The sequence below is a fragment of the Oncorhynchus kisutch genome, linkage group LG26, assembly GCF_002021735.2.
Source record: "Oncorhynchus kisutch isolate 150728-3 linkage group LG26, Okis_V2, whole genome shotgun sequence".
Taxonomy (NCBI): Eukaryota; Metazoa; Chordata; class Actinopteri; order Salmoniformes; family Salmonidae; genus Oncorhynchus; species Oncorhynchus kisutch.
This window is the reverse complement of record NC_034199.2, coordinates 51158202-51302380: the sequence shown is the minus strand read 5'-3', so window position 1 is coordinate 51302380 and position 144179 is coordinate 51158202. Positions and strand designations below refer to the sequence as shown.

At 44.0% G+C, this 144179-nt stretch overlaps 3 protein-coding genes across 10 annotated transcripts in view; 1 reads left to right on the top strand and 2 right to left on the bottom strand.

Moving 5' to 3' along the window:
- hce2l2 (high choriolytic enzyme 2-like 2) overlaps positions 1-13814 on the bottom strand; it is an 18836-nt gene extending 5022 nt beyond the window's left edge. The window contains exons 1-5 of one of the 3 annotated variants that reach the window (XM_031806127.1): positions 13468-13814; positions 11902-12050; positions 3013-3152; positions 2877-2919; positions 2740-2805 (exon numbers count right to left, since the gene is read on the bottom strand). In XM_031806127.1, coding sequence (XP_031661987.1) covers positions 2740-2805; positions 2877-2919; positions 3013-3087 — 184 coding nt within the window. In that variant the 5' untranslated portion in view covers positions 3088-3152; positions 11902-12050; positions 13468-13814. Of the gene's footprint in view, positions 1-2739; positions 2806-2876; positions 2920-3012; positions 4240-11901; positions 12051-13467 lie in introns of those variants that run through there. The other 2 variants (XM_031806128.1, XM_031806126.1) reach the window with 2 other exon arrangements.
- Positions 13815-25674: 11860 nt separating this feature from the next.
- Positions 25675-63558, top strand: ankzf1 (ankyrin repeat and zinc finger peptidyl tRNA hydrolase 1). Of its 5 annotated transcripts, none has more exons than XR_004205681.1 (15): positions 25675-25802; positions 30037-30183; positions 31247-31374; positions 32946-33048; positions 34355-34560; positions 40949-41058; positions 42230-42383; positions 46711-46933; positions 50637-50876; positions 51826-51951; positions 52442-53284; positions 58001-58112; positions 58585-58752; positions 58842-58911; positions 62731-63428. XR_004205681.1 is itself a non-coding variant. In XM_031806120.1 (15 exons), the coding sequence occupies exons 2-15, from the start codon at positions 30054-30056 to the stop codon at positions 62784-62786; spliced, it is 2673 nt and encodes an 890-aa protein (XP_031661980.1). In that variant the 5' UTR covers positions 25675-25802; positions 30037-30053; the 3' UTR covers positions 62787-63558. The 5 variants fall into 5 exon arrangements, 4 of the variants coding, with proteins under 4 accessions (XP_031661980.1, XP_031661983.1, XP_031661981.1 ...); XM_031806120.1 differs by having other exon boundaries at positions 52442-53288; positions 62731-63558; XM_031806121.1 differs by lacking the exon at positions 25675-25802 and adding an exon at positions 29540-29669 and having other exon boundaries at positions 52442-53288; positions 62731-63558.
- Positions 63427-120236, bottom strand: glb1l (galactosidase, beta 1-like). Of its 2 annotated transcripts, XM_031806124.1 has the most exons (16): positions 120048-120235; positions 111291-111460; positions 109533-109683; positions 107311-107371; positions 107112-107206; positions 105302-105482; positions 104209-104267; positions 82703-82824; positions 81178-81218; positions 76659-76777; positions 73426-73500; positions 68975-69064; positions 68234-68347; positions 65317-65448; positions 64637-64864; positions 63427-64427 (listed from the first exon to the last, which is right to left on the bottom strand). In XM_031806124.1, the coding sequence occupies exons 1-16, from the start codon at positions 120108-120110 to the stop codon at positions 64194-64196; spliced, it is 1935 nt and encodes a 644-aa protein (XP_031661984.1). In that variant the 5' UTR covers positions 120111-120235; the 3' UTR covers positions 63427-64193. The 2 variants fall into 2 exon arrangements, with proteins under 2 accessions (XP_031661984.1, XP_031661985.1); XM_031806125.1 differs by lacking the exons at positions 68975-69064; positions 73426-73500 and having other exon boundaries at positions 120048-120236.
- Positions 120237-144179: the final 23943 nt, after the last annotated feature.

Below are 144179 nucleotides of genomic sequence, written 5' to 3'. Positions count from 1 at the left end.
CAGGATAAACTAGAGCCCATGCTGGATAAGTTGGTCCTCAGAAAGATTAGAACTATAGAGGCCAACACTAGCCACAGTACCTGGAGCATCACAGTGATTTCACCACCACTAGTCAGCCCCTCCACAGTACCTGGAGCATCACAGTGATTTAACCACCACTAGCCACAGTACCTGGAGCATCACAGTGATATAACCAACACTAGCCACAGTACCTGGAGCATCACAGTGATTTCACCACCACTAGCCACAGTACCTGGAGCATCACAGTGATATAACCACCACTAGTCAGCCCCTCCACAGTACCTGGAGCATCACAGTGATTTAACCACCACTAGCCACAGTACCTGGAGCATCACAGTGATATAACCAACACTAGCCACAGTACCTGGAGCATCACAGTGATTTCACCACCACTAGCCACAGTACCTGGAGCATCACAGTGATATAACCACCACTAGTCAGCCCCTCCACAGTACCTGGAGCATCACAGTGATTTAACCACCACTAGCCACAGTACCTGGAGCATCACAGTGATATAACCAACACTAGCCACAGTACCTGGAGCATCACAGTGATATAACCAACACTAGCCACAGTACCTGGAGCATCACAGTGATATAACCAACACTAGCCAGCCCCTCCACAGTACCTGGAGCATCACAGTGCGATGGCAGACTGATTCATTTTACCCAGGGCCAAAACAGAACGTTTGTGCAGATCTGCAGATCCTTCTTACCATTTTTTTAAAACTCCATTGATGATGTGCTGCTTGTAATGTCTGTGTGTCCTTGTTGTGTTTTAATGGTGTATGGTGTATGGTAATGTACTTGGCCAAAAGTATGTGGAACCCTGTTCGTTTAACATCTCATTCCAAAATTATGGGTATTAATATGGAGTTGGTCCCTCCTTTGCTGCTATAACAGCCTCCACTCTTCTGGGAAGGCTTTCCACTAGATGTTGGAACATTGCTGCTATAACAGCCTCCACTCTTCTGGGAAGGCTTTCCACTAGATGTTGGAACATTGCTGCTATAACAGCCTCCACTCTTCTGGGAAGGCTTTCCACTAGATGTTGGGACATTGCTGCTATAACAGGCTCCACTCTTCTGGGAAGGCTTTCCACTAGATGTTGGAACATTGCAGCTATAACAGCCTCCACTCTTCTGGGAAGGCTTTCCACTAGATGTTGGAACATTGCAGCTATAACAGCCTCCACTCTTCTGGGAAGGCTTTCCACTAGATGTTGGAACATTGCTGAGGGGACTTGCTTCCATTCATCCACCAGAGCATTAGTGAAGTCAGACACTACAATGTTACTATTTTTTTTCTTTCTGCCGGAGGAGGTCCTACAGATTTTTGTCCAAATAAAATGTCCGGGTTGAAACGAAGATGTTGCTAAACATGTTGTTCCTCTTCTTCTTTGAGTTTTTATTGGCCGACTGCAACCAACTAACAGGTACATACACCGCCCCCTACTGTATTGGAGTGTGGGGCCGGTCACAACCTATCTATATTCTCTTAATAACTGACCCAAAAATGTAAAAAACAATTATAATAAAAAATGTACTCTTCACTAAAGAACCTGGGAGGCGGAGCCTCTTCATGCTCCCTGTAACATTTCTGCTATAAAGTCCTGGAGATCTAGAAATCTATTTGCCACCTTCACAATGATTGACTAGTGCAATTTATTTAAGTCCACCTTCTTCACTGTTAGTGTGTCGGGATCCTTCTCGTGTATGGCCTTCACTGTGGCACATCCACTGGCATCTCATCTCTACTATTTTCACTGCCTCCACATAGGAGACCTGCTGGATGGCCCTGATCCACTGTAACCTCCATCCGTCTACGGCACTCCGGGAACGTGATTCCCATCACAATTACAACAACATTCATCTGACTCTTCAACTAATACATATTTATTCCTTCAACAAACACGTGCCAGGTGTCCAAACACTGCAGCGGCTTCTGGACATATCGTCTCACTCTCATATAATACGAGCTTTATATACATTGTGATAACCATTCCACCAAACAGTAAAACCGGTTTTTCTCCTTCTTTCCGTGGATCATTTAATTCAATCGGCGTGCGTCTACCACTGCCCGAATGTTATCCCTAAAACCACACAGCCTCTATGTCCAACGAGACGCCAGAGATGACACCTTTAACCGGTGCCCCAATCTGAAAACCACAGCGTTCCACATCATACGTCGCCGTCGAGCCACAGAGCGTTCTCTTTTTATGCTTTTGACACAAAATCAGCATCATTCCGCTCCGGGTCACTCTAACCGATTCCACTTTTCCCAGTTCGTCCTTCACCATATTCGAGACTGCAAACAGGTCACCCCCCCCCCCCCCAAAAAAACATCCTTGTTTGTGAATCACACTCCAACTACAAACTGCTGTTCATTTCCAACTTTCCAGTCCCCATCGTCCCCTCATTCTCACCAAATGTATATCGCACAATGCTTCCCCCATTGCTTCTCCAAAATAGGAGCTCTAGAAAGATTCTAGATTTCCCAACTTCCTCCTCACTTCTGGTAAACTTGTTAAATACAGAGTTTGATTGAAATAGTTATTAAGAGTGAAACATTTGGCAGGAAGCCAAGTAGCAACAAACAATACAGTAGTACGGAGACAACGTGGAAGTGCGTTGTGTCACCAGTCATGTGATTCGTCCACTGAGACAGGCTTGTTTTTGCCTAGTGTAGACCTATAGCAAAAGATGAAGGGTTTTCTTACCTTGGAACTCATTGGCCTCTATGATTTGATCCATCGCTGTCATCTCACTGCGTATAATGTGATCATCTGAAACATAAAATATGTTAATCCTGGTATTCTTGTACTATGAAATGTTGAGTAATATGTTTGTTGTTTACCTGAATAACTTTTGGGGAACCTTTTGGAGCTCACTGAGGTACTCTACAAAATAGAGAGAAATATAATTGTCCTTTTTATAAAAACTCTACATTAAACAGTTTGGGTACAACAGGTTTAACTTGCACTAGTGTTTACCTGAGCAGGTATGGCCCAGGTACAACAGGTGTAAACCACCATGGACAGCAGGGAAGACACAGTCAAGTCCATCATGGGAATCAGGAAATGTTGAGTACTGCTGGCATCAGCCTTATATACAGCAGCTTCTTGGGATGACTCTAGAAAGTATCCATTATAGTGTTTAACAACCTAATTGTAGAGCCTTCAACCTGTTGTTTAACATAACTACAGGTATTCCTGTTTGGGGCATGGTGGGATACACCTCGCAAACATCAACATCATTCAGCACTGTAGCGTCATGTCTGTCGACATAATGATAATGACTCCAGCTTTGGAGTGTTATATTTAACCAACAAGGCCAGAGGGGGTGTGGTATATGACCAATATACCACGGTTGAGGGCTGGAGTGGCTGGACACAGCCCTTAGCCGTAGTATATTGACCATATACCACAAATCCCAGAGAAATATTATTGCTATTATAAACTGGTTACTATAGTAATTAGAGCTGTAAACAAGTCGTTTTGTGTCATACCCGTGGCATATTGTCTCATATACTGTACTACAGCTTTCACCCAATAAACATCCAGGGCTCGAACGACCCGGTTTATAATATGCATTAGGTGATAATTAGCTGAAATTAGATGTTTGATTTAGTGCTGCAGTGGAAACATTCTTTGGTTTGTTCTTTACAACACAGAGATTTACAACACAGAGGGAGGGAGGGACATACATGGGAGCACTTGCGACAACATAGCCATAGGTTATTGAGCAGACCAGTAACATAATACAATTTAAAATATGATATTCTGTTCTTTTGAAATACAATTAATTCGTTTTTTTGTTTGTTTGATGCTAACAAAATAATACACATTTCTTGGTGATGGTGTAGAACACTTGAATTATGGTTGAATTTGTGAAATATTTGTACATATTTACTGTTTATGGTTTTATTTACAAAATATTTTAATATATTCACAGATTGTACTTTTATTTGTGAGTTAACGTCCAATATACGCACGGATCGTGGTAGGATAAATATACAGATCTACCTCAGTAAAGGTATGAACTAGGAAATGTGATCTGTCAACAAGTAGATAAAGTGAGGGGTACAAATACACAGTAATAAATAATAGCAGCAGTGATAGTAGTGAGTGTGTGTGTGTGTGTGTAAACTGCAGGCTAAAGTTAAATCCTGTATCGTAATCGTTCCTCTTTCACCCCAGCTGACAAACTAACCCTGATTCAGATGACCACCTTCCCATGCTAGATTACAAAGACATAATTTATAGATCGTCAGGTAAGGGTGCTCTCGAGCGGCTAGATGTTCTTTACCATTCGGCCATCAGACTTGCCACCAATGCTCCTTATAGGACACATCACTGCACTCTATACTCCTCTGTAAACTGGTCATCAAATCAAATAAAAATAAAAAATATTAGCTGATATCTCAAAGTGCTGTACAGAAACCCAGCCTAAAACCCCAAACAGCAAGCAATGCAGGTGTAGAAACACGGTGGCTAGGAAAAACTCCCTAGAAAGGCCAATACCTAGGAAGAAACCTAGAGAGGAACCAGGCTATGTGGGGTGGCCAGTCCTCTTCTGGCTGTGCCGGGTGGAGATTATAACAGAACATGGCCAAGATGTTCAAATGTTCATAAATGACCAGCATGGTCGAATAATAATAAGGCAGAACAGTTGAAACTGGAGCAGCAGCACAGTCAGGTGGAAGTTGAAACTGGAGCAGCAGCATGGCCAGGTAGACTGGGGACAGCAAGGAGTCATCATGTCAGGTAGTCCTGGGGCATGGTCCTAGGGTTCAGGTCAGTTGAAACTGGAACAGCAGCATGGCCAGGTGGACTGGGGACAGCAAGGAGTCATCATGTCAGGTAGTCCTGGGGCATGGTCCTAGGGCTCAGGTCCTCCGAGAGAGAGAAAGAAAGAGAGAAGGAGAGAATTAGAGAACGCACACTTAGATTCACACAGGACACCGAATAGGACAGGAGAAGTACTCCAGATATAACAAACTGACCCCAGCCCCCCGACACATAAACTACTGCAGCATAAATACTGGAGGCTGAGACGTCATCTCTGTATACCTGTCGCCTATTTATAAAACCTTCTTAGGCCTCACTCCCCCCTATCTGAGATACCTTCTGCAGCCCTCATCCTCCACATACAACACCCGTTCTGCCAGTCACATTCTGTTAAAGGTCCCCAAAGCGCACACATCCCTGGGTCGCTCCTCTTTTCAGTTCGCTGCAGCTAGCGACTGGAACGACCTGCAACAAACACTCAAACTGGACAGTTTTATCTCAATCTCTTCATTCAAAGACTCATGGACACTTACTGACAGTTGTGGCTGCTTTGCGTGATGTATTGTTGTCTCTACCTTCTTGCCCTTTGTGCTGTTGTCTGGGCCCAATAATGTTTGTACCATGTTTTGTACTGCTACCATGTTGTGCTGCTGCTAGGTTGTGTTGTCATGTTGTGTTGCTACCATGCTGTGTTGTCATGTTGTGTTGCTACCATGCTGTGTTGTCATGCTGTGTTGTCATGTTGTGTTGCTACCATGCTGTGTTGTCATGTTGTGTTGCTACCATGCTGTGTTGTCATGTTGTGTTGCTACCATGTTGTCATGTTGTATTGCTGCCATGTTATGGTCATGTTGTGTTGCTACCGTGTTGTTGTCATGGTGTGTTGCTACCATGCTGTGTTGTCATGTTGTGTTGCTGCCATGTTGTTGTCATGTTGTGTTGCTGCCATGTTGTTGTCATGTTGTGTTGTTATCATGTTGTGATGCTGCCATGTTGTGTTGCTGCCATGTTGTTGTCATGTTGTGTTGCTGCCATGTTGTTGTCATGTTGTGTTACTGCCATGTTGTTGTCATGATGTGTTGCTACCATGTTGTTGTCATGTAGTGTTGCTACCATGTTGTTGTCATGTTGTGTTGCTACCATGCTGTGTTGTCATGTTGTGTTGCTGCCATGTTGTTGTCATGTTGTGTTGCTACCATGTTGTTGTCATGTTGTGTTGCTACTGCCATGTTGTTGTCATGTTGTGTTGCTGCCATGTTGTTGTCATGTTGTGTTGCTACCATGTTGTTGTCATGTTGTGTTGCTGCCATGTTGTTGTCATGTTGTGTTGCTGCCATGTTGTTGTCATGTTGTGTTGCTACTGTCATGTTGTGTTGCTGCCATGTTGTTGTCATGTTGTGTTGCTACCATGCTGTGTTGTCATGTTGTGTTGCTACCATGTTGTTGTCATGTGTTGCTACTGCCATGTTGTTGTCATGTTGTGCTGCTACCATGTTGTTGTCATGTTGTGTTGCTACTGCCATGTTGTTGTCATGTCGTGTTGCTGCCATGTTGTTGTCATGTTGTGTTGCTACCATGTTGTTGTCATGTTGTGTTTCTACTGCCATGTTGTTGTCATGTTGTGTTGCTACTGCCATGTTGTGTTGCTACTGCCATGTTGTTGTCATGTTGTGATGCTACTGCCATGTTGTGTTGCTACTGCCATGTTGTTGTCATGTTGTGTTGCTACTGCCATGTTGTTGTCATGTTGTGTTGCTACTGCCATGTTGTTGTCATGTTGTTTTGCTACCATGCTGTGTTGTCATGTTGTGTTGCTACCATGTTGTTGTCATGTTGTGTTGCTACTGCCATGTTGTTGTCATGTTGTGTTGCTACCATGTTGTTGTCATGTTGTGTTGCTACCATGTTGTTGTCATGTTGTGTTGCTACTGCCATGTTGTGTTGCTACTGCCATGTTGTTGTCATGTTGTGTTGCTACTGCCATGTTGTGTTGCTACTGCCATGTTGTTGTCATGTTGTGTTGCTGCCATGTTGTTGTCATGTTGTGTTGCTACCATGCTGTGTTGTCATGTTGTGTTGCTACCATGTTGTTGTCATGTTGTGTTGCTACTGCCATGTTGTTGTCATGTTGTGTTGCTGCCATGTTCTGTTGCTGCCATGTTGTTGTCATGTTGTGTTGCTGCCATGTTGTTGTCATGTTGTGTTGCTACCATGCTGTGTTGTCATGTTGTGTTGCTACCATGTTGTTGTCATGTTGTGTTGCTACTGCCATGTTGTTGTCATGTTGTTGTCATGTTGTGTTGCTACCATGTTGTTGTCATGTTGTGTTGCTACTCCCATGTTGTTGTCATGTTGTGTTGCTGCCATGTTGTTGTCATGTTGTGTTGCTGCCATGTTGTTGTCATGTTGTGTTGCTGCAATGTTGTTGTCATGTTGTTCTGCTACCATGTTGTTGTCATGTTGTGTTGCTACTGCCATGTTGTGTTGCTACTGCCATGTTGTTGTCATGTTGTGTTGCTACTGCCATGTTGTTGTCATGTTGTGTTGCTACTGCCATATTGTGTTGCTACCATGCCATGTTGCTACTGCCATATTGTGTTGCTACCATGCCATGTTGCTACTGCCATGTTGTGTTGCTACTGCCATGTTGTTGTCATGTTGTGTTGCTACTGCCATGTTCTTGTCATGTTGTGTTGCTGCCATGTTGTTGTCATGTTGTGTTGCTGCCATGTTGTTGTCATGTTGTGTTGCTACCATGTTGTTGTCATGTTGTGTTGCTGCCATGTTGTTGTCATGTTGTGTTTCTGCCATGTTGTTGTCATGTTGTGTTGCTACTGTCATGTTGTGTTGCTACTAACCATGTTGTTGTCATGTTGTGTTGCTGCCATGTTGTTGTGATGTTGTGTTGCTACCATGCTGTGTTGTCATGTTGTGTTGCTACCATGTTGTTGTCATGTTGTGTTGCTACTGCCATGTTGTTGTCATGTTGTTGTCATGTTGTGTTGCTACCATGTTGTTGTCATGTTGTGTTGCTACTGCCATGTTGTTGTCATGTTGTGTTGCTGCCATGTTGTTGTCATGTTGTGTTGCTGCCATGTTGTTGTCATGTTGTGCTGCTACCATGTTGTTGTCAGGTTGTGTTGCTACTGCCATGTTGTGTTTCTACTGCCATGTTGTTGTCATGTTGTGTTGCTACTGCCATGTTGTTGTCATGTTGTGTTGCTACTGCCATGTTGTTGTCATGTTGTGTTGCTACTGCCATGTTCTTGTCATGTTGTGTCGCTGCCATGTTGTTGTCATGTTGTGTTGCTGCCATGTTGTTGTCATGTTGTGTTGCTGCCATGTTGTTGTCATGTTGTGTTGCTACCATGTTGTTGTCATGTTGTGTTGCTGCCATGTTGTTGTCATGTTGTGTTGCTGCCATGTTGTTGTCATGTTGTGTTGCTACTGTCATGTTGTGTTGCTGCCATGTTGTTGTCATGTTGTGTTGCTACCATGCTGTGTTGTCATGTTGTGTTGCTACCATGTTGTTGTCATGTTGTGCTACTGCCATGTTGTTGTCATGTTGTGTTGCTGCCATGTTGTTGTCATGTTGTGTTGCTACCATGTTGTTGTCATGTTGTGTTTCTACTGCCATGTTGTTGTCATGTTGTGTTGCTACTGCCATGTTGTGTTGCTACTGCCATGTTGTTGTCATGTTGTGTTGCTACTTCCATGTTGTGTTGCTACTGCCATGTTGTTGTCATGTTGTGTTGCTACTGCCATGTTGTGGTCATGTTGTGTTGCTACCATGCTGTGTTGTCATGTTGTGTTGCTACCATGTTGTTGTCATGTTGTGTTGCTACTGCCATGTTGTTGTCATGTTGTGTTGCTACTGCCATGTTGTTGTCATGTTGTGTTGCTACTTCCATGTTGTGTTGCTACTGCCATGTTGTTGTCATGTTGTGTTGCTACTGTCATGTTGTTGTCATGTTGTGTTGCTACTGCCATGTTGTTGTCATGTTGTGTTGCTACTGCCATGTTGTGTTGCTACTGCCATGTTGTTGTCATGTTGTGTTGCTACTGCCATGTTGTGGTCATGTTGTGTTGCTACCATGCTGTGTTGTCATGTTGTGTTGCTGCCATGTTGTTGTCATGTTGTGTTGCTACCATGTTGTTGTCATGTTCAGGCTATTTTATACTACTATAACTATAACCAGTCACCAGCTGGAGACACAAAACCTACGTTCTCATGTTCAGGCTATTATATACTAGTATAACTATAACCAGTCACCAGCTGGAGACACAAAACCTACGTTCTCATGTTCAGGCTATTATATACTAGTATAACTATAACCAGTCACCAGCTGGAGACACAAAACCTACGTTCTATAACCAGTCACTACCACTACCACTACTATAACCAGTCACTACCACTACTATAACTATAACCAGTCACTACCACTACTATAACTATAACCAGTCACTACCACTACTATAACCAGTCACTACCACTACTATAACCAATCACTACCATTACTACTGTAGACACTACCACTACCACTACTATAACCAGTCACTACCACTACTATAACCAGTCACTACCACTACTATAACCAGTCACTACCACTACTATAACCAGTCACTACCACTACTATAACCAGTCACTACCACTACTATAACTATAACCAGTCACTACCACTACTATAACTATAACCAGTCACTACCACTACTATAACCAGTCACTACCACTACTATAACTAGTCACTACCACTACTATAACCAAACACTACCACTACTATAACCAGTCACTACCACTACTATAACTATAACCAGTCACTACCACTACTATAACCAGTTAACGTAAACTCACCCCATTCCATACAAATGTGCGTAACCGCGACATTCAAACGAGGCTACAAAGAAAACGAATGGGACAGTAGCGACTGTGTTGACGTCAAAATTGGGGGTGTGAACTAGGTTTCTATTCAAGCGTCGACATGGTAATGGCTCTATAGTATTGGGGAAAAGTTGAAAAAAACGGACCCTCCGTTACATCGTGTCATGTCGTAACGTACAGCACACATAAAGCAACTATTTCTGTCTTACAATCTCTCTCCACCAGGTGTAGCACTTCTCTCATCCTTTAAAAACAAGACATGGACAGTGACGGGGTAAGGGGGGGATACCTAGTCATTTTTTGCTTCATCATTGCATGCGATCATCATTCTCAAAGCCGCTGTTTACTTCTAAGATCTCTTTAGCACCGCCCTAAAAATCATCCCCTTTCAATCCTCCGGGACAGAGCCATAGGAACCACCTTTACCAGCTTCATCAATATTCCTCACTGTGACATGAGGGGGTCACAGTCACCACACAGGTGATTTGACTGACATGAGGGGGTCACAGCCACCCCACAGGTGATTTGACTGACATGAGGGGGTCACAGTCACCCCACAGGTGATTTGACTGACATGAGGGGGTCACAGTCACCCCACAGGTGATTTGACTGACATGAGGGGGTCACAGTCACCCCACAGGTGATTTGACTGACATGAGGGGGTCACAGTCACCCCACAGGTGATTTGACTGACATGAGGGGGTCACAGTCACCCCACGGGTGATTTGACTGACATGAGGGGGTCACAGTCACCCCACAGGTGATTTGACTGACATGAGGGGGTCACAGTCACCCCACAGGTGATTTGACTGACATGAGGGGGTCACAGTCACCCCACGGGTGATTTGACTGACATGAGGGGGTCACAGTCACCCCACAGGTGATTTGACTGACATGAGGGGGTCACAGTCACCCCACAGGTGATTTGACTGACATGAGGGGGTCACAGTCACCCCACGGGTGATTTGACTGACATGAGGGGGTCACAGTCACCCCACAGGTGATTTGACTGACATGAGGGGGTCACAGTCACCCCACAGGTGATTTGACTGACATGAGGGGGTCACAGTCACCCCACGGGTGATTTGACTGACATGAGGGGGTCACAGTCACCCCACAGGTGATTTGACTGACATGAGGGGGTCACAGTCACCCCAGGGGTGATTTGACTGACATGAGGGAGTCACAGTCACCCCACGGGTGATTTGACTGACATGAGGGGGTCACAGTCACCCCACGGGTGATTTGACTGACATGAGGGGGTCACAGTCACCCCACAGGTGATTTGACTGACATGAGGGGGTCACAGTCACCCCACGGGTGATTTGACTGACATGTGGGTACGCTCCTTTGAATTTCATCAAGTTGACATTCAGTGATCCGTGGGAACCTAGACTTCTCAGTTTTCTGGTTCCACAGCAAATCAATGGGTGTGGATGGTACTACCAACATCAGATGTCGCCCTCCCTTCCCAGACAAGCTGAAGATACCTCTCCCCACTTTTTTATTTTTATTTTACCTTTATTTAACTAGGCAAGTCAGTGAAGAACATTCTTATTTTCAATGACGGCCTAGGAACAGTGGGTTCAGCCTGTTCAGGGGCAGAACGACAGATTTGTACCTTGTCAGCTCGGGGGTTTGAACTTGCAACCTTAAAGTTACTAGTCCACTAGGCTACCCTGCCGCCCCAGTAGGGCATGAGCCAGATCCATGCAATGCCCTATCACTGCAGGGCCAATGGGTTTAGTTTTCCGCCTTAGGAGTAATGGTTAAAGAGCTATTAAAATTTGAATTGTCACTACAGTATGTTGACGGTCCCTAACTGCTGTTGGTGGACGTGAGGAAAACAACAGGTGAATATCCGTTGACTATCCAACCTGAATCTGTCTTTACCTCGGTTAATTGTTTTCTGGAAATGTGAAGTGTTCCCAGGATCCCACATGTTAATCCCTAATCAGTTGGATACGTTTTTATCTGAATTTATTTCTGTAGGCAAACGGGAGGTTGTGTCACTTAGCACTTGTGTTTGTAGGGAGTAGTCCGAATGCAACTGAGTAAATAGTACAAATGGGAAAACTAGAGTCAAAGCAAATTAACATTTCAAGACAACAATAAAAAATTATAATAATCTGGACAAAATGTATCTTCTCCTTTCAGGCAAAACACAAAGCACATTACGTCATCTGTTAGAGTATTCAATTACAATTACTCACGCCCATGGCCATCCCTATTATGGTTCCCAATGTGTAGCACTGAAGACCTGAACCGGAGGATGGTGATGGCGACGTAGACAGGAGGAGTGGGTGGGGCCCTGTTGGAGCTGGAGCCACGGAGGCTGAGGAGGGCTGAGCTGGTCCAGCAACTGGAGGGGATTAATAGGTAATCTTATTGACATTATAAAGGATATAAGCCTAATAGATGTATTTATTATTTTACCAGGAAAGACGCTTGAGGTAAGACACCTCCTTTTTTGTACTCTGTGATTGAGGTTGTTTTTAGAGAGTTTTCACTGTCTGATGAAGGTGTGTGATTGTCAGGGAAAATGGAGGGTTAGTAGGGTTCTTTAACAAGTAAACAAGTTAAAAACAGATTTTGTCCTCAGGTCACAGGGTAAAGGATCAAAGAAGAAACTAAAGGATTTAGATAAAATCCTAAATCTCCTAAGACATGACAGCTCTGCTTGTAGCTTCTAAGACATGACAGCTCTGCTTGTAGCTCCTAAGACATGACAGCTCTGCTTGCAGCTTCTAAGACATGACAGCTCTGCTTGTAGCTCCTAAGACATGACAGACATGACAGCTCTGCTTGTAGCTTCTAAGACATGACAGCTCTGCTTGTAGCTCCTAAGACATGACAGACATGACAGCTCTGCTTGTAGCTCCTAATGACAGACATGACAGCTCTGCTTGTAGCTCCTAAGACATGACAGCTCTGCTTGTAGCTCCTAAGACATGACAGACATGACAGCTCTGCTTGTAGCTCCTACGACATGACAGACATGACAGCTCTGCTTGTAGCTCCTACGACATGACAGACATGACAGCTCTGCTTTTAGCTCCTACGACATGACAGCTCTGCTTTTAGCTCCTACGACATGACAGCTGTGCTTGTAGCTCCTAAGACATGACAGACATGACAGCTCTGCTTGTAGCTCCTAAGACATGACAGACATGACAGCTCTGCTTGTAGCTCCTAAGACATGACAGACATGACAGCTCTGCTTGTAGCTCCTATGACATGACAGCTCTGCTTGTAGCTCCTAAGACATGACAGCTCTGCTTGTAGCTCCTACGACATGACAGACATGACCGCTCTGCTTGTAGCTCCTACGACATGACAGCTCTGCTTGTAGCTCCTAAGACATGACAGCTCTGCTTGTAGCTCCTAAGACATGACAGCTCTGCTTGTAGCTCCTAAGACATGACAGCTCTGCTTGTAGCTCCTAAGACATGACAGCTCTGCTTGTAGCTCCTAAGACATGACAGCTCTGCTTGTAGTTCCTAAGACATGACAGCTCTGCTTGTAGCTCCTAAGACATGACAGCTCTACTTGTAGCTCCTAAGACATGACAGCTCTACTTGTAGCTCCTAAGACATGACAGCTCTGCTTGTAGCTCCTAAGACATGACAGCTCTGCTTGTAGCTCCTAAGACATGACAGCTCTGCTTGTAGCTCCTAAGACATGACAGCTCTGCTTGTAGCTCCTAAGACATGACAGCTCTGCTTGTAGCTCCTAAGAAACTTTTCAGTATTGCGGTTTTTGTGTGTGTTATTTCTAACATTATTAGTCCAGAGAGACGTCAGGGCGAGGATCTCCTTCCAGAGAGACGTCAGGGCGAGGATCTCCTTCCAGAGAGACGTCAGGGCGAGGATCTCCTTCCAGAGAGACGTCAGGGCGAGGATCTCCTTCCAGAGAGACGTCAGGGCGAGGATCTCCTTCCAGAGAGACGTCAGGGCGAGGATCTCCTTCCAGAGAGACGTCAGGGACTGTAACATACTCTGTTTCACGGATTCAAGGCTCTCTCTGGATATACTGTCCCGGTCCATACAACCAGCTGGATTCTCAGTTCATTGCGTAGACAGGGATAAAGAACTCTCTGGGGGAAAAAGAAAAGTGGAGGTGTATGTTGCGTGATTAACTACTCATGGTGTGATTGTGGTAATATACAGAAACTCAAGTCCTTTTTTTCACCCGACCTAGAATACCAATCAAATGCTTGACCGTATTACCTCACAAGAGAATTCTCTTCGGTTATATTCACAGCCGTGTATATTCCCACTCAAGCTGATACCACGACGGCCTCAAGGAACTACACTGGGCTTTGTGCAAACTGGAAACCGTATATCCATCCTGAGGATGCATTTATTGTAGCTGGGGATTTTAACAAAGGAAATTTGTGGAGTTCTATCAACACATTGACTTTAGTACTCGCTTAGGAAAAACTCTAGACCACTGCTTCCTACAAGGCCCTCCCCCGCCCTCCCTTCGGCAAATCAAATCACAACTCCATTTTGCGCCTCCCTTCCTAAAGGCAGAAACTCAGTACGGGCACTTCCTGTTTTAAGGTCTATTAAACGCTGGTCTGACCAATTGGAATCCATTCTTCAAGATTGTTTTGCTATGCTCCGGGTTGCCTCTGAGAATAACATTGACATATTCCCGGACACGGTGACTGATTTTCATCAGGAAGTGTGTATGGGGTGTTGTTCCCACGGTGACTATTAAAACCTATCCAAACCGTGGCTAGATGGCAACATTCGTGTAAAACTAAAAGCGGGAACCACCGCATTTAACCATGGTGACTGGGAATATGGCCGAATACAAACAGTGTAGTTATTCCCTCTGTAAGGTAATCAAACAGGCAAAACGTTACAGAGACAAAGTGGAGTCACAATTCAACGGCTCAGACACGAGACGTATGTAGCAGGGTCTACAGACAATCATGGTCTACAAAGGGAAAACCAGCCACACCGACGTCTTGCTCCCGGACAAGCTAAACACCTTCTTCACCCGCTTTGAGGATAACACAGTGCCTCCGACGCTGCCCAAGGACTGTGGGCTCTCATTCTACATGGCCGTCGTGAGTAAGACGTTTAAGCGTGTTAACCCTTGCAAGGCTGCCGGCCCAGACATCATCCTTAACCGCGTCCTCAGAGCATGCGCAGACCAGCTGGCTGAAGTGTTTACGGACATATTCAATCTCTCCCTATCCCAGTCTGCTGTCCCCACTTTCTTCAAGATGTCCACCAAGAAAGCAAAGGTAACTGAACTAAATGGCTACAGCCTCGTAGCACTCACTTGTGTCATCATGAAGTGCTTTGACAAGCTAGTTAAGGATCATATCACCTCTACCTTACCTGACACCCTAGACCAACTTCAATTTGCTTTCCCGCCCCAATAGATACACAGATGGCACCATCGCACTGCACTACCCTATCCCATTTGGGCAAGAGGAATACAGTGCATTTGGAAAGTATTCAGACCCCTTGACTTTTTCCACATTATGTTACATTACAGCCTTGTTATAGAATTGATTGAATTACTATTTTTCCTCAGCAATCTACAGACAATACCCCCATAATGACAAAGCAAAAACTGTTTTTTTAAATATGTAAATCTTGCATATGTATTAAATTTAAAAAACAGAAATACCTTATTTACATAAGTATTCAGACCCTTTGCTTTGAGACTCGAAATTGAGCTCAGGTGCATCCTGTTTCCATTAAGCACCCTTGAGATGTTTCTACATCTTGATTGGAGTCCACCTGTGGTAAATTCATTTGATTGGACATGATTTGGAAAGGAACAACCCTGTCTATATAAGGTCCCACAGTTGTCAGTGCATCAGAGCAAAAACCAAGCCATGAGGTCAAGGAAATTGTCCAGAGATACAAGACCGGATTGTGTCGAGGCACAGATCTGGAGAAGGGTACCAACAAACATTCTGCAGCATTGAAGGTCCCCAAGAACACTTAAATGGAAGAAGATTGGAACCACCAAGACCAAGATTGGAACCACCAAGACTCTGGCCAAACTGAGCAATCGGGGAGGTGACCAAGAACCTGAGTCACTCTGACAGAGCTCCATAGTTCCTCTGTGGAGATGGGAGAACCTTCCAGGACAACCATCTCTGCAGCACTCCACCAATCAGGCCTTTATGGTAGAGTGGCTAGACGGAAGCCACTCCTCAGTAATGAAGACTTTCAGACCATGAGAAACAAGATTCTCTGGTCTGATGAAACCGATTTGAACTCTTTTGGCCTGAATGCCAAGTGTCACATCTGGAGGGAACCTGGCACCATCCCTACGATGAAACATGGTGGTGACAGAATAGTGTTGTGGGAATGTTTTTAGGAGACTAGTCAGGATCGAGGGAAAGATGAACGGAGCAAAGTACAAAGAGACACATCACTGAAATTGGCCACTCACACCGGCAGTGTGGTGAAGAAGGTGCAAGAGTGCCTCTTCAACCTCAGGAGGTTAAAGAAATGTGTCTTTGCCTCTAAGACAATCACAATCTTCTACAGCTGCACAATTGAGAGCATCAAATCAAATCAAATTTATTTATATAGCCCTTCGTACATCAGCTGATATCTCAAAGTGCTGTACAGAAACCCAGCCTAAAACCCCAAATAGCAAGCAATGCAGGTGTAGAAGCACGGTGGCTAGGAAAAACTCCCTAGAAAGGCCAATACCTAGGAAGAAACCTAGAGAGGAACCAGGCTATGTGGGGTGGCCAGTCCTCTTCTGGCTGTGCCGGGTGGAGATTATAACAGAACATGGTCAAGATGTTCAATGTTCATAAATGACCAGCATGGTCGAATAATAATAAGGCAGAACAGTTGAAACTAGAGCAGCAGCACAGTCAGGTGGAAGTTGAAACTGGAGCAGCAGCATGGCCAGGTAGACTGGGGACAGCAAGGAGTCATCCGAGCATCCTGTCGGGCTGTATCACCGCCTGGTACGGCAACTGCTCTGCCCACAACTGTAAGGCTCTCCAGAGGGTAGTAAGGTCTGCACAACGCATCACCGGGGGCAAACCTACACCACCCCCGGTGATGCGTTGTGCAGACCTCACTACCCTTTGGAGTCACAGGAAGGTTGTAAAAGCTTTCAAGGACATCAACCACCCGAGCCACTGCCTGTTCACCCCGCTATCATCCAGAAGGCGAGGTCAGTACAGGTGCATCAAAGCAGGGACCGAGAGACTGAAAAACAGCTTCTATGTCAAGGCTATCAGACTGGTAAATAGTCATCACTAGCCGGCTTCCACCCGGTTCCTCAACCCTGCTTCTTAGAGGCTGCTGCCCCATATACAATAGACATGGAATCACTGGCCACTTTAATAATGGAACACTGGTCACTCTCAACCCTGCACATTAGAGGCTGCTGCCCCATATACAATAGACATGGAATCACTGGTCACTCTCAACCCTGCACCTTAGAGGCTGCTGCCCCATATACAATAGACATGGAATCACTGGTCACTCTCAACCCTGCACCTTAGAGGCTGCTGCCCCATATACAATAGACATGGAATCACTGGTCACTCTCAACCCTGCACCTTAGAGGCTGCTGCCCCATATACAATAGACATGGAATCACTGGTCACTCTCAACCCTGCACCTTAGAGGCTGCTGCCCCATATACAATAGACATGGAATCACTGGTCACTCTCAACCCTGCACCTTAGAGGCTGCTGCCCCATATACAATAGACATGGAATCACTGGTCACTCTCAACCCTGCACCTTAGAGGCTGCTGCCCCATATACAATAGACATGGAATCACTGGTCACTCTCAACCCTGCACCTTAGAGGCTGCTGCCCCATATACAATAGACATGGAATCACTGGTCACTCTCAACCCTGCACCTTAGAGGCTGCTGCCCCATATACAATAGACATGGAATCACTGGTCACTCTCAACCCTGCACCTTAGAGGCTGCTGCCCCATATAAAATAGACATGGAATCACTGGTCACTCTCAACCCTGCACCTTAGAGGCTGCTGCCCCATATACAATAGACATGGAATCACTGGCCACTTTAATAATGTTTACATACTGCTTTACTGTAGTCTATGCCACTCCGACATTGCTCGTCCTAAAATTTAAATATTTCTTAATTCTATTTTTACTTTTCGATTTGTGTATTGTTGAGAATTGTTAGATACTACTGCACTGTTGGAGCTGGGAACACAAGCATTTAGTTAGATACTACTGCACTGTTGGAGCTGGGAACACAAGCATTTAGTTAGATACTACTGCACTGTTGGAGCTGGGAACACAAGCATTTAGTTAGATACTACTGCACTGTTGGAGCTGGGAACACAAGCATTTAGTTAGATATTACTGCACTGTTGGAGCTGGGAACACAAGCATTTAGTTAGATACTACTGCACTGTTGGAGCTAGGAACACACGCATTTAGTTAGATATTACTGCACTGTTGGAGCTAGGAACACAAGCATTTAGTTAGATACTACTGTAGGAGCTGGGAACACAAGCATTTAGTTAGATACTACTGCACTGTTGGAGCTGGGAACACAATCATTTAGTTAGATATAAATGCACTGTTGGATCTAGGAACACAATAATTTAGTTAGATATTACTGCACTGTTAGAGCTAGGAACACACGCATTTCGCTTCACTTGCAATAACATCTGCTAAGTATGTGACCAATCTATAATTACATTTGATGATTTGATGTCCTCTTGGAGAGCAACTGAGGAGGCTCTGTGAAGGTCTCAATTGCATGCGCCTTGTGTCCTTCTCAAAACCCATTGGAGGAGGTCAGAGGGGAGTGACCTCTGGCTTTCTCATCAATGGGTCTTGCGAAGGAGATGAGGAGCGAGGACACAAGTATGCAATTGAGATCTTCCCTCTGTCCTGAGCAGGCAAAAAGACTATCAGGTGTCCGCCCCCCTAGCAACCACCTGACCCTAGCAACTAGTGGCCAGGTCAGAGATCACTGGGGGTGTGGGTCGCCAGTATGACAACCTAGTCTGGCACTGTCAGTGGATGGGTGGCGTGAGCTGAAAGTAATGTCAGTCTGTGTCAGTCGCAGGCGGGGGAATCCGTGTCAGTCGCAGGCGGGGGAATCCGTGGCTGTGAGCGAGAGACTGACAATGTCTGTTTCTTTCAGCAGAAAATCAATCGCTACAAGTGAGTCAAGCCTCTGGTTGGGTGAAGTTGGAAAAGCTGGAGGAATCTACCAAGCCAGGCCCAAGGAGGGGTCTACAACCACAAGGCCAAACAGCAGACAACAAGCCAGGCCCAAGGAGGGGTCTACAACCACAAGGCCAAACAGCAGACAACAAGCCAACAAAACACAGAAGACAGAAGTGACAAGCTGTTTAGATACTGTTAGTAGGTAGAACTGTTTACATTATTATTGGTGAAATCTAGACATTTTTAAACCAGATTTTTGTGGTAGACATTTAGAAAATGTGTATTAGTAATTTTTATGGGTTGGGAATATAAATTGAGAAGCCGTGTTAATATTATCTCTGAGGAACTGAATATTTTTCAGTGAAATATTTACTGTTCAATAAATTAAAGTAATGAATCAATGTATGTTGACTTTTAATGTATGGACTTTAAAACTGTCATGAAATGGTTTTCCCATTTATCTAGGGGAACATTTATCTAGGGGAACATTTATCTAGGGGAAAAGAAAATGCAAAGGTTTTCTGTTGTGACTCATCTTCTCGGCTTCCGTCGTGCCATTTGTTGGGACAGTGTTGCCAGAGATACGTATTAACATTATATTCATATTAACACCCACTGTTTACGTTGCCAATGGGCCACGCGGTGCATTCTGGGTAAACTCAAAGAGAAATCTCCTTCAAGGAGTCAATGGTAGTCAATGCATGGAGGGACTGGAGCTGAGACACAAGGTAAGATGGCAGAGAAGAAGATGGAGTCGGGGAATGCACAGGGAGAAGATGGAGTCGGGGAATGCACAGGGAGAAGATGGAGTCGGGGAATGCACAGGGAGAAGATGGAGTCGGGGAATGCACAGGGAGAAGATGGAGTCGGGGAATGCACAGGGAGAAGATGGAGTCGGGGAATGCACAGGGAGAAGATGGAGTCGGGGAATGCACAGGGAGAAGATGGAGTCGGGGAATGCACAGGGAGAAGATGGAGTCGGGGAATGCACAGGGAGAAGATGGAGTCGGGGAATGCACAGGGAGAAGATGGAGTCGGGGAAAGCACAGGGAGAAGATGGAGTCGGGGAAAGCACAGGGAGAAGATGGAGTCGGGGAAAGCACAAGGAGAAGATGGAGTCGGGGAATGCACAGGGAGAAGATGGAGTCGGGGAATGCACAGGGAGAAGATGGAGTCGGGGAATGCACAGGGAGAAGATGGAGTCGGGGACTGCACAGGGAGAAGATGGAGTCGGGGAATGCACAGGGAGAAGATGGAGTCGGGGAATGCACAAGGAAAAGATGGAGTCGGGAATGCACAGGGAGAAGATGGAGTCGGCGAATGTACAGGGAGAAGATGGAGTCGGGGAATGCACAGGGAGAAGATGGAGTCGGGGAATGCACAGGGAGAAGATGGAGTCGGGGAATGCACAGGGAGAAGATGGAGTCGAGGAATGCACAGGGAGAAGATGGAGTCGGGGAATGCACAGGGGGAAGATGGAGTCGGGGAATGCACAGGGGGAAGATGGTGAGGAAGGTTGGCGGCCAAAGTGTGAAAAAAAGATGGATACGTTCTCTAGTAGTTCAGAGACCGAACCTGCTGAGAGGGAGGATGAAGTACCTGCGGTGAGGGTCGCTGAGTTCGGGCCTCGCCCCGAGGAAGACAGGGATGATTCTAGCCCAGTGGGAGTGAGATTTCTAGAGGGAATGGATCCTTGAATCATTATGTCGTGTCAGGTTGGGGACTGTTGAGTTGAAGGTTTCTTAGTGGACTCCTGATATGTTTCCTCCGCCCAGAGGGGAGCGGGCGCGCCGGATTACGCTGTAGGAAGGAGCAGTAACGTGTGTTGATGTAACAGTATAGACTTTACATCCGTCCCCTCGCCCCGACCTGGGCTCGAACCAGGGACCCTCTGAACACATCAACAACAGTCATCCACGAAGCATCGTTACCCATCGCTCCACAAAAGCCGCAGCCCTTGCAGAGCAAGGGGAACCACTACTTCAAGGTCTCAGAGCAAGTGACGTCACCGATTGAAACGCTATTTAGCGCGCACCACCGCTAACTAGCTAGCTATTTCACATCCGTTACTTTGAGGAGGAGCAGTTGAAATGATGCAACATTTGTTCATGATGCGAACATTGGATAACTTGGTGAAGAGAGAAACTGTCTGTTTTCCTCCAACTGTGTTGCTCCTTCAACATAGCATTTGGAGAGGCCTGTGAACATCAACAGTCAGAAACAACTTCCTAATCGATAACTAAGAGGAGTAGGTGGCCAGTACGTTACAATAAACTTTAATATTTCACTAACAGAATATATTTACAACAGAATACATACAAAGTTTATTGCAATGTACTGGCTGCCTGCTCCTCTGGCTGCCTGCTCCTCTGGCTGCCTGCTCCTCTGGCTGCCTGCTCCTCTGGCTGCCTGCTCCTCTGGCTGCCTGCTCCTCTGGCTGCCTGCTCCTCTTAAAGGCAGGACTACCTGCCTACCTGCCTTTAAGGCGCCTGCATTCTCACTGCCCTCATCTCACCTCTAATTGAGAACTGACATATTGGCATAATATATCTGATGAGTAACAGCATCACCCCCCATAAAGACTATAGACATGCTTAAAGGTTTTCAGTCAAGCATGTTGCCATGTGTAGAAGTTGTTACTGACAAAAGGGAATATTAATCATAAACTTTGTTGATTGGCACATAATGCTGCGTGAAGAGTGTTCGTTAGGTAAGTGGTGGATGTGGATGGCAGTCATCAAATCATTCTCATTCAGATGTGGTACTGATCAACTAAATATTCACGTAAAGAAAAACAACATTACTCTCACTGTTCTTGTTACAGACGCATGACTGTTTTTCTGGTTTCACGATGACACTTGAATAAACACATGGTGATAGGCACTGAGACTTTAAGCAGGTCCATGATGCACAGGGAAAAGCTCCTGGGTTTCCCACCAAGCTGTAACAACAGAAGTGTAACTCTCGTTAATGAAGACTGGAACTCATGGTACATAGGTCTACAAACACTGTGTGCATGTTTTCTTTTGGGGGGGGGGGGGGTTCATTATCAATCAAATGTGTTTTAATAAAGTCATTTTCTTACATCAGCAGTTGTCACAAAGTGCTTTACAGATAGCCAGCCTGTAACCATAATAGATAAGAAAGAAGAGGAGAGGCGCCCAGTACGTTACAATAAACTTTAGTGAACTATTAACAGAATATATTTACAGCAGAATACATACAGGGGCAGTCAGCATTCTACATCAGGACTCGTTGCAGGTGACATGCTGACTGCTCCTGTATGTACATCAGGACTCGTTGCAGGTGACATGCTGACTGCTCCTGTATGTGGGCTGTACAACATGATACAGAAATCAATACAACATGAGACAGATATCAACACAACATGACATGAGACAGATATCAACACAACACGAGACAGATATCAACACAACATGATACAGAAATCAATACAACATGAGACAGATAAACACAACATGAGACAGATATCAATACAATACAACACGAGACAGATATCAACACAACACGAGACAGATATCAATACAATACAACATGAGACATATCAATACAACATGACACAGATAACACAACATGAGACAGATATCAATACAACATGAGACAGATATCAATACAGATATCAACACAACATGAGACAGATATCAATACAACATGAGACAGATATCAATACAATACAACATGAGACATATCAATACAACATGACACAGATAACACAACATGAGACAGATATCAATACAACATGAGACAGATATCAATACAACATGAGACAGATATCAATACAACATGAGACAGATATCAATACAACAAGAGACAGATATCAATACAACATGAGACAGATATCAATACAACAAGAGACAGATATCAATACAACACGACATGAGACAGATATCAACACAACATGAGACAGATATCAACACAACATGAGACAGATAAACACAACACGAGACAGATATCAATACAACATGAGACAGATATCAATACAATACAACACGAGACAGATATCAATACAACACAGATATCAATACAACATGAGACAGATATCAACACAACATGAGACAGATAAACACAACACGAGACAGATATCAACACAACATGAGACAGATATCAATACAATACAACACGAGACAGATATCAACACAACACGAGACAGATATCAATACAGATATCAACACAACATGAGACAGATATCAATACAACATGAGACAGATATCAATACAATACAACATGAGACATATCAATACAACATGACACAGATAACACAACATGAGACAGATATCAATACAACATGAGACAGATATCAACACAACATGAGACAGATCAACACAACATGACAGATATCAACACAACATGAGACAGATATCAATACAACATGAGACAGATATCAATACAACATGAGACAGATATCAATACAACATGAGACAGATATCAATACAACAAGAGACAGATATCAATACAACACGACATGAGACAGATATCAACACAACATGAGACAGATATCAATACAACATGAGACAGATAAACACAACAAGAGACAGATATCAATACAACACGACATGAGACAGATATCAACACAACATGAGACAGATATCAATACAACACGACATGAGACAGATATCAACACAACATGAGACAGATATCAATACAACATGAGACAGATAAATACAACATGAGACAGATATCAATACAACATGAGACAGATATCAATACAATATAACATGAGACAGATATCAATACAACACGACATGAGACAGATAACACAACATGACATGAGACAGATATCAATACAACATGAGACAGATATCAATACAAGATGAGACAGATATCAATACAATTCAACATGAGACAAATATCAACACAACATGCGACAGATGTCAATACAACATGAGACAGATATCAATACAAGATGAGACAGATATCAATACAACATGAGACAGATATCAACACAACATGAGACAGATATCAATACAACATGCGACAGATATCAACACAACATGAGACAGATATCAATACAACACGACATGAGACAGATATCAACACAACATGAGACAGATATCAACACAACATGAGACAGATATCAACACAACATGAGACAGATATCAACACAACATGATACAGATATCAACACAACATGAGACAGATATCAATACAACATGAGACAGATATCAATACAACACAACATGAGACAGATATCAACACAACATGAGACAGATATCAATACAACATGAGACAGATATCAAAACAACACAACATGAGACAGATATCAATACAACACAACATGAGACAGATATCAATACAAGATGAGACAGATATCAATACAACACAACATGACAGATATCAATACAACATGAGACAGATATCAATACAACATGAGACAGATATCAACACAACATGAGACAGATATCAATACAACATGAGACAGATATCAATACAAGATGAGACAGATATCAATACAACACAACATGACAGATATCAATACAACATGAGACAGATATCAACACAACATGAGACAGATATCAACACAACATGAGACAGATATCAATACAAGATGAGACAGATATCAATACAACATGAGACAGATATCAATACAACACGACATGAGACAGATATCAATACAATACGACATGAGACAGATATCAATACAATACATGAGACAGATATCAATACAACATGAGACAGATATCAATACAACACAACATGAGACAGATATCAATACAACATGAGACAGATATCAATACAACATGAGACAGATATCAATACAACATGAGTAAATTATAATAGGCCCTACCCCATCCCCAAAATCCCTTCCAACATCAATGGGGTTGCAGGGTAGCCAAGTGGTTAGAGTGTAGAGGCGGCAGGGTAACCTAGTGGTTAGAGTGTAGAGGTGGCAGGGTAGCCTAGTGGTTAGAGTGTAGAGGCGGCAGGGTAGCCAAGTGGTTAGAGTGTAGAGGCGGCAGGGTAGCCTAGTGGTTAGAGTGTAGAGGCGGCAGGGTAACCTAGTGGTTAGAGTGTAGAGGCGGCAGGGTAGCCAAGTGGTAAGAGTGTAGAGGCGGCAGGGTAACCTAGTGGTTAGAGTGTCGAGGTGGCAGGTAGCCTAGTGGTTAGTGTAGAGGCGGCAGGGTAACCTAGTGGTTAGAGTGTAGAGGCGGCAGGGTAACCTAGTGGTTAGAGTGTTGGACTAGTAACTGGAAGATTGCAAGTTCAAATCCCTGAGCTGAGAAAGTACAAATGTGTTGTTCTGCCCCTGAACAGACAGTTACTGACATTAGGTGTGATGTATTGTTAACTCTACCTTCTTGCCCTTTATGCTGTTGTTTGTACCCTGTGTTGTGCTGCTACCATGCTGTTATTGTCTTAGGTCTCTTTTTATTTATTTAACCGTTTTTATTTTTACAGGTTAAACCACAACTGAGAGAGTCAAACTACTGTTCCTAGGTCGTCATTAAAAATAAGAATTGGTTCTTAACTGACTTGCATAGTTAAATAAAGGTTTAAAAAAATGACCCTACACTTCAATCTTTCCCTCTCTTCAATGTACCTACAACACATTCTCCACCGTTTCATTGACCAGACACAAACCAATCACATGCTTGCCAACCAGTGCCACCCGGTTGATGTTGGACAGGGTTAGAAGGGATTTTGGGGATGGGGGAGGGCCTATTATAATTTACTAGGGCTCTTTATTTTCTCAGAAGTACTGAGTTTGGTAGGAGGATTATGACATGTTGTTAACCGTGATTAACCACACACTCCAGCACGGTAGGTGGCGCCATGCACTTTTAACGTTTGTTTGCGGACCGCCATTATATCATAGAAGAAGAAGTTGCTCAATCTGCAAGACAGATAGTGTAGGTAGAGCACTATCAAACTGGTAACTAGAATTTGTCTTTATTCAACATCGACAAGACGTGGAATCATTTTGGTACGTTTTTAAAACAACAACACATCTGGAAATTAGCTAGCTACTATGTTCACACGTTGCCATTGATTGATATGGCTAATGTTAGCTAGCTAACTAACTAGTAGCAACCACCATAGCTAGCACAGGGGTAGATAGTCAACTGTTTTACACGTGGTACGTTTATTCACGTAACGTTAGATAAGATTAAATAAAGTGGGTGTTTCAACATCAAATGTAAATATGACATGGTTTGCTAGATTATAGCCAATCTCTGAATTAGAAAACAGAATAAACTCCACGGTGGAGGAAGTCCCCCAACAGAGTGTAGCAGAAACAGGGGCATCATTTGAGAAAGGTGCAATTCTGTGTGTTCCTTAATGTGGGCACCCCTGCTTCTGCAGGAACCCCTCAATGTGGGCACCCCTGCTTCTGCAGGAACCCCTCCTTAATGTGGGCACCCCTGCTTCTGCAGGAACCCCTCCTTAATGTGGGCACCCCTGCTTCTGCAGGAACCCCTCCTTAATGTGGGCACCCCTGCTTCTGCAGGAACCCCTCCTTAATGTGGGCACCCCTGCTTCTGCAGGAACCCCTCCTTAATGTGGACACCCCTGCTTCTGCAGGAACCCCTCCTTAATGTGGACCCTCCTGCATCTGCAGGAACCCCTCCTTAATGTGGACCCTCCTGCATCTGCAGGAACCCCTCTTTAGACTTCTATTGGTCAATTTTTTTAAAGTTGTACTGCAGAAATCGCTCCTCCATTTCCTGGTTGCTGAAACCCTAATAGTAAGCCTGTTTTACTTTCACCTTTATTTAACGAGTCAGTTTAGAACAAATTCATATTTACAATGACGGCTGGGAGTAAAAATATAGGACAAAACACACATCACGACGAGAGAGACAACACTACGGGTGTAGGCCGTCATTCTAAATACGAATTTGTTCTTAACTTACTTGGTTGAGTACAACCAAGATGTGTTGTTTGGCTCTCTCAGTTGTGGTTTAACCTGTAAAAATAAAAATAGTTAAATAAATAAAAAATTGAGACCTAAGACAATAACAGCATGGTAGCAGCACAACACAGGGTACAAACATTATTGGGCACAAACAACAGCAATACATCACACCGAATGTCAGTTTGTGTCAAAATATGATTCTAGTGGAGAATCATTATACCATCTAAACCGCTGTGAAATATATTTCCATCACCAAAAATATTGTTGATGCAGGAACCAATGGGGAGCTTGAGGGGGGTGAAGGTGTTCATGAAGGAACCAATGGGGAGCTTGAGGGGGGTGAAGGTGTTCATGAAGGAACCAATGGGAATGCCCACATGCGGAAACGCCCTGAATTGCGGGCTGCAGTTGCACACTAATTTATTCATGTTGCATAGAAACTAAAATACTAAAATACTACTTAACGAACAGAATGTAGAATGTTCATACATAGAAAGTTTATCAAACAATCCTACGAGCGTCGTACACACACTGGTAGGAGATAACCGTTGATAAATGCCAATCCTACGAGCGTCGTACACACACTGGTAGGAGATAACCGTTGATAAATGCCAATCCTACGAGCGTCGTACACACACTGGTAGGAGATAACCGTTGATAAATGCCAATCCTACGAGCGTCGTACACACACTGGTAGGAGATAACCGTTGATAAATGCCAATCCTACGAGCGTCGTACACACACTGGTAGGAGATAACCGTTGATAAATGCCAATCCTACGAGCGTCGTACACACACTGGTAGGAGATAACCGTTGATAAATGCCAATCCTACGAGCGTCGTACACACACTGGTAGGAGATAACCGTTGATAAATGCCAATCCTACGAGCGTCGTACACACACTGGTAGGAGATAACCGTTGATAAATGCCAATCCTACGTTGATAAATGCCAATCCTACGAGCGTCGTACACACACTGGTAGGAGATAACCGTTGATAAATGCCAATCCTACGAGCGTCGTACACACACTGGTAGGAGATAACCGTTGATAAATGCCAATCCTACGAGCATCGTACACACACTGGTAGGAGATAACCGTTGATAAATGCCAATCCTACGAGCGTCGTACACACACTGGTAGGAGATAACCGTTGATAAATGCCAATCCTACGAGCGTCGTACACACACTGGTAGGAGATAACCGTTGATAAATGCCAATCCTACGAGCGTCGTAAACACACTGGTGGGAGATAACCATTGATATATGCCAGTTGTTCTCAAACTCTGTGCTCGTGTACAATCTTGGCTAGTTGCATTTAAGTAACCGGAAGGTTGCAAGTTCAAACCCCCGAGCTGACAAGGTACAAATCTGTCGTTCTGCCCCTGAACAGGCAGTTAACCCACTGTTCCTAGGCTGTCATTGTAAATAAGAATTTGTTCTTAACTGACTTGCTTAACTAAATCAAGGTCAAATAAACAGCCTTATTCTGAAATGGATTAAATAGTTTTTTCCCTACACACAATACCCTATAATGAAAACAAAAACAGGTTTTAAGAAAAGTTTGCAAATGAAATATCACATTTACACAAGTATTCAGACCCTTTACTCAGTACCTTGTTGAATCACCTTTGGCAGAGATTACAGCCTCCAGTCTTCTTGGGTATGACACTACAAGCTTGGCACACCTGTATTTGGGGAGTTTCTCCCATTCTTCTCTGCAGATCCTCTCAACTCTGTCAGGTTGGATGGGGAGCGTCGCTGCACAGCTATTTTCAGGTCTCTACCGAGATGTTTGATCTGGTTTAAGTCCGGGCTCTGGCTGGGCCACTCAAGCACAGTCAGAGACTTGTCCCGAAGCCACCTCTGTGTGGTCTTGGCTGTGTGCTTAGAGTCGTTGTCCTGTTGGACGGTGAACCTTCACCCCAGTCTGAGGACCTGAGCGCTCTGGAGCAGGTTTTCATCAAGGATCTCTCTGTACTTTGCTCCGTTCATCTTTACCTCGATCCAGACTAGTCTCCCTGTCCCTGCCACTGAAAAACATCCCCACAGCATGATGCTTCACCGTAGGGATGGATGGTGTCAGGTTTCCTCCAGACGTGACGCACATTAATTAAGAGTGGAAGCCTTTTTTGCGCCAATAGTTTAACTTGTTTTAGGAGGGTGCTTTTATGGCGAAGTGGGGTCCGTCTATTGCGCCATTCGTATTTGGGAACCCATTGATGGCAATGGGGAACGATTTCTTATGAGCCAATCTTTACTTTCTCCCAAAACAAAGTCCCACCTGCCTCTTAAAAACATGTTCACTGCGAAATGCAGCGTATGCCAAATCTTACAACAGATTAGAGACTCTGATTTAGCAAGATGACTACGTCATGTGGATAATTATCACAAGATGCACACAAATTATATATAGCCTGTAGAGATATGTTGCATGAATTCACAATGGAAATACAATTCAATCGAAAAAAATATTTTTAAAAAATATTTTAAAAAGCTCTCATATTTTCGCCGTCCTATGCTTGACACGCAGTTCCCTTATCACTTGACACTGTGCGTACGCATGGGCATGGCTGTGCGTAACTACGTACACGCTCAAGCAAACGTTCAGAATTATAAATCTCACTTTCTGTGGGAATGATCCCACGCATGGCCAACTACATCGGTCAATATTTCAGTACCCATGTTTGTCTTTTGTAGTTAAGTGCCTTTCTTTTTCTGCTGAAATCCATACTTTTTTTTTCAAATTAAAGTTAATCAGAAACAACTACTGTTTCCTTGTTGAGATTCAATTGGCGCATGCGCATTTGTTCCGAGTTGCCGTCTTAGAGCTACAGCTATGAACAAACTGTTGGGAGAATGTATTAACGTTTACTGACAAAGTATGGATTTCAGCAAACAAAGAAAGGCACGCAACTACAGACAACAAACATAGGTACACGGTATGCGTTTCATCATTTAAAACATGTACGTGTTGACCCTGTATTCGGAGCTAGATTCCACTACGCCTGGTCTCTGCTCCACTCTGGTGGAGTCACCAGACACTTCATTCACTATGGAGTTTAGTCCGCTATGATCTAGCTACTGTAGTAGTTACAAACGTTGATCTAGCTACTGTAGTAGTTACAAACGTTGATCTAGCTACTGTAGTAGTTACAAACGTTGATCTAGCTACTGTAGTAGTTACACGTTGGTCTAGCTACTGTAGTAGTTACACGTTGGTCTAGCTACTGTAGTAGTTACACGTTGATCTAGCTACTGTAGTAGTTACAGATTCTCACTCTCATGTTGAACTTCTTCAGATGTTTCAGAGTCCACAATGACCGCAGGTCCAGAACACCGCTCCGTGTTTGAGTACTGTCTTCAAGACTCTGCTCTACAGGAGGTCAGAGAAGTTACCAGTGTTCATGAGCCTCCTGTACACACCAAGAATCCACCACACAGTCATGGTGGGTAGCTAGCTGTAAGCTATGTCTATGGCTGTTGTACATCCTGAAAGCAGTTATTTGTGCCCCGGTTGTTTGTTTGTCATGTAAATAGTCATTAATATAAACTCAACATGTAAAGTGTTGGTCCCATGTTTCATGAGCTGAAATAAAATATCTCAGAAATGTTCCATACTCACAAAAAGCTTATTTCTCTCAAATTTTGTGCACAAATTTGTTTACATCCCTGTTAGTGAGCATTTCTTTTTTGCCAAGATAATCCGTCCACCTGGTTTATCATATTGTGAAGCTGATTCAACAGCATGATCGTTACACAGATGCACCTTGTGCTGGGGACAATGAAAAGCCACTCTAAAATGTGCAGTTTTTCTCACAACACCACACCACAGATGTCTCAAGTTTTGAGGGAGTGTGCAATTGGCATGCTGACTGCAGGAATGTCCACCAGAGCTGTTGCCAGAGAATTTAATGTTAATTTCTCTACCATAAGCCGTCTCCAATGTTGTTTTTGAGAATTTGACAGTACATCCAACCGGCCTCACAACCGCAGACCAGGTGTAAACACGCCAGCCCAGGACCTCCACATCCGGCTTCTTCACCTGCGGGATGGTCTGAGACCAGCCACCTGGACAGTGGATGAAACAGATTATTTCTGTCTGTAATAAATCCCTTTTGTTGAAAGAAACTCATTCTGATTGTCTGGGCCTGGCTTCCTAGTGGATGGGCCTGGCTCCCCAGTGGATGGGCCTGGCTCCCCAGTGGATGGGCCTGGCTTCCTAGTGGATGGGCCTGGCTCCCCAGTGGATGGGCCTGGCTCCCCAATGGATGGGCCTGGCTCCCCAGTGGCTGGGTCTGGCTCCCCAGTGGCTGGGCCTGGCTCCCCAGTGGATGGGCCTGCCCAGTCATAGGAAATCCATAGATTAGGGTCTAATGAATTTATTTCAATTGACTGATTTCCTTATATGAACATTAACTCGGTAAATTCGTTGAAATTGTTGCATATTTTTAGTTCGGTATAGTTTATCTCCCATGTTACTCAAGTCCTGTATGTATGTCATCCTAACAGGAGTGACTGTGTGCCCCAAGGAGGATCTCCAGGATGATAAACAGCCAGAGAGCAGCCTGGGTAGAGATGTGTCTGACAGGATGGTGTGCTCGGCCTGCCAGTGCCCCTTCGACACCCGGGAGGAGCAGGTGAATAACTGACTGAGGGTTGGCATGGACTGACCAGAGACCATAAAGGAGAGATTCACCCATTTAGAATGTTATATATTTTTCGGCATCTTTGAGCCATGTTCTATAGATTCATTTTACTAACGATACGATACCAGGCCAAGTATCACCATACCAACGATACGATACCAGGCCAAGTATCACCATACCAACGATACGATACCAGGCCAAGTATCACCATACCAACGATACGATACCAGGCCAAGTATCACCATACCAACGATACGATACCAGGCCAAGTATCACCATACCAACGATACGATACCAGGCCAAGTATCACCATACCAACGATACGATACCAGGCCAAGTATCACCATACCAACGATACGATACCAGGCCAAGTATCACCATACCAACGATACGATACCAGGCCAAGTATCACCATACCAACGATACGATACCAGGCCAAGTATCACCATACCAACGATACGATACCAGGCCAAGTATCACCATACCAACGATACGATACCAGGCCAAGTATCACCATACCAACGATACGATACCAGGCCAAGTATCACCATACCAACGGGCTCCTTTATCTACTGACCCAGAGTCAGACGGTCTCCTTTATCTACTGACCCAGAGTCAGATGGACTCCTTTATCTACTGACCCAGAGTCAGATGGTCTCCTTTATCTACTGACCCAGAGTCAGATGGTCTCCTTTATCTACTGACCCAGAGTCAGATGGTCTCCTTTATCTACTGACCCAGAGTCAGATGGTCTCCTTTATCTACTGACCCAGAGTCAGATGGTCTCCTTTATCTACTGACCCAGAGTCAGACGGTCTCCTGGATACCATTTTTATGTCTCTGCGTCCAGTTAACAGGAAGTTGCTAAGTAGCGCAATGACTTGAGGTATATTATATCGTGAATACCGTAGACTTCGAGTCATTGCGCTAACACTAGTAAGCATCGGCTACCTGAAACTACCTCCAACTTCCTCCATACTGGACCCAGAGACCTAAAAATGGTACCCATGAATTCATCTGACTCTGGGGAAGAAAATAAAAAGCCTCATGACACAATCCTGAAGTATCATTTAATGTCCAGTGGCAGAAACTAGCCTCAGAAGCCTGGATCCAAACGGAATATGCAATCCTTTGGTTTATGAAACAAATAATTTTTGACCCAGTCTAGGAAATAACATCAATATCTCAGAATTGAGAATGTGGTACTAGTCAGTGTGGTACTAGTCAGTCAGTGTGGGACTAGTCAGTCAGTGTGGGACTAGTCAGTCAGTGTGGGACTAGTCAGTCAGTGTGGGACTAGTCAGTCAGTGTGGGACTAGTCAGTCAGTGTGGGACTAGTCAGTCAGTGTGGGACTAGTCAGTCAGTGTGGGACTAGTCAGTGTGGGACTAGTCAGTCAGTGTGGGACTAGTCAGTCAGTGTGGGACTAGTCAGTCAGTGTGGGACTAGTCAGTCAGTGTGGTACTAGTCAGTCAGTGTGGTACTAGTCAGTCAGTGTGGGACTAGTCAGTCAGTGTGGGACTAGTCAGTGGTTTAGATGTGGAGTGTAATTTTTACTTTCAGATGGAGCACTACAAGCTTGACTGGCACCGTTTCAACCTGAGGCAGAGACCATCTGGTAAAGCACCAGCCACAGTGGAGGAGTTTGAGAGGAAGACTGGTGGAGGTGAGTCACCACGCATCTAATCTGGGCACTCAGAACCAAATCAGCAACTCTATGTTAAGGTTCAGGTTGTCATGGGAGACGGCCAGACGTAACTACCTCATCAAGGCTACTTGATGGCTACTTTGAAGAATATAAAATATATGTTGATTTGTTTAACACTTTTTTGGTTACTACATGATTCCATATGTGTTATTTCATAGTTTTGATGTCTTCACTATTATTGTTTTTATAATTATTATTACTATTAATAGGTTGGCCACCGTAGGGCCCCCGATAGGTTGGCCACCGTAGGGCCCCCGATAGGTTGGCCACCGTAGGGCCCCCGATAGGTTGGCCACCGTAGGGCCCCCGATAGGTTGGCCACCGTAGGGCCCCCGATAGGTTGGCCACCGTAGGCCCCCGATAGGTTGGCCACCGTAGGGCCCCCGATAGGTTGGCCACCGTAGGCCCCCGATAGGTTGGCCACCGTAGGGCCCCCGATAGGTTGGCCACCGTAGGCCCCCGATAGGTTGGCCACCGTAGGGCCCCCGATAGGTTGGCCACCGTAGGGCCCCCGATAGGTTGGCCACCGTAGGGCCCCCGATAGGTTGGCCACCGTAGGGCCCCCGATAGGTTGGCCACCGTAGGGCCCCCGATAGGTTGGCCACCGTAGGGCCCCCGATAGGTTGGCCACCGTAGGGCCCCCGATAGGTTGGCCACCTACCGTAGGCCGAACAGATATAAAGGCTGCTGGTACTAATGCTTCATGAAAGGAGTGTATATATTTGGCGATGTGAGTTTATACACTTACTGAAGGGAGGTTTTACTCCGCTGGTCTGGGGAAGAAATGACGAGTCCTCACTGTCCGAGACAGAGTCAAGAACAAGTAGAAATGTATCTGACGCATGACACCAAGGCAACACAGAGACAGTCAATATGTGGTCTGGAGACCGGACTCCCTACAACACTGGTGCTAGCTACGGGAATTGACCCACTACGACTTGGTGCGTCTATGTAATCTCGCTGAGTCTACCTTTAAACCTAACGTGACCTGACCCATCACCTTATGCATTATTACTGAAACTACATTGAATTTCAAATAAAAAGTCATAACTTAGTTTTTGCTAGACATGTATCAAATCAGTATCAACAATGGAATAGAATGAAGAAAGACGAGGTCTGTGTCTAATGGTACCCTATTCCCTCTATAGTGCACTACTTTCAACCATAAGTGCTGGTCAAAAGCAGTGCACTATATAGGGTGCAACCCTTGTCTCTTCTTCTTCATTCTACTCTATCTGTAAAAATGGATTTGTTCTGTCCACAGGAGACATGTCTAGCATCTCAGGTTCTGACTCGGAGGACGAGGAACCAGACAGTGACTGGGTTGTAGAGAACACCGAGGCTGCTCCTCTACAGAAGGACCACAGTGTTCTAGAAGCGGAATCCTTCGGTCGCCTCTCCAACCGGGTCGTGTTCCAGAACTCTCAGGGGCAGTACCTGGCTGTCTACCGCTGTGTTCTGCAGAGCAAGGTGAGACTCGGACGGACTTGTGGACTCTTTTTAACACAAAATAATCAGCCTCCCTTGAGAAATGAATGAAGAATGGGTTGTATGTTATATGATTGAGTTACAGTGCTGCGAAAAAGGATTTGTAATTTGATCTACTTTACATATTTTTGATACTGAATTATCAAACCTTCATCCAAAACCTAATAATAGATCAAGTGAACCTTAGTGGACAAATAACACAACAATGATGTACTTATTTCATAAACAAAGTTATGCAACACCCAATGCCCTTGTGTGAAAAGTAATTGCCCCCTTTCACTCATTAACTGGTTGTGCCACCTTTAGCTGCAACGACTCCAACCCACCACTTCCTGTGGAGCTGTTGATCAGCCCACCTTTAGCTGCAACGACTCCAACCCACCACTTCCTGTGGAGCTGTTGATCAGCCCACCTTTAGCTGCAACGACTCCAACCTACCACTTCCTGTGGAGCTGTTGATCAGTCCACCTTTAGCTGCAACGACTCCAACCCACCACTTCCTGTGGAGCTGTTGATCAGTCCACCTTTAGCTGCAACGACTCCAACCACTTCCTGTAGTTGCTGATCAGTCTCTCACGTCGCTGTGGAGGAAGTCTGGCCCAATTCCATTCCATGCAGAACTGCTTTAACTCAATTTGTGGGTTTTCAAGGATGAACTGCTCGTTTCAGGTCCTGCCACAACATCTCAGTTGGGATTAGATCTGGACTTTAACTAGGCCATTCCAAAACTTCACATTTGTTGCTTTTTAACCATTTTTATGTAGACTTGATTTTGGGTTTGGGGTCATTGTCTTGCTGCATGACCCAGCTGCTCTTCAGCTCACTGTGGATTGCAGTTCTTGCTTTTCTCCAGACATAATGGGACCCATGTCTTCCAAAAAGTTTACTCCAGTTTGCCAAAAAGCACCTGGAGGATCATCAAGACTCTTGGCGTTATGAGTCAAAAGGAACTTTTTGGACGACACATTATTTAATCCACTCTGTATTTCAGTCTGCCATAGAGGAAGACCTTAAAATGGCACCGACAGACATGACAGCTCTACTTGTAGCTCCTAAGACATGACAGCTCTGCTTGTCGCTCCTAAGACATGACAGCTCTGCTTGTCGCTCCCAAGACATGACAGCTCTGCTTGTAGCTCCTAAGACATGACAGCTCTGCTTGTAGCTCCTAAGACATGACAGCTCTGCTTGTAGCTCCTAAGACATGACAGCTCTGCTTGTAGCTCCTAAGACATGACAGCTCTGCTTGTAGCTCCTAAGACATGACAGCTCTGCTTGTAGCTCCTAAGACATGACAGCTCTGCTTGTAGCTCCTAAGACATGACAGCTCTACTTGTAGCTCCTAAGACATGACAGACATGACAGCTCTGCTTGTAGCTCCTAAGACATGACAGCTCTGCTTGTAGCTCCTAAGACATGACAGCTCTACTTGTAGCTCCTAAGACATGACAGCTCTACTTGTAGCTCCTAAGACATGACAGCTCTGCTTGTAGCTCCTAAGACATGACAGACATGACAGCTCTACTTGTAGCTCCTAAGACATGACAGCTCTGCTTGTAGCTCCTAAGACATGACAGACATGACAGCTCTGCTTGTAGCTCCTAAGACATGACAGCTCTGCTTGTAGCTCCTAAGACATGACAGCTCTACTTGTAGCTCCTAAGACATGACAGCTCTACTTGTAGCTCCTAAGACATGACAGCTCTGCTTGTAGCTCCTAAGACATGACAGACATGACAGCTCTACTTGTAGCTCCTAAGACATGACAGCTCTACTTGTAGCTCCTAAGACATGACAGCTCTGCTTGTAGCTCCTAAGACATGACAGCTCTGCTTGTAGCTCCTAAGACATGACAGCTCTGCTTGTAGCTCCTAAGACATGACAGCTCTGCATGTAGCTCCTAAGACATGACAGCTCTGCTTGTAGCTCCTAAGACATGACAGCTCTGCTTGTAGCTCCTAAGACATGACAGCTCTGCTTGTAGCTCCTAAGACATGACAGCTCTGCTTGTAGCTCCTAAGACATGACAGCTCTGCTTGTAGCTCCTAAGACATGACAGCTCTGCTTGTAGCTCCTAAGACATGACAGCTCTGCTTGTAGCTCCTAAGACATGACAGCTCTGCTTGTAGCTCCTAAGACATGACAGCTCTGCTTGTAGCTCCTAAGACATGACAGCTCTGCTTGTAGCTCCTAAGACATGACAGCTCTGCTTGTAGCTCCTAAGACATGACAGCTCTGCTTGTAGCTCCTAAGACATGACAGCTCTGCTTGTAGCTCCTAAGACATGACAGCTCTGCTTGTAGCTCCTAAGACATGACAGCTCTGCTTGTAGCTCCTAAGACATGACAGCTCTGCTTGTAGCTCCTAAGACATGACAGCTCTGCTTGTAGCTCGTAAGACATGACAGCTCTGCTTGTAGCTCGTAAGACATGACAGCTCTGCTTGTAGCTCCTAAGACATGACAGCTCTGCTTGTAGCTCCTAAGACATGACAGCTCTGCTTGTAGCTCCTAAGACATGACAGCTCTGCTTGTAGCTCCTAAGACATGACAGCTCTACTTGTAGCTCCTAAGACATGACAGCTCTACTTGTAGCTCCTAAGACATGACAGCTCTACTTGTAGCTCCTAAGACATGACAGCTCTGCTTGTAGCTCCTAAGACATGACAGCTCTGCTTGTAGCTCCTAAGACATGACAGCTCTGCTTGTAGCTCCTAAGACATGACAGCTCTGCTTGTAGCTCCTAAGACATGACAGCTCTGCTTGTAGCTCCTAAGACATGACAGCTCTGCTTGTAGCTCCTAAGACATGACAGCTCTGCTTGTAGCTCCTAAGACATGACAGCTCTGCTTGTAGCTCCTAAGACATGACAGCTCTGCTTGTCGCTCCTAAGACATGACAGCTCTGCTTGTCGCTCCTAAGACATGACAGCTCTGCTTGTAGCTCCTAAGACATGACAGCTCTACTTGTAGCTCCTAAGACATGACAGCTCTGCTTGTCGCTCCTAAGACATGACAGACATGACAGCTCTACTTGTAGCTCCTAAGACATGACAGCTCTGCTTGTAGCTCCTCAGACATGACAGCTCTGCTTGTAGCTCCTCAGACATGACAGCTCTGCTTGTAGCTCCTAAGACATGACAGCTCTGCTTGTAGCTCCTAAGACATGACAGCTCTACTTGTAGCTCCTAAGACCTGACAGCTCTGCTTGTAGCTCCTAAGACCTGACAGCTCTGCTTGTAGCTCCTAAGACCTGACAGCTCTGCTTGTAGCTCCTAAGACATGACAGCTCTGCTTGTAGCTCCTAAGACATGACAGCTCTGCTTGTAGCTCCTAAGACATGACAGCTCTGCTTGTAGCTCCTAAGACATGACAGCTCTGCTTGTAGCTCCTAAGACATGACAGCTCTGCTTGTAGCTCCTAAGACATGACAGCTCTGCTTGTAGCTCCTAAGACATGACAGCTCTGCTTGTAGCTCCTAAGACATGACAGCTCTGCTTGTAGCTCCTAAGACATGACAGCTCTGCTTGTAGCTCCTAAGACATGACAGCTCTGCTTGTAGCTCCTAAGACATGACAGCTCTGCTTGTAGCTCCTAAGACATGACAGCTCTGCTTGTAGCTCCTAAGACATGACAGCTCTGCTTGTAGCTCCTAAGACATGACAGCTCTGCTTGTAGCTCGTAAGACATGACAGCTCTGCTTGTAGCTCCTAAGACATGACAGCTCTACTTGTAGCTCCTAAGACATGACAGCTCTGCTTGTAGCTCCTAAGACATGACAGCTCTGCTTGTAGCTCCTAAGACATGACAGACATGACATCTCTGCTTGTAGCTCCTAATACCCTGACTACATCGCTCGCGTTGCAAAAGAAATTTAGGAATCTGTTATTAAATTATTGCACCCACACTGCTCGTGCGTGTCAACGAGCGTCTGCGTTGCCAAGGGCTAAAATAGAAGTCTGACGCAGATTTCTGACGCAGATCACGCTGCAAGTCCTGCCTCTCCCATCTCCTCATTGGTTTATAGAAGCAGGTACCCACGTGTCATCTCCTCATGGGTTTATAGAAGCAGGTACCCACGTGTCATCTCCTCATTGGTTTATAGAAGCAGGTACCCACATTGGTTATACCCAGGTGGGTGATTGAAAGACGAACTGTGTTGCCGGTCGTCGTAGTAATACTATGAAAGTTTAGATGCCGATCACCATGTAAGTACAAAGATGAAAAGGCCTGGAAGGAGGAGAGATGACTAGAAACGATTCGGTTGACCGTTTTATGTGTGGATTAATTGGTGGAGTAGAGGACCTTGTGCATTTCGGGTAAAATAACTCAATGTTTATATCCCAGGACAAATAAGATAGCAACAGCAAGCTAGCTACATAGGACAAATTAGCTAGCAACAGCAAGCTAGCTACATAGGACAAATTAGCTAGCAACAGCAAGCTAGCTACATAGGACAAATTAGCTAGCAACAGCAAGCTAGCTACATAGGACAAATTAGCTAGCAACAGCAAGCTAGCTACATAGGACAAATTAGCTAGCAACAGCAAGCTAGCTACATAGGACAAATTAGCTAGCAACAGCAAGCTAGCTACATAGGACAAATTAGCTAGCAACAGCAAGCTAGCTACATAGGACAAATTAGCTAGCAACAGCAAGCTAGCTACATAGGACAAATTAGCTAGCAACAGCAAGCTAGCTACATAGGACAAATTAGCTAGCAACAGCAAGCTAGCTACATAGGACAAATTAGCTAGCAACAGCAAGCTAGCTACATAGGACAAATTAGCTAGCAACAGCAAGCTAGCTACATAGGACAAATTAGCTAGCAACAGCAAGCTAGCTACATAGGACAAATTAGCTAGCAACAGCAAGCTAGCTACATAGGACAAATTAGCTAGCAACAGCAAGCTAGCTACATAGGACAAATTAGCTAGCAACAGCAAGCTAGCTACATAGGACAAATTAGCTAGCAACAGCAAGCTAGCTACATAGGACAAATTAGCTAGCAACAGCAAGCTAGCTACATAGGACAAATTAGCTAGCAACAGCAAGCTAGCTACATAGGACAAATTAGCTAGCAACAGCAAGCTAGCTACATAGGACAAATTAGCTAGCAACAGCAAGCTAGCTACATAGGACAAATTAGCTAGCAACAGCAAGCTAGCTAGCTAAATTGCCATAAATGTTTAATGCTTTTTGACGTCTCCCTAAATGAATGTAATTTGTTCAGTTTGTTTTGATATTTTAACCTGCATGTCGTGTAAATAAATGTATGATGGCGGTTTGGGTTCCGTGTTAGACATGACAGACATGACAGCTCTGCTTGTAGCTCCTAAGACATGACAGACATGACAGCTCTGCTTTTAGCTCCTAAGACATGACAGACATGACAGCTCTGCTTGTAGCTCCTAAACAACTTTGCAGTATTACGTATTTTTGTGTTATTTCATTGTTAGATACTACTACACTGATGGAGCTTGGAACACAAGCATTTCACTATAACATCTGCTAAATATGTGTATGTAACCAATATGATTTGATTTGATGTGGCCTCTCTACAGTCTCAGTAACAAGACTATGTGCATTTCAGTCTGCCATAGAGGAAGACCTGGTGGCCTCTCTACAGTCTCAGTAACAAGACTATGTGCATTTCAGTCTGCCATAGAGGAAGACCTGGTGGCCTCTCTACAGTCTCAGTAACAAGACTATGTGCATTTCAGTCTGCCATAGAGGAAGACCTGGTGGCCTCTCTACAGTCTCAGTAACAAGACTATGTGCATTTCAGTCTGCCATAGAGGAAGACCTGGTGGCCTCTCTACAGTCTCAGTAACAAGACTATGTGCATTTCAGTCTGCCATAGAGGAAGACCTGGTGGCCTCTCTACAGTCTCAGTAACAAGACTATGTGCATTTCAGTCTGCCATAGAGGAAGACCTGGTGGCCTCTCTACAGTCTCAGTAACAAGACTATGTGCATTTCAGTCTGCCATAGAGGAAGACCTGGTGGCCTCTCTACAGTCTCAGTAACAAGACTATGTGCATTTCAGTCTGCCATAGAGGAAGACCTGGTGGCCTCTCTACAGTCTCAGTAACAAGACTATGTGCATTTCAGTCTGCCATAGAGGAAGACCTGGTGGCCTCTCTACAGTCTCAGTAACAAGACTATGTGCATTTCAGTCTGCCATAGAGGAAGACCTGGTGGCCTCTCTACAGTCTCAGTAACAAGACTATGTGCATTTCAGTCTGCCATAGAGGAAGACCTGGTGGCCTCTCTACAGTCTCAGTAACAAGACTATGTGCATTTCAGTCTGCCATAGAGGAAGACCTGGTGGCCTCTCTACAGTCTCAGTAACAAGACTATGTGCATTTCAGTCTGCCATAGAGGAAGACCTGGTGGCCTCTCTACAAAGTCTCAGTAACAAGACTATGTGGGTCATTCTGATGGCAGGTGGTGGACACTTCGCTGGAGCCGTGTTTCAAGGGTCAGTGATGAGAAGCCTGGCTTCATATTCTCTATTGCTATAGTGGTCTCAAATGGTACTATATTCTCTAAATGGTGCGCTGTAGGGCTCGGGCAAAAATTGTGCAGTGGGTCCCTGGGCTCAGTTCTAAAGTAGTGTCCTGTGTAGGGAATAGTGTCCTGGGTTCAGGTATAAAGTAGTGTCCTGTGTAGGGAATAGTGTCCTGGGTTCAGGTTTTATACCTGTAGTGTCCTTTTGTAGGGGGTAGTGCCCTGGGTAGGTAGGGGGGGTAGTGCCCTGGGTAGGTAGGGGGGGGTAGTGCCCTGGGTAGGTAGGGGGGGGTAGTGCCCTGGGTAGGTAGTGGGGGGTAGTGCCCTGGGTAGGTCGGGGGGGGTAGTGCCCTGGGTAGGAAGGGGGGGTAGTGCCCTGGGTAGGTAGGGGGGGGGGGGGGTAGTGTCCTGGGTAGGTAGTGGGGGGTAGTGCCCTGGGTAGGTAGGGGGGGGTGGTGCCCTGGGTAGGAAGGGGGGGTAGTGCCCTGGGTAGGTAGGGGGGGGGGGGGGTAGTGCCCTGGGTAGGGGGGGGGGGGGGGTAGTGCCCTGGGTAGGTAGGGGGGGGTAGTGCCCTGGGTAGGTAGGGCACTACATTGCAAATGTATTTAAAAAAAACATTTATCACATTTACGTGATAAATGTTTACGCAAATCACATTTACATAAGTATTCAGACCCCCAAATGAATTTACCACAGGTGGACTCCAGTCAAGTTGGAGAAACATCTCAAGGATGATCAATGGGACTCGAAATTGAGCTCAGGTGCATCCTGTTCCCATTGATCATCCTTGAGTTGTTTCTCCAACTTGACTGGAGTCCAACTGTGGTAAATTCATTTGATTGGACATGATTTGGAAAGACACCTGTCTATATAAGGTCCCACAGTTGACAGTGCATGTCAGAGCAAAAACCAAACCAAGAGGTCAAAGGAATTGTCCGCAGAGCTCTGAGACAGATCTGAGGAAGGGGACCAAAACATTTCTGCAGCATATTGTGTGTAGATTGGCAGGGGGGGGGGGGAAATTTCATCAAATTTAGAATAAGGTTGTAACAAAATGTGGAAAAAGGTCAAGGGGTTTTCTGAATGCACTGTAGGTCTTCCTCTCAGTACTAAAAGATGATTCATCCCCCCTGCTGTTCCAGGAGAGAGGTGTTGCAGCACAAGACGTTCCATCGGTACACTGTGAGAGCCAAGCGGGGGACAGCCCAGGGTCTGAGAGATGCTAAGAACAGCAGTCATGCTCCTAAATCAGCCGGAGCTGCCCTGAGGCGATACAACGAATCTGCGCTCGTCAAGGCAACACAACTACTCTTATTTTGATGTGTCTGGACTAACCGGGAAAACACATTTTGGCTTTCCTCTGATTAGCCAGAACTACTATAAGTTAAAGTATGATCTTCTCTTGCACACACATTAATGGACGTAATGTTCTGTTTGACCACACAGTGGCGCTATTTCACAGAACCTTCATGTAATGATAATCTGACCTGATGGTGGCACGTTGCTCCCCTTTAAAGGACCAGAGGACGTTGCAGCCACTATTTCCACGTATTGTCCAACAGAGGACGTTTAGGTTCTACCTCCGAACAATGACGAAGGTTTCCATGGTAATATCTGGGGCGGCAGGGTAGCCTAGTGGTTGGAGCGTTGGACTAGTAACCGAAAGGATGCTAGATCGAATCCCCAAGCTGACAAGATGAAAATCTGTCGTTCTGCTCCTGAACAGACAGTTAACCCACTGTTCCTAGACCAGTTAACCCACTGTTCCTAGACCAGTTAACCCACTGTTCCTAGACCAGTTAACCCACTGTTCCTAGACCAGTTAACCCACTGTTCCTAGACCAGTTAACCCACTGTTCCTAGACCAGTTAACCCACTGTTCCTAGACCAGTTAACCCACTGTTCCTAGACCAGTTAACCCACTGTTCCTAGGCCAGTTAACCCACTGTTCCTAGACCAGTTAACCCACTGTTCCTAGGCCAGTTAACCCACTGTTCCTAGACCAGTTAACCCACTGTTCCTAGACCAGTTAACCCACTGTTCCTAGACCAGTTAACCCACTGTTCCTAGACCAGTTAACCCACTGTTCCTAGACCAGTTAACCCACTGTTCCTAGACCAGTTAACCCACTGTTCCTAGACCAGTTAACCCACTGTTCCTAGACCAGTTAACCCACTGTTCCTAGGCCAGTTAACCCACTGTTCCTAGACCAGTTAATCCACTGTTCCTAGACCAGTTAACCCACTGTTCCTAGACCAGTTAACCCACTGTTCCTAGGCCAGTTAACCCACTGTTCCTAGACCAGTTAACCCACTGTTCCTAGACCAGTTAACCCACTGTTCCTAGACCAGTTAACCCACTGTTCCTAGACCAGTTAACCCACTGTTCCTAGACCAGTTAACCCACTGTTCCTAGACCAGTTAACCCACTGTTCCTAGACCAGTTAACCCACTGTTCCTAGACCAGTTAACCCACTGTTCCTAGACCAGTTAACCCACTGTTCCTAGACCAGTTAACCCACTGTTCCTAGACCAGTTAACCCACTGTTCCTAGACCAGTTAACCCACTGTTCCTAGACCAGTTAACCCACTGTTCCTAGGCCAGTTAACCCACTGTTCCTAGGCCAGTTAACCCACTGTTCCTAGACCAGTTAACCCACTGTTCCTAGACCAGTTAACCCACTGTTCCTAGACCAGTTAACCCACTGTTCCTAGACCAGTTAACCCACTGTTCCTAGACCAGTTAACCCACTGTTCCTAGACCAGTTAACCCACTGTTCCTAGGCCGTCATTGTAAATAAGAATTTGTTCTTAACTAACTTGCTTAGCTAAATAAAAGTGACTTTTTTTTTACATCAGTACAAAAACGTCATGATTCGTTCAGAAAGCTCATCTAAAGAACCTGGTGTTATAAAATGTTTATCAAGGCAGTTTTGTTTATTAATTCAATTTAAGCAACAGCAACTAGTCTCTTGTATGCACAGTTCCATTTCATTTTCAAATCAAATACATTTTTGTCACGTGCCAAATACAACAGGTGTAGTATTATAGTGAAATACTTGGCCTGGTATCGTTAGTAAAATGTTGGAATGGTGATACTTGGCCTGGTATCGTATCATTGGCATGGTGATACGTGGCCTGGTATTGTTAGTTTAAATTTTGGAAGGGTGATACTTGCCCTGGTATCGTATCGTTGGCATGGTGATACTTGGCCTGGTATCGTATCGTTAGTAAAATGTTGGAATGGTGATACTTGGCCTGGTATCGTATGGTTAGTAAAATGTTGGCATGGTGATACTTGGCCTGGTATCGTATGGTTAGGAAAATGTTGGCATGGTGATACTTGGCCTGGTATCGTTAGTAAAATGTTGGAATGGTGATACTTGGCCTGGTATCGTTAGTTAAACATTGGAATGGTGATACTTGGCCTGGTATTGTTAGTAAAATGTTGGAATGGTGATACTTGGCCTGGTATCGTATCGTTGGCATGGTGATACTTGGCCTGGTATTGTTAGTAAAATGTTGGAATGGTGATACTTGGCCTGGTATCGTATCGTTGGCATGGTGATACTTGGCCTGGTATTGTTAGTAAAATGTTGGAATGGTGATACTTGGCCTGGTATCGTATCGTTGGCATGGTGATACTTGGCCTGGTATCGTTAGTAAAATGTTGGCATGGTGATACTTGGCCTGGTATCGTATCGTTGGAATGGTGATACTTGGCCTGGTATCGTATCGTTAGTTAAATGTTGGAATGGTGATACTTGGCCTGGTATCGTTAGTAAATGTTGGAATGGTGATACTTGGCCTGGTATCGTTAGTAAAATGTTGGAATGGTGATACTTGGCCTGGTATCGTAGCGTTAGTAAAATGTTGGAATGGTGATACTTGACCTGGTATCGTTAGTTAAATGTTGGAATGGTGATACTTGGCCTGGTATCATATCGTTAGTAAAATGTTGGAATGGTGATACTTGGCCTGGTATCGTATCGTTAGTAAAATATTGGAATGGTGATACTTGGCCTGGTATCGTTAGTAAAATGTTGGAATGGTGATACTTGGCCTGGTATCATTAGTTAAATGTTGGAATGGTGATACTTGGCCTGGTATCGTAAGTAAAATGTTGGAAGGGTGATACTTGGCCTGGTATCGTTAGTAAAATGTTGGAATGGTGATACTTGGCCTGGTATCGTTAGTAAAATATTGGAATGGTGATACTTGGCCTGGTATCGTTAGTAAAATGTTGGAATGGTGATACTTGGCCTGGTATCGTATCGTTGGAATGGTGATACTTGGCCTGGTATTGTTAGTAAAATGTTGGAAGGGTGATACTTGGCCTGGTATCGTTACGTTGGCATGGTGATACTTGGCCTGGTATCGTTAGTAAAATGTTGGCATGGTGATACTTGGCCTGGTATCGTATCGTTTGTTAAATGTTGGAATGGTGATACTTGGCCTGGTATCGTTAGTTAAATGTTGGAAGGGTGATACTTGGCCTTGTATCGTTAGTAAAATATTGGAATGGTGATACTTGGCCTGGTATCGTTAGTAAAATGTTGGAATAGAGATACTTGGCCTGGTATCATATCGTTGGCATGGTGATACTTGGCCTGGTATTGTTAGTCAAATGTTGGCATGGTGATACTTGGCCTGGTATCGTTACGTTGGCATGGTGATACTTGGCCTGGTATCGTTAGTAAAATGTTGGCATTTGATACTTGGCCTGGTATCGTTAGTAAAATGTTGGAATGGTGATACTTGGCCTGGTATCGTATCGTTAGTAATATGTTGGAATGGTGATACTTGGCCTGGTATCGTATCGTTAGTAAAATGTTGGCATGGTGATACTTGGCCTGGTATCGTTAGTAAAATGTTGGAATGGTGATACTTGGCCTGGTATCGTTAGTAAAATGTTGGAATGGTGATACTTGGCCTGGTATCGTTAGTAAAATGTTGGAATGGTGATACTTGGCCTGGTATCGTATCGTTAGTAAATTGTTGGCATGGTGATACTTGGCCTGGTATCGTATCGTTAGTAAAATGTTGGCATGGTGATACTTGGCCTGGTATCGTATCGTTGGCATGGTGATACTTGGCCTGGTATCGTATCGTTGGCATGGTGATACTTGGTATCGTTAGTGAAACATGTGTGTTAATAAGAAATCGCTGCACATGTATTCCTCTTCATGACCGAGAAGACCAAACAGTCTTGTCCACCTGGGCCACCTAGCTAAACAGGAGGTGCAAACTGTTTATCTGACTGTTTTAAAATCATTTTATAGTCTAAGGGGGGTTCTACTTCTAGTTGTCACCATACAATACCAGGCCAAGTATGTTGGAAACAGTCAAATAAAACCCTGAAACACAGGCTGAAAAATCATTTGTACATAACTTAGGAAATGCATTCACAATGATTTGCATGAAGTAGGCAGTTCGGATTTGCCACTTTCCTGCCCAAATATTTCAGATTTTAAAGCGATGACTTATTGACTTAAATCATTGTGCAACATCGTGGGTAAGCTCTCGCCATCGTCTTTCAGCTCGAAAAAGTGGTGTGTGTTTAATGGCTGCTTGCAGCTTCATTGTTGCTGGTTGTAATTGATCTAATCAGTAGTTCCTTGCAGGAGATCCAGGACTTACTGGACAGCTGGTCTGACCACCTGACTGACGCCAGTGCCATCTTCCTGCGTGCGCCCAGCCATAACAAAACCCTGTTCTTGGGGGGTAAAGCGGCTCCGCTGGTGAAGAGGGACCCTCGGATCAGAACACTGCCCTTCCCCACACGCAGAGCCACCTTCAGGGAGATAAAGAGAGTACACGATGTCCTCTCCACTCTAAATATATATGGTACGACTTTAATCTACACGATGTCCTCTCCACTCTAAATATATATGGTACGACTTTAATCTACGCGATGTCCTCTCCACTCTAAATATGTATGGTACGAGTTTAATCTACACGATGTCCTCTCCACTCTAAATATATATGGTACGACTTTAATCTACACGATGTCCTCTCCACTCTAAATATATATGGTACGAGTTTAATCTACGGGATGTCCTCTCCACTCTAAATATATATGGTACGACTTTAATCTACGGGATGTCCTCTCCACTCTAAATATATATGGTACGAGTTTAATCTACGGGATGTCCTCTCCACTCTAAATATATATGGTACGACTTTAATCTACACGATGTCCTCTCCACTCTAAATATATATGGTACGACTTTAATCTACGCGATGTCCTCTCCACTCTAAATATGTATGGTACGAGTTTAATCTACACGATGTCCTCTCCACTCTAAATATATATGGTACGACTTTAATCTACACGATGTCCTCTCCACTCTAAATATATATGGTACGAGTTTAATCTACACGATGTCCTCTCCACTCTAAATATATATGGTACGACTTTAATCTACACGATGTCCTCTCCACTCTAAATATATATGGTACGAGTTTAATCTACGGGACGGTTTCCTACAAGTATTAAGATCTAGATTGTCCATTTGAAAAGCAGTTTTCAGTCTTGGACAAGGCTTAATCTGTCCTACATGTACGTTGCTTTCTGGAAGTATTCATACCCCTTTTGACCACATTTTGTTACATTACAACCTTACGCTAAAACCTATTTTTGTTCCTCAATCTACACCCAATACCCCATAATGACAAAGTGAAAACAACAGGTTTTTACACAAGTATTCAATCCTGACACTCTAAATTGAGCTCAGGTACATCCTGTTTCCATTGATCATCCTTGAGATGTTTCTACAACTGAATTCAGTTGATTGGACATGATTTGGAAAGGTACACACCTGTCTATATAAAGAGCTCCACAGTTCCTCTGTGGAGATGGTTGTCCTTCTGGAAGGTTCTCCCATCTCTTCAGCACGCCACCAATGAGGTTTTTATGGTAGAGTGGCCAGACGGAAGCTGCTTCTCAGTAAAAGGCCCATGACAGCCCGCTTGGAGTTTGCCAAAAGGCAACTGAGACCTCTTCCAGACCATGAGACCTCTGGCCTGAATGCCAAGCGTCACGTTTGGAGGAAACCTGGCACTATCCCTACGGTGAAGCATGGTGGTGGCAGCATCATGCTGTGGGGATGTTTTTCAGCGGCAGGGACTGGGAGACTAGTCTGGATTGAGGCAAAGATGAACGGAGCAAAGTACAGAGAGATCCTTAATGAAAACCTGCTCCAGAGCGCTCAGGACAACGTCCCTAAGCACGTCCCTAAGCACACAGCCAAGACAATGCAGGAGTGGCTTCGGGATAAGTCTCGAAATGTCATTGAGTGGCCCAGCCAGAGCTTGAACATCTCTGTAGAGACCTGAAAATAGCTGTACAGCAACGCTCCCCATCCAACCTGACAGAGCTTGAGAGGATCTGCAGAGAAGAATGGGAGAAACTCCCCAAATACAGGTGTGCCAAGTTTGTAACATCATACCCAAGAAGACTCGAGGCTGTAAACGCTGCCAAAGGTACTTCAACAAGGTACTTTTTACATTTTTTACATTTTTATTTCACCTTTATTTAACCTGGTAGGCTAGTTGAGAACACCTTTATTTAACCAGGTAGGCTAGTTGAGAACACCTTTATTTAACCAGGTAGGCTAGTTGAGAACACCTTTATTTAACCAGGTAGGCTAGTTGAGAACACCTTTATTTAACCAGGTAGGCTAGTTGAGAACACCTTTATTTAACCAGGTAGGCTAGTTGAGAACACCTTTATTTAACCAGGTAGGCTAGTTGAGAACACCTTTATTTAACCAGGTAGGCTAGTTGAGAACACCTTTATTTAACCAGGTAGGCTAGTTGAGAACACCTTTATTTAACCAGGTAGGCTAGTTGAGAACACCTTTATTTAACCAGGTAGGCTAGTTGAGAACACCTTTATTTAACCAGGTAGGCTAGTTGAGAACACCTTTATTTAACCAGGTAGGCTAGTTGAGAACACCTTTATTTAACCAGGTAGGCTAGTTGAGAACACCTTTATTTAACCAGGTAGGCTAGTTGAGAACACCTTTATTTAACCAGGTAGGCTAGTTGAGAACACCTTTATTTAACCAGGTAGGCTAGTTGAGAACACCTTTATTTAACCAGGTAGGCTAGTTGAGAACACCTTTATTTAACCAGGTAGGCTAGTTGAGAACACCTTTATTTAACCAGGTAGGCTAGTTGAGAACACCTTTATTTAACCAGGTAGGCTAGTTGAGAACACCTTTATTTAACCAGGTAGGCTAGTTGAGAACACCTTTATTTAACCAGGTAGGCTAGTTGAGAACACCTTTATTTAACCAGGTAGGCTAGTTGAGAACACCTTTATTTAACCAGGTAGGCTAGTTGAGAACACCTTTATTTAACCAGGTAGGCCAGTTGAGAACACCTTTATTTAACCAGGTAGGCTAGTTGAGAACACCTTTATTTAACCAGGTAGGCTAGTTGAGAACACCTTTATTTAACCAGGTAGGCTAGTTGAGAACAAGTTCTCATTTGCAACTGCGACCTGGCCAAGATAAAGCATAGCAGTGTGAGCAGACAACAAAGAGTTACACATTGGAGTAAACAATTAACAAGTCAATAACACAGTAGAAAAAAAAGGGGAGTCTATATACATTGTGTGCAAAAGGCATGAGGAGGTAGGCGAATAATTACAATTTTGCAGATTAACACTGGAGTGATAAATGATCAGATGGTCATGTACAGGTAGAGATATTGGTGTGCAGAAGAGCAGAAAAGTAAATAAATAAAAACAGTATGGGGATGAGGTAGGTAAAAATGGGTGGGCTATTTACCGATAGACTATGTACAGCTGCAGCGATCGGTTAGCTGCTCAGATAGCAGATGTTTGAAGTTGGTGAGGGAGATAAAAGTCTCCAACTTCAGCTATTTTTGCAATTCGTTCCAGTCACAGGCATCAGAGAACTGGAACGAAAGGCGGCCAAATGAGGTGTTGGCTTTAGGGATGATCAGTGAGATACACCTGCTGGAGCACGTGCTACGGATGGGTGTTGCCATCGTGACCAGTGAACTGAGATAAGGCGGAGCTTTACCTAGCATGGACTTGTAGATGACCTGGAGCCAGTGGGTCTGGCGACGAATATGTAGCGAGGGCCAGCCGACTAGAGCATACAAGTCGCAGTGGTGGGTGGTATAAGGTGCTTTAGTGACAAAACGGATGGCACTGTGATAAACTGCATTTGTTTTTTCTAGCGTTTAAGAGCAGTTGGAGGCCACGGAAGGAGTGTTGTATGGCATTGAAGCTGTACTGAGTAAAGGGTCTGAACTTTATCCCTGTAAATGTGATATTTCTGTTTTTATTTTTAATACATTTGCAACAAATTCTAAAAACCTGTTTTTGCTTTATCATTATGGGGTTTTGTAGATTGATGAGGGGAAAAAACGATTTCATCCATTTTAGAATAAGGCTGTAAGGAAATGTGGGGAAAGTGAATGGGTCTGAATACACTGTACTTATGGACATTCCTGAGCTTCAATTCTAAGAGGTTGACAAAGTGTTAATTTACTAATCTATCCCAAACTGCAGGTAAAGACACTGACATCTCCGACATCCTGAGTCCTTCTAACAAAGTGTGGAAGAAGGCACGTACACCTGTGGCTCAGCCAGAACCTTCCCAGGAGACAACAGCACCCCTAGTGGAGGAGGAGGAGAGTTCAGGAGAGGAGCTGGAGACGGTGGAGGTGACTCTGGGAACTCTGGACCTCCGGGAGCATGAGATCTACCCTGCCAGGAGGAAGAAGAGGAGACGCAGGACAGAGGACAGAGGTGAGGGAGACGGGTCTGTAGAGTTAGTTACGTGCTGTATTGTGCCCTACTTCTGACCAGGGCCTATAGGGAATAGGGCACCGTTTAGGATGCCTGTTTAATTCTGACCAGGGCCTATAGGGAATAGGGTGATGTTTAGGATGCCTGTTTAATTCTGACCAGGGCCTATAGGGAATAGGGTGATGTTTAGGATGCCTGTTTAATTCTGACCAGGGCCTATAGGGAATAGGGCACCGTTTAGGATGCCTGTTTAATTCTGACCAGGGCCTATAGGGAATAGGGTGATGTTTAGGATGCCTGTTTAATTCTGACCAGGGCCTATAGGGAATAGGGCACCGTTTAGGATGCCTGTTTAATTCTGACCAGGGCCTATAGGGAATAGGGCACCGTTTAGGATGCCTGTTTAATTCTGACCAGGGCCTATAGGGAATAGGGTGATGTTTAGGATGCCTGCTTAATTCTGACCAGGGCCTATAGGGAATAGGGTGATGTTTAGGATGCCTGTTTAATTCTGACCAGGGCCTATAGGGAATAGGGTGATGTTTAGGATGCCTGTTTAATTCTGACCAGGGCCTATAGGGAATAGGGTGATGTTTAGGATGCCTGTTTAATTCTGACCAGGGCCTATAGGGAATAGGGTGATGTTTAGGATGCCTGTTTAATTCTGACCAGGGCCTATAGGGAATAGGGTGATGTTTAGGATGCCTGTTTAATTCTGACCAGGGCCTATAGGGAATAGGGTGATGTTTAGGATGCCTGTTTAATTCTGACCAGGGCCTATAGGGAATAGGGTGATGTTTAGGATGCCTGTTTAATTCTGACCAGGGCCTATAGGGAATAGGGTGATGTTTAGTATATCTCAGTTTAATTCATAGAAGGTCCTGTTGTAGAAATTCTATCACTTGATAATCTTCCAAAAGCTACAAAACCATTTTTTTTCTGTGTTCAGGTCTAAGTAACAGGGAAGCTGTGGGGTCTCCTGCTGCTCCTGAAGACAGTAACCAGGAGAGAGGAGGAGAGAGAAACCAGGGGAGGAGGAAACCCAAGGGGAAGATGACGATACAACATGAAGAGGGTGAGGTCATAACCTAACTCTGCCTGCCGGTCTGCCTGCCTGCCTGTAGGCCGGTCTGCCTGCCTGCCTGTAGGCCGGTCTGCCTGTAGGCCGGTCTGCCTGCCTGCCTGTAGGCCGGTCTGCCTGCCTGCCTGCCTGTAGGCCGGTCTGCCTGCCTGCCTGTAGGCCGGTCTGCCTGCCTGCCTGTAGGCCGGTCTGTCTGCCTGCCTGCCTGTAGGCCGGTCTGTCTGCCTGCCTGCCTGTAGGCCGGTCTGCCTGCCTGTAGGCCGGTCTGCCTGCCTGTAGGCCGGTCTGCCTGCCTGTAGGCCGGTCTGCCTGCCTGTAGGCCGGTCTGCCTGCCTGCCTGCCTGTAGGCCGGTCTGCCTGCCTGCCTGCCTGTAGGCCGGTCTGCCTGCCTGTAGGCCGGTCTGCCTGTAGGCCGGCCTGCCCTTTTTGTCTGCCTGTCTGTGTTTGTTGAATACAACAGCATCTTCTCTGCATCTCTCCTCAGAGGAGCCTGATGAGTCCTGGGACTATGGCCTGAGGGATGCTCTCTACACCGCCTGTAAGACTGGAGACCTGGACACCCTCATCAGACTGTTACCAGTGAGGAGGGGAGAGGAGGGGGACCAGGATGGACAGAGAGAGGACCAGGGAGACCGGGATGGACAGAGAGAGGACCAGGGTGTTCAGAGTGAGGACCAGGGTGCAAAGCAAGAGGGAGAGAAGAATCAGGGAGAGTTGAAGGAGAGCTGCTCTTCCAAGGCCCCTGCAGCCCTGAGTCCACTAGCCCTCCTCAACCAGCCCAAAGACCCTGCAGCCCAGAGTCCACTAGCCCTACTCAACCAGCCCAAAGACCCTGCAGCCCAGAGTCCACTAGCCCTACTCAACCAGCCCATAGACCCTGCAGCCCAGAGTCCACTAGCCCTACTCAACCAGCCCATAGACCCTGCAGCCCAGAGTCCACTAGCCCTACTCAACCAGCCCATAGACCCTGCAGCCCTGAGTCCACTAGCCCTACTCAACCAGCCCAAAGACCCTGCAGCCCAGAGTCCACTAGCCCTACTCAACCAGCCCAAAGACCCTGCAGCCCAGAGTCCACTAGCCCTACTCAACCAGCCCATAGACCCTGCAGCCCAGAGTCCACTAGCCCTACTCAACCAGCCCATAGACCCTGCAGCCCAGAGTCCACTAGCCCTACTCAACCAGCCCAAAGACCCTGCAGCCCAGAGTCCACTAGCCCTACTCAACCAGCCCATAGACTCCTCAGGCTTCACTCTGCTTCACGTGGCCTCCGCAGCAGGGCAGAAAGGAGTGGTCCAGCTGCTGATGGATGCAGGCAGCGACCCGGCATGCAAGTATGAACCATACATATGTCGATATTAGGCTTGGGCGGCATACCGTAATATGTCGTATACCGGGGTATTGGGAAATAGCCATGGGATGTTTTTTTCAATACATTAGGAGATAAAGCAGAGCACGTTCTTCATGTCACCTTTCACATTATGAAGTTTACCGTAGTTTGCCAGAACAGAGCCAGTCACGTGTTTGTTTGTAAATAGCACGATGGGAGAAAGTGGTATATTGACAGGGGGTCACATTTTTATAATGAAAGTTAAACATGTTTTTTTTCTTCAATACGGTGGTCAGGGATGTGCAGCTATAATTTTCCTTCACAGAAATAAATCACTACTGCACCACAATCGGCAGAAAATAGCTTAATTATCAGCAGATGATAACAGAAGTGCAACGCACTCATGAGTTGAAATAAAAGATAGTTCAAAAATGTAATACACAAAAATCTTCTTTGTATAAAATGTTGTTTTCATCCCTGTTAGGGAGCATTTCTCCTTTGCCAAGATAATCAATACACCTGACAGGTGTGGCATATCAAGAAGCTGATTAAACAGCATGATCATTACCCAGGTGCACCTTGTGTTGGGGACAATAAAAGGCCACTCTCTAAAATGTGCAGGTTTGTCACACAACACAACACCACAGATGTCTCAAGTTTTTAGGGAGCGTGCAATTGGCATGCTGACTGCAGGAATGTCCACCAGAGCTGTTGCCAGAGAATTTAATGTTCATTTCTCTACCATAAGCCGCCTCCAAAGTCGTTATAGATCATTTGGCAGTACGACCAACCGGCCTCACAACCGCAGACCAGGTGTGGGTGAGCGGTTTACTGATGTCAACGTTGTGAACAGAGTGCCCCATGGTGGCAGTGGGATTATAGTATGGCCAGGCATATGCTACAGACAACGAACACACTTGCATTTTATCGATGGCAATTTTAATGCAGAGATACTGTGATGAGATCCTGAGGCCCATTGTTGTGCCATTCATCCACCGCCATCACCTCATGTTTCAGCATGATAATGCACAGCCCCATGTGTGTGTATATATATATATATATATCACACAGTACCAGTCAAAAGTTTTAGAACACATGCTCATTCTAGGTTTATTTTTACTAGAATATGATTGAAGACATCAAAACTATGAATAACACACATGGAATCATTTAGTAACCAAACAAGTGTTTAACAAATCAATATATTTTAGATTCTTGAAAGTTGCCACCCTTTTCCTTGATGACAGCTTTGCACACTCTTGGCATTCTCTCAACCAGCTTCACCTGGAATGCTTTTCCAACAGTCTTGAAGGAGTTCCCACATATGCTGAGCACTTTTCCTTCACTCTGCGGTCCAACTCATCCCAAACCATCTCAATTGGATGAGATGATAGTCTCACTAAGCGCAAACCAGATGGGATGGCGTATCGCCACAGAATCCTGTGGTAGCCATGCTGGTTCAGTGTGCCTTGAATTCTAAATGAATGTCACCAGCAAAGCACCACCACCTCCATGCTTCACGGTGGGAACCACATATGCAGAGATCATCCGTTCACCTACTCTGCGTCTCCCAAAGACATGGCGGTTGGAACCAAAAATCACAAATTTGGACTCAGACCATTGCTCTTGTTTGTTGGCCCAAGCAAGTCTCTTCTTATTGGTGTGCTTTAGTAGTAGTTTCTTTTCAGCAATTTGACCATGAAGGTCTGATTCACACAGTCTCCTCTGAACAGTTGTTGAGATGTGTCTGTTACTTGAACTCTGTGAAGCATTTATTTGGGCTGCAATCTGAGGCTGGTAACTCTAATGAACTTATCCTCTGCAGCAGAGGTAACTCTGGGTCTTCCTTTCCAGTGGCGGTCCTCATGAGAGCCAGTTAACTAATGAACGTATCCTCTGCAGCAGAGGTAACTCTGGGTCTTCCTTTCCAGTGGCGGTCCTCATGAGAGACAGTTAACTAATGAACGTATCCTCTGCAGCAGAGGTAACTCTGGGTCTTCCTTTCCAGTGGCGGTCCTCATGAGAGACAGTTAACTAATGAACGTATCCTCTGCAGCAGAGGTAACTCTGGGTCTTCCTTTCCTGTGGCGGTCCTCATGAGAGACAGGTAACTCTAATGAACGTATCCTCTGCAGCAGAGGTAACTCTGGGTCTTCCTTTCCTGTGGCGGTCCTCATGAGAGACAGGTAACTAATGAACGTATCCTCTGCAGCAGAGGTAACTCTGGGTCTTCCTTTGCTTGGCGGTCCTCATGAGAGACAGTTAACTAATGAACGTATCCTCTGCAGCAGAGGTAACTCTGGGTCTTCCATTGCTTGGCGGTCCTCATGAGAGACAGTTAACTAATGAACGTATCCTCTGCAGCAGAGGTAACTCTGGGTCTTCCATCCCTGTGGCGGTCCTCATGAGAGACAGTTAACTAATGAACGTATCCTCTGCAGCAGAGGTAACTCTGGGTCTTCCTTTCCTGTGGCGGTCCTCATGAGAGACAGGTAGCTCTAATGAACTTATCCTCTGCAGCAGAGGTAACTCTGGGTCTTCCATCCCTGTGGCGGTCCTCATGAGAGACAGTTAACTAATGAACGTATCCTCTGCAGCAGAGGTAACTCTGGGTCTTCCTTTCCTGTGGCGGTCCTCATGAGAGACAGGTAGCTCTAATGAACGTATCCTCTGCAGCAGAGGTAACTCTGGGTCTTCCTTTCCTGTGGCGGTCCTCATGAGAGACAGGTAACTCTAATGAACTTATCCTCTGCAGCAGAGGTAACTCTGGGTCTTCCTTTCCTGTGGTGGTCCTCATGAGAGACAGGTAACTCTAATGAACTGATCCCGTGCAGCAGAGGTAACTCTGGGTCTTCCTTTCCTGTGGTGGTCCTCATGAGAGACAGGTAACTCTAATGAACGTATCCTCTGCAGCAGAGGTAACTCTGGGTCTTCCTTTCCTGTGGCGGTCCTCATGAGAGACAGGTAACTAATGAACGTATCCTCTGCAGCAGAGGTAACTCTGGGTCTTCCTTTGCTTGGCGGTCCTCATGAGAGACAGTTAACTAATGAACGTATCCTCTGCAGCAGAGGTAACTCTGGGTCTTCCATTGCTTGGCGGTCCTCATGAGAGACAGTTAACTAATGAACGTATCCTCTGCAGCAGAGGTAACTCTGGGTCTTCCATCCCTGTGGCGGTCCTCATGAGAGACAGTTAACTAATGAACGTATCCTCTGCAGCAGAGGTAACTCTGGGTCTTCCTTTCCTGTGGCGGTCCTCATGAGAGACAGGTAGCTCTAATGAACTTATCCTCTGCAGCAGAGGTAACTCTGGGTCTTCCATCCCTGTGGCGGTCCTCATGAGAGACAGTTAACTAATGAACGTATCCTCTGCAGCAGAGGTAACTCTGGGTCTTCCTTTCCTGTGGCGGTCCTCATGAGAGACAGGTAGCTCTAATGAACGTATCCTCTGCAGCAGAGGTAACTCTGGGTCTTCCTTTCCTGTGGCGGTCCTCATGAGAGACAGGTAACTCTAATGAACTTATCCTCTGCAGCAGAGGTAACTCTGGGTCTTCCTTTCCTGTGGTGGTCCTCATGAGAGACAGGTAACTCTAATGAACTGATCCCGTGCAGCAGAGGTAACTCTGGGTCTTCCTTTCCTGTGGTGGTCCTCATGAGAGACAGGTAACTCTAATGAACTTATCCTCTGCAGCAGAGGTAACTCTGGGTCTTCCTTTCCTGTGGCGGTCCTCATGAGAGACAGGTAACTAATGAACGTATCCTCTGCAGCAGAGGTAACTCTGGGTCTTCCTTTCCTGTGGCGGTCCTCATGAGAGACAGGTAACTAATGAACGTATCCTCTGCAGCAGAGGTAACTCTGGGTCTTCCTTTCCTGTGGCGGTCCTCATGAGAGACAGGTAACTCTAATGAACGTATCCTCTGCAGCAGAGGTAACTCTGGGTCTTCCTTTCCTGTGGCGGTCCTCATGAGAGACAGGTAACTCTAATGAACGTATCCTCTGCAGCAGAGGTAACTCTGGGTCTTCCTTTCCTGTGGCGGTCCTCATGAGAGACAGGTAACTCTAATGAACGTATCCTCTGCAGCAGAGGTAACTCTGGGTCTTCCTTTCCTGTGGCGGTCCTCACGAGAGACAGTTTCATCATAGTGCTTGATGATTTTTGCGACTGCACTTGAAGAACCTTTCAAAGTATTGACTGACCTTCATGTCTTAAAGTAATGATGGACTGTTGTTTCTCTTTGCTTATTTGAGCTGTTCTTGCCATAATACAAACTTGGTCTTTTACCAAATAGGGCTATCTTCTGTATACCACCCCTACCTTGACGCAACACAACTGATTGGCTCAAACACATTATCTTTTAACAAGGCACAACTGTTAATTGAAATGCATTCCAGGTGACTACCACATGAAGCTGGTTGAGAGAATGCTAAGAGTGTGCACACGCTGTCATCAAGGCAAAGGGTGGCTACTTTGAAGAATCTCAAATATAAAATATATTTTAATTTGTTTAACAGTTTTTTGGTTACTACATGATTCCATATGTTATTTCATAGTTTTGATGTTTTCACTATTATTCTACAATGAGTAGGTGTGTCTAAACTTTTTTTTATTTTTTTAAAGGTGATTGTCTTTAAATGAATATACATTTGATGTGTTATTATAATGTTTATATGTTATAACAGAGAGGAAATGTGGTGTTGTTGCTTTGTGCCCACAGAGATCTGACTGGCCAGACTCCCTACATCGTTGCTCCTGACAAGGACACCAGGAACGTGTTTAGGAAGTACATGGCTGATCACCCTGACAAATACAACTACAGCAAGGCTCTGGTGAGCTGTTTGTCTAGTTATGTACCGTAGGCTCTGGTGAGCTGTTTGTCTAGTTATGTACAGTAGGCAGTCGCATTTAATCTGAGTAGCACTTTCTGTCAAAGCACTGTGGAACAACAACAAACGACCAGTCAATTGTCCAAAGACGTACAGTACTTAGACATTTTAAGGAGAGAGGACTTTGTGATAAAACTGTGAAGTGTAATCTTGTCCACTTGTATGTTTGGGCCTAAACAGACAGTTAGAGTGCACTTTCAAATGGAATAAATCAATGGTAGGTGATTCTGTTGTCTAGGAGTTAACAGAGAAGTAACGTGGGCCATTTCACATGATGAGCAAGGACACATTTCAAGCAGGCGAAAAACCGTTAATATAACTATGAGCGTTTAATTTTTCCAAAGATTTTACGTAGACATTTTTTGAGCCCTTTGTGATTCAGCAGGGAAGTCTTAACGCTCTCTATCCCCTTAAGGTTCCTGGTCCGCTGACGGCCGAGTTGGAGTCCAAGAAGACGGAGAAGAAAAGGGCTCAGAAAGCGGCCAAGAAAACGAGGGAGAAAGAACAGAAAGAACAAAGGAAGAGACTAGAGATGGAGGCTGAGGAGAAGAAAAGATTTGCCTCCTTAAGCGATCGAGAGAAGGTCTGAAAACAGTTTTTTTTTAATGCAGTAGATGAATTGTTCAATTTGTTTCAAAACGAGCGACTTGACTGTCAAATCTCCACCCGCAGAGAGCACAGGCTGCAGAGAAGAGGTTGGCAGAGCATCAGTCCTCAACAGGGGAGACCTTTCAAACACCAGGTAATAGTACGAAGGCCTCAGTCATTAGTCAAACAACCTCTGCTTTTGACTCACTGAACACACAACAATGTTAGACAAATGAATAGGACACGTTACTCAATAAATAGCAGAACAGTCTGTTTCTGTAGGCAAATGGTGTTCTGTATTGAGGAAACACATTTATTCATTCGTCTAGTGATCTCTCCTGTCATATACAGTATCATCTAGGAGTCTAGTGTTCTCTCCTGTCATATACAGTATCATCTAGGAGTCTAGTGTCCTCTCCTGTCATATACAGTATCATCTAGGAGTCTAGTGTCCTGTCATATACAGTATCATCTAGGAGTCTAGTGTCCTGTCATATACAGTATCATCTAGGAGTCTAGTGTCCTCTCCTGTCATATACAGTATCATCTAGGAGTCTAGTGTCCTGTCATATACAGTATCATCTAAGAGTCTAGTGTTCTCTCCTGTCATATACAGTATCATCTAGGAGTCTAGTGTTCTCTCCTGTCATATACAGTATCATCTAGGAGTCTAGTGTTCTCTCCTGTCATATACAGTATCATCTAGGAGTCTAGTGTCCTCTCCTGTCATATACAGTATCATCTAGGAGTCTAGTGTCCTGTCACATACAGTATCATCTAGGAGTCTATTGTCCTTTCCTGTCATATACAGTATCATCTAGGAGTCTAGTGTCCTGTCATATACAGTATCATCTAGGAGTCTAGTGTTCTCTCCTGTCATATACAGTATCATCTAGGAGTCTAGTGTTCTCTCCTGTCATATACAGTATCATCTAGGAGTCTAGTGTCCTCTCCTGTCGTATACAATATCATCTAGGAGTCTAGTGTTCTCTCCTGTCATATACAGTATCATCTAGGAGTCTAGTGTCCTCTCCTGTCATATACAGTATCATCTAGGAGTCTAGTGTCCTGTCATATACAGTATCATCTAGGAGTCTAGTGTCCTGTCATATACAGTATCATCTAGGAGTCTAGTGTCCTCTCCTGTCATATACAGTATCATCTAGGAGTCTAGTGTCCTCTCCTGTCATATACAGTATCATCTAGGAGTCTAGTGTCCTCTCCTGTCATATACAGTATCATCTAGGAGTCTAGTGTCCTCTCCTGTCATATACAGTATCATCTAGGAGTCTAGTGTCCTCTCCTGTCATATACAGTATCATCTAGGAGTCTAGTGTCCTCTCCTGTCATATACAGTATCATCTAGGAGTCTAGTGTCCTCTCCTGTCATATACAGTATCATCTAGGAGTCTAGTGTCCTGTCATATACAGTATCATCTAGGAGTCTAGTGTCCTGTCATATACAGTATCATCTAAGAGTCTAGTGTTCTCTCCTGTCATATACAGTATCATCTAAGAGTCTAGTGTTCTCTCCTGTCATATACAGTATCATCTAGGAGTCTAGTGTTCTCTCCTGTCATATACAGTATCATCTAGGAGTCTAGTGTCCTCTCCTGTCATATACAGTATCATCTAGGAGTCTAGTGTCCTGTCACATACAGTATCATCTAGGAGTCTATTGTCCTTTCCTGTCATATACAGTATCATCTAGGAGTCTAGTGTCCTGTCATATACAGTATCATCTAGGAGTCTAGTGTTCTCTCCTGTCATATACAGTATCATCTAGGAGTCTAGTGTTCTCTCCTGTCATATACAGTATCATCTAGGAGTCTAGTGTCCTCTCCTGTCGTATACAATATCATCTAGGAGTCTAGTGTTCTCTCCTGTCATATACAGTATCATCTAGGAGTCTAGTGTCCTCTCCTGTCATATACAGTATCATCTAGGAGTCTAGTGTCCTGTCATATACAGTATCATCTAGGAGTCTAGTGTCCTGTCATATACAGTATCATCTAGGAGTCTAGTGTCCTGTCATATACAGTATCATCTAGGAGTCTAGTGTCCTCTCCTGTCATATACAGTATCATCTAGGAGTCTAGTGTCCTGTCGTATACAGTATCATCTAGGAGTCTAGTGTCCTGTCGTATACAGTATCATCTAGGAGTCTAGTGTCCTGTCATATACAGTATCATCTAGGAGTCTAGTGTCCTGTCGTATACAGTATCATCTAGGAGTCTAGTGTCCTCTCCTGTCATATACAGTATCATCTAGGAGTCTAGTGTCCTGTCATATACAGTATCATCTAGGAGTCTAGTGTCCTGTCATATACAGTATCATCTAGGAGTCTAGTGTCCTCTCCTGTCATATACAGTATCATCTAGGAGTCTAGTGTCCTGTCGTATACAGTATCATCTAGGAGTCTAGTGTCCTGTCGTATACAGTATCATCTAGGAGTCTAGTGTCCTGTCGTATACAGTATCATCTAGGAGTCTAGTGTCCTGTCATATACAGTATCATCTAGGAGTCTAGTGTCCTGTCATATACAGTATCATCTAGGAGTCTAGTGTCCTGTCGTATACAGTATCCTCTAGGAGTCTAGTGTCCTGTCGTATACAGTATCCTCTAGGAGTCTAGTGTCCTGTCCTGTCATATACAGTATCATCTAGGAGTCTAGTGTCCTGTCATATACAGTATCATCTAGGAGGCTAGTGTCCTGTCATATACAGTATCATCTAGGAGGCTAGTGTCCTGTCATATACAGTATCATCTAGGAGTCTAGTGTCCTGTCATATACAGTATCATCTAGGAGTCTAGTGTCCTGTCATATACAGTATCCTCTAGGAGTCTAGTGTCCTGTCATATACAGTATCATCTAGGAGTCTAGTGTCCTGTCATATACAGTATCATCTAGGAGTCTAGTGTCCTGTCATATACAGTATCATCTAGGAGTCTAGTGTCCTGTCATATACAGTATCATCTAGGAGTCTAGTGTCCTGTCATATACAGTATCATCTAGGAGTCTAGTGTCCTGTCATATACAGTATCATCTAGGAGTCTAGTGTCCTGTCATATACAGTATCATCTAGGAGTCTAGTGTCCTGTCATATACAGTATCATCTAGGAGTCTAGTGTCCTGTCATATACAGTATCATCTAGGAGTCTAGTGTCCTGTCATATACAGTATCCTCTAGGAGTCTAGTGTCCTGTCATATACAGTATCCTCTAGGAGTCTAGTGTCCTGTCATATACAGTATCCTCTAGGAGTCTAGTGTCCTGTCATATACAGTATCCTCTAGGAGTCTAGTGTCCTGTCATACAGTATCATCTAGGAGTCTAGTGTCCTGTCATATACAGTATCATCTAGGAGTCTAGTGTCCTGTCCTGTCATATACAGTATCATCTAGGAGGCTAGTGTCCTGTCATATACAGTATCATCTAGGAGGCTAGTGTCCTGTCCTGTCATATACAGTATCATCTAGGAGTCTAGTGTCCTGTCATATACAGTATCATCTAGGAGTCTAGTGTCCTGTCATATACAGTATCATCTAGGAGTCTAGTGTCCTGTCGTATACAGTATCATCTAGGAGTCTAGTGTCCTGTCCTGTCGTATACAGTATCATCTAGGAGGCTAGTGTCCTGTCATATACAGTATCATCTAGGAGGCTAGTGTCCTGTCCTGTCATATACAGTATCATCTAGGAGGCTAGTGTCCTGTCCTGTCATATACAGTATCATCTAGGAGGCTAGTGTCCTGTCCTGTCATATACAGTATCATCTAGGAGGCTAGTGTCCTGTCATATACAGTATCATCTAGGAGTCTAGTGTCCTGTCATATACAGTATCATCTAGGAGTCTAGTGTCCTGTCCTGTCATTATACAGTATCATCTAGGAGTCTAGTGTCCTGTCGTGTACAGTATCATCTAGGAGTCTAGTGTTTTTCTAGCTAACTCCATGTTCTCTCCTCTCTACCAGGCGGTGTTGGCAGTGTGGGGAGTCCCTGGTGGGAAAGGTTCCGTTTCAGTACCTAGACTTCAGCTTCTGCACCCCTCGCTGTGTCCAGGAGCACCGCAAGGCTAATGTGGCTAACAGGAGCAGGGCAGGAAACTGACTTTCATGTTGTACCGCCACAACCCTACCATACTGTTGCCACTTCACTATAGAAGCCTCAGGCCTACTAATCTATTGTTGGTTGGTGGGGACAGAGCACGCAGACCCAGAGACCGAACTGAACCAAGCCACAGACCTCAGTCAATCTGCAGGGCCCAGTGATCTTAATCCCATCTGATAGGATTAAAATGCACAGAAATTGAATTAATGTAACATACGAATGGGGACTCCTGTTCTATTCATTATATTTCTATGCATTTAATCCCATCAAATAGGCCAAAATCCAGATGGATAATTTTAGATGAACTCCGAGACGAGCAGCTTTGTTACGATTCAGTTTAACTCAGAAGATCTGCCTTGTAGCACCGTTGGAAATGTGAAAGGTCATTTTCCGATTTGAGCCTTGAACATGCAGCGTTTACCGTGAAAGCTGGTTGCCTTTTAAATGGAGCTGATCGTTTCAGGAGAAAAGGCAGAGCTGGGGTCTGAACCGGGTGAACTGGTGTCAAATGAAATCACTGTTGGTGTGGAATGGAATAATAAACCATATGAATTCAGCTGAACGTGTGATGATGAGACTGTTTATTCATGTACACAGTGTTTTCATGAAATAGGTATATAGTAACGTGCCAAAACATAGACAGTATCTGACAGAAGCACAGCAACTCATGTTATTAAACCATGTCAAAACAATGATTACCATAATACTGTCATCTATTTATTCATACCTGCGTGAGCTCAACAAAGAAAACCAAACCTTAAGTTGCCTTTAAACAGATCATTCTATTTGCAGATGCAGCAGAGACCGAGGAACAGAAACTGAAAGTCTGGCTCAGAGGTTGTTTCATTTGTTATAGACTGAAGTCCGTAGAAACGAGTGCTGAAATGAATTGGTACAGGATATGCTACTCATACATTGATTGATAGACGATTGGAGTGTATTAGCTCATGCTGCAGATAAGTGGTTGGACAGAGACTTATTCGGAGGGATTGATTGATTGGCTGTCTGTCGTCTCTGTGTGTCAACTATGAAGAAACTGATTCTCTGAGGTAATGTCTTCTGTCTGTCTTGTAGCTGTGGTGTCATGTCTGTCTATCTTGTAGCTGTGGTGTCATGTCTGTCTGTCTGTCTGTCTGTGGCCTGCAACTGTGATGTCTGTCTGTCTGTAGCTGTGATGTCATGTCTGTCTGTGGCCTGTAGCTGTGATGTCATGTCTGTCTGTGGCCTGTAGCTGTGATGTCTGTTGTCTGTAGCTGTGATGTCATGTCTGTCTGTCTGTGGTCTGTAGCTGTGATGTCATGTCTGTCTGTGGTCTGTAGCTGTGATGTCATGTCTGTCTGTCTGTGGTCTGTAGCTGTGATGTCTTGCCAGCAGTGCTGTTGAGCTGGGGCCGGTCCATGAAGAGGACCCTGGTGTGAGGAGGGGCCCTCTCTAGCTCCAGGACTGTGATGTTGTTGGGCTGGGTGGGGCTGAGCAGGGGCCCCGGGACGTACAGGGTCTGCTGGGGACCTCTCTTAGGCCAGTACCTGCCCAGGTTCACCCCGTTGATCCACACCTGTCCCTGTGAGCAGTGGAGAGGCAGAGGGGAGACGGTCTCAGTGGAGGATTTGACCCCAAGAAGGAACTCATAGTGAACACACGTCTGTTTGACTCTTGTTCTTCCAAGAACCATTGTGTTCATCGATCTCCATATTGGGAAAGTACTACACTAGTATTTATGTACTTAGTGAGCCAGATGGTAAAAAGACTCAGTATTGATTATGTCCTCACCTTGGTCCATTCATTGAGCCGGAGAAAGGTGTCCCAGGCCAGACCGTTGGGAGGCAGGGTGCCCTGGTAGAAGACGGGCCCATCTGAGGGCCCTCTGACTGGGTTGGGCGAGGAGCGTCGCTGGCCTGACTGGGGCCATCCGGAGGCGATGGCTCCATCAATGTCCAGACGGTAGATCTGCCAATCTGTCAGCACATCTTTACCAAGGATCAGGTTACTCAACAGGCCCTGCAAAACACAGACATGACCGAGAAATCAACTGTAAGTCCATTCCTTAGCCTGAGTGCCAGACTGTTGGTGCTCAACTGTAAGTCCATTCCTTAGCCTGAGTGCCAGACTGTTGGTGCTCAACTGTGTGTCCATTCCTTAGCCTGAGTGCCAGACTATTTGTGCTATCATGCCAACTCCTTTTTACTCATTGTCACGAGAAGTTTGGCTCGGCAAGAACACAAACCGATCTGGGATTTGGCTATCCATTCCTAGCGAAAGTTCACGAATACTTCCGTGAACATTCCTGTTGTAAACTCATAACTGAATTGTTTCTCTTTGATATTGGAGTGTGGATCCTTTATGGGACCAACGCACCTCACTTGCATAAATCTTGAACTGCTAAAACCTCTATTTTATTCAGATCAAGATATAAAACAAGTGTCTGTCTACTGAAGTTGAAGTAGACTTGCCTTGAAGTCGTTGATCTTGCTGCCAAAGTTGACTCGTCCCATGTTCTCTACTAGAACATCAACCTGGTCCCCCTGCTTCCCTGTTAGGTTCATCACCAGAGTCGTGTCTCTCTCCAGCAGCCCCTGGAACACCTGTATAGGAGCAGGACACAACCTCTACAACATGCAGACAGAACAAAACCATCACACAACCTCTGTACAACATGCTGACAGGACGAAACCATCACACAACCTCTACAACATGTTGACCATCACACAACCTCTGTACAACATGCTGACCATCACACAACCTCTGTACAACATGCTGACAGGACGAAACCATCACACAACCTCTACAACATGCTGACCATCACACAACCTCTACAACATGTTGACCATCACACAACCTCTGTACAACATGCTGACCATCACACAACCTCTGTACAACATGCTGACAGGACGAAACCATCACACAACCTCTACAACATGCTGACCATCACACAACCTCTACAACATGTTGACCATCACACAACCTCTGTACAACATGCTGACCATCACACAACCTCTGTACAACATGCTGACAGGACGAAACCATCACACAACCTCTACAACATGCTGACCATCACACAACCTCTACAACATGCTGACCATCACACAACCTCTGTACAACATGCTGACCATCACACAACCTCTGTACAACATTCTGACAGGACGAAACCATCACACAACCTCTACAACATGCTGACCATCACACAACCTCTACAACATGTTGACCATCACACAACCTCTGTACAACATGCTGACCATCACACAACCTCTACAACATGCTGACCATCACACAACCTCTACAACATGCTGACCATCACACAACCTCTGTACAACATGCTGACAGGACGAAACCATCACACAACCTCTACAACATGCTGACCATCACACAACCTCTACAACATGCTGACCATCACACAACCTCTGTACAACATGCTGACCATCACACAACCTCTGTACAACATTCTGACAGGACGAAACCATCACACAACCTCTACAACATGCTGACCATCACACAACCTCTACAACATGTTGACCATCACACAACCTCTGTACAACATGCTGACCATCACACAACCTCTACAACATGCTGACCATCACACAACCTCTACAACATGCTGACCATCACACAACCTCTGTACAACATGCTGACAGGACGAAACCATCACACAACCTCTACAACATGCTGACCATCACACAACCTCTACAACATGCTGACCATCACACAACCTCTGTATAACATGCTGACAGGACGAAACCATCACACAACCTCTACAACATGCTGACCATCACACAACCTCTACAACATGCTGACCATCACACAACCTCTGTACAACATCGAATACTTATGTAAGATTCTGGAACGGCGCCTGACATTCTGACCACCGCTCACGTTGCAAAATGAAATGTACACAGACATGTCAATAATTTCACCCAAACTGCCTGCACAGCCAGGCACTGAAATAGAACATGGTTCTCTTAGACGCGCTGCAAGTCCCGCCTCTCCAATCTCATTGGTTGTTAGGAGCATATACCCACGTGGGTGTTTGAAAGATGAACTGAGGTCCACACTACACTCCAGTTGGTGGTGGTAATGCACCTTAAAGTTGGTTGCCAACCGCCATATAAAGTCCAAAGAAGACGACTACTGAAGAAGAGATGTTTTAGGAACTTACTAGGCTTCCCCTTGTTATCTGTGGATTAGATTACATTTCAGAGTAGAGATCACATGATTTTGTATGACTCAAAATTCTACAAAGATCCTGTCCCCAAATTAATATAGTTTGTTCAGAGTTCGTTTTGATATTTCAACCTGCGTGTCTTGATCCCATCTGGTGTGGATGGACAAAATCAACATGCTCACGCACATGCATGTGCTCGGTATAGTCAGCAGCGTTTTCCACCACCAGTAGAGGCACCGTCTGAATGACCAGACGAGGACAGCACTAGTGGTGTGACAGACAGACACCTACCCCATTAAGACAGACAGACACCTACCCCATTAAGACAAGACAGACACCTACCCCATTAAGACAAGACAGACAGACACCTACCCCATTAAGACAAGACAGACAGACACCTACCCCATTAAGACAAGACAGACAGACACCTACCCCATTAAGACAAGACAGACGGATACCTACCCCATTAAGACAAGACAGACACCTACCCCATTAAGACAAGACAGACAGACACCTACCCCATTAAGACAAGACAGACAGACACCTACCCCATTAAGACAAGACAGACAGACACCTACCCCATTAAGACAAGACAGACAGACACCTACCCCATTAAGACAAGACAGACAGACACCTACCCCATTAAGACAAGACAGACAGACAGACACCTACCCCATTAAGACAAGACAGACAGACACCTACCCCATTAAGACAAGACAGACAGATACCTACCCCATTAAGACAAGACAGACAGACACCTACCCCATTAAGACAAGACAGACAGACACCTACCCCATTAAGACAAGACAGACAGACACCTACCCCATTAAGACAAGACAGACAGACACCTACCCCATTAAGACAGACAGGCACCTACCCCATTAAGACAGACAGGCACCTACCCCATTAAGACAGACAGACACCTATGGCCGGTCATGAACCCCATTCAGGACAGACGGACACCTACCCCACAGACGGATGGACGGACACCTACCTCCATTAAGACAGACTGACGCCTACCCCCATGCCCGGTCATGAACCAGGACAGACACCTACCCCACGGATGGACGGACACCTACCCCCATGTCCGGTCATGAACTAGGACAGACACCTACCCCACGGACGGACGGACACCTACCCCACGGACTGATGGATGGACGGACACCTACCCCACGGACGGACACCTACCCCACGGACAGAGAGACACCTACCCCACAGACAGAGACATATGCCCGGTCATGAACCCCATTCAGGGGAGAGATTAGGGGTGTGTCTTCTGGCAGGTCCCTGGGCAGCTTGGTCCGGTACAGCATGAAGCCATAGTACTAACCAACAGAAGAGGTACAACATTAAACACATTAAGTCAAGTTAAAACAATGTGAATTGTTTCTTAGATTTACCTTCCATAACTATACCTGATGGTTCCCAGGATAGAGACCTACCTTCCATAACTATACCTGATGGTTCCCAGGATAGAGACCTACCTTCCATAACTATACCTGATGGTTCCCAGGATAGAGACCTACCTTCCATAACTATACCAGATGGTTCCCAGGATAGAGACCTACCTTCCATAACTATACCAGATGGTTCCGAGGATAGAGACCTACCTTCCATAACTATACCAGATGGTGTCCCAGGATAGAGACCTACCTTCCATAACTATACCAGATGGTTCCCAGGATAGAGACCTACCCTGTATACCTATACCTGATGGTTCCCGGGATAGAGACCGACCTTCCATAACTATACCAGATGGTTTCCCAGGATAGAGACCTACCTTCCATAACTATACCAGATGGTGTCCCAGGATAGAGACCTACCTTCCATAACTATACCAGATGGTGTCCCAGGATAGAGACCTACCCTGTATAACTATACCAGATGGTGTCCCAGGATAGAGACCTACCTTCCATAACTATACCTGATGCTTTCCAAGGATGGAGACCTACCTGCTTCATCTCTTCAAAAGACAGAGGGTACAGTGACCGGACAGGACCCTGAGGTGACAGCGTGTCCAACAGGCTGCTGAGGTTCCCTACCTACCAAATAGAGCAGACGTTGAAGTCATACATCATGTTGTACTGTGATTTATTTCTCTTGGGGCATTGGTTTACAACCTGCAGGTCGTCCACACATTTCTTTGGTAGATAAAACAAACACATATATATACATACAGTGGGGCAAAAAAGTATTTAGTCAGCCACCAATTGTGCAAGTTCTCCCACTTAAAAATATGAGAAGCCTGTAATTTTCATCATAGGTACACTTCAACTATGACAGACAAAATGAGGGGGAGAAAATCCAGAAAATCACATTGTAGGATTTGTTATGAATTCATTTGCAAATTATGGTGGAAAATAAGTATTTGGTCAATAACAAAAGTTTATCTCAATACTTTGTTATATACCCTTTGTTGGCAATGACAGAGTTCAAACGTTTTCTGTAAGTCATGCGGTAGTAGAGAGAACAGTCTATGATAAGGGTTGCTGGAGTCTTTGACCATTTTTAGGGCCTTCCTCTGACACCGGCTGGTATAGAGGTCCTGGATGGCAGGGAGCTTGGCCCCAGTGATGTACTAAGCAGACCACCATAGTGCCTGTGCCCAAGAACACTAGAACACAGCTGCACCAGAGAGAGCATCCTGACTGCCTGGTATGGCAACTGGGCGGCCTCTGACCGCAAGGCACTAGAGGGTAGTACGAACAGCCTAGTACATCACTGGGGCCAAGCTCCCTGCCAGTTGGTCAGCACATGCTCGGAGTACACGTCCTGGTAATCCGCCTGGGCCTGCGGCCTTGTGAATGTTGACCTGTTTAAAAGGTCTTACTCACATCGGCTGCGGAGAGCTGGATCACACAGTCGTCCGGAACAGCTGGTGCTCTCATGCATGTTTCAGTACCATTTGTCTCGAAGCGAGGATAGAAATAGTTTAGCTCGTCTGGTAGGATCGTGTCACTGGGCAGCTCTCGTCTGTGCTTCCCTTTTGTAGTCTAATGGTTTGCGAGCCCTGCCACATTTGGGGCGGCAGGTAGCTTAGTGGTTAGAGCATAGGGCCAGTAACCGAAAGGTGGCTAGATCGAATCCCCGAGCTGACAAGTTAAAAATCTGTCATTCTGCCCCTGAACAAGGCAGTTAACCCACTGTTCCCTGGTAGGCTGTCATTGTAAATAGAATTTGTTCTTAACTGACTTGCCTCGTTAAATAAACGTTCAAAGAAATAAAACATCAGAGCCGATGTCGTACGATTCCATCCTGTATTGATGATTTGCCTGTTTGATGGTTCGTCGGAGGGCATAGTGGGATTTCTTATAAGCTTCCGGGTTAGTGTCCCGCTCCTTGAAAGCGGCAGATCTAGCCTTTAGCTCAGTGCGGATGTTGCCTGTAATCCATTGTTTCTGTTTGGGATATGTACAGTCGTGGCCAAAAGTTTTGAGAATGACACAAATATTAATTTTCACAAAATCTGCTGCCTCAGTTTGTATGATGGCAATTTGCATATACTCCAGAATGTTATGAAGAGTCATGCTGATTGAGTTTGAATAACAGACTGGAAACTTCAAAAGGAGGGTGGTGCTTGGAATCATTGTTCTTCCTCTGTCAACCATGGTTACCTGCAAGGAAACACGTGCCGTCATCATTGCGTTGCACAAAAAGGGCTTCACAGGCAAGGATATTGCTGCCAGTAAGATTGCACCTAAATCAACCATTTATTGGATCATCAAGAAGTTCAAGGAGAGCGGTTCAATTGTTGTGAAGAAGGCCTCAGGGCGCCCAAGAAAGTCCAGCAAGCGCCAGGACTGTCTCCTAAAGTTGATTCAGCTGTGGGATCGGGACCCCACCAATACAGAGCTTGCTCAGGAATGGCAGCAGGCAGGTGTGAGTGCATCTACACGCATAGTGAGGCGAAGACCTTTGGAGGATGGCCTGGTGTCAAGAAGGGCAGCAAAGAAGCCACGTCTCTCCAAGAAAAACATCAGGGTCAGATTGATATTCTGCAAAAGGTACAGGGATTGGACTGCTGAGGACTGGGGTAAAGTCCTTTTCTCTGATGAATCCCCTTTCCGATTGTTTGGGGCATCCGGAAAAAAGCTTGCCCAGAGAAGACAAGGTGAGCGCTAGCATCAGTCCTGTGTCATGCCAACAGTAAAGCATCCTGAGACCATTCATGTGTGGGGTTGCTTCTCAGCTAAGGGAGTGGGCTCACTCACAATTTTGCCTAAGAACACAGCATGGTACCAACACATCCCCCGAGAGCAACTTCTCCCAACCATCCAGGAACAGTTTGGTGTTCCAGCATGATGGAGCACCTTGCCATAAGGCAAAAGTGATAACTAAAATCAGTCATCAGTCAGCATGTGGCCCAGAAGTTAATTGACAGCATGCAGAGGTCTTAAGAAATGGGCTGCCATCAGTGTGGCCTAGAAGTTAATTAACAGCATGCCAGGGCGGATTGCAGAGGTCTTGAAAAAGAAGGGTCAACACTGCAAATATTGACTCTTTGCATCAACTTCATGTAATTGTCAATGAAAGCCTTTGACACTTATGAAATACTTGTAATTATACTTCAGTATTCCATAGTAACATCTGACAAAAATATCTAAAGACACTGAAGCAGCAAACTTTGTGGAAATTAATATTTGTGTCATTCTCAACTTTTGGCCACGACAGTACGTACGGTCACTGTGGGAATGACGTCATCGATGCACTTATTGATAAAGCCAGTGACTGATGTGATGTACTCCTCAATGCCATCGGAGGAATCCCAGAACATTTTCCAGTCTGTGCAAAACAGTCCTGTAGTTCAGCATCTTTCATCTGACCACTTTTTGATTGATCGAGTCACTGATGCTTCCTGCTTTAATTTTTGCTTCTAAGCAGGAATCATCAGTGGAATATGTTCTGGGATTCCTCCGATGGCATTGAGGAGTACAGCACATCAGTCACTGGCTTCATCAATAAGTCAGGAGGATAGAATTATGGTCAGATTTGCCAAATGGAGGGTGAGGGAGAGCTTTGTACGCGTCTCTGTGTGTGTGGAGTAAAGGTGGTCCAGAGTCTTTTTTCCCCCTCTGTTTGCACATTTAACATGTTGATAGAAATTTGGTTAAACAGATTTAAGTTTCCCTGCATTAAAGTCCCCGGCTCCTAGGAGCCCCGCCTCAGGGTGAGCAGTTTCTCGTTCGCTTTTGGCAGAATACACTGATTACACTATAAGGTGAGGAATCCAAACAAGACTTGCTTCCACACATCACACTGTTGATTTTATGTGCATTTTACATATACTGTACTTTGTCACATTTGCTGATAATAACATCTGAAAATACTCTGGATACATTCAGTAACATGACCAGAATATGTCGGGTAGGTACAACATAAGAAAAAACTATGACAAGGGGTTGAATGAGAGAACTAACTGCTGTCTCCAAGTGGCCCCACACCTCTCCAGACTGGGGGTTAGTGAGAGGACTAACTGGTGTCTCCAAGTGGCCACACACCTCTCCAGACTGGGGGTTAGTGAGAGGACTAACTGGTGTCTCCAAGTGGCCACACACCTCTCCAGACTGGGGGTTAGTGAGAGGACTAACTGGTGTCTCCAAGTGGCCACACACCTCTCCAGACTGGGGGTTAGTGAGAGGACTAACTGGTGTCTCCAAGTGGCCACACACCTCTCCAGACTGGGGTTTAGTGAGAGGACTAACTGGTGTCTCCAAGTGGCCACACACCTCTCCAGACTGGGGGTTAGTGAGAGGACTAACTGGTGTCTCCAAGTGGCCACACACCTCTCCAGACTGGGGGTTAGTGAGAGGACTAACTGGTGTCTCCAATTGGCCACACACCTCTCCAGACTGGGGGTTAGTGAGAGGACTAACTGCTGTCTCTAAGTGGGCACACTCTAGTGCTGTTATAAGGCACTGTGGTGGTTGATGGTAGTAAAGTATGCTGTAATAAGGCTGGGTCCTGGTTGTAAAGTATGCTGTAATAAGGCTGGCTCCTGGTAGTAAAGTATGCTGTAATAAGGCTGGCTCCTGGTAGTAAAGTATGCTGTAATAAGGCTGGCTCCTGGTAGTAAAGTATGCTGTAATAAGGCTGGGTCCTGGTAGTAAAGTATGCTGTAATAAGGCTGGGTCCTGGTAGTAAAGTATGCTGTAATAAGGCTGGGTCCTGGTAGTAAAGTATGCTGTAATAAGGCTGGGTCCTGGTAGTAAAGTATGCTGTAATAAGGCTGGGTCCTGGTAGTAAAGTATGCTGTAATAAGGCTGGGTCCTGGTAGTAAAGTATGCTGTAATAAGGCTGGGTCCTGGTAGTAAAGTATGCTGTAATAAGGCTGGGTCCTGGTTGTAAAGTATGCTGTAATAAGGCTGGGTCCTGGTTGTAAAGTATGCTGTAAATAAGCCCATACCATTGTCAGAGTCACAAAGCCATAGGCCATCTTGGGAGAGGCTGGGGGCATGGGACCCATAGGGATGTCTCTGAACTAGAAAGGGGAAAATATAGCCAGTATTAACATACAACATACATGTCATCAATACCATATATGTCATCAAATGCCCCTCTATATAGTGTGATACTTTTGACCAGAGCCCGTGCATCCTATGCCCTATACAATACACTAGAGCACTATGGGTCTTGGTCAAGTAGTGCACTATATAGGGCATAGAGTGCCATTTGGGACATAACCTAAGTCCTGTGGGTTTGTCCCAGTCTTGTTACCATGGTGATGGTGTTCCGTATGGCCAGTATATTCTCTACTGGGTTAGGACAGGTTAAGGCTTATTACCATGGTGATGGTGTTCCGTATGGCCAGTATATTCTCTACTGGGTTAGGACAGGTTAGGGCTTGTTACCATGGTGATGGTGTTCCGTATGGCCAGTATATTCTCTACTGGGTTAGGACAGGTTAAGGGTTGTTACCATGGTGATGGTGTTCCGTATGGCCAGTATATTCTCTACTGGATTAGGGCAGGTTAAGGGTTAGGCTTGTTACCTTGCTGATGGTGTTCCGTATGGCCAGTATATTCTCTACTCGGTTAGGACAGGTTAAGGGTTGTTACCATGGTGATGGTGTTTTCCGTATGGCCAGTATATTCTCTACTGGGTTAGGACAGGTTAAGGGTTGTTACCATGGTGATGGTGTCCCGTATGGCCAGTATATTCTCTACTGGGTTAGGGCAGGTTAAGGGTTAGGCTTGTTACCATGGTGATGGTGTTCCGTATGGCCAGTTTATTCTCTACTGGGTTAGGACAGGTTAAGGGTTGTTACCTTGCTGATGGTGTTCCGTATGGCCAGTATATTCTCTACTCGGTTAGGACAGGTTGAGGGTTAGGCTTGTTACCATGGTGATGGTGTCCCGTATGGCCAGTATATTCTCTACTGGGTTAGGACAGGTTAAGGGTTAGGCTTGTTACCATGGTGATGGTGTTCCGTATGGCCAGTATATTCTCTACTGGGTTAGAACAGGTTAAGGGTTGTTACCATGGTGATGGTGTCCCGTATGGCCAGTATATTCTCTACTGGGTTAGGACAGGTTAGGGGTGTTACCATGGTGATGGTGTCCCGTATGGCCAGTATATTCTCTACTGGGTTAGGACAGGTTAAGGGATGTTACCTTGCTGATGGTGTTCCCTATGGCCAGCCAGTATATTCTATACTGGGTTAGGACAGGTTAAGGGTTAGGCTTGTTACCATGGTGATGGTGTCCCGTATGGCCAGTATATTCTCTACTGGGTTAGGACAGGTTAAGGGTTGTTACCTTGCTGATGGTGTCCCGTATGGCCAGTATATTCTCTACTGGGTTAGGACAGGTTAAGGGTTGTTACCATGGTGATGGTGTCCCGTATGGCCAGTATATTCTCTACTGGGTTAGGGCAGGTTAAGGGTTAGGCTTGTTACCATGGTGATGGTGTTCTGTATAGCAAGTATATTCTCTACTGGGTTAGGACAGGTTAAGGGTTGTTACCTTGCTGATGGTGTTCCGTATGGCCAGTATATTCTCTACTCTGTTAGGACAGGTTAAGGGTTTGTTACCATGGTGATGGTGTCCCGTATGGCCAGTATATTCTCTACTGGGTTAGGACAGGTTAAGGCTTGTTACCTTGCTGATGGTGTCCCGTATGGCCAGTATATTCTCTACTGGGTTAGGACAGGTTAAGGGTTGTTACCTTGCTGATGGTGTTCCGTATGGCCAATATATTCTCTACTGGGTTAGGACAGGTTAAGGGTTAGGCTTGTTACCATGGTGATGGTGTTCCGTATGGCCAGTATATTCTCTACTGGGTTAGGACAGGTTAAGGGTTGTTACCATGGTGATGGTGTCCCATATGGCCAGTATATTCTCTACTGGGTTAGGGCAGGTTAAGGGTTGTTACCTTGCTGATGGTGTTCCGTATGGCCAGTATATTCTCTTCTGGGTTAGGACAGGTTCAGGCTTGTTACCTTGCTGATGGTGTCCCGTATGGCTAGTAGTTTCTCTACTGGGTTAGGACAGGTTAAGGGTTGTTACCTTGCTGATGGTGTCCCGTATGGCTAGTAGTTTCTCTACTGGGTTAGGACAGGTTAAGGGTTGTTACCTTGCTGATGGTGTTCCCTATGGCCAGTATATACTCTACTGGGTTAGGACAGGTTAAGGGTTGTTACCTTGCTGATGGTGTCCCGTATGGCCAGTATATTCTCTTCTGGGTTAGGACAGGTTAAGGCTTGTTACCTTGCTGATGGTGTCCCGTATGGCCAGTATATTCTCTTCTGGGTTAGGACAGGTTAAGGGTTAGGCATAGAGTGCCATTTAGGACATAACCTAAGATGAACTGAGTCCTGTGGGTTTGTCCCAGGCTTGTTACCATGGTGATGGTGTTCCGTATGGTCAGTATATTCTCTACTGGGTTAGGACAGGTTAAGGGTTGTTACCATGGTGATGGTGTTCCGTATGGCCAGTATATTCTCTACTGGGTTAGGACAGGTTAAGGGTTGTTACCTTGCTGATGGTGTCCCGTATGGCCAGTATATTCTCTACTGGGTTAGGACAGGTTAAGGGTTGTTACCTTGCTGATGGTGTTCCCTATGGCCAGTATATTCTCTACTGGGTTAGGACAGGTTAAGGGTTGTTACCTTGCTGATGATGTCCCGTATGGCCAGTATATTCTCTTCTGGGTTAGGACAGGTTAAGGGTTAGGCATAGAGTGCCATTTAGGACATAACCTAAGATGAACTGAGTCCTGTGGGTTTGTCCCAGTCTTGTTACCATGGTGATGGTGTCCCGTATGGCCAGTATATTCTCTACTGGGTTAGGGCAGGTTAAGGCTTAGGCTTGTTACCATGGTGATGGTGTTCCGTATGGCCAGTATATTCTCTACTGTGTTAGGACAGGCTAGGGTTGTTACCTTGCTGATGGTGTTCCGTATGGCCAGTATATTCTCTACTGGGTTAGAACAGGTTAAGGGTTGTTACCATGGTGATGGTGTCCCGTATGGCCAGTATATTCTCTACTGGGTTAGGGCTTGTTACCATGGTGATGGTGTTCCATATGGCCAGTATATTCTCTACTGGGTTAGGACAGGTTAAGGGTTGTTACCTTGCTGATGGTGTCCCATATGGCCAGTATATTCTCTACTGGGTTAGGACAGGTTAAGGGTTGTTACCTTGCTGATGGTGTCCCGTATGGCTAGTAGTTTCTCTGTAGGGTCTCCTGCCTCAGACAGAGGGGCGTTGTAGTCATAACTGGTCACTACCGACCTAAACCTGTTATCATGGTCCGCTCCTACAGGGTTAACACAACTACAGTTATACATCTGATCCTACAGGGTTAACACGACAACAATTATACATCTGATCCTACAGGGTTAACACAACTACAGTTACACATCTGATCCTACAGGGTTAACACGACAACAGTTATACATCTGATCCTACAGGGTTAACACTACTACAGTTATACATCTGATCCTACAGGGTTAACACGACTACAGCTGATCCTACAGGGTTAACACGACTACAGCTGATCCTACAGGGTTAACACGACTACAGCTGATCCTACAGGGTTAACACGACAACAGCTGCTCCTACAGGGTTAACACGACAACAGGGTTAACACGACTACAGCTGCTCCTACAGGGTTAACACGACAACAGCTGCTCCTACAGGGTTAACACGACAACAGCTTCTCCTACAGGGTTAACACGACAACAGCTGCTCCTACAGGGTTAACACGACAACAGCTGCTCCTACAGGGTTAACATGACAACAGCTGCTCCTACAGGGTTAACACGACAACAGCTGCTCCTACAGGGTTAACACGACAACAGCTGCTCCTACAGGGTTAACACGACTACAGCTGCTCCTACAGGGTTAACATGACAACAGCTGCTCCTACAGGGTTAACATGACAACAGCTGCTCCTACAGGGTTAACATGACAACAGCTGCTCCTACAGGGTTAACACGACAACAGGGTTAACACGACAACAGCTGATCCTACAGGGTTAACACGACAACAGTTATACATCTGATCCTACAGGGTTAACACGACTACAGCTGATCCTACAGGGTTAACACGACAACAGCTGCTCCTACAGGGTTAACACGACAACAGCTGATCCTACAGGGTTAACACGACAACAGCTGATCCTACAGGGTTAACACGACAACAGCTGATCCTACAGGGTTAACACGACAACAGCTGATCCTACAGGGTTAACACGACAACAGCTGATCCTACAGGGTTAACACGGCAACAGCTGCTCCTACAGGGTTAACACGACAACAGCTGCTCCTACAGGGTTAACACGACTACAGCTGCTCCTACAGGGTTAACACGACTACAGCTGCTCCTACAGGGTTAACACGACTACAGCTGCTCCTACAGGGTTAACGACTACAGCTGCTCCTACAGGGTTAACATGACAACAGCTGCTCCTACAGGGTTAACATGACAACAGCTGCTCCTACAGGGTTAACACGACAACAGGGTTAACACGACAACAGCTGATCCTACAGGGTTAACACGACAACAGTTATACATCTGATCCTACAGGGTTAACACGACTACAGCTGATCCTACAGGGTTAACACGACTACAGCTGATCCTACAGGGTTAACACGACTACAGCTGATCCTACAGGGTTAACACGACAACAGCTGCTCCTACAGGGTTAACACGACAACAGCTGCTCCTACAGGGTTAACACGACAACAGCTTCTCCTACAGGGTTAACACGACAACAGCTGCTCCTACAGGGTTAACACGACAACAGCTGCTCCTACAGGGTTAACATGACAACAGCTGCTCCTACAGGGTTAACACGACAACAGCTGCTCCTACAGGGTTAACACGACAACAGCTGCTCCTACAGGGTTAACACGACAACAGCTGCTCCTACAGGGTTAACACGACTACAGCTGCTCCTACAGGGTTAACACGACAACAGGGTTAACACGACAACAGCTGATCCTACAGGGTTAACACGACAACAGCTGCTCCTACAGGGTTAACACGACTACAGCTGCTCCTACAGGGTTAACATGACAACAGCTGCTCCTACAGGGTTAACATGACAACAGCTGCTCCTACAGGGTTAACACGACAACAGGGTTAACACGACAACAGCTGATCCTACAGGGTTAACACGACAACAGTTATACATCTGATCCTACAGGGTTAACACGACTACAGCTGATCCTACAGGGTTAACACGACAACAGCTGCTCCTACAGGGTTAACACGACAACAGCTGATCCTACAGGGTTAACACGACAACAGCTGATCCTACAGGGTTAACACGACAACAGCTGATCCTACAGGGTTAACACGACAACAGCTGATCCTACAGGGTTAACACGGCAACAGCTGCTCCTACAGGGTTAACACGACAACAGCTGCTCCTACAGGGTTAACACGACAACAGCTGCTCCTACAGGGTTAACACGACTACAGCTGCTCCTACAGGGTTAACACGACTACAGCTGCTCCTACAGGGTTAACACGACTACAGCTGCTCCTACAGGGTTAACACGACAACAGCTGCTCCTACAGGGTTAACACGACAACAGGGTTAACACGACAACAGCTGATCCTACAGGGTTAACACGACAACAGTTATACATCTGATCCTACAGGGTTAACACGACTACAGCTGATCCTACAGGGTTAACACGACTACAGCTGATCCTACAGGGTTAACACGACTACAGCTGATCCTACAGGGTTAACACGACAACAGCTGATCCTACAGGGTTAACACGACAACAGTTATACATCTGATCCTACAGGGTTAACACGACTACAGCTGATCCTACAGGGTTAACACGACTACAGCTGATCCTACAGGGTTAACACGACAACAGCTGCTCCTACAGGGTTAACACGACAACAGCTGCTCCTACAGGGTTAACACGACAACAGCTGCTCCTACAGGGTTAACACAACTACAGTTATACATCTGATCCTACAGGGTTAACACGACTACAGCTGATCCTACAGGGTTAACACGACTACAGCTGATCCTACAGGCATAACACGACAACAGCTGCTCCTACAGGGTTAACACGACTACAGCTGCTCCTACAGGGTTAACACGACAACAGCTGCTCCTACAGGGTTAACACGACAACAGCTGCTCCTACAGGGTTAACACGACAACAGCTGCTCCTACAGGGTTAACACGACAACAGCTGCTCCTACAGGGTTAACACGACAACAGCTGCTCCTACAGGGTTAACACGACAACAGCTGCTCCTACAGGGTTAACACGACAACAGCTGCTCCTACAGGGTTAACACGACAACAGCTGCTCCTACAGGGTTAACACGACAACAGCTGCTCCTACAGGGTTAACACGACAACAGGGTTAACACGACAACAGCTGCTCCTACAGGGTTAACACGACAACAGGGTTAACACGACAACAGCTGCTCCTACAGGGTTAACACGACAACAGCTGCTCCTACAGGTTTAACACGACAACAGCTGCTCCTACAGGGTTAACACGACAACAGGGTTAACACGACAACAGCTGATCCTACAGGGTTAACACGACAACAGGGTTAACACGACAACAGCTGCTCCTACAGGGTTAACACGACAACAGGGTTAACACGACAACAGCTGCTCCTACAGGGTTAACACGACAACAGCTGCTCCTACAGGGTTAACACGACAACAGCTGCTCCTACAGGGTTAACACGACAACAGGGTTAACACGACAACAGCTGCTCCTACAGGGTTAACACGACAACAGGGTTAACACGACAACAGCTGCTCCTACAGGGTTAACACGACAACAGCTGCTCCTACAGGGTTAACACGACTACAGCTGATCCTACAGGGTTAACACGACAACAGCTGATCCTACAGGGTTAACACGACAACAGCTGCTCCTACAGGGTTAACACGACAACAGCTGCTCCTACAGGGTTAACACAACTACAGCTGCTCCTACAGGGTTAACACGACAACAGCTGCTCCAACAGGGTTAACACGACAACAGCTGATCCTACAGGGTTAACACAACTACAGTTATACATCTGATCCTACAGGGTTAACACGACAACAGCTGCTCCTACGGGGTTAACACAACTACAGTTATACATCTGATCCTACAGGGTTAACACGACAACAGCTGCTCCTACAGGGTTAACACGACAACAGGGTTAACACGACAACAGCTGCTCCTACAGGGTTAACACGACTACAGCTGATCCTACAGGGTTAACGACTACAGTTATACATCTGATCCTACAGGGTTAACACGACTACAGCTGATCCTACAGGGTTAACACGACAACAGCTGCTCCTACGGGGTTAACACAACTACAGTTATACATCTGATCCTACAGGGTTAACACGACAACAGCTGCTCCTACAGGGTGAACACGACAACAGGGTTAACAGACAACAGCTGCTCCTACAGGGTTAACACGACTACAGCTGATCCTACAGGGTTAACGACTACAGTTATACATCTGATCCTACAGGGTTAACACGACTACAGCTGATCCTACAGGGTTAACGACTACAGTTATACATCTGCTCCTACAGGGTTAACGACTACAGCTGCTCCTACAGGGTTAACATGAGGGAACAACAAGTTATACTTCGACAGTATTAAATGATTGGTATACGAGACTTAATGAAGGAAATATTGATACAGGCTATTAAACCAACCATTCCAGTAGCCGAAGTTGGTCCCTCCTTCAAACATATACCTGTAGTGAGAGAATAGAACAACTTCTTTTGTTATGTTGTGTGGGATGATTTAAAAACAAAAAGCTTATTCATTTAGCTTGTTCCTTACTACGGCACCTTACCAATCACATTGTTCCTTACCAATCACATTGTTCCTTACTACGGCACCTTACCAATCACATTGTTCCTTACTACGGCACCTTACCAATCACATTGTTCCTTACTACGGCACCTTACCAATCACATTGTTCCTTACTACGGCACCTTACCAATCACATTGTTCCTTACTACTACACCTTACCAATCACATTGTTCCTTACCAATCACATTGTTCCTTACTACGGCACCTTACCAATCACATTGTTCCTTACTACGGCACCTTACCAATCACATTGTTCCTTACTACAGCACCTTACCAATCACATTGTTCCTTACTACGGCACCTTACCATTCACATTGTTCCTTACTACGGCTCCTTACCAATCACATTGTTCCTTACTACGGCACCTTACCAATCACATTGTTCCTTACTTCGGCACCTTACCAATCACTTTGTTCCTTACTACGGCACCTTACCAATCACATTGTTCCTTACTACAACACCTTACCAATCACATTGTTCCTGACCAATCACATTGTTCCTTACTACGGCTCCTTACCAATCACACTGTTCCTTACTACGGCACCTTACCAATCACATTGTTCCTTACTACGGCTCCTTACCAATCACATTGTTCCTGACCAATCACATTGTTCCTTACTACGGCACCTTACCAATCACATTGTTCCTTACTACGGCTCCTTACCAATCACACTGTTCCTTACTACGGCACCTTACCAATCACATTGTTCCTTACTACAACACCTTACCAATCACATTGTTCCTTACTACAGCTCCTTACCAATCACATTGTTCCTTACCAATCACATTGTTCCTTACTACGGCACCTTACCAATCACATTGTTCCTTACTACGGCTCCTTACCAATCACATTGTTCCTGACCAATCACATTGTTCCTTACTACGGCACCTTACCAATCACATTGTTCCTTACTACGGCACCTTACCAATCACATTGTTCCTTACTACGGCTCCTTACCAATCACATTGTTCCTTACCAATCACATTGTTCCTTACTACGGCACCTTACCAATCACATTGTTCCTTACTACGGCACCTTACCAATCACATTGTTCCTTACTACGGCTCCTTACCAATCACATTGTTCCTTACCAATCACATTGTTCCTTACTACGGCACCTTACCAATCACATTGTTCCTTACTACGGCACCTTACCAATCACATTGTTCCTTACTACGGCTCCTTACCAATCACATTGTTCCTTACCAATCACATTGTTCCTTACTACAGCTCCTTACCAATCACATTGTTCCTTACCAATCACATTATTTTCAGTGTCTTATCAGTGAATGGCTAAAACATTTCCCTTTTTTATGAAATCTTTGGGACTTCTATCATACACAGAGGGTTCGAGGACCTACATGTTGACGCTGGCCCCCATGCTGAGCATCTCCCCCAGCATCCTGCTGACCTTCTGGGTGTCCACCTGAGCATGCTGGTCCCCCCAGTGGTCCAGCCACCCTGTGTAGAACTCAGAGTTCACCTGGAACACACAGGAGATTAGTCTGGTCATGGTACTACATCATCTAATAGTTTAGTCTGGTCATGGTACTACATCATCATCTAATAGTTTAGTCTGGTCATGGAACTAAATCATCATCTAATAGTTTAGTCTGGTCATGGAACTACATCATCATCATCTAATAGTTTAGTCTGGTCATGGTACTACATCATCATCTATTAGTTTAGTCTGGTCATGGTACTACATCATCTAATAGTTTAGTCTGGTCATGGTACTACATCATCATCTAATAGTTTAGTCTGGTCATGGAACTACATCATCATCATCTAATAGTTTAGTCTGGTCATGGAACTACATCATCATCATCTAATAGTTTAGTCTGGTCATGGTACTACATCATCATCTAATAGTTTAGTCTGGTCATGGTACTACATCATTAATAGTTTAGTCTGGTCATGGTACTACATCATCATCTAATAGTTTAGTCTGGTCAGAGAGCTAAATCATCATCATCTAATAGTTAAATCTGGTCATGGTACTACATCATCATCATCTAATAGTTTAGTCTGGTCATGGAACTACATCATCATCATATAATAGTTTAGTCTGGTCATGGTACTACATCATCTAATAGTTTAGTCTGGTCATGGTACTACATCATCATCATCTAATAGTTTAGTCTGGTCATGGTACTACATCATCTTCTAATAGTTTAGTCTGGTCATGGTACTACGTCATCTAATAGTTTAGTCTGGTCATGGTTACACATCATCTAATAGTTTAGTCTGGTCATGGTACTACATCTAATAGTTTAGTCTGGTCATGGTACTACATAATCATCATCTAATAGTTTAGTCTGGTCATGGTACTACATCACCATCTAATAGTTTAGTCTGGTCATGGTACTACATCATCATCTAATAGTTTAGTCTGGGCATGGAACTACATCATCATCATCTAATAGTTTAGTCTGGTCATGGTACTACATCATCTAATAGTTTAGTCTGGTCATGGTACTACATCATCATCTAATAGTTTAGTCTGGTCATGGAACTACATCATCATCATCTAATAGTTTAGTCTGGTCAGAGAGCTAAATCATCATCATCTAATAGTTTAGTCTGGTCATGGTACTACATCATCATCATCTAATAGTTTAGCCTGGTCATGGAACTACATCATCATATAATAGTTTAGTCTGGTCATGGTACTACATCATCATCTAATAGTTTAGTCTGGTCATGGTACTACATCATCTAATAGTTTAGTCTGGTCATGGTACTACATCATCATCTAATAGTTTAGTCTGGTCATGGAACTACATATTCATCATCTAATAGTTTAGTCTGGTCATGGTACTACATCATCTAATAGTTTAGTCTGGTCATGGTACTACATCATCATCTAATAGTTTAGTCTGGTCATGGTACTACATCATCATCATCTAATAGTTTAGTCTGGTCATGGAACTACATCATCATCTAATAGTTTAGTCTGGTCATGGTACTACATCATCATCATCTAATAGTTTAGTCTGGTCATGGAACTACATCATCATATAATAGTTTAGTCTGGTCATGGTACTACATCATCATCTAATAGTTTAGTCTGGTCGTGGTACTACATCAACATCATCTAAAAGTTTAGTCTGGTCATGGTACTACATCATCATCATATAATAGTTTAGTCTGGTCATGGTACTACATCATCATCATCTAATAGTTTAGTCTGGTCATGGTACTACATCATCATTTAATAGTTTAGTCTAGTCATGGTACTACATAATCATCATCTAATAGTTTAGTCTGGTCGTGGTACTACATCAACATCATCTAAAAGTTTAGTCTGGTCATGGTACTACATAATGATCATCTAATAGTTTAGTCTGGTCATGGTACTACATAATCATCATTTAATAGTTCGGTGTGGTCATGGTACTACATAATCATCATCTAATAGTTCAGTCTGGTCATGGTACTAAATCATTATCATCTAATAGTTTAGTCTGGTCATGGTACTACATCATCATCATCTAATAGTTTAGTCTGGTCATGGAACTACATCATCATATAATAGTTTAGTCTGGTCAGAGAGCTAAATCATCATCATCTAATAGTTTAGTCTGGTCATGGTACTACATCATCTTCTAATAGTTTAGTCTGGTCATGGTACTATGTCATCTAATAGTTTAGTCTGGTCATGGTTCCACATCATCTAATAGTTTAGTCTGGTCATGGTACTACATCTAATAGTTTAGTCTGGTCATGGTACTACATAATCATCATCTAATAGTTTAGTCTGGTCATGGTACTACATCACCATCTAATAGTTTAGTCTGGTCATGGTACTACATCATCATCTAATAGTTTAGTCTGGGCATGGAACTACATCATCATCATCTAATAGTTTAGTCTGGTCATGGTACTACATCATCTAATAGTTTAGTCTGGTCATGGTACTACATCATCATCTAATAGTTTAGTCTGGTCATGGAACTACATCATCATCATCTAATAGTTTAGTCTGGTCAGAGAGCTAAATCATCATCATCTAATAGTTTAGTCTGGTCATGGTACTACATCATCATCATCTAATAGTTTAGCCTGGTCATGGAACTACATCATCATCTAATAGTTTAGTCTGGTCATGGTACTACATCATCTAATAGTTTAGTCTGGTCATGGTACTACATCATCATCTAATAGTTTAGTCTGGTCATGGAACTACATATTCATCATCTAATAGTTTAGTCTGGTCATGGTACTACTTCATCTAATAGTTTAGTCTGGTCATGGTACTACATCATCATCTAATAGTTTAGTCTGGTCATGGTACTACATCATCATCATCTAATAGTTTAGTCTGGTCATGGAACTACATCATCATCTAATAGTTTAGTCTGGTCATGGTACTACATCATCATCATCTAATAGTTTAGTCTGGTCATGGAACTACATCATCATATAATAGTTTAGTCTGGTCATGGTACTACATCATCATCTAATAGTTTAGTCTGGTCGTGGTACTACATCAACATCATCTAAAAGTTTAGTCTGGTCATGGTACTACATCATCATCATATAATAGTTTAGTCTGGTCATGGTACTACATCATCATCATCTAATAGTTTAGTCTGGTCATGGTACTACATCATCATTTAATAGTTTAGTCTGGTCATGGTACTACATCAACATCATCTAATAGTTTAGTCTAGTCATGGTACTACATAATCATCATCTAATAGTTTAGTCTGGTCATGGTACTACATAATGATCATCTAATAGTTTAGTCTGGTCATGGTACTACATAATCATCATTTAATAGTTCGGTGTGGTCATGGTACTACATAATCATCATCTAATAGTTCAGTATGGTCATGGTACTAAATCATTATCATCTAATAGTTTAGTCTGGTCATGGCACTACATCATCATCATCTAATAGTTTAGTCTGGTCATGGAACTACATCATCATATAATAGTTTAGTCTGGTCATGGTACTACATCATCATCATCGAATAGTTTAGTCTGGTCATGGTACTACATCATCTTCTAATAGTTTAGTCTGGTCATGGTACTACGTCATCTAATAGTTTAGTCTGGTCATGGTTCCACATCATCTAATAGTTTAGTCTGGTCATGGTACTACATCTAATAGTTTAGTCTGGTCATGGTACTACATAATCATCATCTAATAGTTTAGTCTGGTCATGGTACTACATCACCATCTAATAGTTTAGTCTGGTCATGGTACTACATCATCATCTAATAGTTTAGTCTGGTCATGGAACTACATCATCATCATCTAATAGTTTAGTCTGGTCAGAGAGCTAAATCATCATCATCTAATAGTTTAGTCTGGTCATGGTACTACATCATCTTCTAATAGTTTAGTCTGGTCATGGTACTATGTCATCTAATAGTTTAGTCTGGTCATGGTTCCACATCATCTAATAGTTTAGTCTGGTCATGGTACTACATCTAATAGTTTAGTCTGGTCATGGTACTAAATAATCATCATCTAATAGTTTAGTCTGGTCATGGTTCCACATCATCTAATAGTTTAGTCTGGTCATGGTACTACATCTAATAGTTTAGTCTGGTCATGGTACTACATAATCATCATCTAATAGTTTAGTCTGGTCATGGTACTACATCACCATCTAATAGTTTAGTCTGGGCATGGAACTACATCATCATCATCTAATAGTTTAGTCTGGTCATGGTACTACATCATCTAATAGTTTAGTCTGGTCATGGTACTACATCATCATCTAATAGTTTAGTCTGGTCATGGAACTACATAATCATCATCTAATAGTTTAGTCTGGTCATGGTACTACATCATCTAATAGTTTAGTCTGGTCATGGTACTACATCATCATCATCTAATAGTTTAGTCTGGTCATGGAACTACATCATCATATAATAGTTTAGTCTGGTCATGGTACTACATCATCATCATCTAATAGTTTAGTCTGGTCATGGAACTACATCATCATATAATAGTTTAGTCTGGTCATGGTACTACATCATCTTCTAATAGTTTAGTCTGGTCATGGTACTACGTCATCTAATAGTTTAGTCTGGTCATGGTTCCACATCATCTAATAGTTTAGTCTGGTCATGGTACTACATCACCATCTAATAGTTTAGTCTGGTCATGGTACTACATCATCATCTAATAGTTTAGTCTGGGAATGGAACTACATCATCATCATCATCTAATAGTTTAGTCTGGTCAGAGAGCTAAATCATCATCATCTAATAGTTTAGTCTGGTCATGGTACTACATCATCATCATATAATAGTTTCGTCTGGTCATGGAACTACATCATCATATAATAGTTTAGTCTGGTCATGGTACTACATCATCATTTAATAGTTTAGTCTGGTCATGGTACTACATCAACATCATCTAATAGTTTAGTCTAGTCATGGTACTACATAATCATCATCTAATAGTTTAGTCTGGTCATGGTACTACATAATGATCATCTAATAGTTTAGTCTGGTCATGGTACTACATAATCATCATTTAATAGTTCGGTGTGGTCATGGTACTACATAATCATCATCTAATAGTTCAGTCTGGTCATGGTACTAAATCATCATCATCTAATAGTTTAGTCTGGTCATGGTACTACATCATCATCATCTAATAGTTTAGTCTGGTCATGGTACTACATCATCTTCTAATAGTTTAGTCTGGGCATGGTACTACGTCATCTAATAGTTTAGTCTGGTCATGGTTCCACATCATCTAATAGTTTAGTCTGGTCATGGTACTACATCTAATAGTTTAGTCTGGTCATGGTACTACATAATCATCATCTAATAGTTTAGTCTGGTCATGGTTCCACATCATCTAATAGTTTAGTCTGGTCATGGTACTACATCTAATAGTTTAGTCTGGTCATGGTACTACATAATCATCATCTAATAGTTTAGTCTGGTCATGGTACTACATCATCTAATAGTTTAGTCTGGTCATGGTACTACATCATCATCTAATAGTTTAGTCTGGTCATGGAACTACATAATCATCATCTAATAGTTTAGTCTGGTCATGGAACTACATCATCATCATCTAATAGTTTAGTCTGGTCAGAGAGCTAAATCATCATCTTCTAATAGTTTAGTCTGGTCATGGTACTACGTCATCTAATAGTTTAGTCTGGTCATGGTTCCACATCATCTAATAGTTTAGTCTGGTCATGGTACTACATCTAATAGTTTAGTCTGGTCATGGTACTACATAATCATCATCTAATAGTTTAGTCTGGTCATGGTTCCACATCATCTAATAGTTTAGTCTGGTCATGGTACTACATCTAATAGTTTAGTCTGGTCATGGTACTACATAATCATCATCTAATAGTTTAGTCTGGTCATGGTACTACATCACCATCTAATAGTTTAGTCTGGTCATGGTACTACATCATCATCTAATAGTTTAGTCTGGGCATGGAACTACATCATCATCATCTAATAGTTTAGTCTGGTCATGGTACTACATCATCTAATAGTTTAGTCTGGTCATGGTACTACATCATCATCTAATAGTTTAGTCTGGTCATGGAACTACATCCTCATCATCTAATAGTTTAGTCTGGTCAGAGAGCTAAATCATCATCATCTAATAGTTTAGTCTGGTCATGGTACTACATCATCATCATCTAATAGTTTAGTCTGGTCATGGAACTACATCATCATATAATAGTTTAGTCTGGTCATGGTACTACATCATCATCTAATAGTTTAGTCTGGTCGTGGTACTACATCAACATCATCTAAAAGTTTAGTCTGGTCATGGTACTACATAATGATCATCTAATAGTTTAGTCTGGTCATGGTACTACATAATCATCATTTAATAGTTCGGTGTGGTCATGGTACTACATAATCATCATCTAATAGTTCAGTCTGGTCATGGTACTAAATCATCATCATCTAATAGTTTAGTCTGGTCATGGTACTACATCATCATCATCTAATAGTTTAGTCTGGTCATGGAACTACATCATCATATAATAGTTTAGTCTGGTCATGGTACTACATCATCATCATCGAATAGTTTAGTCTGGTCATGGTACTACATCATCATCTAATAGTTTAGTCTGGGCATGGAACTACATCATCATCATCTAATAGTTTAGTCTGGTCATGGTACTACATCATCTAATAGTTTAGTCTGGTCATGGTACTACATCATCATCTAATAGTTTAGTCTGGTCATGGAACTACATAATCATCATCTAATACTTTAGTCTGGTCATGGAACTACATCATCATCTAATAGTTTAGTCTGGTCATGGAACTACATCATCATCATCTAATAGTTTAGTCTGGTCAGAGAGCTAAATCATCATCATCTAATAGTTTAGTCTGGTCATGGTACTACATCATCTTCTAATAGTTTAGTCTGGTCATGGTACTACGTCATCTAATAGTTTAGTCTGGTCATGGTTCCACATCATCTAATAGTTTAGTCTGGTCATGGTACTACATCTAATAGTTTAGTCTGGTCATGGTACTAAATAATCATCATCTAATAGTTTAGTCTGGTCATGGTTCCACATCATCTAATAGTTTAGTCTGGTCATGGTACTACATCTAATAGTTTAGTCTGGTCATGGTACTACATAATCATCATCTAATAGTTTAGTCTGGTCATGGTACTACATCATCATCTAATAGTTTAGTCTGGTCATGGTACTACATCATCATCTAATAGTTTAGTCTGGTAATGGAACTACATATTCATCATCTAATAGTTTAGTCTGGTCATGGTACTACATCATCTAATAGTTTAGTCTGGTCATGGTACTACATCATCATCTAATAGTTTAGTCTGGTCATGGAACTACATCATCATCATCTAATAGTTTAGTCTGGTCAGAGAGCTAAATCATCATCATCTAATAGTTTAGTCTGGTCATGGTACTACATCATCATCATCTAATAGTTTAGTCTGGTCATGGAACTACATCATCATATAATAGTTTAGTCTGGTCATGGTACTACATCATCATCTAATAGTTCAGTCTGGTCATGGTACTAAATCATCATCATCTAATAGTTTAGTCTGGTCATGGTACTACATCATCATCATCTAATAGTTTAGTCTGGTCATGGAACCACATCATCATATAATAGTTTAGTCTGGTCATGGTACTACATCATCATCATCGAATAGTTCAGTCTGGTCATGGTACTAAATCATCATCATCTAATAGTTTAGTCTGGTCATGGTACTACGTCATCTAATAGTTTAGTCTGGTCATGGTTCCACATCATCTAATAGTTTAGTCTGGTCATGGTACTACATCTAATAGTTTAGTCTGGTCATGGTACTACATAATCATCATCTAATAGTTTAGTCTGGTCATGGTTCCACATCATCTAATAGTTTAGTCTGGTCATGGTACTACATCTAATAGTTTAGTCTGGTCATGGTACTACATAATCATCATCTAATAGTTTAGTCTGGTCATGGTACTACATCACCATCTAATAGTTTAGTCTGGTCATGGTACTACATCATCATCTAATAGTTTAGTCTGGGCATGGAACTACATCATCATCATCTAATAGTTTAGTCTGGTCATGGTACTACATCATCTAATAGTTTAGTCTGGTCATGGTACTACATCATCATCTAATAGTTTAGTCTGGTCATGGAACTACATCCTCATCATCTAATAGTTTAGTCTGGTCAGAGAGCTAAATCATCATCATCTAATAGTTTAGTCTGGTCATGGTACTACATCATCATCATCTAATAGTTTAGTCTGGTCATGGAACTACATCATCATATAATAGTTTAGTCTGGTCATGGTACTACATCATCATCTAATAGTTTAGTCTGGTCGTGGTACTACATCAACATCATCTAAAAGTTTAGTCTGGTCATGGTACTACATAATGATCATCTAATAGTTTAGTCTGGTCATGGTACTACATAATCATTATTTAATAGTTCGGTGTGGTCATGGTACTACATAATCATCATCTAATAGTTCAGTCTGGTCATGGTACTAAATCATCATCATATAATAGTTTAGTCTGGTCATGGTACTACATCATCATCATCGAATAGTTTAGTCTGGTCATGGTACTACATCATCATCTAATAGTTTAGTCTGGGCATGGAACTACATCATCATCATCTAATAGTTTAGTCTGGTCATGGTACTACATCATCTAATAGTTTAGTCTGGTCATGGTACTACATCATCATCTAATAGTTTAGTCTGGTCATGGAACTACATAATCATCATCTAATACTTTAGTCTGGTCATGGAACTACATCATCATCTAATAGTTTAGTCTGGTCATGGAACTACATCATCATCATCTAATAGTTTAGTCTGGTCAGAGAGCTAAATCATCATCATCTAATAGTTTAGTCTGGTCATGGTACTACATCATCTTCTAATAGTTTAGTCTGGTCATGGTACTACGTCATCTAATAGTTTAGTCTGGTCATGGTTCCACATCATCTAATAGTTTAGTCTGGTCATGGTACTACATCTAATAGTTTAGTCTGGTCATGGTACTAAATAATCATCATCTAATAGTTTAGTCTGGTCATGGTTCCACATCATCTAATAGTTTAGTCTGGTCATGGTACTACATCTAATAGTTTAGTCTGGTCATGGTACTACATAATCATCATCTAATAGTTTAGTCTGGTCATGGTACTACATCATCATCTAATAGTTTAGTCTGGTAATGGAACTACATATTCATCATCTAATAGTTTAGTCTGGTAATGGAACTACATATTCATCATCTAATAGTTTAGTCTGGTCATGGTACTACATCATCTAATAGTTTAGTCTGGTCATGGTACTACATCATCATCTAATAGTTTAGTCTGGTCATGGAACTACATCATCATCATCTAATAGTTTAGTCTGGTCAGAGAGCTAAATCATCATCATCTAATAGTTTAGTCTGGTCATGGTACTACATCATCATCATCTAATAGTTTAGTCTGGTCATGGAACTACATCATCATATAATAGTTTAGTCTGGTCATGGTACTACATCATCATCTAATAGTTCAGTCTGGTCATGGTACTAAATCATCATCATCTAATAGTTTAGTCTGGTCATGGTACTACATCATCATCATCTAATAGTTTAGTCTGGTCATGGAACTACATCATCATATAATAGTTTAGTCTGGTCATGGTACTACATCATCATCATCGAATAGTTTAGTCTGGTCATGGTACTACATCATCTTCTCATAGTTTAGTCTGGTCATGGTACTACGTCATCTAATAGTTTAGTCTGGTCATGGTTCCACATCATCTAATAGTTTAGTCTGGTCATGGTACTACATCTAATAGTTTAGTCTGGTCATGGTACTACATAATCATCATCTAATAGTTTAGTCTGGTCATGGTTCCACATCATCTAATAGTTTAGTCTGGTCATGGTACTACATCTAATAGTTTAGTCTGGTCATGGTACTACATAATCATCATCTAATAGTTTAGTCTGGTCATGGTACTACATCACCATCTAATAGTTTAGTCTGGTCATGGTACTACATCATCATCTAATAGTTTAGTCTGGGCATGGAACTACATCATCATCATCTAATAGTTTAGTCTGGTCATGGTACTACATCATCTAATAGTTTAGTCTGGTCATGGTACTGCATCATCATCTAATAGTTTAGTCTGGTCATGGAACTACATAATCATCATCTAATACTTTAGTCTGGTCATGGAACTACATCATCATCTAATAGTTTAGTCTGGTCATGGAACTACATCATCATCATCTAATAGTTTAGTCTGGTCAGAGAGCTAAATCATCATCATCTAATAGTTTAGTCTGGTCATGGTACTACATCATCTTCTAATAGTTTAGTCTGGTCATGGTACTACGTCATCTAATAGTTTAGTCTGGTCATGGTACTACGTCATCTAATAGTTTAGTCTGGTCATGGTACTACATCTAATAGTTTAGTCTGGTCATGGTACTAAATAATCATCATCTAATAGTTTAGTCTGGTCATGGTTCCACATCATCTAATAGTTTAGTCTGGTCATGGTACTACATCTAATAGTTTAGTCTGGTCATGGTACTACATAATCATCATCTAATAGTTTAGTCTGGTCATGGTACTACATCATCTAATAGTTTAGTCTGGTCATGGTACTACATCATCATCTAATAGTTTAGTCTGGTCATGGAACTACATCATCATCATCTAATAGTTTAGTCTGGTCAGAGAGCTAAATCATCATCATCTAATAGTTTAGTCTGGTCATGGTACTACATCATCATCATCTAATAGTTTAGTCTGGTCATGGAACTACATCATCATATAATAGTTTAGTCTGGTCATGGTACTACATCATCATCTAATAGTTTAGTCTGGTCGTGGTACTACATCAACATCATCTAAAAGTTTAGTCTGGTCATGGTACTACATCATCATCATATAATAGTTTAGTCTGGTCATGGTACTACATAATGATCATCTAATAGTTTAGTCTGGTCATGGTACTACATAATCATCATTTAATAGTTCGGTGTGGTCATGGTACTACATAATCATCATCTAATAGTTCAGTCTGGTCATGGTACTAAATCATCATCTAATAGTTTAGTCTGGTCATGGTACTACATCATCATCATATAATAGTTTCGTCTGGTCATGGTACTACATCATCATCATCTAATAGTTTAGTCTGGTCATGGTACTACATCATCATTTAATAGTTTAGTCTGGTCATGGTACTACATCAACATCATCTAATAGTTTAGTCTAGTCATGGTACTACATAATCATCATCTAATAGTTTAGTCTGGTCATGGTACTACATAATGATCATCTAATAGTTTAGTCTGGTCATGGTACTACATAATCATCATTTAATAGTTCGGTGTGGTCATGGTACTACATAATCATCATCTAATAGTTCAGTCTGGTCATGGTACTAAATCATCATCATCTAATAGTTTAGTCTGGTCATGGTACTACATCATCATCATCTAATAGTTTAGTCTGGTCATGGAACTACATCATCATATAATAGTTTAGTCTGGTCATGGTACTACATCATCATCATCGAATAGTTTAGTCTGGTCATGGTACTACATCATCTTCTAATAGTTTAGTCTGGTCATGGTACTACGTCATCTAATAGTTTAGTCTGGTCATGGTTCCACATCATCTAATAGTTTAGTCTGGTCATGGTACTACATCTAATAGTTTAGTCTGGTCATGGTACTACATCATCATCTAATAGTTTAGTCTGGTCATGGTTCCACATCATCTAATAGTTTAGTCTGGTCATGGTACTACATCTAATAGTTTAGTCTGGTCATGGTACTACATCATCTAATAGTTTAGTCTGGTCATGGTACTACATCATCATCTAATAGTTTAGTCTGGTCATGGAACTACATAATCATCATCTAATACTTTAGTCTGGTCATGGAACTACATCATCATCTAATAGTTTAGTCTGGTCATGGAACTACATCATCATCATCTAATAGTTTAGTCTGGTCAGAGAGCTAAATCATCATCATCTAATAGTTTAGTCTGGTCATGGTACTACATCATCTTCTAATAGTTTAGTCTGGTCATGGTACTACGTCATCTAATAGTTTAGTCTGGTCATGGTTCCACATCATCTAATAGTTTAGTCTGGTCATGGTACTACATCTAATAGTTTAGTCTGGTCATGGTACTAAATAATCATCATCTAATAGTTTAGTCTGGTCATGGTTCCACATCATCTAATAGTTTAGTCTGGTCATGGTACTACATAATCATCATCTAATAGTTTAGTCTGGTCATGGTACTACATCACCATCTAATAGTTTAGTCTGGTCATGGTACTACATCATCATCTAATAGTTTAGTCTGGTCATGGAACTACATAATCATCATCTAATACTTTAGTCTGGTCATGGAACTACATCATCATCTAATAGTTTAGTCTGGTCATGGAACTACATCATCATCATCTAATAGTTTAGTCTGGTCATGGTACTACATCATCTAATAGTTTAGTCTGGTCATGGTACTACATCATCATCTAATAGTTTAGTCTGGTCATGGAACTACATAATCATCATCTAATAGTTTAGTCTGGTCATGGTACTACATCATCTAATAGTTTAGTCTGGTCATGGTACTACATCATCATCTAATAGTTTAGTCTGGTCATGGAACTACATCATCATCATCTAATAGTTTAGTCTGGTCAGAGAGCTAAATCATTATCATCTAATAGTTTAGTCTGGTCATGGAACTACATCATCATATAATAGTTTAGTCTGGTCATGGTACTACATCATCATCTAATAGTTTAGTCTGGTCATGGTACTACATCATCTAATAGTTTAGTCTGGTCATGGTACTACATCATCTAATAGTTTAGTCTGGTCATGGTACTACATCATCTAATAGTTTAGTCTGGTCATGGTACTACATCATCATCTAATAGTTTAGTCTGGTCATGGAACTACATCATCATCATCTAATAGTTTAGTCTGGTCAGAGAGCTAAATCATTATCATCTAATAGTTTAGTCTGGTCATGGAACTACATCATCATATAATAGTTTAGTCTGGTCATGGTACTACATCATCATCTAATAGTTTAGTCTGGTCATGGTACTACATCATCTAATAGTTTAGTCTGGTCATGGTACTACATCATCTAATAGTTTAGTCTGGTCATGGTACTACATCATCATCTAATAGTTTAGTCTGGTCATGGAACTACATCATCATCATCTAATAGTTTAGTCTGGTCAGAGAGCTAAATCATCATCATCTAATAGTTTAGTCTGGTCATGGAACTACATCATCATCTAATAGTTTAGTCTGGTCGTGGTACTACATCAACATCATCTAAAAGTTTAGTCTGGTCATGGTACTACATCATCATCATATAATAGTTTAGTCTGGTCATGGTACTACATCATCATCATATAATAGTTTAGTCTGGTCATGGTACTACATCATTTAATAGTTTAGTCTGGTCATGGTACTACATCAACATCCTCTAATAGTTTAGTCTAGTCATGGTACTACATAATCATCATCTAATAGTTTAGTCTGGTCATGGTACTACATCATCATCATATAATAGTTTAGTCTGGTCATGGTACTACATCATCATTTAATAGTTTAGTCTGGTCATGGTACTACATCAACATCATCTAATAGTTTAGTCTAGTCATGGTACTACATAATCATCATCTAATAGTTTAGTCTGGTCATGGTACTACATAATGATCATCTAATAGTTTAGTCTGGTCATGGTACTACATAATCATCATTTAATAGTTCGGTGTGGTCATGGTACTACATAATCATCATCTAATAGTTCAGTCTGGTCATGGTACTAAATCATCATCATCTAATAGTTTAGTCTGGTCATGGTACTACATCATCATCATCTAATAGTTTAGTCTGGTCATGGAACTACATCATCATATAATAGTTTAGTCTGGTGATTGTACTACATCATCATCTAATAGTTTAGTCTGGTCATGGTACTACATCATCATCATCGAATAGTTTAGTCTGGTCATGGTACTACATCATCTTCTAATAGTTTAGTCTGGTCATGGTACTAGGTCATCTAATAGTTTAGTCTGGTCATGGTTCCACATCATCTAATAGTTTAGTCTGGTCATGGTACTACATCATCTAATAGTTTAGTCTGGTCATGGTACTACATCATCATCTAATAGTTTAGTCTGGTCATGGAACTACATAATCATCATCTAATAGTTTAGTCTGGTCATGGTACTACATCATCTAATAGTTTAGTCTGGTCATGGTACTACATCATCATCTAATAGTTTAGTCTGGTCATGGAACTACATCATCATCATCTAATAGTTTAGTCTGGTCAGAGAGCTAAATCATTATCATCTAATAGTTTAGTCTGGTCATGGAACTACATCATCATATAATAGTTTAGTCTGGTCATGGTACTACATCATCATCTAATAGTTTAGTCTGGTCATGGTACTACATCATCTAATAGTTTAGTCTGGTCATGGTACTACATCATCTAATAGTTTAGTCTGGTCATGGTACTACATCATCTAATAGTTTAGTCTGGTCATGGTACTACATCATCATCTAATAGTTTAGTCTGGTCATGGAACTACATCATCATCATCTAATAGTTTAGTCTGGTCAGAGAGCTAAATCATTATCATCTAATAGTTTAGTCTGGTCATGGAACTACATCATCATATAATAGTTTAGTCTGGTCATGGTACTACATCATCATCTAATAGTTTAGTCTGGTCATGGTACTACATCATCTAATAGTTTAGTCTGGTCATGGTACTACATCATCTAATAGTTTAGTCTGGTCATGGTACTACATCATCATCTAATAGTTTAGTCTGGTCATGGAACTACATCATCATCATCTAATAGTTTAGTCTGGTCAGAGAGCTAAATCATCATCATCTAATAGTTTAGTCTGGTCATGGAACTACATCATCATCTAATAGTTTAGTCTGGTCGTGGTACTACATCAACATCATCTAAAAGTTTAGTCTGGTCATGGTACTACATCATCATCATATAATAGTTTAGTCTGGTCATGGTACTACATCATCATCATATAATAGTTTAGTCTGGTCATGGTACTACATCATCATTTAATAGTTTAGTCTGGTCATGGTACTACATCAACATCCTCTAATAGTTTAGTCTAGTCATGGTACTACATAATCATCATCTAATAGTTTAGTCTGGTCATGGTACTACATCATCATCATATAATAGTTTAGTCTGGTCATGGTACTACATCATCATTTAATAGTTTAGTCTGGTCATGGTACTACATCAACATCATCTAATAGTTTAGTCTAGTCATGGTACTACATAATCATCATCTAATAGTTTAGTCTGGTCATGGTACTACATAATGATCATCTAATAGTTTAGTCTGGTCATGGTACTACATAATCATCATTTAATAGTTCGGTGTGGTCATGGTACTACATAATCATCATCTAATAGTTCAGTCTGGTCATGGTACTAAATCATCATCATCTAATAGTTTAGTCTGGTCATGGTACTACATCATCATCATCTAATAGTTTAGTCTGGTCATGGAACTACATCATCATATAATAGTTTAGTCTGGTGATTGTACTACATCATCATCTAATAGTTTAGTCTGGTCATGGTACTACATCATCATCATCGAATAGTTTAGTCTGGTCATGGTACTACATCATCTTCTAATAGTTTAGTCTGGTCATGGTACTAGGTCATCTAATAGTTTAGTCTGGTCATGGTTCCACATCATCTAATAGTTTAGTCTGGTCATGGTACTACATCTAATAGTTTAGTCTGGTCATGGTACTACATCATCATCATCTAATAGTTTAGTCTGGTCATGGAACTACATCATCATATAATAGTTTAGTCTGGTCATGGTACTACATCATCATCTAATAGTTTAGTCTGGTCGTGGTACTACATCAACATCTAAAAGTTTAGTCTGGTCATGGTACTACATAATCATCATCTAATAGTTTAGTCTGGTCATGGTACTACATCACCATCTAATAGTTTAGTCTGGTCATGGTACTACATCATCATCTAATAGTTTAGTCTGGGCATGGAACTACATCATCATCATCTAATAGTTTAGTCTGGTCATGGTACTACATCATCTAATAGTTTAGTCTGGTCATGGTACTACATCATCATCTAATAGTTTAGTCTGGTCATGGAACTACATAATCATCATCTAATAGTTTAGTCTGGTCATGGTACTACATCATCTAATAGTTTAGTCTGGTCATGGTACTACATCATCATCTAATAGTTTAGTCTGGTCATGGAACTACATCATCATCATCTAATAGTTTAGTCTGGTCAGAGAGCTAAATCATTATCATCTAATAGTTTAGTCTGGTCATGGAACTACATCATCATATAATAGTTTAGTCTGGTCATGGTACTACATCATCATCTAATAGTTTAGTCTGGTCATGGTACTACATCATCTAATAGTTTAGTCTGGTCATGGTACTACATCATCTAATAGTTTAGTCTGGTCATGGTACTACATCATCATCTAATAGTTTAGTCTGGTCATGGAACTACATCATCATCATCTAATAGTTTAGTCTGGTCAGAGAGCTAAATCATCATCATCTAATAGTTTAGTCTGATCATGGTACTACATCATCATCATCTAATAGTTTAGTCTGGTCATGGAACTACATCATCATCTAATAGTTTAGTCTGGTCGTGGTACTACATCAACATCATCTAAAAGTTTAGTCTGGTCATGGTACTACATCATCATCATATAATAGTTTAGTCTGGTCATGGTACTACATCATCATCATATAATAGTTTAGTCTGGTCATGGTACTACATCATCATTTAATAGTTTAGTCTGGTCATGGTACTACATCAACATCATCTAATAGTTTAGTCTAGTCATGGTACTACATAATCATCATCTAATAGTTTAGTCTGGTCATGGTACTACATAATGATCATCTAATAGTTTAGTCTGGTCATGGTACTACATAATCATCATTTAATAGTTCAGTCTGGTCATGGTACTACATCATCATCATCTAATAGTTTAGTCTGGTCATGGAACTACATCATCATATAATAGTTTAGTCTGGTGATTGTACTACATCATCATCTAATAGTTTAGTCTGGTCATGGTACTACATCATCATCATCGAATAGTTTAGTCTGGTCATGGTACTACATCATCTTCTAATAGTTTAGTCTGGTCATGGTACTAGGTCATCTAATAGTTTAGTCTGGTCATGGTTCCACATCATCTAATAGTTTAGTCTGGTCATGGTACTACATCTAATAGTTTAGTCTGGTCATGGTACTACATCATCATCATCTAATAGTTTAGTCTGGTCATGGAACTACATCATCATATAATAGTTTAGTCTGGTCATGGTACTACATCATCATCATCGAATAGTTTAGTCTGGTCATGGTACTACATCATCTTCTAATAGTTTAGTCTTGTCATGGTACTACGTCATCTAATAGTTTAGTCTGGTCATGGTTCCACATCATCTAATAGTTTAGTCTGGTCATGGTACTACATCTAATAGTTTAGTCTGGTCATGGTACTACATCATCATCTAATAGTTTAGTCTGGTCATGGTTCCACATCATCTAATAGTTTAGTCTGGTCATGGTACTACATCTAATAGTTTAGTCTGGTCATGGTACTACATAATCATCATCTAATAGTTTAGTCTGGTCATGGTACTACATCATCATCTAATAGTTTAGTCTGGGCATGGAACTACATCATCATCATCTAATAGTTTAGTCTGGTCATGGTACTACATAATCATCATCTAATAGTTTAGTCTGGTCATGGTACTACATAATGATCATCTAATAGTTTAGTCTGGTCATGGTACTACATAATCATCATTTAATAGTTCGGTGTGGTCATGGTACTACATAATCATCATCTAATAGTTCAGTCTGGTCATGGTACTAAATCATCATCATCTAATAGTTTAGTCTGGTCATGGTACTACATCATCATCATCTAATAGTTTAGTCTGGTCATGGAACTACATCATCATATAATAGTTTAGTCTGGTGATTGTACTACATCATCATCTAATAGTTTAGTCTGGTCATGGTACTACATCATCATCATCGAATAGTTTAGTCTGGTCATGGTACTACATCATCTTCTAATAGTTTAGTCTGGTCATGGTACTACGTCATCTAATAGTTTAGTCTGGTCATGGTTCCACATCATCTAATAGTTTAGTCTGGTCATGGTACTACATCTAATAGTTTAGTCTGGTCATGGTACTACATCATCATCTAATAGTTTAGTCTGGTCATGGTTCCACATCATCTAATAGTTTAGTCTGGTCATGGTACTACATCTAATAGTTTAGTCTGGTCATGGTACTACATAATCATCATCTAATAGTTTAGTCTGGTCATGGTACTACATCATCATCTAATAGTTTAGTCTGGGCATGGAACTACATCATCATCATCTAATAGTTTAGTCTGGTCATGGTACTACATCATCTAATAGTTTAGTCTGGTCATGGTACTACATCATCATCTAATAGTTTAGTCTGGTCATGGAACTACATAATCATCATCTAATACTTTAGTCTGGTCATGGAACTACATCATCATCTAATAGTTTAGTCTGGTCATGGAACTACATCATCATCATCTAATAGTTTAGTCTGGTCAGAGAGCTAAATCATCATCATCTAATAGTTTAGTCTGGTCATGGTACTACATCATCTTCTAATAGTTTAGTCTGGTCATGGTACTACGTCATCTAATAGTTTAGTCTGGTCATGGTTCCACATCATCTAATAGTTTAGTCTGGTCATGGTACTACATCTAATAGTTTAGTCTGGTCATGGTACTAAATAATCATCATCTAATAGTTTAGTCTGGTCATGGTTCCACATCATCTAATAGTTTAGTCTGGTCATGGTACTACATAATCATCATCTAATAGTTTAGTCTGGTCATGGTACTACATCACCATCTAATAGTTTAGTCTGGTCATGGTACTACATCATCATCTAATAGTTTAGTCTGGTCATGGTACTACATCATCTAATAGTTTAGTCTGGTCATGGAACTACATCATCATCATCTAATAGTTTAGTCTGGTCAGAGAGCTAAATCATTATCATCTAATAGTTTAGTCTGGTCATGGTACTACATCATCATCATCTAATAGTTTAGTCTGGTCATGGAACTACATCATCATATAATAGTTTAGTCTGGTCATGGTACTACATCATCATCTAATAGTTTAGTCTGGTCATGGTACTACATCATCTAATAGTTTAGTCTGGTCATGGTACTACATCATCTAATAGTTTAGTCTGGTCATGGTACTACATCATCATCTAATAGTTTAGTCTGGTCATGGAACTACATCATCATCATCTAATAGTTTAGTCTGGTCAGAGAGCTAAATCATCATCATCTAATAGTTTAGTCTGATCATGGTACTACATCATCATCATCTAATAGTTTAGTCTGGTCATGGAACTACATCATCATCTAATAGTTTAGTCTGGTCGTGGTACTACATCAACATCATCTAAAAGTTTAGTCTGGTCATGGTACTACATCATCATCATATAATAGTTTAGTCTGGTCATGGTACTACATCATCATCATATAATAGTTTAGTCTGGTCATGGTACTACATCATCATTTAATAGTTTAGTCTGGTCATGGTACTACATCAACATCATCTAATAGTTTAGTCTGGTCATGGTACTACATCAACATCATCTAATAGTTTAGTCTGGTCATGGAACTACATAATCATCATCTAATACTTTAGTCTGGTCATGGAACTACATCATCATCTAATAGTTTAGTCTGGTCATGGAACTACATCATCATCATCTAATAGTTTAGTCTGGTCAGAGAGCTAAATCATCATCATCTAATAGTTTAGTCTGGTCATGGTACTACATCATCTTCTAATAGTTTAGTCTGGTCATGGTACTACGTCATCTAATAGTTTAGTCTGGTCATGGTACTACATCTAATAGTTTAGTCTGGTCATGGTACTAAATAATCATCATCTAATAGTTTAGTCTGGTCATGGTTCCACATCATCTAATAGTTTAGTCTGGTCATGGTACTACATCTAATAGTTTAGTCTGGTCATGGTACTACATAATCATCATCTAATAGTTTAGTCTGGTCATGGTACTACATCATCTAATAGTTTAGTCTGGTCATGGTACTACATCATCATCTAATAGTTTAGTCTGGTCATGGAACTACATATTCATCATCTAATAGTTTAGTCTGGTCATGGTACTACATCATCTAATAGTTTAGTCTGGTCATGGTACTACATCATCATCTAATAGTTTAGTCTGGTCATGGAACTACATAATCATCATCTAATAGTTTAGTCTGGTCATGGTACTACATCATCTAATAGTTTAGTCTGGTCATGGTACTACATCATCATCATATAATAGTTTAGTCTGGTCATGGTACTACATCATCATTTAATAGTTTAGTCTGGTCATGGTACTACATCAACATCCTCTAATAGTTTAGTCTGGTCATGGTACTACATCATCATCTAATAGTTTAGTCTGGTCATGGTACTACATCATCATCTAATAGTTTAGTCTGGTCATGGAACTACATCATCATCATCTTATAGTTTAGTCTGGTCTTGGTACTACATCATCATCTAATAGTTTAGTCTGGTCATGGTACTACATCATCTAATAGTTTAGTCTGGTCATGGTACTACATCAACTAATAGTTTAGTCTGGTCATGGTACTACATCATCATCAAATAGTTTAGTCTGGTCATGGTACTACATCATCATCTAATAGTTTAGTCTGGTCATGGTACTACATCATCATCTAATAGTTTAGTCTGGTCATGGAACTACATCATCATCATCTTATAGTTTAGTCTGGTCTTGGTACTACATCATCATCTAATAGTTTAGTCTGGTCATGGTACTACATCAACATCATCTAATAGTTTAGTCTGGTCATGGTACTACATCATCTAATAGTTTAGTCTGGTCATGGTACTACATCAACTAATAGTTTAGTCTGGTCATGGTACTACATCATCATCTAATAGTTTAGTCTGGTCATGGTACTACATCTAATAGTTTAGTCTGGTCATGGTACTACATCATCATCTAATAGTTTAGTCTGGTCATGGTACTACATCTAATAGTTTAGTCTGGTCATGGTACTACATTATCATCTAATAGTTTAGTCTGGTCATGGTAGTACGTCATCTAATAGTTTAGTATGGTCATGTTACTACATCATCATCTAATATATGAAGTTGTTGTAAAAAACGACTTCTCACCAGAGGGCCTCTTGGTTCAAATCTCCTCTGTCGACTAAAAGCTTGGGATATGTTGACGTCTGAGTGGAGAACAAAAGAAGGGGACTTTTAAAAACGATGTGCTGGCAACTCTGTTACAACACCTCTCTGTTCCTGTTCCTCAACTCTGTTACAACACCTCTCTGTTCCTGTTCCTCAACTCTGTTACAACACCTCTCTGCTCCTCAACTCTGTTACAACACCTCTCTGTTCCTGTTCCTCAACTGTTACAACACCTCTCTGTACCTGTTCCTCAACTCTGTTACAACACCTCTCTGTTCCTGTTCCTCAACTCTGTTACAACACCTCTCTGCTCCTGTTCCTCAACTCTGTTACAACACCTCTCTGCTCCTGTTCCTCAACTCTGTTACAACACCTCTCTGTTCCTGTTCCTCAACTCTGTTACAACACCTCTCTGTTCCTGCCTGTCCTGTTCCTGCCTGTCCTGTTCCTACCTGTCCTGTTCCTGCCTGTCCTGTTACTGCCTGTCCTGTTCCTGCCTGTCCTGTTCCTGCCTGTCCTGTTCCTGCCTGTCCTGTTCCTGCCTGTCCTGTTCCTACCTGTCCTGTTCCTACCTGTCCTGTTCCTACCTGTCCTGTTCCTACCTGTCCTGTCCCTACCTGTCCTGTTACTGCCTGTCCTGTTCCTGCCTGTCCTGTTCCTGCCTGTCCTGTCCTGTTCCTACCTGTCCTGTTCCTACCTGTCCTGTTCCTGCCTGTCCTGTTCCTGCCTGTCCTGTTCCTGCCTGTCCTGTTCCTGCCTGTCCTGTTCCTGCCTGTCCTGTTCCTACCTGTCCTGTTCCTGCCTGTCCTGTTCCTGCCTGTCCTCTTCCTACCTGTCCTGTTCCTGCCTGTCCTGTTACTGCCTGTCCTGTTACTGCCTGTCCTGTTCCTACCTGTCCTGTTCCTACCTGTCCTGTTCCTGCCTGTCCTGTTCCTACCTGTCCTGTTCCTACCTGTCCTGTTCCTACCTGTCCTGTTCCTGCCTGTCCTGTTCCTGCCTGTCCTGTTCCTACCTGTCCTGTTCCTGCCTGTCCTGTTCCTACCTGTCCTGTTCCTACCTGTCCTGTTCCTACCTGTCCCAAAGTCTATAGTGGCGTACATTCCCTCCAGGGTCCCGCAGGTCATTTCCCGGTCCGTGTTCCCGTCGGTCGTGAAGAGAACAGTTTTGTCCCCCAGGAAGAACTGGAACAGGGTCCTCAGGTGCCGCATGTAGTTGTAGTCACACGTATAGTAGCTCCCATACTCATTCTCTACCTGGTGGAGTCACAGGAAGGAAGGAAAATAACTATCTGGATCAAGGATTCATTCCTGAGCATAATGACTCTACAGTTGAAGTCTGAAGTTAACATACACTTAGGTTTGAGATTAAAACTCGTTTTTCAACCATTCCACAAATGTCTTGTTAACAAACTATAGTTTTGGCAAGTCGGTTAGGACATCTACTTTGTGCATGACACAAGTAATATTTCCAACAATTGTTTACAGACAGATTATTTCACTTATAATTCACTGTATCACAATTCCAGTGGGTCAGAAGTTTACATACACTAAGTTGACTGTGCCTTCCAGAAAATGATGTCATGGCTTTAGAAGCTTCTGATAGGCTAATTGACATCATTTGAGTCAATTGGAGGTGTACCTGTGGATGTATTTCAAGGCCTACCTTCAAACTCAGTGCCTCTTTGCTTGACATCATGGGAAAATCAAAAGAAATCAGCCAAGACCTCAGAAAACAATTGTAGACCTCCACAAGTCTGGTTCATCCTTGGGAGCAATCCAAACGCCTGAAGGTACCATGTTCATCTGTACAAACAATAGTACGCAAGTATAAACACCATGGGACCATGCAGCCGTCATCCCGCTCAGGAAGGAGATGCGTTCTGTCTCCTAAAGATGAACGTTCTTTGGTGCGAAAAGTGCAAATCAATCCCAGAACAACAGCAAAGGCCAGTACAAAACCAGTACAAAAGTATCTATATCCACAGTAAAACGAGTCCTATATCGACATAACCTGAAAGGCCACTCAGCAAGGAAGAAGCCACTGGTCCACAACCGCCATGAAAAAGGCAGACTACGGTTTCTAACTGCACATGGGGACAGAGATCGTACTTTTTGGCCATAATGACCATCGTTACGTTTGGAGGAAAAAGGGGGAGGCTTGCAAGCCGAAGAGCACCATCCCACCCGTGAAGCACGGGGGTGGCAGCATCATGTTGTGGGGGTGCTTTGCTGCAGGAGGGACTGGTGCACTTCACAAAATAGATAGCATCATGAGGTAGGGAAATTATGTGGATATATTGAAGTAACATCTCAAGAGATCAGTCAGGAAGTTAGATTGGTCGGCAATGGGTCTTCCAAATGGACAATGACCCCAAGCATACTTCCAAAGTTGTGGCAAAATGACTTAAGGACAACAAAGTCAAGGTATTAGAGTGGCCATCACAAAGCCCTGACCTCAATCCTATAGAAAATGTGTGGGCAGAACTGAAAAAGTGTGTGCGAGCAAGGAGGCCTACAAACCTGACTCAGTTACACCAGCTCTGTCAGGAGGAATGGGACAAAATTCAACCAACTTATTGTTGGAAGCTTGTGGAAGGCTAACCGAAACATTTGACCCAAGTTAAACAATTTAAAGGCAATGCTACCAAATACTAATTGAGTGCATGTAAACTTCTGACCCACTGGGAATGTGATGAAAGATGTCAAAGCTGAAATAAATCACTCTACTATTATTCTGACATTTCACATTCTTAAAATAAAGTGGTGATCCTAACTGACCTAAAACAGGGCATTTGTACTAGGATTAAATGCCAGGAATTGTGAAAAACTGAGTTTGAAATGTATTTGGCTGAGGTGTATGTAAACTTCCAACTTCAACTGTACCTGCACAGTGATAATGTTCCCTCCGTTTGTATACAACCATCTCCTCATCTTTGGGAGCAGCACTGCCATCCAGGAGCTCACTGCCTCCAAGTAGTCTGGATCAAAGACACTGATTAAACACAAGCAGCCAACCGAGCCAGAACACTGGATTACTCATATGTGTAAAAGGGATTGTACTGGCAGTATGGTTTTATGATACCTGTATCTGCTGAGCGAAGTACAATGTTTGGTTTCTGGAGCAACCAAGCTGGTAAACCACCCTGAAAGAGACAGAAACTTAATGAACTTCTGTCTACAAGCATGACTCAGATATTTCTGTCAGCTGACACACTGTGAGAGAAAGGGGAAGAGGAGAGTCAAAACAACATCTGTTACTCAGTGGTGCATGACACCAAAACATCCCTCCTCTTTCTGACTCTTTAGTGTCCATCCCTCTCTCTCTACGGTCCCCCAGGTGAGAATAGGACTTCCATCCCTCTCTCTCTACGGTCCCCCAGGTGAGAATAGTACTTACATCCCTCCCTCTCTCTACAGTCCCCCAGGTGAGAATAGTACTTACATCCCTCCCTCTCTCTACAGTCCCCCAGGTGAGAATAGGACTTCCATCCCTCTCTCTCTACGGTCCCCCAGGTGAGAATAGTACTTACATCCCTCCCTCTCTATGGTCCCCCAGGTGAGAATAGGACTTCCATCCCTCTCTCTCTACGGTCCCCCAGGTGAGAATAGTACTTACATCCCTCCCTCTCTACGGTCCCCCAGGTGAGAATAGGACTTCCATCCCTCCCTCTCTCTCTATGGTCCCCCAGGTGAGAATAGGACTTCCATCCCTCTCTCTATGGTCCCCCAGGTGAGAATAGGACTTCCATCTCTCTCTCTCTCTCTCTCTCTACAGTCCCCCAGGTGAGAATAGGACTTCCATCCCTCCCTCTCTCTCTATGGTCCCCCAGGTGAGAATAGGACTTCCATCCCTCTCTCTCTCTCTCTCTCTACAGTCCCCCAGGTGAGAATAGGACTTCCATCCCTCTCTCCCTCTCTACAGTCCCCCAGGTGAGAATAGGACTTCCATCCCTCCCTCTCTCTCTCTACAGTCCCCCAGGTGAGAATAGGACTTCCATCCCTCTCTCTGTCTCTACAGTCCCCCAGGTGAGAATAGGACTTCCATCCCTCTCCCTCTCTACAGTCCCCCAGGTGAGAATAGGACTTCCATCCCTCCCTCTCTCTCTATGGTCCCCCAGGTGAGAATAGGACTTCCATCCCTCTCTCTCTACGGTCCCCCAGGTGAGAATAGGACTTCCATCCCTCCCTCTCTCTCTATGGTCCCCCAGGTGAGAATAGGGCTTCCATCCCTCTCTCTCTCTACGGTCCCCCAGGTGAGAATAGGGCTTCCATCCCTCTCTCTCTCTACGGTCCCCCAGGTGAGAATAGTACTTACATCCCTCCCTCTCTACAGTCCCCCAGGTGAGAATAGGACTTCCATCCCTCTCTCTCTCTACGGTCCCCCAGGTGAGAATAGGACTTCCATCCTCTCTCCCTCTCTACGGTCCCCCAGGTGAGAATAGGACTTCCATCCCTCTCTCCCTCTCTACGGTCCCCCAGGTGAGAATAGGACTTCCATCCCTCCCTCTCTCTACGGTCCCCCAGGTGAGAATAGGACTTCCATCCCCCCCTCTCTCTCTACAGTCCCCCAGGTGAGAATAGGACTTCCATCCCTCTCTCTCTCTCTACAGTCCCCCAGGTGAGAATAGGACTTCCATCCCTCCCTCTCTCTACTGTCCCCCAGGTGAGAATAGGACTTCCATCCCTCTCTCCCTCTACAGTCCCCCAGGTGAGAATAGGACTTCCATCTCTCTCTCCCTCTACAGTCCCCCAGGTGAGAATAGGACTTCTAGTAGACTACAGCCTCACACCATGTGATGTAGTGAGTTTCCAATGTGTTGCTGAAAGGCCTGACTTTGACCAGAGAAAGTCTTATAACAAAGTACAAAGCTCAATAGTGAAGGAAGCAGTGGGGGTCTGACTGTCTCTGGAGAGGAGCGTCTCCTTTTATGACCAAATGTCAAATGTAATGGTGGCCCTTTAAAATCGGAGGACGGGCTCATAGTAATGACTGGAATGGATTGAATTCAGCCCTTAGGCCCATAGTAATGACTGGAACGGATTGAATTCAGCACTTAGGCTCATAGTAATGACTGGAACAGAATGAATTCAGCCCTTAGGCTCATAGTAATGACTGGAACAGATTGAATTCAGCACTTAGGCTCATAGTAATGACTGGAACAGATTGAATTCAGCACTTAGGCTCATAGTATTGACTGGAACAGATTGAATTCAGCACTTTGAGTCCATTCCTTACTATGAACCTGTCTTCCACTCATCAGTCTCCCCTGACAGGAAGAGACCTCTATGTACTGTAGCGCTTACCATCTCCCACTCTGCACAGATGTAGGGTCCGGGGCGGAGGATCACCAGGAGGCCAGTCTGATTGGCCAGATCCAGGAAGTTCTCCAGGTCTCGATCCCCAGTGAAGTTGTAAACACCCCGCTTTTCCTCATGGAAGTTCCAGGGAACATAACTGACAGGAAGTAGAAGAGTACTGGTGACATAACTGACAGGAAGTAGAAGAGTACTGGTGACATAACTGACAGGAAGTAGAAGAGTACTGGTGACAACTGACAGGAAGTAGAAGAGTACTGGTGACATAACTGACAGGAAGGAGAAGAGTACTGGTGACAACTGACAGGAAGGAGAAGAGTACTGGTGACATAACTGACAGGAAGGAGAAGAGTACTGGTGACATAACTGACAGGAAGGAGAAGAGTACTGGTGACATAACTGACAGGAAGGAGAAGAGTACTGGTGACATAACTGACAGGAAGGAGAAGAGTACTGGTGACATAACTGACAGGAAGGAGAAGAGTACTGGTGACATAACTGACAGGAAGGAGAAGAGTACTGGTGACATAACTGACAGGGAGGAGAAGAGTACTGGTGACATAACTGAAAGGAAGGAGAAGAGTACTGGTGACATAACTGACAGGAAGGAGAAGAGTACTGGTGACATAACTGACAGGAAGGAGAAGAGTACTGGTGACAACTGACAGGAAGGAGAAGAGTACTGGTGACATAACTGACAGGAAGGACAAGAGTACTGGTGACATAACTGACAGGAAGGAGAAGAGTACTGGTGACATAACTGACAGGAAGGAGAAGAGTACTGGTGACAACTGCACAGAAGGAGAAGAGTACTGGTGACTACTGACAGGAAGGAGAAGAGTCTGGTGACATAACTGACAGGAAGGAGAAGAGTACTGGTGACAACTGACAGGAAGGAGAAGAGTACTGGTGACATAACTGACAGGAAGGAGAAGAGTACTGGTGACATACGGTGCATTCTGAAAGGATTCAGACCACTCCACATTTTTTTACGTTACAGCTTTTTTTCCTCGTCAAGCTAATTAATAAACAGAAATACCTTATTTACATAAGTATTCAGACCCTTTGCTATGAGACTCGAAATTGAGCTTAAGTGTGTCCTGTGGTGAATTTAATTGATTGGACATGATTTGGAAAAGGCACACCCCTGTCTATATAAGGTCCCACAGTTGACAGTGCATATCAGAGCAAAAACCAAGCCATGAGGTCGAAGGAATTGTCAGGAGAGCTCTGAGACAGGATTGTGTCGAGGCACAGATCTGCGGAAGGGTACCAAAACATTTCTGCAGCATTGAAGGTCCCCAAGAACACAGTGGCCTCCATCATTCTCCAATGGAAGAGGTTTGGAACCACCAAGACTCTTCCTAGAGCTGGCCGCCCGGCCAAACTGAGCAATCGGGGGAGAAGGGTCTTGGTCAGGGAGGTGAACAAGAACCTGATGGTCACTCTGACAGAACTCCAGAGTTCCTCTGTGGAGATGGAGAACCTTCCAGAAGGACAATCATCTCTGCAGCACTCCATCAATCAGGTCTTTATGATAGACTAGCCAAACGGAAGCCACTCCTCAGTAAAAGGCACATGACAGCCCGCTTGGAGTTTGCCAAAAGGCACCTAAAGGACTCTGACTGTGAGAATCATGGATACAGGTACAACCCTACTGCTGTTGTATTGGGGAATATTCAGGAGATACATTTAATTATATAATAACAATCTCGCTCTCCCCATTATGTCTCCTGTTGAACTTACATCTGTACAGCGTTGAGTCCAGCCATGTACATCTTGAGCAGTCTGTCTTTCCAGTAGTAGTGAGGGATGCGGGAGTAGTGGATACTGCCGGAGACATACTGGAAAGGCTTCCCATCTTTCTGGAAGCAGTTGTTCTTGTAGTCTATGGAGAAGGAAGGGGCCCCGGAAACCTGTAAGAAAAAAAACAGACAGGAGTCATACCGTGATATACAGTAAGCTTATAGTGTATGAACAATATGCTCTTATCAAGGTCTAGAACTGGCTCTGGCATAGATCATTTCAAGGTATATTTGATATCAGTAATAATATGGAAAGCTGTGAGAAAGCCAGGACCTCTGTCAGACAGCTGTTCGGCCTGCATGCCTACTGTTGTTATGGATTTGTCATGACAGTAATATGTTCCTATCAAATCCTGGGTAGACAGGTAGTTCCTACTGTTGTTATGGATTTGTCATGACAGTAATATGTTCCTATCAAATCCTGGGTAGACAGGTAGTTCCTACTATGCCTTTTGGACCTCGTAACTTTTTTTTTCCTTCTTTTTTTTTTTCCAACGGTTTGACTTTCTTAAAGGCATATTGGTCAAACTCAGCTCCATTTTCCACCAACATGTTAGAGTTGCTAATGCCTAGGAATGCTAGTCCGGGATGTTGCGTATTGGGTTCAGCCAATCAGCTTGGAGAATGTTTTATGCAGGGGGACATCAAGGCCAGACGATAGTGGAGATCCATAGCGCCCACTAGTGTCCGTCCAGGCTAATCAAGACCTGAGAACTGCATGTATCACAAAACCACAGTAAAAGATGGAATGGTACCTGGAGGAAAATGGGGGTGTCTGGCTTTTCAATTTCAGTCAAAGGGAGGGTTTAGTATTGTGTATCTAGGGGAGGGTTTAGTATTGTCTATCTAGTCTAGGGGAGGGTTTAGTATTGTGTATCTAGGGGAGGGTTTAGTATTGTGTATCTAGAGGAGGGTTTAGCATTGTGTATCTAGTCTAGGGTTTAGTATTGTGTATCTAGTCTAGGGGAGGGTTTAGTATTGTGTATCTAGGGAAGGGTTTAGTATTGTGTATCTAGGGAAGGGTTTAGTATTGTGTATCTAGGGGAGGGTTTAGTATTGTGTATCTAGGGGAGGGTTTAGTATTGTGTATCTAGGGGAGGGTTTCGTATTGTGTATCTAGGGGAGGGTTTCGTATTGTGTATCTAGGGGAGGGTTTCGTATTGTGTATCTAGGGGAGGGTTTCGTATTGTGTATCTAGGGGAGGGTTTAGTATTGTGTATCTAGTCTAGGGGAGGGTTTAGTATTGTGTATCTAGCCTAGGGGAGGGTTTAGTATTGTGTATCTAGTCTAGGGGAGGGTTTAGTATTGTGTATCTAGTCTAGGGGAGGGTTTAGTATTGTGTATCTAGTCTAGGGGAGGGTTTAGTATTGTGTATCTAGTCTAGGGGAGGGTTTAGTATTGTGTATCTAGTCTAGGGGAGGGTTTAGTATTGTGTATCTAGTCTAGGGGAGGGTTTAGTATTGTGTATCTAGTCTAGGGGAGGGTTTAGTATTGTGTATCTAGTCTAGGGGAGGGTTTAGTATTGTGTATCTAGTCTAGGGGAGGGTTTAGTATTGTGTATCTAGGGGCGGGTTTAGTATTGTGTATCTAGGGGCGGGTTTAGTATTGTGTATCTAGGGGCGGGTTTAGTATTGTGTATCTAGGGGAGGGTTTAGTATTGTGTATCTAGGGGAGGGTTTAGTATTGTGTATCTAGGGGAGGGTTTAGTATTGTGTATCCATTTTTTTTCCTTCTTTTTTTTTTTCCAACGGTTTGACTTTCTTAAAGGCATATTGGTCAAACTCAGCTCCATTTTCCACCAACATGTTAGAGTTGCTAATGCCTAGGAATGCTAGTCCGGGATGTTGCGTATTGGGTTCAGCCAATCAGCTTGGAGAATGTTTTATGCAGGGGGACATCAAGGACAGACGATAGTGGAGATCCATAGCGCCCACTAGTGTCTGTCCAGGCTAATCAAGACCTGAGAACTGCATGTATCACAAAACCACAGTAAAAGATGGAATGGTACCTGGAGGAAAATGGGGGTGTCTGGCTTTTCAATTTCAGTCAAAGGGAGGGTTTAGTATTGTGTATCTAGGGGAGGGGGAGGGTTTAGTATTGTGTATCTAGTCTAGGGGAGGGTTTAGTATTGTGTATCTAGTCTAGGGGAGGGTTTAGTATTGTGTATCTAGTCTAGGGGAGGGTTTAGTATTGTGTATCTAGTCTAGGGGAGGGTTTAGTATTGTGTATCTAGTCTAGGGGAGGGTTTAGTATTGTGTATCTAGTCTAGGGGAGGGTTTAGTATTGTGTATCTAGTCTAGGGGAGGGTTTAGTATTGTGTATCTAGTCTAGGGGAGGGTTTAGTATTGTGTATCTAGTCTAGGGGAGGGTTTAGTATTGTGTATCTAGTCTAGGGGAGGGTTTAGTATTGTGTATCTAGGGGCGGGTTTAGTATTGTGTATCTAGGGGCGGGTTTAGTATTGTGTATCTAGGGGAGGGTTTAGTATTGTGTATCTAGGGGAGGGTTTAGTATTGTGTATCTAGGGGAGGGTTTAGTATTGTGTATCCAGGGGAGGGTTTAGTATTGTGTATCCAGGGGAGGGTTTAGTATTGTGTATCCAGGGGAGGGTTTAGTATTGTGTATCTAGGGAGGGTTTAGTATTGTGTATCTAGTCCAGGGGAGGGTTTAGTATTGTGTATCTAGTCCAGGGGAGGGTTTAGTATTGTGTATCTAGGGGAGGGTTTAGTATTGTGTATCTAGTCCAGGGGAGGGTTTAGTATTGTGTATCTTGTCCAGGGGAGGGTTTAGTATTGTGTATCTAGTCCAGGGGAGGGTTTAGTATTGTGTATCTAGTCCAGGGGAGGGTTTAGTATTGTGTATCTAGTCCAGGGGAGGGTTTAGTATTGTGTATCTAGTCCAGGGGAGGGTTTAGTATTGTGTATCTAGGGGAGGGTTTAGTATTGTGTATCTAGTCTAGGGGAGGGTTTAGTATTGTGTATCTAGTCCAGGGGAGGGTTTAGTATTGTGTATCTAGTCTAGGGAGGGTTTAGTATTGTGTATCTAGGGGGGGTATCTAGGGGAGGGTTTAGTATTGTGTATCTAGGGGAGGGTTTAGTATTGTGTATCTAGTCCAGAGGAGGGTTTAGTATTGTGTATCTAGTCCAGGGGAGGGTTTAGTATTGTGTATCTAGGGGAGGGTTTAGTATTGTGTATCTAGTCTAGGGGAGGGTTTAGTATTGTGTATCTAGTCCAGGGGAGGGTTTAGTATTGTGTATCTAGTCTAGGGGAGGGTTTAGTATTGTGTATCTAGGGGAGGGTTTAGTATTGTGTATCTAGGGGAGGGTTTAGTATTGTGTATCTAGGGGAGGGTTTAGTATTGTGTATCTAGTCTAGGGGAGGGTTTAGTATTGTGTATCTAGGGGAGGGTTTAGTATTGTGTATCTAGTCTAGGGGAGGGTTTAGTATTGTGTATCTAGGGGAGGGTTTAGTATTGTGTATCTAGTCTAGGGGAGGGTTTAGTATTGTGTATCTAGTCCAGGGGAGGGTTTAGTATTGTGTATCTAGTCTAGGGGAGGGTTTAGTATTGTGTATCTAGTCCAGGGGAGGGTTTAGTATTGTGTATCTAGTCCAGGGGAGGGTTTAGTATTGTATATCTAGTCTAGGGGAGGGTTTAGTATTGTGTATCTAGGGGAGGGTTTAGTATTTAGTATCCATACCTGTGAAAGACGTGACTGAACCATATAGGGATATCATTGGTTCATTTTGTTTTTACACCCAAGGAGACAAAACATTAACTTTGCTTGATTAAGCTATTCCCTTTATGTACAATAGAATGCTCATTCAGCTTTTAGGGAAACACTTGTGACTGTCTCTCATTGGGTTAAACCAACGAAGAAGAGTAGCCAGTAGTTAGAGCTGCAATATGTCACTTTTGGGGGACCTGGCCAACTTCACATAGAAATGCACTTTCTAGATCTGTCATTCTCCTTGAAAGCAAGCCTGAGGTAGATATGTTCTATGTGTTATAGATCTATCATTCTCCTTGAAAGCAAGCCTGAGGTAGATCTGTTCTATGTGTTATAGATCTATCATTCTCCTTGAAAGCAAGCCTGAGGTAGATCTGTTCTATGTGTTATAGATCTATCATTCTCCTTGAAAGCAAGCCTGAGGTAGATCTGTTCTATGTGTTATAGATCTATCATTCTCCTTGAAAGCAAGCCTGAGGTAGATATGTTCTATGTGTTATAGATCTATCATTCTCCTTGAAAGCAAGCCTGAGGTAGATCTGTTCTATGTGTTATAGATCTATCATTCTCCTTGAAAGCAAGCCTGAGGTAGATCTGTTCTATGTGTGCCATTTCTATGCTTCCTGTTAAGTTTAGTTTTTGTTGTATATGCTGGGTGGAAAGGTAGGTCCTTCTCTGTCTGGGGTGGAAAGGTAGGTCCTTCTCTGTCTGGGGTGGAAAGGTAGGTCCTTCTCTGTCTGGGGTGGAAAGGTAGGTCCTTCTCTGTCTGGGGTGGAAAGGTAGGTCCTTCTCTGTCTGGGGTGGAAAGGTAGGTCCTTCTCTGTCTGGGGTGGAAAGGTAGGTCCTTCTCTGTCTGGGGTGGAAAGGTAGGTCCTTCTCTGTCTGGGGTGGAAAGGTAGGTCCTTCTCTGTCTGGGGTGGAAAGGTAGGCCCTACTCTGTCTGGGGTGGAAAGGTAGGTCCTTCTCTGTCTGGGGTGGAAAGGTAGGTCCTTCTCTGTCTGGGGTGGAAAGGTAGGTCCTTCTCTGTCTGGGGTGGAAAGGTAGGTCCTTCTCTGTCTGGGGTGGAAAGGTAGGTCCTTCTCTGTCTGGGGTGGAAAGGTAGGTCCTTCTCTGTCTGGGGTGGAAAGGTAGGTCCTTCTCTGTCTGGGGTGGAAAGGTAGGTCCTTCTCTGTCTGGGGTGGAAAGGTAGGGTCCTTCTCTGTCTGGGGTGGAAAGGTAGGTCCTTCTCTGTCTGGGGTGGAAAGGTAGGTCCTTCTCTGTCTGGGGTGGAAAGGTAGGTCCTTCTCTGTCTGGGGTGGAAAGGTAGGTCCTACTCTGTCTGGGGTGGAAAGGTAGGTCCTTCTCTGTCTGGGGTGGAAAGGTAGGTCCTTCTCTGTCTGGGGTGGAAAGGTAGGTCCTACTCTGTCTGGGGTGGAAAGGTAGGTCCTTCTCTGTCTGGGGTGGAAAGGTAGGTCCTTCTCTGTCTGGGGTGGAAAGGTAGGTCCTTCTCTGTCTGGGGTGGAAAGGTAGGTCCTTCTCTGTCTGGGGTGGAAAGGTAGGTCCTACTCTGTCTGGGGTGGAAAGGTAGGTCCTTCTCTGTCTGGGGTGGAAAGGTAGGTCCTTCTCTGTCTGGGGTGGAAAGGTAGGTCCTTCTCTGTCTGGGGTGGAAAGGTAGGTCCTTCTCTGTCTGGGGTGGAAAGGTAGGTCCTACTCTGTCTGGGGTGGAAAGGTAGGTCCTTCTCTGTCTGGGGTGGAAAGGTAGGTCCTTCTCTATCTGGGGTGGAAAGGTAGGTCCTACTCTGTCTGGGGTGGAAAGGTAGGTCTACTCTGTCTGGGGTGGAAAGGTAGGTCCTTCTCTGTCTGGGGTGGAAAGGTAGGTCCTACTCTGTCTGGGGTGGAAAGGTAGGTCCTACTCTGTCTGGGGTGGAAAGGTAGGCCTACTCTGTCTGGGGTGGAAAGGTAGGCCCTTCTCTGTCTGGGGTGGAAAGGTAGGTCCTACTCTGTCTGGGGTGGAAAGGTAGGCCTACTCTGTCTGGGGTGGAAAGGTAGGCCCTTCTCTGTCTGGGGTGGAAAGGTAGGTCCTACTCTGTCTGGGGTGGAAAGGTAGGCCTACTCTGTCTGGGGTGGAAAGGTAGGCCCTACTCTGTCTGGGGTGGAAAGGTAGGCCCTACTCTGTCTGGGGTGGAAAGGTAGGTCCTACTCTGTCTGGGGTGGAAAGGTAGGTCCTTCTCTGTCTGGGGTGGAAAGGTAGGCCCTACTCTGTCTGGGGTGGAAAGGTAGGTCCTTCTCTGTCTGGGGTGGAAAGGTAGGTCCTACTCTGTCTGGGGTGGAAAGGTAGGCCCTACTCTGTCTGGGGTGGAAAGGTAGGTCCTTCTCTGTCTGGGGTGGAAAGGTAGGTCCTTCTCTGTCTGGGGTGGAAAGGTAGGTCCTACTCTGTCTGGGGTGGAAAGGTAGGTCCTACTCTGTCTGGGGTGGAAAGGTAGGCCTACTCTGTCTGGGGTGGAAAGGTAGGTCCTTCTCTGTCTGGGGTGGAAAGGTAGGTCCTTCTCTGTCTGGGGTGGAAAGGTAGGTCCTACTCTGTCTGGGGTGGAAATGTAGGTCCTACTCTGTCTGGGGTGGAAAGGTAGGTCCTACTCTGTCTGGGGTGGAAAGGTAGGCCTACTCTGTCTGGGGTGGAAAGGTAGGTCTACTCTGTCTGGGGTGGAAAGGTAGGCCTACTCTGTCTGGGGTGGAAAGGTAGGCCTACTCTGTCTGGGGTGGAAAGGTAGGCCTACTCTGTCTGGGGTGGAAAGGTAGGTCTACTCTGTCTGGGGTGGAAAGGTAGGCCTACTCTGTCTGGGGTGGAAAGGTAGGCCTACTCTGTCTGGGGTGGAAAGGTAGGCCTACTCTGTCTGGGGTGGAAAGGTAGGCCTACTCTGTCTGGGGTGGAAAGGTAGGTCTACCTTTTGAAAGTACCATCAGATTCCAAATGATGTCTCATATTGAATCATTTGCAAACAGGAACAGTTTAGTTGCAAAGAAGACACAGATTTGAAATTGGAGAAATATGATGAACACCTTTCCCCCAGACAAACTTCAATGCCATACAACACTCCTTCCGTGGCCTCCAACTGCTCTTAAAGGCAAGTAAAACTAAATGCATGCTCTTCAACCGATCGCTTCCCGCACCTGCCCGCCCGTCCAGCATCATTACTCTGGACGGTTCTGACTTAGAATATGTGGACAACTACAAATACCTGGGTGTCTGGTTAGACTGTAAACTCTTCTTTCAGACTCACATTAAGCATCTCCAATCCAAAATTAAATCTAGAATCGGCTTCCTACCTCGCAACAAAGACTCCTTCACTCATGCTGCTAAACATACCCTCGTAAAACTGACTATCCTACCGATCCTCGATTTCGGCGATGTCATCAATAAAATAGCCTCCAACACTCTACTCAGCAAATTGGATGCAGTCTATCACAGCGCCATTCGTTTTGTCACCAAAGCACCATATACTACCCACCATTGCAACCTGTATGATCTCGTTGGCTGGCCCTCGCTACATATTCATCGCCAAACCCACTGGCTCCAGGTCATCGATAAGTCTTTGCTAGGTAAAGCTCCGCCTTATCTCAGCTCACTGGTCACCATAGCAGCACCCACACGTAGCACGTGCTCCAGCAGGTGCTACTGGTCATCCCCAAAGCCAACACCTCCTTTGGCTGCCTTTCCTTCCAGTTCTCTGCTGCCAATGACTGGAACGAATTGCAAAAATCACTGAAGTTGGACACTTATCTCCCTCACTAACTTTAAGCAGGGCTGTACACAGCCAATCCAACTCATCCCCTTATTGTTTTTATTTACTTGTTTTGCTCTTTTGCACACCAGTATCACTACTTGCACATCATCATCTGCACATCTATCCCTCCAGTGTTAATTTTCTAAATTGTAATTATTTCACTACTATGGCCTATTTATTGCCTTACCTCCTTACTCCATTTGCACACACTGTATATAGATTTTTCTATTGTGTTATTGATTCTGTTATTGTTTATTCCATGTGTAACTCTGTGTTGTTGTATGTGTCTAATTGCTATGCTTTATCTTGGCCAGGTCGCAGTTGCAAATGAGAACTTGTTCTCAACTAGCCTACCTGGTTAAATAAAAATGTATCTAAAAAAATTAATAATAATGTGAATATATAGTTTCTGGTTTGTGTGAAATGGTTAAGAATAATATAAAACCAGTCTGCACAGCACCAAGGTGAATTGGTTTAGTCTTGACTCTTGGTTGACAGTGTTGGGGGATGAGTAATGGGGGGGGGGGGGGGGGCACAGGGAGCCTTACGAGCTAGAACCACCACTTCTGCGAATATGTAAAATAGAATAGACGTAGAATTGACGTAGAATTGCATTAAATGTTTATAAAAGGCTATTTTCCTTCCTCGGACCTGCAGATAAGATGATCGATTCATACCATGTTTTTACTATAAATGAGATCTTTCCAACCCTACTCCTGTCCACGGTGGTCTGTGAACCCACAACCATCTGGCCCAGAGCGCTGTCAACAACCCTGCATTGCCATGTAATGCTGACAGGACGAAGAACAGCTTCTAAAAGTGCATATTTAAGGCTCGAGGTGATGGTAAATGGTAGGAAGTTTCTCTGTTATCCACTTAGTTTAAATTATTATTATTATTATTATTATGGGTTTAGTGGAGCGTCACTTTTTTTTTCAAGCGTTCGAGTGTTTAGTTCAAATATAATTTTCTGAATGGAGGGCTATGCATTTTCATTTCCAAGGTCCGATTTTATCCATGTAACTTTATACTTGATTATAACAATATCATGTCAATATAATGTATGTATTTACTATATTATACGCTAAAAGAAAATAGACAAGTTGCAAATATGAGTGGCGATAGATCTGATCCAGTCAGCTGGTATAATCACCTGGTAGACAGAGGAAGTAGTATTTAATATGAAATAATAGATACAGAATCAAACTTACCACAGTTCTATTCGCGGCTAAAAAGGCAAAGTAGAGTAGAGAGAAAACAGTCTTCGTATCCATTGTTTCCTGTGTGGATTTAAATACAATATAAACTTGCCATTTGCCTGGTTTAGCCTACTTTCTATATCACTTGAAACGTTACACCAGAGAAACAAGCATCATGAGTCGTCCCCGCTCCCAAAATCACTATCATGTGATGTTCACATTGCTTTGCCTCTCTGCTGGGTCCTAAACCCCGCCGGCTCCTGGCGGCATACTTTACCACGTTATAAATCCAGCATGCCTACTCACCTGACGATGAAAATATTCATTGAAATTCCGATGGATTAGGATTACATTTTTATTGTATATAATTAATTACATTTCACAGATATTTTTCATACATTGATTTAACAGTAACCTAAATAATGCCCTACATTGTTATACACTATTTTTAGGCTCTATAGCAGGCCTATAGCATGCCTCTATAGCAGACCTATAGCATGCCTCTATTGCAGGCCTATAGCATGCCTATAGCATGCCTCTATTGCAGGCCTATAGCATGCCTCTATTGCAGGCCTATAGCATGCCTCTATTGCAGGCCTATAGCATGCCTCTATTGCAGGCCTATAGCATGCCTCTATAGCAGGCCTATAGCATGCCTCTATTGCAGGCCTATAGCATGCCTCTATAGCAGGCCTATAGCATGCCTCTATTGCAGGCCTATAGCATGCCTCTATTGCAGGCCTATAGCATGCCTCTATAGCAGGCCTATAGCATGCCTCTATTACAGGCCTATAGCATGCCTCTATTGCAGGCCTATAGCATGCCTCTATTGCAGGCCTATAGCATGCCTCTATTGCAGGCCTATAGCATGCCTCTATAGCAGGCCTATAGCATGCCTCTATTGCAGGCCTATAGCATGCCTCTATTGCAGGCCTATAGCATGCCTCTATAGCAGGCCTATAGCATGCCTCTATTGCAGGCCTATAGCATGCCTCTATTGCAGGCCTATAGCATGCCTCTATTGCAGGCCTATAGCATGCCTCTATAGCAGGCCTATAGCATGCCTCTATTGCAGGCCTATAGCATGCCTCTATTGCAGGCCTATAGCATGCCTCTATAGCAGGCCTAACTTTACTACGTTTGAGAGATTGTAGCTGCTCCTATTCTCCCTAACTCTAACACAGTGACTCGAACTCACATCCCACCTGATGCAGTCACGGCTAACAGGACAGACTCTTGTGTAAAATGAGAATCAGGGTAAAAGGTAACAATCACTATTGTGGTTAACATGGCCTGTGAACAAAGCAGGCTGTTCAGGAACAGTATTATGGCCCGGAGAGACTATGGCACCAGGTCAACAGGCTGTTTTGTTCTGTATGCTTTTGGAATGACACTTGTATGAAAGGACTTTCCTTAGGCTTGAGGAAACACATGTACAAGGCCAGACTTTGTTTTTTCAGATACGAGGCTTCATCCTGATTGTATTTACATATCTGTTTTAAAGATGTGAATTAGTTAAAGATGCACCATGTTGAAAACCACTATTTCCTAGTTGCTAAAATTGTAATCGTTCGACCAAATTGTCAGTTTGTGACAAAACAAGCAAGTATAGTGGAGAGAGTCATCGTACCACCACACATTTAGTATTTTCAACAGTTTGAAGCTGGTGTACAAAACACAAAAAAATGAACAACGGGGAGCAATAGAAATAGCAAACATAGAACATATCTACCGCTTCTTAGACTTGCTTTCAATGAGAAGGACAGATCTACAACACACATTTCTATGTGAATTTGAGTGCGGTCGACCCAAAAAGTGACATTTTGCAGCTTTTAGATAGAGGTCTCTAGTTTTCATGAAATAACAAGTCAATTGATAGATTTGGTGCCACAGGCAGACCGTTGCCCGGACTGTAATGCATGAATCTCAGAACCACATTGTATCATGGCTAAAGTAAAGGGAGATTTAATATAGGGTCTTACATGGTCCTCAGGCTGGAAATAGCTAAGAAATCATAGAACGGGTGGCAATAAGGAGGACTCCTCCCAGAAACCCAGGAGACCTGAAGCTCCACCCCTCAGTTACAGGTACAGCTCATCACCTGTGAAACCCAGGAGACCTGAAGCTCCACCCCTCAGTTACAGGTACAGCTCATCACCTGTGAAACCCAGGAGACCTGAAGCTCCACCCCTCAGTTACAGGTACAGCTCATCACCTGTGAAACCCAGGAGACCTGAAGCTCCACCCCTCAGTTACAGGTACAGCTCATCACCTGTGAAACCCAGGAGACCTGAAGCTCCACCCCTCAGTTACAGGTACAGCTCATCACCTGTGAAACCCAGGAGACCTGAAGCTCCACCCCTCAGTTACAGATACAGCTCATCACCTGTGAAACCCAGGAGACCTGAAGCTCCACCCCTCAGTTACAGGTACAGCTCATCACCTGTGAAACCCAGGAGACCTGAAGCTCCACCCCTCAGTTACAGGTACAGCTCATCACCTGTGAAACCCAGGAGACCTGAAGCTCCACCCCTCAGTTACAGATACAGCTCATCACCTGTGAAACCCAGGAGACCTGAAGCTCCACCCCTCAGTTACAGGTACAGCTCATCACCTGTGATCAGAGATTGAGGGAACAAAATGATAATACAACAAAATTATATAAATTACTCTCATTCAATCAACTACTGAAGAATAACGGGTCAGGGCGTAGTGATGAAAGCATATAACTGTAAATTGAAGAAGTATGATTAATGACACTTTCCAGTATAATAAAAGATCAACAGAAACATTCATACATCCGCTCCCTCATACTCCTCCCATCTGGACGGAGATGGCAGACACACCATGAAGGTCTCCCTTCACAATTAGGCCTACTACTATCTGTATAATAAACCCATGAGTGTTGTAGAATAAGGGTTGAAAAATTCAGGGTTTTCTTCCATAAATTCCCAGTTTTTTTTCTGAAATCCTGGTTGGAAGTTTTCTGGAATAAGGAGAGAATCAGGATTTCTGGATTTGTGGAGACCACAGGGCTGTTCAATGTCGGTCCTGAGGTGCCAAAACACCTCTCCTTCTAATCAGGGACTTTAACCTGGAGACCAGGTGGGACACCAGGTAGAAACAAAAAACAGATGTGTTTCTACCCTCCAGGACAGGACGTGATCTTCCCCAGAATAATTACAACTGTATTTTGTCCTATTGAACACTAGATGGTGCTGTAACACTGAAGTATAAAGAACTCTCAAGCAGTCAGAGAGCCATCAGTCAAAGACTTTCAGGCTGCCACCATACTACGGGTGAATGCAAGCATTTTGTGAGACTGTGCCTCAAAACCTAATGTCTACCTGTCCCCACCACTCCACCCTGGACTTGAACAGCCTTTACAACCAGGTCCACCTCTTCAAGGCAGCAATCCCACCTTTTGCCTGGACCCTGAAGGACGTCACCCTCAACCGTAGCCCCAGCACATCACACAGGAGCAAGAGAGCAATTGACCCCGCCCAGACTAGTGAGACCCTCTCCCGAAGGACCTGCACCGAGAGAACCCCCTGTCCGGAGGTATGGTCGGACGTGGCCACAGTGTCTCCCGGACCCTCCTCTCTCAGCCTCCAGTATTTATGCTGCAGTAGTTTATGTGTCGGGGGGCTAGGGTCAATTTGTTATATCTGGAGTACTTCTCCTGTCTTATCCGGTGTCCTGTGTGAATTTAAGTATGCTCTCTCTAATTCTCTCTCTCCTCCTGGAGAGCCTCAGGACTACCTGGCCTGATGACTCCTTGCTGTCCCCAGTCCACCTGGTCGTGCTGCTGATCCAGTTTCAACTGTTCTGCCTGCGGCTATGGAACCCTGATCTGTTCACCGGACGTGCTACCTGTCCCCGACCTGCTGTTTTCAACTCTCTAGAGACAGCAGGAGCGGTAGAGATACTCTGAATGATGGGCTATGAAAAGCCGACTGACATTTACTCCTGGTGCTGACCTGTTGCACCCTTGACAACTACTGTGATTATTATTATTTGACCCTGCGGTTCTCTATGAACATTTGAACATCTTGGCCATGTTCTGTTATAATCTCCACCCTGCACAGCCAGAAGAGGACTGGCCACCTGGTTTCTTCTCTAGGTTTCTTCCTAGGTTCCGGCCTTTCTAGGGAGTTTTTCCTAGCCACCGTGCTTCTACACCTGCATTGCTTGCTGTTTGGGGTTTTAGGCTGGGTTTCTGTACAGCACTTTGTGACATCAGCTGATGTAAGAAGGGCTTTATAAATACATTTGATTTGAATTTGATCACCAGCCACACCCCAACCGGCTAAGACCACCCCAAGCAAACCCTGGCCACACCCTATATAGGCCCCCCCATATCAGACGTATGCCCCTTCTGCCCACCCCATGCCCCCAGCCCCTGCATCAAGGCCCTCAACATGACAGCAGAACATATGCCCAGGCTGTGACCAGAGCAACCGGCCCAACCCCCACTATTACACCTGCCCAAGCCTCATCCTGGGACCTAAGAGGTACAAGAGCAGTCAAATGTTTGGACACACCTACTCATTCAAGGGTTTTTCTTTATTTTTACTATTTTCTACATTGTAGAATAATAGTGAAGACATCAACACTATGAAATAACACATGGAATCATGTAGTAACCAAACAAGTGTTAAACAAATCAAAATCTTTTTCTTGATGACAGCGTTGCACACTCTTGACATTCTCTCATCCAGCTTCATGAGGTAGTCACCTGGAATGCATTTCACTTAGCAGGTGTGCCTTGTGAAAAGTTCATTTGTGGAATTTCTGGGCCAATCAGTTGTGTTGTGACAATGTAGGGATGATATACAGAAGATAGTCCTATTTGGTAAAAGACCAAGTCCCTATTATGGCAAGAACAGCTCAAATAAACAAAGAGAAATGACAGTCCATCATTACTTTAAGACATGAAGGTCAGTCAATATGGAACATTTCAAGAACTTTGACATTTCTTTGAAAGTTTCTTCAAGCGCGATGATGAAACTGGCTCTCATGAGGACCGCCACAGGAAAGGAAGACCCAGAGTTACCTCTGGAGCAGAGGATATTATATAATTCAGAGTTAACTGCATCTCAGATTGCAGCTCAAATAAATGCTTCACAGAGTTCAAGTAACAGACACATCTCAACATCAACTGTTCAGAGGAGACACCAATAAGAGAGACCAATAAGAAGAAGGGACTTGCTTGGGCCAAGAAACACAAGTAATAGACATTCGACCGGTGGAAATCTGTCCTTGAAATGATGAGTCCAAATTTGAGATTTTTGGTTCCAACCACCATGTCTTTGTGAAACGCGGAGTAGGTGAACGGATGATCTCTGCATGTGTGGTTCCCACCGTGAAGCATGGAAGAGGAGGTGTGATGGTGTGGGGGTGCCTTGCTGGTGACACTGTCTGTGATTTATTTAGAATTCAAGGCACACTTAACCAGCATGGCTACCACAGCATTCTGCAGTAATATGCCATCCCATCTGGTTTGCGCTTAGTGGGACAAGTGCTCAGCATATGTGGGAACTCCTTCACGATGGTGTGAAAAACATTCCAGGTGAAGCTGGTTGAGAGAATTCCAAGAGTGTGCAAAGCTGTCAACAAGGCAAAGGGTGGCTACTTGGAAGAGTCTCAAATATAAAATATTTTGATTTATTTAACACTTTTTTGGTTACTACATGATTCCATATGTGTTATTTCATAGTTTTGATGTCTTCGCTACTTTTCTACAATGTAGAAAATAGTAAAAATAAAGAAAAACCCTGGAATGAGTAGGTGTGTCTAAACTTTTGACTAGTACTGTATACATGATCAAATACAAATCTTAGAATCAACTGTTATAGACAACCAGAACCCACTGGATTCTCAAATTACATTGAATGAACTACAGGACACAATACAATCCTTCCAACCCAGAAACGCCTATGGGGTTGATGGTATCATGTCATTATGGTAAATGAAATGATCAAATACACAGACCACAAATTCCAATTGGCTATACTTCAACTATTTAACATCATCCTCAGCTCTGGCATCTTCCCCAATATTTGGAACCAAGGACTGATCACCCCAATCCACAAAATTGGAGACAAATTTGACCCCAATAACTACCATGGAATATGCGTCAACAGCAACCTTGGGAAAATCCTCTGCAGTAAGTTGACTGGGCCTTCAAACAGCTTGGAAAATTCCAGAAAATAATGTCGTGGCTTTAGAAGCTCACGGCCCTTCTGCAGTGCAGGGGCGGTTCCTCCTGCAGGCAGAGGAGGGTCGTTAGTGATTTAAACTGCTTCACTCACCACTCTTGTCTCTCTCTCTGCTCCTCCAGGTATGATCCTGTTTTGTTTGTTCCTTTGTAGTTTTCACTCAGTCATTCACACAGACAGATTCATGCATCCCTGCACTTTACATACACCTTACATTATGATACTTTACATACACCTTACATTATGATACTTTACATACACCCTACATTATGATACTTTACATACACCTTACATTATGATACTTTACATACACCTTACATTATGATACTTTACATACACCCTACATTATGATACTTTACATACACCTTACATTATGATACTTTACAATACACCCTACATTATGATACTTTACATACACCCTACATTATGATACTTTACATACACCCTACATTATGATACTTTACATACACCCTACATTATGATACTTTACATACACCTTACATTATGATACTTTACATACACCCTACATTATGATACTTTACATACACCTTACATTATGATACTTTACATACACCTTACATTATGATACTTTACATACACCCTACATTATGATACTTTACATACACCCTACATTATGATACTTTACATACACCCTACATTATGATACTTTACATACACCCTACATTATGATACTTTACATACACCTTACATTTGATACTTTACATACACCTCACATTATGATACTTTACATACACCCTACATTATGATACTTTACATACACCCTACATTATGATACTTTACATACACCCTACATTATGATACTTTACATACACCTTACATTATGATACTTTACATACACCTTACATTATGATACTTTACATACACCCTACATTATGATACTTTACATACACCTTACATTATGATACTTTACATACACCCTACATTGTGATACTTCCACACCTCATTCCTTTTTCTTTGTTTAAAGTCAATAGTTTTGGTTTATAATAAATAACCTTTTTGATTGGCCGATACCTGTTCGTGTCCCCTCATTTTTGCCACAGGCATTGAGCCGACCTGTGCCACTTGGAAAATTCCAGAAAATGATGTCATGGCTTTAGAAGCTTCTGATAGGCTAATTGACATCATTTGAGTCAATTGGAGGTGTATCAGTAGATGTATTTCAAGGCCGAACTTCTAACTCAGTGCCTCTTTGCTTGACATCATGGGAAAATCCAAATAAATCAGCCAAGACCTCAGAAAAACAATTGTAGTCCTCCACAAGTCTGGTTCATCCTTGGGATGAAAACACTTGAAGGTACCAAGTTCATCTGTACAAACAATAGTACGCAAGTGTAAACACCATGGGACCATACAGCTATCATACCGCCCAGGAAGGAGACGCGTTCTGTCTCCTAAAGATGAACGTTCTTTGGTGCGAAAAGTGGAAATCAATCCCAGAACAACAGCAAAGGAACTTGTGAAGATGCTGGAGGAAACAGGTACAAAAGTATCTATATCCACAGTAAAATTAGTCCTATATCTACATAGCCTGAAAGGCCGCTCAGCAAGGAAGAAGCCACTGCTCCAAAACCGCCATAAAAAAGCCAGACTACGGTTTGCAACTGCACATGGGGACAAATATTGTACTTTTTGGATAAATGTCCTCTGGTCTGATGAAACAAAAATAGAACTGTTTGGCCATAATGACCATTGTTATGTTTGGACAAAAAGGGAGAGGCTTGCAAGCCGAAGAGCACCATCCCAACCGTGAAGCACGGGGGTGGCAGCACCATGTTGTGGGGGTGCTTTGCTGCAGGAGGAACTGGTGCACTTCACAAAATATATGTTATCATGAGGTAGGACAATTATGTGGATATATTGAAGCAACATCTCAAGACATCGTTCAGGAAGTTAAAGCTTGGTTGCAAATAGGTCTTCCAAATGGGCAATGACCACAAGCATACTTCCCGAAGTTGTGGCAAAATGGCTTAAGGACAACAAAGTCAAGGTATTGGAGTGGCCATCACAAAGCCCTGACCTCCCATAGAAAATGTGTGGGCAGAACTAAAAAGTGTGTGCAAGCAAGGAGGCCTACAAACCTGATTCAGTTACACCAGCTCTGTCAGGAGGAATGGGCCAAAATTCATCCAACTTACTGTGGGAAAACGTTTGACCCAAGTTAAACTATTTAAAGGCAATGCTACCAAACACTAACTCAGTGTATGGGAACTTCTGACCCACTGGGAATGTGATGAAAGAAATAAAAGCTGAAATAAATCATTCTCTCTACTATTATTCTGACATTTCACATTCTTAAAGTAAAGTGGTGATCCTAACTGACCTAAGACAGGGAATCTTTACTAGGATTAAATGTGAGGAATTGTGAAAAACTGAGTGTAATTGTATTTGGCTAAGGTGTATGTAAACTTTTGACCCAAGTTAAACTATTTAAAGAAGTGTGGCCTGGGCTGTGTGGCTGTGTGGCTGTGTGGCTGTGTGGCCTGGGCTGTGTGGCTGTGTGGCTGGTGGCTGTGTGGCCTGGGCTGTGTGGCCTGGGCTGTGTGGCTGTGTGGCCTGGGCTGTGTGGCCTGGGCTGTGTGGCTGTGTGGCCTGGGCTGTGTGGCCTGGGCTGTGTGGCTGTGTGTCCTGGGCTGTGTGGCTGTGTGGCCTGGGCTGTGTGGCCTGGGCTGTGTGGCTGTGTGGCCTGGGCTGTGTGGCCTGGGCTGTGTGGCTGTGTGGCCTGGGCTGTGTGGCCTGGGCTGTGGGGCTGTGTGGCCTGGGCTGTGTGGCCTGGGCTGTGGGGCTGTGTGGCCTGGGCTGTGTGGCTGTGGGGTTGTGTGGCTGTGGGGCTGTGTGGTTGTGGGGCTGTGTGACCTGGGCTGTGGGGCTGTGTGGCTGTGGGGTTGTGTGGCTGTGGGGCTGTGTGGCTGTGGGGCTGTGTGGCCTGGGCTGTGGGGCTGTGTGGCCTGGGCTGTGTGGCCTGGGCTGTGGGGCTGTGTGGCTGTGGGGTTGTGGGGCTGTGTGGCTGTGGGGCTGTGTGGCTGTGTGGCTGTGGGGTTGTGTGGCTGTGGGGCTGTGGGGTTGTGGGGCTGTGTGGCTGTGTGGCCTGGGCTGTGGGGCTGTGTGGCTGTGTGGCCTGGGCTGTGGGGCTGTGTGGCCTGGGCTGTGTGGCCTGGGCTGTGGGGCTGTGTGGCCTGGGCTGTGGGGCTGTGGGGCTGTGTGGTTGTGGGGCTGTGTGGCCTGGGTTGTGGGGCTGTGTGGCTGTGTGGCCTGGGCTGTGTGGCATGGGCTGTGGGGCTGTGTGGCCTGGGCTGTGTGGTTGTGGGGCTGTGTGGCTGTGGGGCTGTGTGGCTGTGGGGTTGTGGGGCTGTGTGGCTGTGTGGCTGTGGGGCTGTGGGGCTGTGTGGCTGTGGGGCTGTTGCAGATGAGTGCTATGCTAACATCATGAACCCAGTGATACTACAGAGGAGTGCTATGCTAACATCATGAACCCAGTGATACTACAGAGGAGTGCTATGCTAACATCATGAACCCAGTGATACTACAGAGGAGTGCTATGCTAACATCATGAACCCAGTGATACTACAGAGGAGTGCTATGCTAACATCATGAACCCAGTGATACTACAGAGGAGTGCTATGCTAACATCATGAACCCAGTGATACTACAGAGGAGTGCTATGCTAACATCATGAACCCAGTGATACTACAGAGGAGTGCTATGCTAACATCATGAACCCAGTGATACTACAGAGGAGTGCTATGCTAACATCATGAACCCAGTGATACTACAGAGGAGTGCTATGCTAACATCATGAACCCAGTGATACTACAGAGGAGTGCTATGCTAACATCATGAACCCAGTGATACTACAGAGGAGTGCTATGCTAACATCATGAACCCAGTGATACTACAGAGGAGTGCTATGCTAACATCATGAACCCAGTGATACTACAGAGGAGTGCTATGCTAACATCATGAACCCAGTGATACTACAGAGGAGTGCTATGCTAACATCATGAACCCAGTGATACTACAGAGGAGTGCTATGCTAACCATAGAGCATGTTTTTCTTCTCTGGATGGTCACTGGCCAGTGAGTCAGATGAGCTGAATCCATTTTACTGGCCAAGTAGTGACTGAGAGACCAGATTACTGTCTGACCTCCAACATGAACCAGAGCTATACTCTAATAACTTTAAAGCTCAGACAGGACAAACAGACAGGCTGTTTGGGGCAGTTCAGGGCTGTTTGGGGCAGTTCAGGGCTGTTTGGGGCAGTTCAGGGCTGTTTGGGGCAGTTCAGGGCTGTTTGGGGCAGTTCAGGCGGCAGGCAGCCTAGTGGTTGAGAGCGTTGTACCAGCGAAAGGGCGCTGGTTTCGAATCCCCGATCGGAGTAGGTGAACAATCTGCCGATGTGCCCTTGAGCAAGGCTGATGTTATTGGTCACATGGTTAGCAGATGTTATTGGTCACACGGTTAGCAGATGTTATTGGTCACATGGTTAGCAGATGTTATGGGTCACATGGTTAGTAGATGTTATTGGTCACATGGTTAGCAGATGTTATTGGTCACATGGTTAGCAGATGTTATTGGTCACATGGTTAGCAGATGTTATTGGTCACATGGTTAGCAGATGTTATTGGTCACATGGTTAGCAGGTGTTATTGGTCACATGGTTAGCAGATGTTATTGGGCACATGGTTATCAGATGTTATTGGTCACATGGTTAGCAGGTGTTATTGGTCACATGGTTAGCAGATGTTATTGGGCACATGGTTAGCAGATGTTATTGGTCACATCGTTAGCAGATGTTATTGGTCACATGGTTAGCAGATGTTATTGGTCACATGGTTAGCAGGTGTTATTGGTCACATGGTTAGCAGATGTTATTGGTCACATGGTTAGCAGATGTTATTGGTCACATGGTTAGCAGATGTTATTGGTCACATGGTTAGCAGATGTTATTGGTCACATGGTTAGCAGATGTTATTGGTCACATGGTTAGCAGGTGTTATTGGTCACATGGTTAGTAGATGTTATTGGTCACATGGTCAGCAGGTGTTATTGGTCACATGGTTAGCAGATGTTATTGGTCACATGGTTAGTAGATGTTATTGGTCACATGGTTAGCAGATGTTATTGGTCACATGGTCAGCAGATGTTATTGGTCACATGGTCAGCAGATGTTATTGGTCACATGGTTATCAGATGTTATTGGTCACATGGTTAGCAGGTGTTATTGGTCACATGGTTAGCAGATGTTATTGGGCACATGTTTAGCAGATGTTATTGGTCACATCGTTAGCAGATGTTATTGGTCACATGGTTAGCAGGTGTTATTGGTCACATGGTTAGCAGATGTTATTGGGCACACGGTTAGCAGATGTTATTGGTCACACGGTTAGCAGATGTTATTGGTCACATGGTTAGCAGATGTTATGGGTCACATGGTTAGCAGATGTTATTGGTCACATGGTTAGCAGATGTTATTGGTCACATGGTTAGCAGATGTTATTGGTCACATGGTTAGCAGATGTTATTGGTCACATGGTCAGCAGATGTTATTGGTCACATGGTCAGCAGATTTTATTGGTCACATGGTTAGCAGATGTTATTGGTCACATGGTTAGTAGATGTTATTGATCACATGGTTAGTAGATGTTATTGGTCACATGGTTAGCAGATGTTATTGGTCACATGGTCAGCAGATATTATTGGTCACATGGTCAGCAGATGTTATTGGTCACATGGTCAGCAGATGTTATTGGTCACATGGTCAGCAGATGTTAATGGTCACATACACGTGTTTAGCAGATGTTATTGCAAGTGTAGCAAAATGCGTGTGTTTCTAGCTCCGACAGTGCAGTAATGTCTAACAAGTAATGTCTAACAATTTCAACAACATACAGTACCTTGCGAAAGTATTCGGCCCCCTTGAACTTTGCGACCTTTTGCCACATTTCAGGCTTCAAACATAAAGATATAAAACTGTATTTTTTTGTGAAGAATCAACAACAAGTGGGACACAATCATGAAGTTTAACGACATTTATTGGATATTTCAAACTTTTTTAACAAATCAAAAACTGAAAAATTGGGCGTGCAAAATTATTCAGCCCCTTTACTTTCAGTGCAGCAAACTCTCTCCAGAAGTTCAGTGAGGATCTCTGAATGATCCAATGTTGACCTAAATGACTAATGATGATAAATACAATCCACCTGTGTGTAATCAAGTCTCCGTATAAATGCACCTGCACTGTGATAGTCTCAGAGGTCCGTTAAAAGCGCAGAGAGCATCATGAAGAACAAGGAACACACCAGGCAGGTCCAAGATACTGTTGTGAAGAAGTTTAAAGCCGGATTTGGATACAAAAAGATTTCCCAAGCTTTAAACATCCCAAGGAGCACTGTGCAAGCGATAATATTGAAATGGAAGGAGTATCAGACCACTGCAAATCTACCAAGACCTGACTGTCCCTCTAAACTTTCAGCTCATACAAGGAGAAGACTGATCAGAGATGCAGCCAAGAGGCCCATGATCACTCTGGATGAACTGCAGAGATCTACAGCTGAGGTGGGAGACTCTGTCCATAGGACAACAATCAGTCGTATATTGCACAAATCTGGCCTTTATGGAAGAGTGGCAAGAAGAAAGCCATTTCTTAAAGATATCCATAAAAAGTGTTGTTTAAAGTTTGCCACAAGCCACCTGAGAGACACACCAAACATGTGGAAGAAGGTGCTCTGGTCAGATGAAACCAAAATTGAACTTTTTGGCAACAATGCAAAACGTTATGTTTGGCGTAAAAGCAACACAGCTCATCACCCTGAACACACCATCCCCACTGTCAAACATGGTGGTGGCAGCATCATGGTTTGGGCCTGCTTTTCTTCAGCAGGGACAGGGAAGATGGTTAAAATTGATGGGAAGATGGATGGAGCCAAATACAGGACCATTCTGGAAGAAAACCTGATGGAGTCTGCAAAAGACCTGAGACTGGGACGGAGATTTGTCTTCCAACAAGACAATGATCCAAAACATAAAGCAAAATCTACAATGGAATGGTTCAAAAATAAACATATCCAGGTGTTAGAATGGCCAAGTCAAAGTCCAGACCTGAATCCAATCGAGAATCTGTGGAAAGAACTGAAAACTGCTGTTCACAAATGCTCTCCATCCAACCTTACTGAGCTAGAGCTGTTTTGCAAGGAGGAATGGGAAAAAATTTCAGTCTCTCGATGTGCAAAACTGATAGAGACATACTCCAAGCGACTTACAGCTGTAATCGCAGCAAAAGGTGGCGCTACAAAGTATTAACTTAAGGGGGCTGAATAATTTTGCACGCCCAATTTTTCAGTTTTTGATTTGTAAAAAAGTTTGAAATATCCAATAAATGTCGTTCCACTTCATGATTGTGTCCCACTTGTTGTTGATTCTTCACAAAAAATACAGTTTTATATCTTTATGTTTGAAGCCTGAAATGTGGCAAAAGGTCGCAAAGTTCAAGGGGGCCGAATACTTTCACAAGGCACTGTATACCCAATACACACAAATCTGGTAAAGGAATGGAATTAGGAATATTTTACATATGGATGAGTAATGTCAGAGTGGCATAGACTAAGATACAGTAGGATAGAATAGAATACAGTATATATGAGATGAGTAATGCATAGACTAAGATACAGTAGAATAGAATAGAATACAGTATATACATATGAGATGAGTAATGCATAGACTAAGATACAGTAGGATAGCATAGAATACAGTATATACATATGAGATGAGTAATGCATAGACTAAGATACAGTAGGATAGTATAGAATACAGTATATACATATGAGATGAGTAATGCATAGACTAAGATACAGTAGGATAGTATAGAATACAGTATATACATATGAGATGAGTAATGCATAGACTAAGATACAGTAGGATAGTATAGAATACAGTATATACATATGAGATGAGTAATGCATAGACTAAGATACAGTAGGATAGTATAGAATACAGTATATACATATGAGATGAGTAATGCATAGACTAAGATACAGTAGGATAGTATAGAATACAGTATATACATATGAGATGAGTAATGCATAGACTAAGATACAGTAGGATAGTATAGAATACAGTATATACATATGAGATGAGTAATGCATAGACTAAGATACAGTAGGATAGTATAGAATACAGTATATACATATGAGATGAGTAATGCATAGACTAAGATACAGTAGGATAGTATAGAATACAGTATATACATATGAGATGAGTAATGCATAGACTAAGATACAGTAGGATAGTATAGAATACAGTATATACATATGAGATGAGTAATGCATAGACTAAGATACAGTAGGATAGTATAGAATACAGTATATACATATGAGATGAGTAATGCATAGACTAAGATACAGTAGGATAGTATAGAATACAGTATATACATATGAGATGAGTAATGCATAGACTAAGATACAGTAGGATAGTATAGAATACAGTATATACATATGAGATGAGTAATGCAAGATATGTAAACATGATTAAAGTAACTAGTGTTCCATTATTAAAGTGGCCAATGATTTCAAGTCTGTATGTAGGCAGCAGCCACTCTGTTAGTGATGGCTGTTTAACAGTCTGATGGCTCCTTGAGATAGAAGCTGTTTTTCAGTCTCTCGGTCCCAGCCTTGATGCACCTGTACTGACCTCGCCTTCTGGATGATAGCGGGGTGAACAGGCAGTGGCTCGGGTGGTTGTTGTCCTTGATGATATTTTTGGCCTTCCTGTGACATCGGGTGGTGAAGGTGTCCTGGAGGGCAGGTAGTTTGCCCCTGGTGATGCGTTGGGCAGACCTCACTACCCTCTGGAGAGCCCTGCGGTTGTGGGCGGTGCAGTACAGGGCAGGTTAGGACAGTACAGGGCAGGTTAGGACAGTACAGGGCAGGTTAGGGCAGTACAGGGTAGGTTGGGGTAGTACAGTACAGGGCAGGTTAGGGTAGTACAGTACAGGTCAGGTTAGGGCAGTACAGGGCAGGTTAGGGCAGTACAGGGCAGGTTAGGGCAGGGCAGGTTAGGGCAGTACAGGTCAGGTTAGGGTAGTACAGTGCAGGTTAGGGCAGTACAGGGTAGGTTGGGGTAGTACAGGGCAGGTTAGGGTAGTACAGGGTAGGTTGGGGTAGTACAGGGCAGGTTAGGGCAGTACAGGTCAGGTTAGGGCAGTACAGGTCAGGTTAGGGTAGTACAGGGCAGGTCAGGGCAGTACAGGGCAGGTTAGGGTAGTACAGGGCAGGGCAGGTTAGGGCAGTACAGGTCAGGTTAGGGCAGTACAGAGCAGGGCAGTACAGGTCAGGTTAGGGCAGTACAAGTCAGGTTAGGGCAGTACAGGGTAGGTTGGGGTAGTACAGGGCAGGTTAGGGTAGTACAGGGTAGGTTGGGGTAGTACAGGGCAGGTTAGGGCAGTACAGGTCAGGTTAGGGCAGTACAGGTCAGGTTAGGGTAGTACAGGGCAGGTCAGGGCAGTACAGGGCAGGTTAGGGCAGGGCAGGTTAGGGCAGTACAGGTCAGGTTAGGGTAGTACAGTGCAGGTTAGGGCAGTACAGGGTAGGTTGGGGTAGTACAGGGCAGGTTAGGGTAGTACAGGGTAAGTTGGGGTAGTACAGGGCAGGTTAGGGCAGTACAGGTCAGGTTAGGGCAGTACAGGTCAGGTTAGGGTAGTACAGGGCAGGTCAGGGCAGTACAGGGCAGGTTAGGGTAGTACAGGGCAGGGCAGGTTAGGGCAGTACAGGTCAGGTTAGGGCAGTACAGAGCAGGGCAGTACAGGTCAGGTTAGGGCAGTACAAGTCAGGTTAGGGCAGTACAGGGTAGGTTGGGGTAGTACAGGGCAGGTTAGGGTAGTACAGGGTAGGTTGGGGTAGTACAGGGCAGGTTAGGGCAGTACAGGTCAGGTTAGGGCAGTACAGGTCAGGTTAGGGTAGTACAGGGCAGGTCAGGGCAGTACAGGGCAGGTTAGGGTAGTACAGGGCAAGGCAGGTTAGGGCAGTACAGGTCAGGTTAGGGCAGTACAGAGCAGGGCAGTACAGGTCAGGTTAGGGCAGTACAGGTCAGGTTAGGGCAGTACAGGTCAGGTTAGGGTGGTACAGAGCAGGGCAGTACAGGTCAGGTTAGGGCAGTACAGGTCAGGTTAGGGCAGTACAGGTCAGGTTAGGGCAGTACAGAGCAGGGCAGTACAGGTCAGGTTAGGGCAGTACAGGTCAGGTTAGGGCAGTACAGGTCAGGTTAGGGCAGTACAGAGCAGGGCAGTACAGGTCAGGTTAGGGCAGTACAGGTCAGGTTAGGGCAGTACAGGTCAGGTTAGGGTGGTATAGTACAGGTCAGGTCAGGGCAGTACAGGGCAGGTCAGGTCAGGGCAGTACAGGTCAGGTTAGGGCAGTACAGGGCAGGTTAGGGCAGTACAGGTCAGGTTAGGGTGGTACAGTACAGGTCAGGTCAGGTCAGGTCAGGGCAGGTCAGGGCAGTACAGGGCAGGTCAGGTCAGGGCAGTACAGGGCAGGTCAGGTCAGGTCAGGGCAGTGCAGGGAAGGTTAGGGCAGTACAGGGCAGGTCAGGTCAGGGCAGTACAGGGCAGGTCAGGTCAGGTCAGGGCAGTACAGGGCAGGTCAGGGCAGGTCAGGGCAGTACAGGGCAGGTCAGGGCAGTACAGGGCAGGGCAGGGCAGGGCAGTACAGGGCATGTCAGGTCAGGGCAGTACAGGTCAGGGCAGTACAGGGCAGGTCAGGTCAGGGCAGTACAGGGCAGGTCAGGTCAGGGCAGGTTAGGGCAGTACAGGGCATGTCAGGGCAGTACAGGGCAGGGTAGTACAGGGCAGGTCAGGGCAGGGCAGTACAGGGCAGGTTAGGGCAGGGCAGGGGAGTACAGGGCAGGTCAGGGCAGTACAGGGCAGGGCAGGGCAGGACAGGGCAGGTCAGGGCAGTACAGGGCAGGGCAGGGCAGGTCAAGGCAGTACAGGGCAGGTCAGGGCAGTACAGGGCAGGTCAGGTCAGGGCAGTACAGGGCAGGGCAGGGCAGTACAGGACAGGGCAGGTCAGGGCAGGGCAGGTCAGGGCAGTACAGGGCAGTGCGGGGCAGGTCAGGGCAGTACAGAGCAGGTCTGGTCAGGGCAGTACAGGGCAGGTCGGGGCAGGTCAGGGCAGTGCAGGGCAGTACAGGGCAGGTCAGGGCAGTACAGGGCAGGTCAGGGCAGTACAGGGCAGGTCAGAGCAGTACAGGGCAGTACAGGGCAGGTCAGAGCAGTACAGGGCAGTACAGGGCAGTACAGGTCAGGGCAGGGCAGTACAGGTCAGGTTAGGGCTGTACAGGGCAGGTTAGGGTAGTACAGGGCAGGTTAGGGCAGTACAGGGCAGGTCAGAGCAGTACAGGGCAGGTTAGGGCAGTACAGGTCAGGTTAGGGCAGTACAGGTCAGGTTATGGTGGTACAGGGCAGGGCAGGTTAGGGCAGTACAGGTCAGGTTAGGGCAGTACAGGTCAGGTTAGGGTAGTACAGGGCAGGTTAGGGCAGGTCAGGTCAGGGCAGTACAGGGCAGGTCAGGGCAGTACAGGGCAGGTTAGGGTAGTACAGTACAGGTCAGGGCAGGTCAGGTCAGGTCAGGGCAGTACAGGGCAGGTCAGGGCAGTACAGGGCAGTACAGGGCAGGTCAGGGCAGTACAGGGCAGGTTAGGGCAGTACAGGGCAGGTTAGGGCAGGTCAGGGCAGTACAGGGCAGGTCAGGGCAGTACAGGGCAGTACAGGGCAGGGCAGTACAGGGCAGGTCAGGGAAGTACAGGGCAGGTCAGGGCAGTACAGGGCAGTACAGGGCAGGTCAGGGCAGTACAGGGCAGTACAGGGCAGGTCAGGGCAGTACAGGGTAGGGCAGTACAAGGCAGGTTAGGTGGACGTGGTCTTCTCAGTCACTGAGTGGTCACCGGCCAGTGACTCAGTGATGATCCCAGCTTATTGGCCGAGCTATAAACTACCAGTCAGACAGGCGACTCTCAGGACCTCAGGGCAGTCACAGTGTTGTGTTCATGATCCTCAGTTAGCTCTGGGAGACACAACAATACCTATAACACAGCCGGGTGGCTCATGATTCAGACCTACTTGAATGGATATCCTGTAGGTTATAAAGTCGGTCTTAACGTGTTTAAAGTTGTTTATATTTCCTGTACATGACTGTTTCCTCTCATTCCTGGTTACCATGGTACTATGAAAACAATGCTACAAAGGCTATGATTAGACTGGGGGGCTGTGCTGTCTGTGTGGGAGAGAATATGTGGTCTAAGTAAACAGGATGTTGCCTTGATGAGGGACCATGGGAAGAGAATAAGAGGATGACTGGTCCTAATGGTTCCTGGTGGTTCTGTCCCAAATGGAACCCTGTGTAGTGTTACCATGGTTCCTGGTCTAAAGTAGTGCACTACACAGGGTTTAGGATGACATTTGGGATGCAAACCCAATGCCTCAGCACGGAGGAAGGTACGGTATGTGCTGTGTGAAAGTATGCAATAGGCCTAAATGTGGTGAGATAGTGTGACAGTCAACCTCTTAGAGGCCTGTTCACCATGCTGATGGACTGCTGGGTGTCTGTTCACCATGCTGATGGACTGCTGGGTGTCTGTTTACCATGCTGATGGACTGCTGGGTGCCTGTTGTTCATGCTGATGGACTGCTGGGTGTCTGTTTATCATGCTGATGGACTGCTGGGTGTCTGTTCACCATGCTGATGGACTGCTGCGTGTCTGTTCACCATGCTGATGGACTGCTGGGTGCCTGTTCACCATGCTGATGGACTGCTGGGTGTCTGTTTACCATGCTGATGGACTGCTGGGTGCCTGTTGTTCATGCTGATGGACTGCTGGGTGTCTGTTTATCATGCTGATGGACTGCTGGGTGTCTGTTCACCATGCTGGTGGACTGCTGGGTGTCTGTTTACCATGCTGATGGACTGATGGGTGTCTGTTTACCATGCTGATGGACTGATGGGTGTCTGTTTACCATGCTGATGGACTGCTGGGTGTCTGTTTACCATGCTGATGGACTGCTGGGTGTCTGTTTACCATGCTGATGGACTGCTGGGTGTCTGTTTACCATGCTGATGGACTGCTGGGTGTCTGTTTACCATGCAGATGGACTGCTGGGTGTCTGTTCACCATGCTGATGGACTGCTGGGTGTCTGTTCACCATGCTGGTGGACTGCTGGGTGTCTGTTTACCATGCTGATGGACTGATGGGTGTCTGTTTACCATGCTGATGGACTGATGGGTGTCTGTTTACCATGCTGATGGACTGATGGGTGTCTGTTTACCATGCTGATGGACTGCTGGGTGTCTGTTTACCATGCTGATGGACTGACTGCTGGGTGTCTGTTTACCATGCTGATGGACTGCTGGGTGTCTGTTTACCATGCAGATGGACTGCTGGGTGTCTGTTCACCATGCTGATGGACTGCTGGGTGTCTGTTCACCATGCTGATGAACTGCTGGGTGTCTGTTTGCCATGCTGATGGACTGCTGGGTGTCTGTTTACCATGCTGATGGACTGCTGGGTGTCTGTTCACCATGCTTATGGACTGCTGGGTGTCTGTTTACCATGCTGATGGACTGCTGGGTGTCTGTTTACCATGCTGATGGACTGCTGGGTGTCTGTTTACCATGCTGATGGACTGCTGGGTGTCTGTTTACCATGCTGATGGACTGCTGGGTGTCTGTTTACCATGCTGATGGACTGCTGGGTGTCTGTTGACCATGCTGGTGGACTGCTGGGTGTCTGTTCACCATGCTGATGGACTGCTGGGTGTCTGTTTACCATGCTGATGGACTGCTGGGTGTCTGTTTACCATGCCGATGGACTGACTGCTGGGTGTCTGTTTACCATGCTGATGGACTGCTGGGTGTCTGTTTACCATGCAGATGGACTGCTGGGTGTCTGTTCACCATGCTGATGGACTGCTGGGTGTCTGTTCACCATGCTGATGAACTGCTGGGTGTCTGTTTGCCATGCTGATGGACTGCTGGGTGTCTGTTTACCATGCTGATGGACTGCTGGGTGTCTGTTCACCATGCTGATGGACTGCTGGGTGTCTGTTTACCATGCTGATGGACTGCTGGGTGTCTGTTTACCATGCTGATGGACTGCTGGGTGTCTGTTTACCATGCTGATGGACTGCTGGGTGTCTGTTTACCATGCTGATGGACTGACTGCTGGGTGTCTGTGTCACAAATGCCACTGTATTCTTTATACAGTGCTATATTTTTTCACCAGGTCCCTGAGGGAACAGGAAGCCCTTAGGGAACAGGAAGCCCTGAGGGAACAGGAAGCCCTCAGGGAACAAGAAGCCCTCAGGGAACAGGAAGCCCTCAGGGAACAGGAAGCCCTCAGGGAACAGGAAGCACTCAGGGAACAGGAAGCCCTTAGGGAACAGGAAGCCATTTGGGACACATCCTGTATGGATGCATCAATCAATCCCATGTATATTTATAAAGCCCTGTCTACATCTACTAAGTATCAAATCAAATGGATTTATAAATGGATTTGCCAGTAGATTGAAGACTGCTAACTAAGATTTTGAATGTAAGATGTTGACATGATCAGTCCAATCAAAGCTACTGTAGATATAACGTGATTTGAGGTCATTTTATCTGTGGCCAATGACCTTGAGCCTTCTTGAAAGGCCACTTGTAGCATAACTCAACGGCAGGACCCAAAGGGCTGACATTTTGGATGTTTACCTTTACTAAGCACTTAAACTTGGCGATGACGTACTGTCCTCATGAGTGACAGAACACTGAGCCAATCACGGCGCAATGCTCCTACTTCCTGCTGGTTCGCCCCACCACCACAGAAAGCACTGAGCCGGGCTGAATCACTGAACACTGAGCCAATCACGGCGCAATGCTCCTACTTCCTGCTGGTTCGCCCCACCACCACAGAAAGCACTGAGCCGGGCTGAATCACTGAACACTGAGCCAATCACGGCGCAATGCTCCTACTTCCTGCTGGTTCGCCCCACCACCACAGAAAGCACTGAGCCGGGCTGAATCACCTGCATTTTGGAGCTGCTTTACTCAAGAAAACAAAGAAGAGACCATGTTTGTATGCGGCTTTATTAACTCAATGATATATATTATTTTTTGACATTGTTTGCAAACTGATATGTGACACGTATTACTTCCAAAATTACATGAAAAACAGGCAAGCCCCAAAAAATATTTATGTTTTTATTTATTTTTACTGAACATGTGGCCAGTGGCTACACCCCCAGTCAAATTCCACGTGACCGTTTAGTCACGGTAATTCGTCTTCTCCAAGCTCTGATGCTGCTGATGGTCATTAGTAGCCTACCAAACTGGCTAACTGCCTGGTACTCAGCACTCTATTGTCTCACTAATCCCTCTGACGTCAATACAAATGGATTAGAAAATCGAATCAAACACTTCATGAGAGCCCATGAGCTCATGTTGCGCAACATTTATATAGGCTATGCAATTGCGTGAGAAAACAGTGTGTTGATGGACTCTATTAAAAATGGTGTGTGCAAATCAATATTAGGAAGGTGTTCTTAATGTTTTATACACTCAGTGCATATGATGGAATGAATAGACATTATGGAGAGTATACGAATAGAAAAGGTGTGGACAGCAGTAGTTATATAGGATGAACCATGACTAGAATACAGTATATACATATGAAGTGGACAGCAGTAGTTATATAGAATGAACCACGACTAGAATTCAGTATATCTGCTAGCCAGCACCTCTCCTAAACAGGTGTTCTACTCTGCTAGCCAGTACCTCTCCTAAACAGGTGTTCTACTCTGCTAGCCAGAACCTCTCCTAAATAGGTGTTCTACTCTGCGAGCCAGCACATCTCCTAAACAGGTGTTCTACTCTGCTAGCCAGCACCTCTCCTAAACAGGGTGTTCTACTCTGCTAGCCAGCACCTCTCCTAAACAGGTGTTCTACTCTGCTAGCCAGCACCTCTCCTAAACAGGTGTTCTACTCTGCTAGCCAGCACCTCTCCTAAATAGGTGTTCTACTCTGCTAGCCAGCACCTCTCCTAAACAGGTGTTCTACTCTGCTAGCCAGCACCTCTCCTAAACAGGCATAGTTACTCCCAGACTAATATGAGTCACCTCACAGACACACGTTAGCTAGCTACCTAAAACACACAGGTATAGTTACTCCCAGACTAATATGAGTCACCTCACAGACACACGTTAGCTAGCTACCTAAAACACACAGGTATAGTTACTCCCAGACTAATATGAGTCACCTCACAGACACACGTTAGCTAGCTACCTAAAACACACAGGTATAGTTACTCCCAGACTAATATGAGTCACCTCACAGACACACGTTAGCTAGCTACCTAAAACACACAGGTATAGTTACTCCCAGACTAATATGAGTCACCTCACAGACACACGTTAGCTAGCTACCTAAAACACACAGGTATAGTTACTCCCAGACTAATATGAGTCACCTCACAGACACACGTTAGCTAGCTACCTAAAACACACAGGTATAGTTACTCCCAGACTAATATGAGTCACCTCACAGACACACGTTAGCTAGCTACCTAAAACACACAGGTATAGTTACTCCCAGACTAATATGAGTCACCTCACAGACACACAAAGTCATTCCTTTACTCTTTGTCATCATCGTCAAAACATCTCTCCAGTTTTGCTCCTAATGAGAGGCACTGAGTCTAGCTAGGCTAATTAGCTATCTAGTTGTAACATTAGACTACAGTACATTTTTGGTATAGCAAACACAACTAGCTATCTAGCTATAATGTTAGACTACAGTACATTTTTGGTATAGCAAACACAACTAGCTATCTAGCTATAATGTTAGACTACATTACATTTTTGGTATAGCAAACACAACTAGCTATCTAGCTAGAATGTTAGACTATAGTACATTTTTGATATAGCAAACACAACTAGCTATCTAGCTGTAATGTTAGACTACAGTACATTGTTGGTATAGCAAACACAACTAGCTAGCTAGCTTTTTAGTAATGTAGCAGACACTCTTATCAAATCAAATAATTTAGCAGGCGCTCTTATCCAGTGCGACTTATGTGAGTGCATACATTTTCTTACTGAAACACCTCTCATCACTAATCATTATGTCTGAAACACCTCTCATCACTAATCATTATGTCTGAAACACCTCTCATCACTAATCATTATGTCTGAAACACCTCTCATCACTAATCATTATGTCTGAAACACCTCATCACTAATCATTATGTCTGAAACACCTCATCACTAATCATTATGTCTGAAACACCTCTCATCACTAATCATTATGTCTGAAACACCTCTCATCACTAATCATTATGTCTGAAACACCTCATCACTAATCATTATGTCTGAAACACCTCTCATCACTAATCATTATGTCTGAAACACCTCTCATCACTAATCATTATGTCTGAAACACCTCATCACTCATCATTATGTCTGAAACACCTCATCACTAATCATTATGTCTGAAACACCTCATCACTAATCATTATGTCTGAAACACCTCTCATCACTAATCATTATGTCTGAAACACCTCATCACTAATCATTATGTCTGAAACACCTCATCACTAATCATTATGTCTGAAACACCTCATCACTAATCATTATGTCTGAAACACCTCATCACTAATCATTATGTCTGAAACACCTCATCACTAATCATTATGTCTGAAACACCTCATTACTAATCATTATGTCTGAAACACCTCTCATCACTAATCATTATGTCTGAAACACCTCATCACTCATCATTATGTCTGAAACACCTCATCACTCATCATTATGTCTGAAACACCTCATCACTAATCATTATGTCTGAAACACCTCATCACTAATCATTATGTCTGAAACACCT

Coding starts and splice junctions, on each gene's coding strand:
- ankzf1 (XM_031806120.1), top strand. CDS start 30,054: ATGACCGCAGGTCCAGAACACCGCTCCGTGTTTGAGTACTGTCTTCAA. Junction 30,184..31,246: donor GAATCCACCACACAGTCATG/GTGGGTAGCTAG, acceptor TCATCCTAACAG/GAGTGACTGTGTGCCCCAAG. Junction 46,934..50,636: donor CTCCACTCTAAATATATATG/GTACGACTTTAA, acceptor CCCAAACTGCAG/GTAAAGACACTGACATCTCC.
- glb1l (XM_031806124.1), bottom strand. CDS start 120,110: ATGGATACGAAGACTGTTTTCTCTCTACTCTACTTTGCCTTTTTAGCC. Junction 76,778..81,177: donor CAACTTCGGCTACTGGAATG/GTTGGTTTAATA, acceptor TTAACCCTGTAG/GAGCGGACCATGATAACAGG. Junction 64,428..64,636: donor GGCTCAATGAATGGACCAAG/GTGAGGACATAA, acceptor CACTGCTCACAG/GGACAGGTGTGGATCAACGG.